Genomic DNA, 112,445 nt, shown 5'->3' with positions numbered 1-112,445 from the left:
ATTGCAGTAATCCAAGCGAGAGATAACTAGAGCATGCACCACTCTGGTGAGACAGTCTGCAGGCAGGGAGGGTCTCATCCTGTGTACCAGATGGAGCTGCCCTGGACACAGAATGGACCTGCGCCTCCATAGACAACTGTGAGTCCAAAATGACTCCCAGGCTGCGCACCTGGTCCTTCAGGGGCACACTTACCCCATTCAGGACCAGGGAGTCCCCCACACCTACCTGCCCCCTGTCCCCCCAAAACAGTACTTCTGTCTTGTCAGGATTCAACCTCAATCTGTTAGCCGCCATCCAACTGCCTCCAGACACTCGCACAGGACCTTCACCACCTTCACTGGTTCTGATTTAAAAGAGAGGTAGAGCTGGGTGTCATCTGCATACTGATGAACACCCAACCCAAACCCCCTGATGATCTCTCCCAGCGGCTTCATATAGATATTAAAAAACTTGGGGGAGAGGACGGAACCCTGAGGCACCCCACAAGTGAGAGCCCAGGGGTCTGAACACTCATCCTCCCCCCACTTTCTGAACACGGCCTAGGAGGAAGGAGCGGAACCACTGTATGACAGTGCCCCCAGCTCCCAGACCCTCTAGACGGTCCAGAAGGATGTTATGGTCGATGGTGTCAAAAGCCGCTGAGAGATCCAGCAGAACTAGGAAACAGCTCTCACCTTTGTCCCTAGCCCGCTGGAGATCATCAACCAGTGCGACCAAGGCAGTTTCAGTCCCATGGTGAGGCCTGGATCACAACTGGAAGGGATCCAAATTGTCCGCTTCTTCCAAGCTAAGATTTAATTTATATGTTTTTAACTACTGCTATATCCGTATTGTCCCTGTTAGACCCAATTGCCATTCAATGTATCCCTCTTGTGTTTTTATGATTTTCTTGAGATTGTAAGTGAGCCAGAACTGGTCTGTGACTGTAATAATAAATTCATTCACTGAAGGGCCAAGTTGGGCCATACCTGCAGAGGGTTTTGATTCTTGCTATGTTTTGAGCCACTTTGAGTACGTATTTTTCCGTGTATAAGACTAGGTTTCCCCCCTAAAAAATAATGTCCAAAATTGGAGGCGTCTTATACACGGGGGCCATCTCCCCCCATTTTCTTAAATCAGAGTCTCCCCAAATAAGGGGTGTCTTATACATGGGGGCGTCTTAGAAAAATGTGGTATATATATGTATGGGAAAGCAGATTGCAATGTGAATAAAAAAGTCATCCGCCTGTCTTGTAAGACGAAGGAAGAGTGCGCTGCCTTTGGGAGTAAAGTCAAACCCTTGCAGGCATGGCCCAACTTGGCCCTCCAACTATTTTTGGGACTACAACTCCCATCATCCCTAGCTCACAGGACCAGTGGTCAGGGATGATGGGAACTGTAGTCCACAAACCGCTGGAGGGCCAAGTTTGGCCACCACTGTCTAGATCAGGCATTGCCCAACTTGGCCCTCCAGCTCTTTTGGGACTACAACTTCCATCATCCCTAGCTCATGGGACCAGTGGTACAATAAACTACAATACAATAAAATGGCAGCAAATGTCAGTGTAACGCACAAGGCAACAACGAAGGAAGTGAGGGAAGGTATTGAGGACTGGCAATTTATTGCAGTTTATTCAGCTCATAGCAATCGCCCCCTCTTTGGGGTTTATTTTCTACTAACACTAGTAAATTAAGCACGAGAGCCCGTACAGCAGAGTTTGAGCAGAACGGCAAATATCAATCCTTTGGAAATGAACTTGGTCCCGTTATTTTAGGATAGGGACATCCAACTCCCAATAGACTGTGATCTACTCACTGTGTAAAAAACAGTTTTTTGGGGAAGCCAAGGTGGTTGAGCTTTTTTTTAGGGAGCAAATGAGTGAATGGAACTGAATATAAGAATGATTGGAACTGAATATATGAATGAATGAAACTGAATGAGCATTGCGATATACACAAAACACAATCAAAATTTGATTATATAAAACACAGTGGAGGGTCTTGAATCCCCAGTCCGATAGTGGAACTTAATCTGATGGCCCACTTTTTTGCTAGGAAGCCAAAGTTGCTGAGCTTTTTTAGGAAAGCCAAAGTTGCTGAGCTTTTCTTTGGAAAGCCAAAGTTATTGAGTTTTTTTTAGGGGGGGGGAGTAGATCACTGAAGGGTCAGAGATCTACCAGTAGATCATGATCTGCCTGTTGGACATGCCTGTTTTAGGAAATGTGGGGTGTGTGCTGCTCTTATCCTATGGCTTAGAAAGAACCCACAGCTCACACTAACAGAAGCCAAAGAGTCACGCAGTATAAAAAGCAGAATTTTTAATTCTGTGTCAAATATTTAGACAGAGGCCTTTGTAAATAGAATTACCCCCCCCCCCCATTTTGGTATTTCTGCCGAGGTTTCCCCCATAAATTCCAACCCAGTTTCTCCTTTCCCATCCTCGGTGGTGCCAAACCCTTTTGCAAAACAGGGAGCTGCCGCCGTCAGAAGCTGCCATATTTGGTTACAGTCTCCCAACTTGGTCTGGAGTGTGTGAGTTCCTTCACTTTGAAGGTGATGTGTGAAGGTTTTTGGACCTGCGAATGCAGAAAGCAAAAGATAGCAAACCTAAAAGTTCAAAACCTTCCAGCTTTGCTCGCCGTCTTGGCTTGTTCTCGCAGTCGCTGGGAGAGATCACCAGTGGGTTTGGGGTGGGCATTCATCAGTATGCGGATGGTACCCTCTTTTTTCAGATCGGAACCGGTAAAGGCAGTGAAGGTCCTGTGTCTAGAGGCAGTTGGAGGACGGGTGGCTGCTAACGGGTTGAGGTTGAATCCTGCAAGACAGAAGTCCTGTTGTGGGTGGGCAGGTGGGGAGCACTCCCTGGTCCTGAACGGGGCAACTGTGTCCCTGAAGGACCAGCTGTGCAGCCTGGGGGTCATTTTGGACCCATGGAGGTGCAGGTCCATTCTGTGTCCAGGGCAGCTCCTTGTGGGACGCAGGATGAGACCCTACCTGCCCAGAGTGGCACATGCTCTGGTTACCTCTCGCTTGGACTATTGCTATGCACTCTATGTGGGGCTGCCTTTGAAGGTGACTCGGAAACAACAACTAATCCAGAATGCGGCAGCCAGACTGGGGACTGGGACTGCAGAGACTACATAACCCCGGTCCTGAAAGACCTGCATAGACTCCCGGGACGTTTCCAGGCACAATTCAAAGAGTCAGTGCTTACCTTGAAAGCCCTCAATGGCCTCAGCCCAGTAGACCCGAAGGAGTGCCTCTACCCCGGACGCCAGGGTCCCTCTCCCCAGGGCCTTCTGGTTCCCTCCCTGCAAGAAGCGAAGTTACAGGGAAGCAGGCAGAGGGCCTTCTCGGTGGTGGCGCCCACCCTGTGGAACGCCCTCCCATCAGATCTCAAAGAAATAAGCAACTCTCTGGCCTTTAGAAGACATCTGAAGACAGCCCTGTTTTGGGAAGGTTTTAATATTTGATTAATTATTCGCAGGGGTGGCCAACTCCCAAGAGACTGCAATCTGCCTACAGAGTTAAAAACTGGCAGTCCTCCAACTGCCTCTAGACACAGGACCTTCTACTCACTTTGGGGGGGGGGTTCAGGTCAAAGTTGTTGAGCTTTTCTTAGGGAGGAGAAAAGTCCCGTTTTGGGGGAGTGCAGGGCAAAAATTTTGAGCTTTTTTTAGGCGAGTCAAAGGTGTTTAGATTCTTTGGGGGGAGCCAGTGACCTGCCAGTGACCCCATTGCTTCCCTCTCTGCAGAGGAACATGTGAGGTCAATTGGGTAGAGTCCAAATGGTTTCAGGATGGTCTTCTTGTGCTGTTTCAGACACGTGGTTTACATCTTTATGTACATGTTTGCCTTGTACATTATTGAACATTGAATTTATATCTTGGAGACCTTCAGTTCTTATAATACTCTGAAGGAAGTAGACGATTCCATGTCTGGTGTTGAGGAGGAGCCTCCTAAGCAAGCGTTTAGGGTGAAAGTTGTCGCCTTCTTCCAAACATGCTTAGCAGCGAAGCGGCCAAAACCCTCCCATTTTGTGTCCCTCCATTTCCAACATTTCCAAATAAAGCTCTTTCTCCCCGCGGCTTCTTCTGCAGTGACTAATACACTGGAAACCTCTTCCAAGGCACCGTGCTTATACTTCGTTCCTGTTTGGAAAAGCAAGCCAAGTCTCCATTTGTCTCCGTTTTATTACGTTTGCCAAGAATTGATATACAGTTGTACCTCAGGTTACAGACGCTTCAGGTTACAGACTCTGCTAACCCAGAAATAGTACCTTGGGTTAAGAACTTTGCTTCAGGATAAGAACAGAAATCGTGCTCTGGTGGTGCGGCAGCAGCAGGAGACCCCATTAATTAAAGTGGTGCTTCAGGTTAAGAACAGTTTCAGGTTAAGAACGGACCTCCAGAACGAATTAAGTACTTAACCAGAGGTACCACTGTATACCAAATGAAATTAGTTTTATTTCCCATTGGGCAGCGGCCGCAGACACATTGCAGGCTCAGGATTCTCTCCCAGGCGATGTGAAGCAATGTGGCCTTTTCTGAAAGTGAGCCTCCATGGTTTTACTAGCGCTCCTTGCCTCAATTTTCCTTGGTGCCTTGTCTCCTTGCCTTAGTCCCCCGTCTGGTTCCTGATACACTTTCCAACATAGCCCCAAAGCAGTTGCTTTTGCAATACCACCAACTGCCCTAAACAGATGGTCGTGATGAGTTAATCTCACACCTTTAAGCTTGAAAGGGGTGGTGGCCTGTTATGTATTGAGTTGAATAGGATCCAAACTGAAGCAGTCTGATTGGTCCTAGAACAATAGGATCCAAATTGCAGCAGTCTGATTGGTCCTAGAACAATAGGATTCAGCATGCAGCAGTCTGATTGGTCCTAGAACAATGCAGCAGTATGATTGGTTGGCAGGAACCACCCAATCATGCTCCAGATATAAGTGAATCCACAACCTGATTGGCTTACAGTAGAATTCCAGAATTAGCCAATCATGTGCAGCCCATTGTGTAAATAATGTATATAAAGCAGATACTTTGAGGGGACTTTCATTCATTCCTCCTCACCACTATGAGCTGAATAAAGAGCATGAAATCACTTTGCGACTCTGAGTATATTTCACTGGCGACGAAGGTGGGATCCCGCTGAGCTGACTGCCACACACAACACTGCAGCACCGCCACCTGCCGCACCGCTGCCTTGCACCGTGTATCCAGGCTTCAGCTCCGGGACACAAGGAACTCAGAATGGCAACCAACAGCAGCTTCTCGCCGTTCAACCCAGCATCTGGAGACTGGGAAGCGTACACCTCCCATTTCACCTTCCTCCTAGAAGCCAAAGGGTCACCGATGAAGAAGACGCCAAGAAGAGGGCGATATTCTTCAGCATCTGCGGAAAGGAGACGTTTGAAATCGCCCGGGCTCTCCTTGCACCTGAAGACGTCACTACTGTTCCATACAAAACAATAATGGAACAGCTGAAGGGGCACTTTTCGCCGCAGCCCTCGGTGGTGGCTCGTCGAAATGCCTTCTACGCAAAGCGGCAAGCCCCTGGGGAAACCATAACTGGGTTTGTGACCTCTCTCCGCCAAGCCGCCCGGTTCTGCAACTTCTCAGAGCTGGAGAACATGCTTCGTGACCGCCTCGTCGGTGGCCTGAAGAATGAAAAGCTGCAACGACGCCTCTACGCTAAGAAGGACCTAACGTTCCAGGTCGCTCTGGAGGAGGCCCTGGCACGGAAGCTGCCAAGAGGTCGACGCAAGAGACACGGCCGAGCCTGCCATCCCAACCGAGGGTGCACCACAAAGACCCCACCGATGACTCAGGATCTGACAGGGAGGAGGTGCACCGAGTACAGCAGCGCACTCAAGCAGCCCACATACCACAGCTGCCTCGATGAGAAGGAGGGAACTGCGCAAGCTGCGGGGAAAGTCACGAGAGGAGGACCTGCCGTTTCCGCAATGCAGAGTGCAGGCAGTGCAGAAAATCGGGACACATCGCCCGGGTGTGTCGAGCTCGGCCCACCCGACGCCAGGCATCAGATGACCAATCCAAGAGCCCCAGGTCCCGGGGCCCAACGCACCAAGGCAACTCGACAGAACTCACGGACTTCCAGGTATACCAGTTGCCTCACCCCAACGTAGAGAAAATTTATGTAGAGGTACAGATAGAGGGGGCCCCATGCTGCATGGACCTGGACACGGGTTCAACTCTATCCATAATCTCGGCAAGGACCTTAAGGAAACTGTGTCCTACTGGGGGTCCCAAACTCAGGCCAGCCCCATTCACCCTACGGGACTTCCAGAAACGTAAGGTCCCCACAAAGGGGGTGGGGACCTTCAGGGTGCAATACCGAGGGCGGACGCGGCAACTGGACTTGCTTGTGGTCAAGGGCCCCTACATTAGCTTACTGGGATTGGCATGGTTTGGACCACTGGGGCTAGCTGTCACCGGGGTGAACCACACTACCTTACAAGTGGACGTGGACACCATATGCAAGGAATTTTCAGGGGTTTTCGATGGGAAATTGGGACAGTATACGGGCCCCCCCATTGCTCTACAGCTTGACCCCGCAGTATGACCGGTCAGGCTCAAGGCCCGCCGGGTCCCGTTCGCCCTGAAACCCTGTATAGACGAGGAATTGGACCGGCTTGTGGAGCAAGGAGTGCTGGAGCCGGTGCCTAATGCCCCCTGGGAAACCCCAATCGTCACACCCGTCAAGCCTAATGATTCGGTCCGCATCTGCGCAGACTACAAATGTACCATAAACAAGGCCCTCACGGCCCACGCATACCCAGTGCCAGTGATCAGCTATGTCCTTGCCACCCTGGCTGGGTCGAAAATTTTTGGCAAGCTGGACTTGGCCCAAGCATATCAACAGCTGCCAGTAGATGAGGCCACAGCAGAGGAACAGACGATTGTGACGCACAGAGGAGTGTTCAGGGTAAAGCGGCTGCAATTCGGTGTCAGTGTGGCACCAGGCATATTCCAGAATCTAATGGACTCGCTCCTTAAAGGGATTCCTGGCGTCACCCCCTTCTTCGATGATGTGTTGATTGCCGGGCCCACACCAGAGGAGTTTGAGGACCGCCTCTGCACCGTTCTGCACCGTTTCCAGAAGGCAGGTCTCAAGGTGAAGCGGGAAAAATGTCTACTAGGAGTGCCTCAGGTGGACTTTCTGGGATTTATGGTGAACGCAGAAGGGGTCCACCCGACTGGGGACAAGGTACGGGCCATTTGTGATGCCCCAGCGCCCAAGAGCAAGACTGAACTTCAGGCCTTCTTGGGACTATTGAACTTTTACCATTCATTCCTTCCCCACAAGGCGGCAGTAGCGGAGCCCCTACACAGACTCCTGGACAAGCGGGCCCCTTGGGTGTGGGGCCAGCGCCAGGAGGCCGCATTCCAGGCAGTCAAGGACTTGCTCGTCTCAAACTCGGTCTTGGCACACTTCGACGAGAGGCTGCGGGTGGTGCTAGCATGCGGCGCCTCGCCCTATGGCATCAGTGCTGTCCTGGGACACCAACTCCCAGATGGAAGAGAGGTACCGGTAGCATACTTTCCCCAGACACTCAACGCAACCGAGCGGAACTACTCACAAATAGACAAGGAGGGGCTGGCAATCGTGAAGTGTGTAAAAAAATCCCATGATTTCTTGTACAGGCGGCCCTTCACCGTGGTGACTGACCACAAGCTGTTGCTTGGCTTGTTTGCCCCCGAAAAGCAGCCCCCCCCAAGTGCTGTCTCCTCGCGTCCTCAGGTGGTCAATTTTCCTTGCCAGCTACCAGTATGCACTGATTCACCGCCCAGGGAAGGCGATGGGCCATGCGGACGCCCTCAGCAGGCTACCACTACCGGAAACAGGCCCCAACCCAGCACCTGCACAAGAGGTTATGAGCCTGGAGCTGCTTCCCGACCGCCCCATTCAGGCACAAGAAGTTGCACACCATTCCAAGAAAGATAGGGTCATCTCCCGGGTCCTGGACTGGGTGTGGAGGGGATGGCCCAGCAGCCGCCCCGGGCCAGAATTCGCTGGCTACACAACCCGCAAACATGAACTGTCGGCCCACAAGGGGTGCCTGTTATGGGGAAGCAGAGTCGTTGTTCCCCAGCCCCTCCGCAAAAGGGTCCTCACAGCCCTACACGAGACACACCCAGGGGTAGTAAGAATGAAGGCCCTGGCCAGGAGTTATGTGTGGTGGCCGGGGATCGATGGAGAGATAGAGGCCTGGGTCAAACACTGCCAGGCCTGCCAAGAATCCCGCCCAGATCCCCCAAGGGCCCCAGTCCAGTCCTGGGAGTCCGCCCGAGCACCATGGTCACGCTTGCATGTGGACTTCGCTGGCCCCTTTCAGGGGAAAACATTCTTCATAGTGGTGGACTCCTACACCAAATGGCTGGAAGTCGCACTGGTACCGTCCACTTCTACATCCGCAGCCATCCGGGTACTACGCAGGCTGTTTGCAACCCACGGGCTCCCTGACACTCTCGTCTCAGACAACGGGACTGCATTTACGTCAGGAGAATTCCAAACCTTCACAGTGCAGAACGCCATCCGCCACATCCGTTCGGCGCCATTCCACCCTGCCACCAATGGCCAAGCAGAACGCATGGTGCGGACCACCAAGGACGCCCTTCGCCGCATGACGCAAGGGGATTGGGAGTACCGCCTTGCCACATTCCTCCTAGCACAGCACAGCACCCCCAGCTCAACGACTGGCCGGAGCCCCGCTGAACTACTAATGGGTCGGCGCCTTGCAATCAGATTGGACCGTCTTCACCCCGATAGAGCTCAGGATGAGGTAGTGGTGGGGGAAGGCAGGAACCACCGGGCCTTCAAGGCCCAGGACCCAGTGTACGCAAAGAATTTTGGGGCAGGCCCAGCATGGGTACCTGCCACAGTCACCAGGGTCACTGGCCCTGTGTCGTACAAGGTGCTAATGGATGGGGGGCAATGCTGGTGCCGCCACTGCGACCAGATACGGCGACAGTTCCCGGGAGAAAACCAGGAGGAGGACAGGTCAGAGGAGTCCCAAGGGAACAGAGGGGCAGTGAGGCCCATAGAGCAGGAGGGGCCAGCAGGAGAGGCAGAATCAGTAAATACAGAGAGGACCCGCGAGGCCGAAAGGACACCGGAACCAGAACCACGACTGAGCGAGCCGGTTGCGCCAGACCAAACAGGCCCATCACAGCCAGCATCCTTGGAACACGAGCCAGAACCTGAACCCCGGACCAGGGAACACCACAGGAATACAGTCGTACCTCTGCTTACTCTGGATACGTAATTTTTGGGATGCAAACGCAGCAAACCTGGAAGTATTTTTCTGGCTGTTGCTGTGCACACATGCGCAGAAGCTGTCCTCCAGGTGCAAATTCATCGGGATGCAGCCAGACCTCCAGAACAGATCCCGTTTGCAACCAGAGGTACCACTGTACAGCTAAGATACAGCTCAAAGCTAGAACCGCTACATGGTGCAAACGGCATGCACACTAACACAATGTAACACAGGCATCCCCAACCTTCGGCCCTCCAGATATTTTGGACCAATTCCCATAATCCCTGACCACTGGTCCTGTGAGTTAGGGATCATGGGAGTTGTAGGCCAAAACATCTGGACGGCTGCAAGTTGAAGATGCCTGATGTAACAGCACACGATGGGAATCCAAGCTTAGTTGACAGAAATGGGTGAGAATCAAACCTGAATCGGCATAAGTGGCCACTCCTTATTACACATGTGTATTAAACATAAAATGAGGTGATGGTGTGCACCAGGCATAGGCAAACTTGGCCCTCCAGCTGTTTTGGGACTACAACTCCCATCATCCCTAGCTAACAGGACCAATGGTCAGGGATGATGGGAACTGCAGTCTTAAAACATCTGGAGGGGGCCAAGTTTGGCCATGCCTGATCTAGGGCATAATGATATTTGTTTCTTATAACCTCCGAGAGAAACTTTGCCATGACCAGTGTAATATCATTTGACCTGTCTTCCGAAAGATATTTAATATGGGGGACTTTGGATTTTCCCGGCAAATTTGCCAGGAAGGGTTTGATCCCTTCCTCACATTGCCCACAATGCAGTAGGATATGCTTCATACAACCAGTGGAAACTGGAATCCTTTGTTTGAAACTTTATCAACACCACTACCAGAACCACTGGGCAGGGTTGCACTTTTGCAGAACAATCTGGCTGTAACCTATTGCTTTGCAATCAGCGTTGGACTTTTAACTCCTCAAGCTCCTGGGTTTTCATTGGCAGGAGATAAGCCACTTTAGGCTTACAACATAACAAAAGGGCATATTGCAGTCTAGAATTTACTTCACCATTTTGTTTTAAATCCTGCTTTGCACATTTGTAAGCAGGAAAATTGCCTTTTTTCCCCTTCCAGCAAACATGAAAAAGCCAGTTCTCTTTCTGGTAGCAAAGCTGTACTTTTCCAGAATAAAAAATCAGAGTCACTTTGCTTTCCTGCCTGCAATAGGACAAATTGTTGTTGTTGTTGTTGTCGTCGTCCTCCTCCTCCTCCTCCTTCTCCTCCTCCTCCTTCTCCGGCGATCCCTCGTAGCCGAGTAAGATTTTCTTCCATAAATATGGATTTTAACAGTGAGTCTGTAAGTGACTGTGGAGGCCAATTCTGGATTCACACATCCTTCCACAGTGGGGACATTGGTTTCTGGGCGGGAGTTGATCCCAGTGAGGCTTCCTTCCTCTTCGCCCGTTTCTCCCTTGCATCCCCAGTTTGAGTGTCTTCAAAGCCCACGACACCTTTGGTCAAGGCTGTTCTCCCATTGGATCGCTCGCAGGCCAGTGCTTCCCAGTTGCCGATGTTCGTACTACATTTTTTAAAGATTTGCTTTGAGATCTTTCAACCTCTTTTGGAGACCACAAAACAGACCTCAGCGTAACACTCAAAGCGGAAGTGTGGCACTCAAATCAGAAGCAGAACCAGGGCCGTCTTGAGCACGCCAGGCTCTCCTGTCTTCCACTGCCTCCCGCAGTTTGGTCAAACTCACGTTTGTAGCTTCGAGAACACTGTCATCCCCTTCTCCTTGCACCCTCCATTTTTCCCAACATCAGGGTCTTTTCCAGGGACCCTTCTCTTCTCATGAGGTGACCAAAGTATTGGAGCCTCAGCTTCAGGATCTGTCCTTCCAGTGAGCACTCAGGGCTGATTTCCTTCAGAACGGAGAGGTTTGATCTTCTTGCAGTCCATGGGACTCTCAAGAGTCTCCTCCAGCACCAGAATTCAAAAGCATCCATTCTTTGGCGATCAGTCTTCTTTATGGTCCAGCTCTCAGTTCCATACATCACTAATGGGAAAACCATAGCTTGAACTATAAGGACCTTTGTCAGCAAGGTGATGTCTCGGATTTTTAAAATGCTGCCTAAAAGGTAAAGATAAAGGTACCCCTGCCCGTACAGGCCAGTCGTGTCCGACTCTAGGGTTGTGCGCCCATCTCACTTAAGAGGCTGGGGGCCAGCGCTGTCCGGAGACACTTCCGGGTCACGTGGCCAGCGTGACGAAGCTGCTCTGGCGAGCCAGCACCAGCGCAGCACACGGAAACGCGGTTTACCTTCCTGCTAGAAAGCGGTACCTATTTATCTACTTGCACTTAAGGGTGCTTTCGAACTGCTAGGTGGGCAGGAGCTGGGACCGAAAGATGGGAGCTCAACCCGCCGCGGGTATTTGAACCGCCGACCATGCGATCGGCAAGCCCTAGGCACTGAGGTTTTACCCACAGCGCCACCCGCGTCCCCCCAAAATGCTGCCTAGTTTTGTCATTTAGTTTAGCCACCCCCATTTTTTTGGGGGGGGGCAAACTCAAAGCTTTTAGTTTCCTTACTCATCAGGAATATTTGCCGCCATGGAGTAACAGAGTGGCAGAGGGTGGGGGCAGGGACTTTCACTCCCGTGCTTTTCACTGCTGCCAATAGAGAGGGACTGGTACAGTTGCAGCCGGGATCCGTTCCGGAGATCTGGCTGGATCCCAAGGTTTCCGCAATTCTTCCAGGCTTGCCGCGCGCGTATCCCAAAGGATATGTGACAAGAGGGGCACGTAAGTAGAGGTACCACTATATACAATAGGTATACACTGGGCACCACCCAGAATCTGGTGCCTTGGTTCCCTACACCCCCTTGCACCCCCAGGTCGAGACAGGCCTGAGCGTGCTCAAAACGGAGAACGTTCGGATTTTGGGAAAAGTTACCAACCGGAACACTTCCTTCCGGGTTTGCAGCGTTTGAAAACCAACATTGCACCGTATAGTAGCATTGCTTTCCTTGCTCCTTGCCTTCTGAAGGAGCTTTTGTCTCTCTGCCCTTCCCCCACCCCACACTCAGTCTCCCTCTCGACACTAAAAATTCCTCAACGCTTCAGTCATTTCTCCTTTGTGCAGCTATCTAAACTGTGTACATACATGGCGGGGAGATAATTTAGAATTACAGCAATGGAAAAAAACTAGAAAGCCACCCAGGGCTGGAATTGTGAGCCGTATATGGGATCCAGATTAGTTTTCACGGGGTGTTGGCTGACTTTATATGAAGGGCCACCACACCTTCTTCTGCTGGATTTCACCAAACTTAATTCCAGAATCGTGACCTTTCCTTGTTTTTGCTTGCGTTGCTAGGCACCTGGAGCAGACCGTGCATTAACAGGACAGCTTTAGGGTGAAGAGTATTGTTTCTAGGACAGTTCCTGAGGAGGAACTCTCTGCTTTTTAAGATGCTGTCTAGCTTTGCCGTCGCTTTTCTCCCAAGAAGCAGGCGTCTTTTAATTTCATGTCTGCTGTCACCATCTGCAGTGATCATGGAGCCCAAGAAAGTTGTTTTTATTACTGTTGTTGTTGTTATTTTAATATTGCACACACACCCACCCACACACCCACACACCAAATATACCAGGCATGTCCAACAAGTAGATTGCGACCTACTGGCAGATGTTCATGGTGTGTTCCTGGTAGATCCTGATAGATTTCCGGCCCCTCAGTGATCCCCTCCCACCCCCAAAAAAGCTCAACAACTTTGCCTTCCCAAGAAAAGATCAACAACACTGGCTTCCCCCAAACAGCTGAACAACTCTAGATTCCTTTAAAAAAGCCTCACAACTTTGCTTTTCCGAAAAAAGATCAAACAACTCTGGCTTCCCAAGAAAAGATCAAACAACTCGGGCTTCCCAAAAACAGCTCAACAATTCTGTGTCCGTCTCCCCCCCCCCCCAGCTCAACTCAACAACTTTGGTCCGTCCAACGACAATGGGTAGATCACTGCTAGTTTTTTCCCCACACTGTGAGTAGATCGCAGTCTATTGGGAATTGGAATTATACCGTATTTACAGAATGTAAAGGAAGAAATGTTAGAAGATGTTCTCTTTTTAAAAAATGTAATACTGTAAGAAGAAATAAAAATAAATAAATAAAAAGTATGCGTCCCTCCCCTCCTCCTCGCCTTCCCACCCCATGTTCCTGTGGGAAAGTTGGTTTATGCTTCTTTTTATCAAAAACAAATTCCTAACAGAAGGTGGCAAAGAGAGGCAATGTTGTTGCCAGCAGGGTTCCTGTGCGTTGCGAATTAATGTGCCACTTTTCTTTTACCTTCTATGATCTTAAATGCTTGGCTCTTGCCCTTGAAGAAGAAGAAGAAGAAGAGGACAGGATCACACTTCAAAACGACCTTGACAGATTAGAGAACTGGGCCAAAACAAAGAAGATGAATTTTAACAGGGAGAAATGTAAAGTATTGCACTTGGGCAAAAAAAATGAGAGGCACAAATACAAGATGGGGGACACCTGGCTTGAGAGCAGTACATGTGAAAAGGATCTAGGAGTCTTGGTTGACCACAAACTTGACATGAGCCAACAGTGTGACGCGGCAGCTAAAAAAGCCAATGCAATTCTGGGCTGCATCAATAGGAGTATAGCATCTAGATCAAGGGAAGTAATCGTGCCACTGTATTCTGCTCTGGTCAGACCTCACCTGGAGTACTGTGTCCAGTTCTGGGCACCACAGTTCAAGAAGGACACTGACAAACTGGAACGTGTCCAGAGGAGGGCAACCAAAATGGTCAAAGGCCTGGAAACGATGCCTTATGAGGAACGGCTAAGGGAGCTGGGCATGTTTAGCCTGGAGAAGAGGAGGTTAAGGGGTGATATGATAGCCATGTTCAAATATATAAAAGGATGTCACATAGAGGAGGGAGAAAGGTTGTTTTCTGCTGCTCCAGACAAGCGTACACGGAGCAATGGATCCAAACTACAAGAAAGAAGATTCCACCTAAACATTAGGAAGAACTTCCTGACAGTAAGAGCTGTTCGACAGTGGAATTTGCTGCCAAGGAGTGTGGTGGAGTCTCCTTCTTTGGAGGTCTTTAAACAGAGGCTTGACAACCATATGTCAGGAGTGCTCTGATGGTGTTTCCTGCTTGGCAGGGGGTTGGACTCGATGGCCCTTGTGGTCTATTCCAACTCTATGATTCTTTGACTCTAAGAGTTTGGATTTGATATCCTACTTGATCACTACCCGAAGGAGTCTCCAAGCGGCTAACAATCTCCTTTCCCTTTGAGGTGAGTGAGGCTAAGAGACTTCAGAGAAGTGTGACTGGCCCAAGGTCACCCAGCAGCTGCATGTGGAGGAGCGGAGACGCAAACCTGGTTCACCACATTACGAGTCCACTGCTCTTAACCACTACACCACACTGGCTCTCAGTGTGCGATGTGTTCCTTGGCTCTGTGATGGAATTGGCCACCTCTCTTGGATCCTCAGAATAGCGTCGTTCTTTCTGTGCCCATTGGCAATCTCACAGAGAAGATCCCCCCTTGTGTCACAGCCAGCTGTATATCTTTTTATGTTAGGAAGGGTGGTTTAGAAAGGTTTTTTAAAAAAACAAACTAGCCATCGAAAAGAATTGCCAGCATTTTGAACTGGATATTGCAACTAGCCCAAAGGCAGCAAAGGCATTTCAATGAACGGAACAAGATATTGCGGGGGGTGGGGTGGCAGAAGGTTGCACTCTGCACATAATCAGAGGACACGTCAGCTACAACTGCGGTGAGGGTTTTATTCACCCAAAGATTGAAAAGTGATAAAAAACTGGTGGAATTTGCTGAAATGGCGAAATGAACTGAAAGACTTTGAGACAAGATTGGAAACCATTTATGTTGTATATACAGAATCAATGTAAAGAAATGGACTCGCTCACAGGGTTTGAGTAGACACTGACAATTAACAACAGAAACATTGAAATGATAGAATGTCGCCTCGCCGACGTGGGGATCCAGGGCACAGTCCTTCAATGGCTGCGCTCGTTTCTCTCTGGTCGGGGACAGAGGGTGGCGCTTGGGGGGGAACTGTCATCCCGCCACTCCTTGGTGTGTGGAGTGCCTCAGGGTGCGATTCTCTCCCCGATGCTTTTTAACATCTTTATGCGCCCCCTCGCCCAGCTTGTCCGGAGTTTTGGGCTGGGCTGCCATCAGTATGCTGATGACACCCAACTCTATCTGTTGATGGATGGCCATCCTGACTCGGCCCCAGACACACTGATCAGATGCTTGGAAGCTGTGGCTGGATGGTTACGTGGGAGCCGGTTGAAGTTAAATCCTTCGAAGACAGAGGTCCTCTGGCTGGGACGGGATGATATGGGATTGAGGGGGCAACTCCCATCTCTTGCGGGGGTGCAATTAGTGCCAGCACCGTCCGTTAAGAGTTTGGGTGTAATCTTCGATACCTCCCTCTCCATGGAGGCGCAGATTGCAGCTATAACAAAGGCGGCATTTTTTCATCTCCGCCAAGCTAAGCAGTTGGCTCCTTACCTCTCTCGCCCTGACCTAGCCACTGTGATCCACGCGACGGTCACCTCCAGACTGGATTATTGTAACTCGCTCTACGTGGGGCTGCCCTTGAGACTGACCCAGAAACTCCAGCGGGTGCAGAATGCCGCAGCGAGACTCCTTACGGGGTCTTCGCTGCGGGATCACATTCATCCGGTGCTATACCAGCTGCACTGGCTCCCGGTGGAGTACAGGATCAGGTTTAAGGTGCTGGTTTTAACCTTCAAAGCCCTACACGGCCTAGGACCCTCGTATCTACGGGACCGCCTCTCCTGGTATGCCCCACAGAGGAACTTACGGTCCTCAAATAAAAACATCTTGAAGGTCCCAGGCCACAGAGAGGTTAGGCTGGCCTCAACTAGAGCCAGGGCTTTTTCGGCTGCGGCTCCAACCTGGTGGAACGCTCTGTCACAAGAGACAAGGGCCCTGCAGGACTTGACATCTTTCCGCAGGGCCTGCAAGACAGAGCTGTTCCACCAGGCCTTTGGTTGGGGCACAGCCTGACTCCCTCCTTTGGCAATCTTTACAATACTTTAGTCTATGGTTGCCATCAATTTTGATTTTAATTAATTCTTATGATGTTTTATAATGGTGCACTATTTTAGTGTTGTTAGCCGCCCTGAGCCCGGCTTCGGCTGGGGAGGGCGGGATATAAATAAAATTTATTATTATTATTATTATTATTATTATTATTGTCAGGATAAAACAACATTTCATTTAAGAATATAGTACTGAAGTATAGTATTGTAAGCAGGGCCATTTTTTCATGTAAATTTTTTTTCATGTAATTAGTTCTGGAGGTCCACTCTTAACCTGAAACTGTTCTTAACCTGAAGCACTACTTTAGCTAATGGGGCCTCCCGCTGCCGCCACTGTGCGATTTCTGTTCTTATCCTGAAGCAAATTTCTTAACCGAGTTAAGTTCTTAACTATTTCTGGGTTAGCGGAGTCTGTAACCTGAAGCGTCTGTAACCCGAGGTACCACTGTAAATTAAAATCAAACACATGTTGGAGATGTAAGACAATGGAAGGAACAAGGTATTGTGTATGGGGGGATGTGATAAAATCCAAAAGTTCTAGAGTAATATCTATGAAGAACTAAAAAAGAGGTTCAAAATAACATTTGAGAAAAGTCCAGAAGCGTTCCTTTTGGGTATAGTGAAAAAAGAAATCCCCAACGATAAGAAAAGAAATATTCTGCCACTATGATTTTAGTGGCCAAAAACTGGAAGGGAGATATAGTCCCATCAGTAGCAGACTGGCAAGTAAAATTTTGTGAATTGATTGAATTGGCCCAAAAGACAGCAGCAATCGGATGACAACTGAATCAAAAACTCAGGAAATAATGGGAATGTGTAGAGGAGTCTATGGCAAAACATTGTTCCCAAAGAAACTGACTGATAGGCTGATTTTCGCAAAGTCAGGATAAAAGTTGGAGGAGATTTTATGGGTTTCTATGTTGGACAATAAACTACAGTTAGAACTGGATATGGAACAACTGATTGGTTCAAAATTGGGAAAGGAGTACGACAAGGCCTTCTTATATGCCTGATAGATCCTGCGAAAGGCTGAACTGGATGAATCCCAAACCAGAATTAAGATTGTTGGAAGAAATATCAACAACCTCCGATATGCAGATGACACAACTTTGATGGCAGAAAGTGAGAAGGAATAAAAGAACCTCTTAATGAGGGTGAAAGAGAGCGCAAAATATGGTCTGAAGCGCAACATCAAAAAAACTAAAATCATGGCCATTGGTTCCATCACCCCCCATCAAATAGAAGGGGAAGAAATGGAGGCAGTGAGAGATTTTACTTTCTTGGGCTCCATGATCACTGCAGATGGTGACAGCAGTCACAAAATCAAAATATGCCTGCTTCTATCAGGAAAAAAGTGATGATAAAACTAGGCAGCATCTCAAAAAGCAGAGACGTCACCTTGCTGACAAAGGTCCATATAGTTCAAGCTATGGTTTTCCCAGTAGTGATGTATGGAAGTGAGAGCTGGACCATAAAGAAGGCTGATCGCTGAAGAATTGATGCTTTTGAATTAGGGTGCTGGAGGAGACTCTGGAGAGTCCCGTGGACTGCAAGAAGATCAAACCTATCCATTCTGAAGGAAATTAGCCCTGAGTGCTCACTGGAAGGCGAGATCCTGAAGCTGAGGCTCCAAGACTTTGGCCACCTCATGAGAAGAGAAGATTTCCTGGAAAAGACCCTGATGTTGGGAAAGATGGAGGGCACAAGGAGAAGGGGACAACGGAGGACGAGATGGTGGGACAGTGTTCTCGAAGCTACGAACATGAGTCTAACCAAACTGCGGGAGGCAGTGGAGGCGGCCTGGCGTGCTCTGGTCCAGGGGGTCACAAAGAGGCGGACACGACTAAACGACTAAACAGCAACAACAAAAAGTAAAGTAGCCCCTTCATGGATCACTGCCTTGTGGCGAAGGGGCTTGAATAACCCCAAGAAGCTGTGAGCCATGCCGTCAGGGCCACCCAAGATGGACAGGTCATAGCCAAGAGTTTAGACTAAATGTGATCCACCTGGAGAAGGAATTGGCAAACCACTCCAGTATTTTGCCAAGAAAACTCAATGGACATAAAAAAGGAGAAGCTTTGAGAAGAAAGTGAGAGTTTCCAAGCCATGCTCTGGTTCATAGGGTCACTAAGGCGACTAAACAACAATGTAAAGTACCATATTTTTCCATTTAAAACACTAGGTTTTTTCCCCTAAAAAACAATTTCCGAAATTTGGAAGTGTCTTATACATGGATACATCTCTCCCCCCCCCCATTTTATTAAACCCAAGTCCCCCCGAATAGGGGGTGTCTTATACATGGGGCATCTTATAGACAGAAAAATACGGTATTTTGCTTTAACACAATATTAAAAGAATATTAAATTAACTAAATTATGCCGAGCACTATTTAGGGGGAGGGAAGTTACGGGGTGGGGAATGTACAATGATATATGGAGATATATTTACAGAATGTCAAGGAAGAAATGTTAGAAGATGTTCTCTTTTTTTGGAATGTAATACTGTAATATTATTAAGTGTGCACCCCCCCTCCTTGCCCTCCCACCCCCTGTGCCTGTGCTCCACCTAGCTCAGCTGTTTTTTATCTTCTATTTTGGAAATGTACATCCAGTTCCCGCCCCCTTTAGGTTTTTTGGGGGCCCACAAGAATCATAGAATCATAGAGTTGGAAGAGACCACAAGGGCCATCGAGTCCAACCCCCTGCCAAGCAGGAAACACCATCAGAGCACTCCTGACATATGGTTGTCAAGCCTCTGCTTAAAGACCTCCAAAGTAGGAGACTCCACCACACTCCTTGGCAGCAAATTCCACCGTCGAACAGCTCTTACTGTCAGGAAGTTCTTCCTAATGTTTAGGTGGAATCTTCTTTCTTGTAGTTTGGATCCATTGCTCTGTGTCCGCTTCTCTGGCACAGCAGAAAACAACCTTTCTGCCTCCTCTATGTGACATCCTTTTATATATTTGAACATGACTCTCATATCACCCCTTAACCTCCTCTTCTCCAGGCTAAACATGCCCAGCTCCCTTAGCCGTTCCTCATAAGGCAGCGTTTCCAGGCCTTTGACCATTTTGGTTGCCCTCCTCTGGACACATTCCAGTTTGTCAGTGTCCTTCTTGAACTGTGGTGCCCAGAACTGGACACAGTACTCCAGGTGAGGTCTGACCAGAGCAGAATACAGTGGCACAATTACTTCCCTTGATCTAGATGCTATACTCCTATTGATGCAGCCCAGAATTGCATTGGCTTTTTTAGCTGCCGCGTCACACTGTTGGCTCATGTCAAGTTTGTGGTCAACCAAGACTCCTAGATCCTTTTCACATGTACTGCTCTCAAGCCAGGTGTCCCCCATCTTGTATTTGTGCCTCTCATTTTTTTTGCCCAAGTGCAATACTTTACATTTCTCCCTGTTAAAGTTCATCTTGTTTGTTTTGGCCCAGTTCTCTAATCTGTCAAGGTCGTTTTGAAGTGTGATCCTGTCCTCTGGGGTGTTAGCCACCCCTCCCAGTTTGGTGTCATCTGCAAATTTGATCAGGATGCCCTTGAGTCCATCATCCAAGTCGTTGATAAAGATGTTGAATAAGACCGGGCCCAAGACAGAACCCTGTGGCACCCCACTAGTCACTCTTCTCCAGGATGAAGGGGAACAATTGATGAGCACCCTTTGGGTTCAGTCAGTCAGCCAGTTACAAATCCACCGAGTGGTAGCATAGTCAAGACCGCATTTTACCAGCTTCTTTACAAGAATATCATGGGGCACCTTGTCAAATGCCTTGCTGAAATCAAGGTAGGCTACATCCACTGCGTTCCCTTCATCTACCAGGCTTGTAATTCTGTCAAAAAACGAGATCAGGTTCGTCTGACATGACTTATTTTTCAGAAATCCATGCTGACTATTGGTGATCACAGCATTCCTTTCTAGGTGCTCACAGACTGTTTGCTTAATGATCTGCTCCAGAATCTTCCCTGGTATTGATGTCAGACTGACTGGGCGATAATTATTTGGGTCCTCTCTTTTCCCCTTTTTGAAAATAGGGACAACATTTGCCCTCCTCCATTCTGCCGGGACTTCGCCTGTTCTCCAGGAATTCTCAAAGATGACTGCCAGTGGTTCTGAGATCACATCTGCCAGTTCTTTTAATACTCTTGGATGCAGTTCATCTGGCCCTGGAGACTTGAATACATCTAAACTAGCCAAGTATTCTTGTACTATCTCCTTAGTTATTCTGGGCGTTACTCTGAGAGTTAGTGTGGCCCTAAGCTACAGCTTGTTCAGCTTATACATAAATCCAGCACTGGCATAGATAGATGGATAGAGAGAGAGAGAGAGAGAGAGGGAGAGAGAGAGGGAGAGAGAGATAGAGAGATAGATTATTAATAGATAGGTGATAGATAGAGGGCTGGATTTAGGGTTGATGAGGCCCTAAGTTACTGAAGTTAATGGGGCCCTTTATATGTCCAGCTGTCCTTTGTCCACAACAATTAATACGTATCTCAAGCCATTTGCACATGATGCCATACACCAATCCATGACTTACATCATAGGAGCCTACACAACACAAAACAATGTTGCTGTATGTCAGCTTTATTTTATTTGTTTTTTTATCTTCTCCTTTGGAAATGTACATTCAGGTTTTTTCCTGCTTTAAATTTTTTTTGGGCCCCCAAGAGAGTGGGGTCCTAAGATGTAGCTTGTTGAGCTTATACATAAATCTGGCACTGGCATAGATAGATAGATAGATGATAGATAGATAGATAGATAGATAGATAGATAGATAGATAGATAGATAGACAGATAGATAGACAGATGATTGATTGATTGATTGATGGCTGGATTTAGGTTTGGTGAGGTCCTAAGCTACCTGAAGGTAATTGGGCCCTTTATATGTCCAGCTGTCCTTTGTCCACAACAAATTGCCACCTTTTTTGTGTTGAATAAATCAGTGTTTCCCAACCTTTTTTGGGCAAAGGCACACTTGTTTCATGAAAAAAATCTCGAGGCACACCACCATTACAGCCCCGTGACGTCAGCGCGCAGCGTCACGCCGGGAGGGACATGAATTGCTAGCAAATTACATAATCACCTCCTTGAGGGCTGGCTCATCTTCTCCGAAGGCAGAACCCCATTAATTAACAGCACAGACTCACACCATAGCCAAGACGAGGGGGGAAAACCTCAGTCATGCACAGTCATGCACATGTGGGGGCTAAATGAGGACGAAGACCGGGCAGAGAGCAGGGTTCAAATCACCCCACCTGGCCAGGACAATCCCTGGGTGCTCCCTTGGGCCACTCGCCTGACCCACCTCGCAGGGCTGTTGTTGCGAGGATAACACGGGGAGAACCACGCGCGCCCCCGGGAGCTCCTTGGAGGAGAAAGCGGGCGATGAATGCAATGCACGAAATATATGAGAGGCGACCAGGTTTTGCAGGTGAGGGGCCCCCGCCAGCCTCTGCTTCCAACACCCGGCGCAACGATGCCGAAGTTTCCCCCCGGGCTCGGCTCGGGGAGCAGCGCTGCTCCCCCCCGGCTCCCCTTCGCCCTCCCGGCTCTCTCTGCCGCCCACTGGGGACCCCCCTCACCTGCCAAGTCCGGAGCGCCGGTGGAAGTTGCATGCATGCATGCAGGGCGCCGCGTTGCCATTGCATTGCACTGCACTCCATGCAACGCCTGCACGCATGCACTGCCTTGCACGCCCGCCAAGGGGTCTCCCCGTGGTCCGATGCGTCCCCTCCGGCGCGGATGCAGCATTGCAAAAATAAAAAACCCCCGACGCAGCCCTACCTGGGGGGCAGCCTCCGCTTCCGCTGCTCCGCCTCCACGGGGATCCCCGGGCTCCATCCTGCTGCCCGATCTCCGCAGGGGCGCAGGCAGGCTGCGTGGGGTCTGCGTGGAAGAGCCCCTGCCTGCCCGGCCCCTGCCGCTGCGCTCATTCCATGGCCGGGAGAAGAGCGCTTCAAACAAAACGCCCGGCCCGCCAGGCCACGCTGGGAAATGTAGTTTGCGCACCCCGCGCGGGCGCGGAGCCCAAGGGCGAGGGGACTATGGATCCCGGCAGCCCCCGCGCCGGGGACGGAGGGGGAGAGGCCGGGTGCAGGGATGGAGGGACGGGTGGGCAAGCGAGTGAGTGAGTGGCAGCCGCCAAGCCTTGGCCGAGAGCCAGGAAGGGCCTCCCTGGAGGAGGAGGAGGAGGAGGGAGGCGCAGAGCGGGAGGGAGGGAGGGAACCCCAGGGGTCATCTAGTGACGGCGCCCCAATCGAAAATTTGACTTTAAAAAAAAAAATCTTTCGAATTTTTTACTTTTTCCCGCGGCACACCAGGCAACAGTGGTTGGGAAACACTGGAATAAATGCTGTAAGGTAATTGATGGAACTCATAGGTATCTCAAGCCATTTGCACATGTTGCCAGACAACCAGTCCATACAGCAGTGTTTCCCAAACTTTTTTGGGCAACGGCACACCTGTTTACTGAAAAAAATCTCGCGGCACACCACCATTAAAGCCCCGCCCCGTGACGTCAGCGCGCAGCGTCACGCCGGGAGGGACGCACGAAAGTGAAAGTTTTTTCCCCTCCCCCTTGCCGGGGAACCTCCAAGCTTTGGGGGTGGGAGGAGGCAGCAGAGCGAGGGACTGAGGGACGGCGGCAACTGAGGCGGCGGCGGCTGTTGTGGTGGCGGCGATAGCGGGCGGAGGAGGGGGCGGCGGCGGGGCTTGAGGAGCCGTCGCCGGGAGTTGCTGCTGCTGTTGTTGCTGCTGCTGCCCGGACATGCCGGCCTCCTCCTCCTCCGCTGTCTCGCGCTCCTCCCTTTTGCACGCGCTGCCCCGCCGCTCGGCACCACCACCGCGGAGCCGCCCCCGGCTCGACGTGGATCCTCGCCGCCGCCGCCTCTCACCGCCCGACTCGCCCGCCTCCCTCCCACGGCACACCAGCCAATGTCTCACGGCACAGTAGTGTGCCGCGGAACACCGGTTGGGAAACACTGCCATACAGAATGTTGGCACCCTATATATATAAATGAGCAAAGCAGTGATAGTTTGAGGAGCAGGGGAGCAGGCGGGGCCTATGACTTACATCATAGGAGCCTACACAACACAAAAACACGGTTGCTGTATGTTGGTTTTATTTGTTTTTTATCTTCTCTTTTGGAAATGTACATCCAGGTTTTTTCATATTAATTTTTGGGGGGGGGCAAGAGAGGGGGCCCCCTAAACTAGAGCTTGTTGAGCTTATATGTAAAGCAGGCACTGGCTCCACCCAGCCAGCACCAACCCTCTGGCTCAGCTCCTTCCAGATCTTAGTTCCCCTTCCTTCCTCCTGAGCAAAGCAGCCGCTCCCCAGTCTCTCCTCCTGGGCATCATCCAGGCAGCCGGTCAGAGGATCCTTCAGTGTGAGTCTGTCTGTCTCTCTCCTCTAACACCTCTCCAAGGACGTCTTCCAGCCTGAGGGTTAGAAGACAGCTATCCAAGCCCCTGGCTGCTGCAGGTGACCGTCTCTGTTAGTAAGTTTCTTGTTAACTTGGGGAATCCCCCTTCCCCAACGTATTCCAAAGGGAAAGTTTATGCTTCTTTTTATCCAAAAAAATTCCTAGCAATACTAGAAGGTGGCAAAGAGGGCAGTGTTGTTTCTGGCAGGGTTCCTGTGGGTTGCAAATTAATGTGCCACTTTTATTTTGCTTTCTGTGATCTGAAATGCTTGGCTCTTTCCATTGGCTGTGCAATGGAAGCGGCTCCGTCTCTCAGATTCTCAAAATCACCCACTTCTTTCTGAGCCCGTTGTTGGCAGTCTCACCATTGGGCAGGGCACCCTGGCTCAGATTCAGAACCCTGGATACTCTTCCATTGCCTTCTTCAGATGAAACCTCCAAATGTTTTATATGCATGTCACTTCCCTTTGGCTCCATCCCATGGGACCACCTTTGGAGCAGCAGGATCCGGGTCTGCGCCTCAGGACCGTCCAGGCTCGCCTGCATCCCCCCTCCTCCTCCTCGCCCTCCCACCTCATGCTCCAATGCTCCACCCAGGCAGCACCAACCCTCTGGCTCAGCTGCTTCCAGATCTTAGTTCCCCTTCCTTCCTCCTGAGCAAGCAGCCGCTCCCCAGTCTCTCCTCCTGGGCATCATCCAGGCAGCAGGTCAGAGGTGAGTCTGTCTCAGTGTGTCTGTCTCTCTCCTCTAACACCTCTCCAAGGACATCTTCCAGCCTGAGGGTTAGAAGACAGCTGTCCAAGCCTCTGGCTGCTGCAGACGACTGTCTCTGTTAGTACGTTTCTTGCTAGCTTGGGTAATCCCCCTTCCCCAACTTATTCTGGAGGGAAAGTTTGTGCTTCTTTTTATCCAAAAAAATTCCTAACAGAACTAGAAGGTGGCAAAGGGTGCAATGTTGTTGCCGGCAGGGTTCCTGTGCATTGTCAGTTGCCAACAAATTAATGTCAACTTTTCTTTCGCTTTCTGTGATCTGAAATGCTTGGCTCTTTCCCTCAGCTGTGCAACGGAAGGGGCTGCCTCTCTCAGGCTCTCAGAATCGCCCCGTTTTCTCTGTACCCATTGGCAATCTCACAGTCAGGCAGAGCCAGGGGCGGATTTAGGTTTGATGAGGCCCTCAGCTACTGAAAGTCATGGGGCCCTTGATCTGTCCAGCTGTCATTTGTCAACAACATTTTGTCACTTTTTGTGTGTGTTGAATGTGTGCTATATGGCCACTGATGGACCTAATAGGTATCTAAAGCCATTTGCACATAACGAAATATAGGTAGGTAGCCTTGTTGGTCTGAGAGTCAAAATAAATTAAAAAATTAAAAAATTGACCAGTAGTACCTTAGAGACCAACTAAGTTTGTTCTTGGTATAAGCTTCCATGTGCATTCACAATTCTTCAGATACACAGAGACAGAAGTCCCCAGACCCTGATATATAGAGGGAGGGTGGGGCAGGGTTTTTCTCCGAAGGGTAGTAGAACTCAATGGGTATGGTCAACCTGTTGGCGACTGTGAATGACTGCAGGAAAAAGCAAGGGATGGTATGCAGATGACCCAAAATAGCTTTAGCATATGCAATGAGACAGGAATCCAATATCTCTATTCAGACCAGGTCTCTCCATAGTTTTCAGCTGAGTGATAAGTTACAATTCAGCCACTTCTCTCTCAAGTCTATTTCCGAAATTCTTTTGCAGTATGACAGCTGCTTGGAGATCCTGTGTTGAATGTCCCAGGAGATGGAAGTGTTCTCCTCCTGGCTTATCTGTCTGGTCTGAATAGAGATATTGGATTCTGGTCTCATTACACATGCTAAAGCTAATTTTGGTCATCTGCATACTTTCCCTTGCTTCTTCTTGTAGGACTAATTGCAGTCATTCATAGTCGTCCACAGGTTGACCATACCCACTGAGTCCTACTACCCTCATGAGAAGGGACGCGGGTGGCGCTGTGGTCTAAACCACTGAGTCTAGGACACAGCAGCCAGATGCTCAGCCAGATGTTGCAGGGCCTGTTTATTTCCCTTCCCACTTGGAGGGACGCAGTGGGGCATGGTGGTTTTGTAACATGGAGAGCACAGCGCAAAAACCAAATGTTTTCCCTGTAGAGAAGGAAGTGGTGGAGATCACAGAATTGCAGAGTTGGAAGGGAACCTTACAATGGCTTAGGCATGGCTTCCTTCTTTCTTTGGCGATCCCTTGTAGCCGAGTCAGATTGTTTTCAATTAACACGGTTTTAGCAATGAGTCCGTAAGTGACCGTGGAGGCCAATTCTGTATCCACACGTCCTTCCACAGTGGGGACATTGATTTCCGGGCGGGAGTTGATCCTGCAAGTGTGCCTTCCTCTTAGCGTGTTTGTCCCTTGCATCCAGAGTTTGAGTGTCTTCAAACCCCACTGCCACCTTTGGTCAAGGCTGTTCTCCCATTGGAGCGCTCGCAGGCCAGTGTTTCCCAGTTGTCAGTGTTTATACTACATTTTTAAAGATCTGCCTTGAGATCTTTCAACCTCTTTTGTGGACCACCAGTGTTATGTACTAAAGTTCTCACCCTGGGCCAGCAGGGGGATAGTGTAGATAGTTTTCACTCAGGTCCACGTCAGTTATTTTAGGCGGGAAACCCTGGGTTGTTGTTGCTACAATGTTGATAGCCGGCTGCCTATAAAAGCAGGCCGGCTGAGCTGTTTGCTGTTCAGTTCTGTCCAGCTTACAATAAAGAGCTCCTCTGGAGAAATCACTGTGTCATCTGCTATGTTTGCCCACAACATAACACTGGTGACGAGGATGGGCTCGATGGACATCAGAGCACAGCCAGATGCGGCCACCCTCTGAGCTGAGCTGAATCACTGAGCGAAATCACTGAACAGAACCAATTCAGAGCTGACTGTTCTGGCTAGAGCACAGTGTCCATCCATCGCCCTTCTCTCCCGCATCAGAACCATGACTTCACTCATGCCTCTACCGCCGGTTGCGCCAGCCTCTGAATCATGGGACTCCTACCTCACTCGGTTCGACTGCTACCTCCAAGCCAACGAGCTGACGGAAGTATCACAGGAGCGTAAGCGGGGCCTATTCCTCAGCCTCTGTGGGCCTGAGGTGTTTGAGACGGCCCGAGCATTGGTTGCGCCTGTAGCAGTCCAGGCAACACCGTGGGACACGATCCAAGAGAAGCTCCGCAACCACTACGCACCGAAGCCGTCCAAGATTGCTGCCCGCCATGTGTTCTACCACCGGAACCAGGCAGAAGGGGAGTCAATCAACAACTACATCACCGTCCTGCGACAGGCTGCAATGCACTGTGAGTTCCGAGACTTAGACGATGCCCTGATGGCATCATCTGCGGGGTCCGGGACATCCATCTGCAACGGCGTATCCTCGCCAAGCCAGACCTCACACTACAGAAAGCCATTGAGGAGGCTGTGGCCTCAGAAGCTGCTGAACGCTCCGCCCAGGAGATCCGCAAGTCCAGCAGCCCGCGTCTTGCTAGGAAGCCAGTTCCAGTGTATCATGAAGAGGCCAGCAGTGATGAGGCATCCTCCAGTGAAGAGGATGACGTGCACCAGACAAAGCGGGAGTGCAGGAAGTTCCAACCGAAGTCCAAGAGCCAACCAGAATGTGCCGGCTGCGGAGGCAACCATTCCCATGCCAAGTGTCGATTCAGAGATGCCACCTGTAGGAAGTATTCCAGAAGGGGCCACATCGCTAAGGTCTGCCGATCGGCTCCGTCTGACACCCCCCCTTCACCGACTCGCAAGTCCAAGCGTTCACTCCAGTCTGCCAAGGAAAGCTGTTTCGCTCTCACCAACTGCTGCTGCCCGTCTGGAACCACGATTGGCCAAATCGACTCGCCTACGCGACGCAAGCTGAACGTCACAGTGCTCATTGAAGGAGCTCCATGTGACATGGAGATCGACACCGGGTCTGCCCTGTCCATCGTGTCTTGGAGCACCATCAAAAGACTGGTACCCAGAGTGTCCAAAAGGCAACTCGACTCTCACCGCGTACACCTGAGAGACTACCAGGGAAACGACATTCCCGTGGTAGGCGTTGGCCGGTTCCGGATTGCCTTCAAGGATTTTTCAGGCCTGCTCCAACTGGTGGTGGTAGAAGGTCAGCGGCCAAGCCTCCTAGGGCTTAGACTGGTTTGATGCCCTCGGCCTGGAAGTCACCGGCATCAACTGCATCTCTAACGCAGAGACTGAGGGTCTGGTCAAAGACTTTGCCGAGGTTTTTGATGGCACTTTGGGGCAATATACAGGTACGCCCATCTCCTTTAGCCTTGATCCACAAGTCGCCCCCATCAAGCTAAAGCCACGCCGGGTTCCCTTTGCTTTCAAGGCTAAGGTGGATGAACAACTGGACAAGCTGATCACCCAAGGAGTTTTGGAGCCGGTTGACCATGCCAAGTGGGAAACCCCCATCGTCACGCCTGTCAAGCCAGACGGGTGGGTGAGAATCTGCGCTGACTACAAGTGCACGATCAACAAGGCACTTCAGCAGCACGCTTATCCGGTTCCTGCTGTCCAACCCCTGCTGCATTCCCTGGGTGAGGGTAAGGTCTTCGCTAAGCTGGACCTTGCCCAAGCCTATCAACAACTGCCCGTCGATGATGCCACTGCTGAAGCCCGGATGATCGTCACCCACCGAGGGGCATTCTGTTGCCACCGGTTGCAGTTTGGGGTGAATGTGGCTCCTGGCATCTTCCAAAGCCTATGGAGCGTCTCCTGCAAGGGCTTCCGGGCGTGGTACCATATTTTGATGACGTCTTGGTGTGTGCAGACTCACACCAGCAGCTGTTCGAGCGCCTCCGTGCCGTGCTGACCAGGTTCCAAGAGGCCGGGCTCAAGGTAAAGAGGGAGATTGCCGTTCCACAGGTAGAGTTCCTGGGCTATCTTATCGACGCCTCCGGCCTTCACCCGACCACATCCAAGATCCGTGCTATCCAGCAGGCCCCCATCCCAAAGAACAAGACGGAGTTGCAGGCGTTCCTGGGACTGCTGAACTTTTATAACATGTTCCTGCCCCACAAAGCCATGGCGGCTGAGCCTCTTCACCGACTCCTCAGCACGAAGACAACTTGGTCCTGGGGTCATCGGACAGTGTGCTGGTACAGTACAGTGAAGCCAGGCCGCTGGTCCTTGCCTGTGACGCCTCACCTTTTGGCATCGGCGCTGTCCTTAGTCACCGTTTTCCAGACGGAAGAGAAGCACAGCTTGCCTACTTTTCCAGGACGCTATCTCCGACTGAACGGAATTACAGCCAGCTCGACAAGGAGGCACTGGCACTTGTGGCTGGAGTGAAGAGGTTCCATTAATACCTCTATGGCAGGACCTTTGACCTCATCACTGACCACAAGCCGCTCCTGGGCCTCCTCGCCGGTGATCGTCCAACTCCACCAGTCCTCTCACCGCGCATGCTGCGATGGACTGTTTTCCTGGCTGCCTACCACTACCGGCTCGTCCATCGCCCGGGGAAATCGATGGGCCATGCCGACGCCCTCAGCCGTTGCCCTCTTCCAGCGTTTGTGGAAGACCCGGCTCCAGCTTCATCGCTCCTCCTGATTGAGGATCTTCCGGCAGCGCCTGTATCGGCTGCCACTGTGGCCTCCGCATCTGCCCAGGATCGCACCATCAGCCGTGTGCTCAACTGGGTGTGGAGGGGGTGGCCGCAAGGGCCTTTCGCATCAGAGTTCCAGCCCTTCGCAACCAGACAACAGGAACTCTCGGCTCATCGCGGCTGTCTGCTGTGGGGAGACTGCGTCGTGATTCCCCAAAGACCCCGTCAACGCGTCCTGGAGGCTCTGCACGTTGGCCACCCGGGAATTGTCAAAATGAAGGCGTTGGCTCGGTGTTACGTCTGGTGGCCTAACATGGACGATGCCATCACTGCCTGGGTGTCCGCCTGTTAAGCGTGCCAAGAATCGAGGCCTGCACCACCGGCAGCTAAAGGACACACCTGGGAGACGCCAAAGACACCCTGGTCGAGGGTGCACATCGATCTGGCTGGCCCCTTTCACAGCCAGATCTTTATGGTAGTGGTGGACGCCTATTCCAAATGGCTGGAGGTGGCCCTGATGCCCTCCACCCCTACCGAGGCCGTCATCCGGGTGCTGCGAGGCCTGTTTGAGACGCATGGGTGTCCTGATGTCCTTGTCTCTGACAACGGACCGCAGTTCACGTCAGGCACTTTTGAGCGGTATCTTTTGGGACTGGGCATCCGCCATGCCCTAATGGCACCCTTTCATCCATCCAGCAACGGGCAAGCAGAGAGAATGGTGCGCTCGGCAAAAGAGGCACTGGCACGCCTGGACCGGGGAGACTGGCACGAGCGGGTCGCTGAATACTTGTTCGTGCAACACATCACCCCTCATGCGGCCACAGGGCGGAGTCCTGCTGAACTGCTTATGGGCCGCCGCCTCAGGTCACTGCTCGACCGGCTGCACCCGGACTTTGCCATGGCCGAACCCCCAGGCTGTGCCAACGCGCCACAGTCATTTGTTCCAGGAAACCAGGTCTTTGCCCGGAACTATGTGGGGGACATTCCTTGGGTGCCAGCCACAGTAGTGGGAGTCACTGGACCTCGCTCGTACCAGGTGGCACTCGAAGACGGACGCTTGTGGCGCCGGCACATAGACCAGCTTAGGCGCAGGGTTGGGGACTTGGACACTATTGTGGTGCCCCCAACTGCGCTTGTGGCTCCAGAAGAGACACTTACTGATGGCGAGGCTCCACCTACACCTCCCTCGCAAACTGCCAGCGTGGAGCCAAACCAAGCCTCTTCAGAGGGTCTGCCAGACTTACCACAGACCAGTGGCGTAGCGTGGGGGGTGCCAGGGGTGCCAGCCGCACCGGGCGCAACTTCTGGGGGGGCGCGCTCGCTGCCTCCGGAGTCGCCGAAGAGCCTCGGGCGCAGGCTGTAGCTGGCAGCGGCTCTCAGCGCTCGCCGCGGTCCCCGCGCGTCAGGGCCATGGAGGGCGCGCCAGGCAGCCCCTCTTCACCGACGGGCAGCGTTCGGCTGGCCGCGTGGAGTCGCCGAGGAGCCGCCGCCGCCTGCCATGCCGCCCTGGCTGCTTCAACCGCGTCCGACAGCCGGCTCGAGGCTCCTTCCGGCCGGGTCTCCCGACGGGGCGCTGCGGGCAGAGGCTCCGGCACCAAGCGCCACGCCGCCCAGGCTCGGGTCGCTGTCTGGACGCGCGCAGCCCGCCAAACGCGCCATCTGCGGCGCTCTAGTGCCTGCGCGCCAAGACTGCCCACCCGTCCCGACGGGGCCCCCCCACCCGCGCCGGAGGCCTGCCGACGCACTGGCCCCAGAGCCGCCCCCTCCCCGCGCCAGAAAGAAGCCGCGTCGGGACTAGCCGGGCCGGGGAGGGAGACCGAGAAGGCTGCGCCGCGACGCCCAAAGACGCGCGTCTTGGCGTATTAATGACCATGGTTAGGTTAGGTGTTAGGGGGCGCAAATTACTTGCCTTGCCCCGGGTGCTGATAACCCACGCTATGCCGCTGCCACAGACTCAGACCACTCCACTTGTGGAGGCTCCACCCACAGCAGCGGATCCAGGGGATTTGGTTTCAACGCCACCTAGGGTTGCACCACAGCCTCAGCAAGAATTGTGTGCCCCCCCCCCCCCCGGACTTGGCTACCAGTCCCCGGAGGTCTGGCAGAGTTTCCAAGCGCCCAACCTATTTAAAGGACTATGTTGTCGGACATTTATCACTGTTGGTCTAAGTATGGGAAATGTAACCGATATGCTTTTGTGCCTAATTGAACCATTACGTGTAGTGCTGTATATAAGGAAACCATTACGATTGTAACTAACGCCTTATCTCGGTGGGGAGGGGTGTTATGTACTGAAGTTCTCACCCTGGGCCAGCAGGGGGATAGTGGAGATAGTTTTCACTCAGGTCCACGTCAGTTATTTTAGGCGGGAAACCCTGGGTTGTTGTTGCTACAATGTTGATAGCCGGCTGCCTATAAAAGCAGGCCGGCTGAGCTGTTTGCTGTTCAGTTCTGTCCAGCTTACAATAAAGAGCTCCTCTGGAGAAATCACTGTGTCATCTGCTATGTTCGCCCACAACATAACAACCAGCATTATGCTTTCCATTTTTAAGTTTGGAATAGAGTAGTTTCTTTGGAAGACGATCATCAGGCATCCCACACAACATGACCAGTCCAAAGTTGATGTTGAAGAATCATTGCTTCAACACTGGCGATCTTTGCTTCTTCCAGGACGCTGGCATTAGTTCTTCTGTGTCTTCCCAAACTTTTTGGAGGCCCCGTTGATGGAATCTTTCGAGGAGTTGGAGACGGCGTTGATAAGTGGTCCATGTTTCACAAGCAGACAGTCAGGTTGGTAGTACCATAGCAAATTTGGGTTTCCCTGCAAATGTCGCAGTCCTCAAATACTCTGCTCTTCATTCAGGAGAAAGCCGCACTCGCAGAGCTCAGGCAGTGCTGGATTTTGGCATCAATGTCGGCCCTTATGGAAAGAGAACTCCCTAGGTAGGAGAAGTGATCGACACTTTCCAACATTACACCATTGAGCTGGATTTGTGGCGCTGCAGAGGGGTTGTTTTGTGCTTGTTGGTGCAGCTGTTTGGTTTTTTGCATGTGAAGCGACAGGCCAAGCTTTTCGTAAGCTTCTGTGAAGATATTTAGGGTGGTTTGGAAAGCAAAGAGCCGAGTTCCAAATTTTGGAACCAAATATGGCTTGAATCATTTTAGGGTTGTGCCTGGAAGAGAAATACAGTCATACCTCGGGTTAAATACACTTCGAGTTGAGTGCGTTAGAGTTGTACTCCACGGCAACCCAGAAGTAACGGAGCGTGCTACTTCCGGGTTTTGCCGCATGCGCAGACGCTCAAAATGACATCACACGCATGCGTAGAAGCGGCGAAAAGTGACGCGCATGTGCGCAGACGTGCCATCACTAGATACGTTTACCTCTAGATGCGAATGGGGCTCCGGAACAGATCCCGTTCGTATCTAGAGGTACCACTGTAGATGTGTTTAGGGTTACAGTGGCGGCAGCAGTAACAAAGACGAACAGCTCCTTTCACATTCCTAAATGTGTCCAAGTTCCGATGTCAGCTTAAAGGCTTAGGCTGCAGTGAGTAAATATGGGATGATGGGATTCAGCTGCTAATTATGCCAGGATTATGCCACTCCCAATTTGTCCACTCCTGCTGGCCTTTGCAAAAACTTCGTAACCCAAATCTAGTGCTAGAGTTTGCTCTTTTCTTCCTCCCTCATCCTCCCTTTTCCTTTTGGGTCGTGTCTGTTAGAAGGAAACACAGGCGTTTGTAGGTTTTTTTGGAAGCTCTTATTTTTTTTTAGCCAAGTAAGATTGTCTTCCATAAATACGGTTTTAACCATGACTTTGGAGGCCAATTCTGGATCCCCACATCCTTCCACAGTGGGGACATAGGTTTCTGGGCAGGAACACACACACACCAGCCTGTGCCAAGGTGCCAGTCCAGATTGGGGGGCCCTGCTGTGGCAGTTTAGTTTGAAAACCCCATTGGCACAAATTGTGAATTGCACAAACAGTGCCACGTCGATGTAGGCCTTGACACAACCTTTTTTTAGTAAGGCATCAAGACTGCTCCACCCCAGGCAGGAAAAGGGACATATGGAAAGCAGCTATTTACAAGGGACCAGCAGTCAGAGTGTTTTAAGTCACCTGGGCAGTGCCTGTGTGTGCTCTAACTCTTGGGCAGCCTTTCCCAATTTGGTGCTATCTGAAATTTCATGCATATCAGTTAATATCTTGACCCTGCTCCGCTGAATTGACATTTCAGCCTTCACAACATCGGGAAATGGCCAAGTAAACAGCTATTTTCATGGAGGAGGGTCAAGATATTAACTGATATGCATGAAATTTCAGATATAGCTATATAATCCCTAGTGTACTAAGATAAGACCTTGGGAGCAGACATTTTTTTTAAAAAAATTATGAACCGCCATATATATATATATATATATATATATATTCATATTCATATTGCAAGTCTTTATTTCATTTGATTATTATAACATGGAATCTATGCTCTAAGATATACAGAATATACAATGTAAGATGTGATATTGATAAAGTTCCCGTTTTCCATTCTGTGTCTATCTTGTTCTGTTATCATGGCTTCCCTCCACCACAGCTAGACCTTTTTGGTATATTTTAAACTAGTCATTGTGTTTTTAATATATATAGTGGTTACTTGAACCCCCAGAATGATCTTACAGTCTTACAATAACTTCCCCAAACCTTTACAAACTCAGTCCATACATATCAAGAAACTGGAACAATGTTTTATCATATATTCTTCTAAGCCAGGGGTGGCCAACTCCCAAGAGACTGTGATCTTCTCACAGTGAAAAACTGGCAGGGATCTAGGTTAGAGTTACTGAGCTTTTTTTAGGAGGAAAAGCCCCATTTTTGGGGGGTTCAGGTCACGATCTGTCTGTTGGACATGCTTGTTCTAATCAGTTCCATATTGAGTTTTTGATTCGACTGAAGTCCAATGGCCGCTGTCATTTTATCCGGTTCTTTAAATTCACATACCGTATTTTTTGCTCTATAAGACTCACTTTTTCCCTCCTAAAAAGTAAGGGGAAATGTGTGTGCGTCTTATGGAGCGAATGCAGGCTGCGCAGCTATCCCAGAAGCCAGAACAGCAAGAGGGATTGCTGCTTTCGCTGCACAGCTATCCCTCTTGCTGTTCTGGATTCTGAGATTCAGAATATTTTTTTCCTTGTTTTCCTCCTCCAAAAACTAGGTGGGGTAATTTGTTTAACCAATCCTCTATTGAGGGGACAGTGTCCCCTTTCCAATTTTTAGCTATCAACAACCTGCCAGTGGCCGTGGCATTTAGAAACACTTTTCTTATCATTCAGGATGTCTTTTGTAACAATACCTGTTAGGAATGCTCCTGGCCTTTTCTCAAAGGATGTTTCAAACATCTTTTTTAGTTCTTCATAAATTGTATTCCAGACCGCCCGCCCCCATTTTTTCGCATCCCCACCATATGGGAAACATAGTTCCTTCTGCTCTGTTGAATCTCCAACTTCAGTTGGATTTTAATTTGTACGTTTTAGCAAGTCTGGTTGGGGTCATGTCCAACCTGTGCATCATTTTCATTCGGTTCTCCTTAATCGTGTAACAGGCAGTCAATCTAATATCTCGCCTCCATAGCTTTCCCCACTGCTCTGGGATATTCATGCATAGTGACTGCACATTCTCTCTCTCTCTCTCTCTCTCTCTCTCTCTCTCTCTCTTTCTCCTCTCGCCTCCATTGCTGCCAAAATATTTGGGTGGCTGCCCCCTCCCTCCCTCCCTCTCTGGTTTCTTCAGACCTCTCTGGCTTGTGGTGAAACGTTCCTCTCTGTATCTTCTCTTGACATCCGCGGTGTCAAGGAATGAATCCATTGTAAACGGATGAGTCACTTTAATCTCGATTTTATTTTGGGCAGCCGGGGCGACTGCCAATGGCCAATTTAAAGCGCCAACCCACCGCTTGTATGGTAGGGCGGTTCATAAAAACCTTTTTTTAAAAAATGGCTACTCCAAAGGCCTTATCTTACCACACTAGGGATTATATAGCTATATCTGAATTTTCATGCATATCAGTTAATATCTCGACCCTCCTCCACAAAAATAGCTGTTTACTTCACCTTGTGGAGGTCAGACTATATTTTAAGGGAGGGGGGAAATAAACGAATTCCTGTGCCCCACAAATAAGCCAGAGATGCATTTTAAATAAAAGGACACATTCTACTCATGTAAAAACACGCTGATTCCTGGACCGTCTGCGGGCCGGATTTAGAAGGTGATTGGGCCGGATCCGGCCCCCGGGCCTTAGGTTACCTACCCATGCTTTTAACTAACCAGAAAGGAAATCTGGAATCCTCAGGAAAATGGCAGGGCTACACTGCCTTGATGGCCAGGCTCTCTCAAGTGCAGTCCTATATTCTTGGCTTCCTAACTTCTGTACTGAAAAAATTGTCTAGTAGCACTTTAGAGACCAACTAAGTTTGTTCTGGGTCTAAGCTTTCATGTGCAAGCACACTTCTTCAGATACACTGAAACATGCACACAAAAGCTTATACCAAGAACAAACTTAGTTGGTCTCTAAGCTGCTACTGGACAATGTTTTTATTTTTTAATATATTTCGAATACGTCAGATCAACACAGCTATCTACTTGATTCTGTACTGAAAGTCCACCTCACCCTATGTCGGAATGGAAGGGGGGCATGTGCCTCCATTATTTCTTTTTGATATACCGTATTTTTTGCACCATAACACTCACTTTTTTCCTCCTAGAAAGTAAGGGGAAATGTCTGTGCGTGTTATGGAGCGAATGCCTGCGGGTGGGGGGGGGGATCTGCTGCAGTCATGAGCAGAGGATCCATGGTTCACCTTCCTTCCCTCCTCCGTGGTTACAAAGCATGGATCCACATGGATCCTCAGGATTTTTGCATTGGGCTACTCCAAACTCACTGTCAGATCACGTCTGTGGCCACAGCATGAACCACAAAAATCATATATCCACTATTTCGTTTAGAATATTTTTTTCTTGTTTTCCTCCTCTAAAAACTATGTGCGTGTTATGGTCTGGTGCGTGTTATAGAGCGAAAAATACGGTACTTCGTATTTGCTATCTTATTTGGCCAACCTCCCTGTAAGGACTGCGTGCCTGATTGTTTATGTGCGTAAGTGGGAGGGGAAAGAAAGAAAGAGTATTTCATCATTGTTATGATTATAGTCTAGCTATCAAATTACCTGCATGGAAATTATTTGTGATTTTTGCAATTACCTTCAACGGATTGACAAGAATAGATGATGGAAATGATGGTTTCTAGCCAAAGTGCAGGCTGATTTGTCATGGAAGGAGATAAAACAAAGAAGTTTGGACATATGCCTGGTACAAATGGCAGAAAGCCAGATTTCCTCCACCTTGGGACGCGTCGCAGTGGAAAATCACAGGCACAAGAAAGAGAAAGAGAAAGAGAAACGCCATGGACAGACTGCTGGACTACAAAGAATATAAAGAGAGAAATAAAGAAAATAAATATCCACACAGAAACATATGACCTTGGTCCAACCCACTTGCCGGACAAACTCAGAGTCTGTTAAAAATAAACGAAGGATCAAGATCGGAATGTTTTATTGGAATGACCTGGACTAATTAAGATAAGCCGCACAAATGTGAAATCACCATCACGCCCCCCCCCGAACCTCAGAGCATGGGAAGTCAACCAAAGATTTACTATTTGGCTTAATATTTGGATCATTTGGTGATTTTATCATTTGGAATGTTTTTAATGTGGTATTTATAGATTGTTAAAATGGAAATTTAATCAATATTACTATAAAAAGAGAAGGAAAGAAAGTCCACCTCACCCAAAATAGTGGGAGACCAGGGAATACCCATTTGCACCACCAGCCTCCTCTTGGAGGCCTTGGTGGCATCCTATAGGTGGTTGCTAAGCAACCACGGATGCCTCCCTGGTCCTCCATCTCCTGTTAACTGTGACATCTTCTCTCCTCACTGTCACTGAGAACACCCAAAGGAGAACGCAGAGCCCAGAGGCTTCACTGAGGTCACCCACATGTGCGAGAAAAATGATGGTGAAGGAAGCGGAAACGTGGAAACGGATGTCAACGACGAAGGCAATTTCTGGGGGATGCTATTAGTTTTGTGGCTTGGGAGGAAATGGGTGGAGGGTCTCAGCAAGTAGTACCTACCACCACCCCCCAAAAAACCCCCTCCATGGTTGTTAAGAGTCCTGCTGCAGACCGAAAATTCCCCACCCCAATGCGATTAAATCAAAAAGTTCTGGGGTAATATTTACGAAGAATTTTAATGGGTGTTCAAAATGACATTTGAAAAAAGACCAGAAGCCTTTCTTCTCTCCCCCCCCCCCCCGGGTAACACTTCTTTATTCATTTTATGTACAATCTTTACAACAAAAGACTTCACATCCAAGACAAAACAGTATATAACAAAACCTTGAGTCTCATATTTTCATTTGTACTGATTCTTCTCAGATTCCCTTATTTTACTATTCCTTAATTTCTGTCTCCTTTTGGTTCCTTATCCTTAATCCCATATATATCTTTAACAATTTTTCAATTAATGCCCTCACCTCTTTCCCCCTAAACTTGTTGCTTCCCTTCACCCATGTACGATCTTCTTTACATACTGTTGTTGCTGTTTTTGTTGTTGAGTTAACAGCTGTTTATATTTGTTGTTCCATATTAGTTTTAATATCATCCTATAACCTTGAGCCCTTTAAACTATCGCATATCAATTTTAGACTCCGAAGCCAACTCTTTTCATGTAATCCTTTACACATTCTCACTCTTTATAAAAAAAATTATTAGCACAGCCTCTAATTGAAGCTGTTAACTTTGCCATCTCTGCAAATTCACAAAGTTTAGCTTGCCATTCTAGTAATTCTGGAATTTTGTCTGTTTTCCATTTTTTTGCCACTAATATTCTGGCCGCTGCTGTTGCATAAAGGAATACATTCCTTTTATCCTTATTAAGCCCAGCAGAAAACATTCTGGCTTTTGAGAAACTGAACTCCTAAGTATCTTTTTGAGCTCTTCATGTATCACAATCCAAAACTGTTTAACCACCTTACACCACATGTGGCACAATGTCCCCACCTCCCTCCAGCAGAGATTTCAGTGCTTTTTGTACATCTTTGATAATTTTACTGGGGTGAGGTACCAACGATAGAACATCTTCATTATATTCTCTTTAATCAGATAGCAGGCTGTAACGTTTATATCGGTTTTCCATAACCTTTCCCATCTCTCTAAATGGATTGTCTGGCCCAGAAGCCTTTCTTCTAGGAATAGGGACATCCCCAACAACAAGAAAAAAAATTCTTATACGCCTCCAGGATTTTGGTGGCAAAAAACTGGAAGGGAGATAAAGTCCTTTCAGTGGCAGAAGGACAAATTGAATTTTGTGAATTCATTGAATTGGCCAAAATGATGACAGCAATCAGATTACATTCTAACCAAAACTTAAAGAAAGAGTGGGAATGTGTAGATGAATCTATGGGAAAACAGTGTTCTGAATGAAATTGATTTATATGTTTAGACTGAAATCCACCAAGTTACAATAGAAAGAGCTACAAGATTATATGGGCTAATATCTAAAGTACAAAATTTTTCTGTCTATAAGATGCCCCCATGTATAAGATGCCCCCTATTTTTGGGGACTCAGATTTAAGAAAATGGGGGGAGATATCCATGTACAAGACGTCCCCCTAATTTTTGACATTATTTTTTAGGGGGGAAACCTAGTCTAATAATAATAATGATGATGATGATGATGATGATGATTATTATTATTTGTACCCCACCCATCTGGCTGGGTTTCCCCAGCCACTCTGGGCGGCTTCCACAGAGACCAAAAATACACTAAGATGTCACACATTGAAAACTTCCCTGAACAGCCTTAAGATGTCTTCTGACTGTCAGGTAGGTGTTTATCGCTTTGACATCTGATGGGAGGGCATTCCACAGGGCGGGTGCCACTACCGAGAAGGCCCTCTGCCTGGTTCCCTGTAGCTTTGCTTCTCGCAATGAGGGAACCGCCAGAAGGCACAGAAAAATACAGTATACTGTTTGAACACAAATAAAGGATATACTGTAGAAATCAATCTAATGGGGCCAAGCATGGGTGGAGGGAAGGTCATAGGGACACTAAGGGTGAAATTGCAGAAGGATGTTTGGATACATATATATACAACGTACGGCAAAAAATGTTAAAAGGTGTTTTCTTTTGAATGGATCAAAGTCGTAATGTGAGAAGCAAATAAAAGTTAATTTTAAAAGAGGGAGAAAGGGAAATCCCCTGCAATAAAAGTATGTTTAGGGGTCCCAGATGAGACAACCAAGGTCCATAAAAGGGCAGGGCTGTGCCAGGGCCCCGGTTGGCACATGCAGAGCGAGGGCTGCATGTTCACTGCAATAATGGAGACCTTTTGGAAAACCTCTGCATAGCCTGTGTAGTAAGCCAGCCAGACGAGCTGCATAAAAATAAAATGGGATTTATTATCATCACAGAAGCTTAGGAAAGAGTACTATGGTCCCAGCCAAGCAGCCACGGTTCCAGATGTGCAGTTAAAATAACAACAAACATCAGATTCAGGTAGGTAGCCATGTTTGTCTGATGCAGTCGAGAGAGAGAGAATAAAATAATAATAATAATAATAATAATAATAATAATAATAATAATAATGATGATGATGATGTCCAGTTTTCCTCCATGAAAATAGCTGTTTACTTGGCCATTTTCCTATGTCGTGAAGGTTGAAATGTCAATTCAGTGGAGCAGGGTCAAGATATTAACTGATATGCATGAAATTTCAGATATAGCTATATAATCCCTAGTGTAGTAAGATAAAACCTTGGGAGCAGAAAACCTGCTGTGGACAGAAAACCCCTCGCCCTGAACGATGGAGAAATGCAATAAAAATACGTTTAGGGGTCCCAGACGAGGCAACCAAGGTCCATAAAAGGGCAGGGCTGTGCCAGGGCCCCCAGTTGGCACACGCAGAGTGAGGGCTGCATGTTCACTGCAATGCAATGGAGACCTTTTGGAAAACCTCTGCCCCTGGCGCCCTGCCCAGCCTTTGACCTGCCTGCGTAGCAAGCCGGCCAGACAAGCTGCATAAAAATAAAATGTGATTTATATCACAGAAGCTTATGTCGGGGTCCCAGCCAAGCAGACACAGTTCCTGGCGTGCAGTTAAAATAACTGCAAAGAGGATGACAGGGAGAAGAATCCACACTTTTGTTGTTGATCAATTTCCAGATTGAAAATGATGCAGTTTGGTCTGCAGCCCCAGAAATGTGGGGGTCAGAACATGGCCTCCCTAGCTCAGTCTAATAATAATAATAGTAGTACAGTGGTGCCCCGCAAGACGAATGCCTCGCAAGACGGAAAACTCGCTAGACGAAAGAGTTTTCCGTTTTGGAGGTGCTTCGCAAAACGAATCTCCTACGGGCTTGCTTCGCAAGATGTAAATGTATTGCGAGTTCCTGCGGGTTCCCCCCCCCCTTTTCTAAACTGCTAAGCCGCTTATCAGCTGATCCGATAAGCCACTAATAGCGCTAATAGCGTTAATCCGCTAATCCGTCAATGGGCTTGCTTCGCAAGACGAAAAAAACCGCTAGACGAAGAGAATCACAGAACGGATTCTTTTCGTCTTGCGAGGCACCACTGTAATAGTAATAATAGTAGTAATAACAATTTATTATTTCTACCCCGCCCATCTGGCTGGGTTTTCCCAGCCACTCTGGGCAGCTTCCAACAGAAGGTTAAAAATACACTGAAACACCAGTCATTAAAAACTTCTCAAAACAGGGCTGCCTTCAGATGTCCTTTAAAAGTGAGATAGTTATTTCCTTGACATCTGATGGGAGGGCATTCCACAGGGCGGGTGCCACTACCAAGAAGGCCCTCTGCCTGGATCCCTGTAACCTCGCTTCTCACAGGGAGGGAACCGCCAGAAGGCCCTCAGAAAAGGGACCCCGGTGTCCGGGGTGGAGATGCTCCTTCAGGTCTATTGGGCTGAGGCCGTTAAAGGCTTTCAAGGTAAGCACTGAGACTTTGAATTGTGCCCAGAAAAGTCCCGGGAGCCGATGCAGGTCTTTTAGGACTGGTGTTATATGGCCTTGGTGAGACTTGATTTAAAACTTTAATTTTACAGAAAGGTTCAACCTTGCTGGCATCCTCTTAATAGTGACAGCCAGAGGAAATTTTCCTCTACCAGGCCATTTAGAGCTTTCAAGGTCAGCACCAACACTTTGAATTGTGCTTGGAAACGTACTGGGAGCCAATGCAGGTCTCTCAGGACTGGTGTTATGTGGTCTCACGGGCCGCTCCCAGTCCCCAGTCTGGCTGCCGCATTCTGGATTAGTTGTAGTTTCTGGGTCACCTTCAAAGGTAGCCCCACGTAGAGTGCATTACAGTAGTCCAAGCGGGAGATAACCAGAGCATGCGCCACTCTGGGCAGGTAGGGTCTCATCCTGTGTCCCAAATGGAGCTGCCCTGGACACAGAATGGACCTGCGCCTTCATGAACACCTCTGAGTCCAAAATGGTGTCCAGGCTGCACACCTGGTCCTTCATGCTCTATTTTGAGTAGCAGCAACTATGGGAGGCCAAACATTTCATCTTGCTGCCTCCTTCTGTGTGTGCCAAGTTGTCCTCCAAACACCATGGAAACTAAGCTCTAAGGTTGGCTGCGTGACAAAGGGATTAACGCGATTATTCAAGTTGGAACAAAATATTTGCATGTTCTTGTGGGGCTGTTTAGTGGCTTGCAGCCCGGCAGCTCATTTTAGAACACCATTTGGCTCACTTCGGCTGCCATGCCAACTATTTGCAGGGTAACCTTTCCGCTTAATCCTTCCCATAGGATCTTGTCGTTTAGGGCTCTCAAAAAGCTTTGTCTGCCTTTGTAACGAACGACAGACACGATGTGACCATTTCCATCCCAGTTGCCCCCAAAATATTCCTGCTGGTTTATCCCTTTGGGGTACCAGTGAAAATGATGTATTGGACAGAGATGGAGCTGCTGCAGCAGACAGACATTGTTCCAAACTTCTGCTTTGATACCTGCGTGGAGGGTGGGAATCCCCCCCCCCCAAGAGCTGTTTGTACCCACTTTCCTTCCTTATATGATAGAGCAGATTGAGGTTAAATCCTGACAAGACAGAAGTACTCTTTTTGGGGGGGCAGGGGGCTGCTGGGTGTGGGGGACTCCTTGGTCCTGAATGGGGCAACTGTCTCCCTGAAGGACCGGGTGTGCAGCCTGGGGGTCATTTTGGATCCATGGAGGTACAGGTCCATTCTGTGTCCAGGGCCATCTGGGATGCAGGATGAGACCCTCCTTGCCCACTGACTGTCTTGCCAGAGTGGCGCATGCTCTGGCTATCTCCCACTTTGACCACTGCAATGTGCTCTATGTGGGGCTGCCTTGGAAGGTGACCCAGAAACTACAACTAATTCAGAATGCGGCAGCCAGACTGGGGTCTGGGAGCGGCCACAGAGACCATATAACACCAGTCCTGAGAGAGAGTGGGGCCCTAAGCTACAGCTTGTTGAGCTCATACCTAAATCCTGCACTGGCATAGATAGATGGATGGATAGATAGATAGATGATTGATTGATTGATTGATCGATAGATTAGATAGATGATAGATAGATAGATAGATAGATAGATAGATAGATAGATAGAGTGGTACCTCGGGTTACATATGCTTCAGGTTACAGACGCTTCAGGTTACAGACTCCGCTAACCCAGAAATAGTACCTCGGGTTAAGAACTTTGCTTCAGGATGGGAACAGAAATTGCGCGGTGCTAGCGGGAGGCCCCATTAGCTAAAGTGGTTTTTCAGGTTAAGAACAGTTTCAGGTACCACTGTAGATAGAAAATATAAGATGATAGATTAGATGATAGATAGATATAAGATAGATAGATGATCAATAGATAGGTGATAGATAGATGATAGGTAGGTTAGGTCGAGGAGTCATGAGCAACTCATTCAATGCGATTCTGCTCTCTTCAAAGCTGAGCTGTGGTGGATCAGGAGAGAAAGCTGCATAGTTTCCCCCCCAGTGCCCCTTCTGTACCTCTGAAGGTTTGATAACCAGGGGCTCTTCCCATCACAGAAGAGGGAGAGGGAGGGAGGGAGGGAGAGAGGGGGGGGAAGGAAGGAAGGAAAGAAGGAAGGAGAGAGGGAGAGATTTTCCAGTTCTTTTTAGATGTTTGCCATCTGCTTCTCCTCTCTGTGAACCTTCGGGTCTGAAATTCTCTTTAGCTTTGGCCAATCCCACCTGTTGCTGAGACGGAACATCCCTGACCATTCGCTGAGAGGTGTTTGCCAAAGAGAGTTTGGATGGGGGCATAATTCAGCAGCAGCTTTGACTCCTCCTCCAAGCCTTGTGCTTTCCCTCTTCCCTCTTCACTCCCTTCTATTATGCCATGGATAGGCAGACTAAGACCCGGGGACCAGATCCGGCCCAATCGGCTTCTCAATCCGGCCAGCGGACGGTCCAGGAATGGGCATGTTTTGACATAAGTTTAATGTGTCCTTTAATTTAAAATGCATCTCTGGGTGATTTGTGGGTCATAGGAATTCATTCATATCCCCCCCCCCCCAAAAATCTAGTCTGGCCCCCCACAAGGTCTGAGGGACCAGACCCTGCCGAAAAAGCTTGCTCACCCCTGTATTACGGTCTCCGCCAGTGCCAGATTTATGTCTAGGGGGCTAAGTCGGCTGAAGCTTAGGGCCTTAGATGCACTTTCTTCAAGAGATAAGTTTAGGATCAAATCATTTCTTCCTATATTACAGGCACGCCCAATAGGCAGATCGTGATCTACCGGTAGATCACTGGACGTCTGTCATAGATCACAAGCTCGCCCCAAAGAAGCTCAACAGCTTTGACCTGAACCCCCCAAAGGGGGGTAGATCACTGCCAGTTTTTAACTCTGTGATTTTTTAACCCTGTAATATACCCTCTATACAACATTTTCATATAATTATCTTTTAGCAGCGTACAATAGGGCGGTTCATGAAAAACCTTTTTTTGAAAATCCCTTCTCCAAAGGTACTACACTAGGGACCCTCCTTCATAGCCGTTTCCCTATATCGTGAAGGCTGAAATGTCAATTCAGTGGAGCAGGGTCAAGGTATTAACTGAGATGCATGAAATTTCAGATATAGCTATATAATCCCTAGTGTAGAAAGAGAAGACCATTGGAGCAGGCATTTAATAAATAAATAAATAAATTATGAACCACCCTAGTATGCAATCAGTGAATTTTAAATTCATTCTCCGTAACTTTTCCCAACCCTCCATTTGTACATGATGTCCTATATCTTGTGCCCATTTCATCGTTACCAATTTAACCCCCTCACTCCCACCTTTCAGGTTTAAAGGTGGGAGATTCCTTGCACCCTTCAGCTTGACCCTCATCACGACCCTCTGTTTGGGGCAGTTGGTGGTATTGCAAAAGCAACTGCTTTGGGGCTATGTTGGAAAGTGTATCAGGAACCAGACGGGGAACTAAGGCAAGGAGACAAGGCACCAAGGAAAATTGAGGCAAGGAGCGCTAGTAAAACCATGGAGGCTCACTTTCAGAAAAGGCCACATTGCGTCACATCGCCTGGGAGAGAATCCTGAGCCTGCAATGTGTCTGCGGCCGCTGCCCAATGGGAAATAAAACTAATTTTGATGGGTGTGTATCAGTTCCTGACTGTGTTTAACTATATGAATTCTTTATACATCATATAAACATACCTCTATTCACATCATCAAATTAAGTAGAAGCAATTAAAGACCACCATTCTAAACAGGAAATACAAATAGATCCTTTCTTACATACGTAATGTCCAAATATAAGCTTTTTTTGTGTTCCACATACAGTACGTCTTTACGAATACAAGTGTCAGATGTGACAACTTTAAGAAGCGGTACTCGCAGAAAATGAACTTTTTATTTGTAAGGTTCCACGTACACCTTTGCAAAGTATAGTTATTGTATGCAGGTATAAGACAAAAGATACCAAAGATCTTAACATATGCCTTTGCAAAATATAGTTGCTGTATGCAGGTATCACACAAAAGAACTTAAGACAAGGATTCCCGGAATAACACCTTGTTTCGCCTTGTCAGGCTTTGTCAGCCATGCATACTTTAAATAATAATAATTAATGATAATAATAATAATAATAATAATAATAATAATAATAATAATAATAAAATATTATTTCTACCCACCACTCTGGGCGGCTTCCAACTAAATATTAAAATACAATAGTGCACCAGACATTAAAAGCTTCCCTAAACAGGGCTGCCTATAGTTTTTTTTAAACAAATTAAGAAATAAAACATAACACGCATGGATCTACATACCATATTTTGTGTATCAGAGACGTGGGACAAGTGACATGGCGGATCCCACAGTAAACAAACAGTAATCCTATGTTTACTTTTCTAGAGAGACACAGTGTTAATTCTTGTTACAGATAGGTAGCCGTGTTGGTCTGCCATAGTCAAAATAAAAAAATTCCTTCCAGTAGCACCTTAAAGACCAACTAAGTTAGTTCTTGGTATGAGCTTTCGTGTGCATGCACACTTCTTCAGATACACATCTGTGTATCTGAAGAAGTGTGCATGCACACGAAAGCTCATACCAAGAACTAACTTAGTTGGTCTTTAAGGTGCTACTGGAAGGAATTTTTTTATTTTGAGTGTTAATTCTTGTTACAGGTGGCAGCAATCTACAGCAAAGTTTTTTAATCTCTTAAAACAGGCATCCCCAACCTGCGGCCCTCCAGATGTTTTGGCCTACAACTCCCATGATCCCTAGCTAACAGGACCAGTGGTCAGGGATGATGGGAATTGTAGTCCAAAACATCAAGAGGGCCAAAGGTTGGGGGTGCCTGTCTTAAAGTGACCCCTTTGAAACCACCAGATTCAACATAGATTTTTAAGGTTATCCATTGTATGTCAAGATATTAATGATGACTCATTAAAAACTATAATCTATTTCTGTATTTAAACCTGAGGGATGCAAAGAATCAAGCAGGAAAATCAATCTAGTTTCCTTCTGCAGAAGAATCTTTTGGGCATGCTAGTTGGATTTACATAACTATAGGTTTGATAATGTTGTGCAGGCTTCCTCAACCTTGGGCCTCCAGATGTTTTTGGGCTGCAACTCCCATCATTCCTAGTTAGCAGGACCAGTGGTCAGGGATGCTGGGAATTATAGTTTCAAAACAGCAGGAGGGCTGAAGTTGAGGAAGCCTGGTGTTGTATATCAGTTCCTGGCAAGTGTAATAAAACGGAGACAAATGGAGACTTGGCTCGCTTTTCCAAACAAGAATGAAGTATAAGAATGGGGCCTTGGAAGAGGTTTCCAGTGTATTAGTCATTAGAGAAGAAGCCACAGGGAGAAAGCTTTATTTGGAAATGTTGGAGATGTAGGGACACAAAATGGGAAGGTTTTGGCCGCTTCGCAGCAAAGCATGTTTGGAAAAAGGCGACAACTTTCACCCTAGACCAGGCATAGGCAACCTTCAGCCCTCCAGATGTTTTGGATGTTCCCATCACCCCTGACCACTGGTCCTTCTAGATAGGGATCATGGGAGTTGTAGGCCAAAACATCTGGAAGGCCGAAGGTGGCCTATGCATGCCTAGACCAGTGGTGGCAAATCTTTTCGAGACCGAGTGCCCAAACCACAGCCCCAAACCCCTTTATTTATCGCAAAGTGTTAACACAAAGTGCCCAGAGTTGTTGAGCTTTTTTGGGGTGGGTGGGTAGTGGGGTTCCCCAGAGTTGTTGTTTTGGGGAGGGGTTTTGGGGGGGAGACCTCTGACTCTCATTCAAATCGGAACCAGGGTAGGCGGTGAAGGTCGAGTGCAAGTATCTGGATGTGGTTGGAGGACGGGTCATGACTATCAGGTTGAGGTTGGATCCGGACAAGACAGAAGTCCTGTTGTAGGTGGGGGTGTGTGACTCCCTGGTCCTGAATGGGGCAACTGTGCCCTTGAAGGACCAGGTGTGCAGCCTGGGGGTCATTTTGGACCTAAGGAGGCGCAGGTCCATTCTGTGTCCAGGGCGGCTCCATCTGGGATGCAGGATGAGACCCTTCCTGCCCGCTGACTGTCTCGCCATAGTAGTGAATGCTCTAGTTTCTATCTCCCAATTGGACTACTGCAATGCGCTCTATGTGGGGCTGCCTTGGAAGGTGGCCGGAAACTACAACTAATCCAGAATGCGGCAGCCAGACTGGGGACTGGGACCACTGAGACGACATAACACCCATCTTGAAAGACCTGCGTTGGCTCCCAGGAAGTTTCTGAGCCCAATTCAAAGTGTGTTAAGAGGATGCCAGTGAGGCTGAACCTTTCTGTAAAAAGGATTCAATGCTTCCCAAAAGGAAACCTTCCTCTGTGTGTCAATACAAATAAGATGCCAACAAGGTTGAACCTTTCTGTAAAATAAAGTCTGACCAAAACCATATAACACCGGTCCTGAAAGACCTACGTTGGCTCTCAGAACGTTTCTGGTCCCAATTCAAAGTGTCGGTGTTGACCTTGAAAGCCCTAAATGGCCTCGGCCCAGTAGGCCTGAAGGAGCGTCTCCACCCTGGTCCCTCTCCCTTCTGGCGGTTTCCTCCCTGCTAGAAGCCAAGTTACAGGGAACCAGGCAGAGGGCCTTCTCAGTAGCGGTGCCTGCCCTGTGGAACACCCTTCTGTCAGATGTCAAAGGAATAAAGAACGATTAGAAGACATCTGAAGGCAGCCCTGTTTAGGGTGAATGACAGATGTTTTCATGTATTTCTAACCTTCCATTGGAAGCCGCCCAGAGTGGCTGGGGAAACCCAGCCAGATGGTTGGGATAGAAACCATAAATCATCATCATCATCAACAACAACAACAACTAGTTCAGAACAAGAATCCTGTCCCCTCCTGCAATTTCTAGCGTCTGGTGCTCAGAAACTTTACTGCCTCCAGCCCTGCGTTTTATTATTTCTGCATCCTCTTGGCCCTTTCGTTGGGCTGCCTCCCCATTAAGGAATTTATATGGCAATTTCATATGAAACATTACCCCGAAGTGAGGTTCTGATGCCATTCTTTGCTTGCTGTTGATTGCCACTGAAATTATCTGTTTGGTGATCGTGACTAATAGTTCATCCATGCGGGGGCCCTTTTAAGCAGCGTTGAGTGACAGGAGGAAACATGAGAATGCCACCATTCATCCGTTCTCCCACCCCCTTCCCATTTATGGCAGGAGCGTTAAGGCTAAGGAAAAGCTTTGGAAAACACAACACATACTCACTGTGCAAAGCCATGGATTGGGAAAATAGAGCTTCAACCTTGATGGAGAGCAACTTGTGCGAGTTCAGTGAAGCACTCTGAAGGAAACGTTCCAAGGCCGAAGCCCAGAATTGGTTTAGGCTGTAGGTCAGGCATTCCCAACCTCTGGCCCTCCAGATGTTTTGGACTACAGTTCCCATCATTCCTGACAACTGGTCCTGTTAGCTAAGGATCATGGGTGTTGTAGGCCAAGTTGTAGGGCTGCAGGTTGGGGATGCCAGCTGTAGGTGAACACAGCCTTCTGTTTAACAGTTTCAATACAGGATCTCCAAGCAGCTGTCTTCTGAAAAAATAATTTTGGAAATAGACTTGAAAGAGAAGTGGCTGAATTGCAACTTATCACTCAGCTGAAAACTATGGAGAGACCTGGTCTGAATGGAGATATTGAATTCCTGTCTCTTTACACATGCTAAAGCTATTTTGGGTCATCTGCATACCATCCCTTGCTTTTTCAGTCATTCATAGTCGCTAGCAGGCTGACCATACCCACTGAGTCCTACGACCCTTTGGAGAAAACCCCCGCCCCACCCTCCCACTATATATCAGGGTCCGGGGACTCCCCTCCCTCTATATATCAGGGTCTGGGGACTCCCCTCCCTCTATATATCAGGGTCTGGGCACTCCCCTCCCTCTATATATCAGGGTCTGGGGACTCCCCTCCCTCTATAAATCAGGGTCTGGGGACTCCCCTCCCTCTATATATCAGGGTCCGGGGACTCCCCTCCCCCTATATATCAGGGTCCGGGGACTCCCCTCCCTCTATATATCAGGGTCTGGGGACTCCCCTCCCTCTATATATCAGGGTCTGGGGACTCCCCTCCCCCTATATATCAGGGTCTGGGGACTCCCCTCCCTCTATATATCAGGGTCTGGGGACTCCCCTCCCTCTATATATCAGGGTCTGGGGACTCCCCTCCCTCTATATATCAGGGTCTGGGGACTTCCCTCCCTCTATATATCAGGGTCTGGGCACTCCACTCCCTCTATATATCAGGGTCCGGGGACTCCCCTCCCTCTATATATCAGGGTCCGGGGACTCCCCTCCCTCTATATATCAGGGTCCGGGGACTCCCCTCCCTCTATATATCAGGGTCCGGGGACTCCCCTCCCTCTATATATCAGGGTCTGGGGACTCCCCTCCCTCTATATATCAGGGTCCGGGGACTTCTGTTTCCCTGTATCTAAAGAAGGGCGCCTGCACATGAAAGCTTCAACCAAGAACAGACTGAGTTGGTCTATTAAGGTGCTGCTGAACCATTTTTAACTTTTTTCCTGTTTAACAATTCACTTGAAAGACAAAGGCGGCGAAATAATTTGACGCAGGCCAGAAAGAGAGTGAGCGGCCTCCCCACCGCTTCTTGGCCACGGTGGGAGAGAACTCTGCCCCTTCCACTCCATTCCTCTCCTGCCAACCTTCTTGGTGGAAGGTGATTTTTATTTTTTCCTGCAGAGCCGTGGAGCTTGGCCACAGTTACTCACCATGCATTGGGAACCTCAAAGCTGGATTACGGCAGTGCGCTCCTTGAGGTGGGCTTGGAGGCTGCAGCTGGAGCAGAACTGCGTGCCTAGGTTGTTTTAGGGGCAAACGATCACCAGCAGATGATCTAAATACTATTATGTATATAGTACATTAACTGTTTTACCCCATTAAATATTATACATACATTATCCAATGTATAAGACATAATACATATATAGAATCATAGAATCATAGAGTTGCAATAGACCACAAGGGCCATCGAGTCCAACCCCCTGCCAAGCAGGAAACACCATCAGAGCACTCCTGACATATGGTTGTCAAGCCTCTGCTTAAAGACCTCCAAAGTAGGAGACTCCACCACACTCCTTGGCAGCAAATTCCACTGTCAAACAGCTCTTACTGTCAGGAAGTTCTTCCTAATGTTTAGGTGGAATCTTCTTTCTTGTAGTTTGGATCCATTGCTCCATGTCCGCTTCTCTGGAGCAGCAGAAAACAACCTTTCTCCCTCCTCTATGTGACATCCTTTTATATATTTGAACATGGCTATCATATCACCCCTTAGCCTCCTCTTCTCCAGGCTAAACATGCCCAGCTCCCTTAGCCGTTCCTCATAAGGCATTGTTTCCAGGCCTTTGACCATTTTGGTTGCCCTCCTCTGGACACGTTCCAGTTTGTCAGTGTCCTTCTTGAATTGTGGTGCCCAGAACTGGACACAGTACTCCAGGTGAGGTCTGACCAGAGCAGAATACAGTGGCACTATTACTTTTTTATGAACACTATTACTGTTTTATGAAGTCGGCTTTCTTAAAGTCAAGAAATTGAGTCCTAGTATGCTTGGCTGCTCCTTTCCGCTGTATAGTAAACTTCAGAAGAGCATGATCACTCGCGCCTAATGATCCTTCCACTTCTACCCCACTAACCAGGTCATCAACATTGGTTAGGACCAGATCTAAAATGGCTGTTCCTCTTGTTGCTTCTCCCACTTTCTGGACAATGAAGTTGTCTGCAAGGCCAGTGAGGAATCTGTTTGACCTTATGCTCTTGGCTGAGTTTGACATCCAACAAATATCCGGGTAATTGAAGTCCCCCATTACTACTATCTCCCTTCCTTTTGCATGCTTGGCCATCTGTTCCAGGAAGGCATCATCTATGTCCTCCGTTTGGCTTGAGGATCTATAGTAAACTCCCACAATGAGGTCACTGTTATTCTTCTCTCCCTTAATTTTGACCCAAATGCTCTCACTTTGGCTTTGAGGTTCTAAATCTTGGATCTCTTCACAGGTATACACATCCCCTGACATATAACGCCACTCCTCCTCCTTTCTTGTCTGGTCTGTTTCTCTGAAATAGATTGTATCCCCCCATTATTACATTCCAATCGTGGGACTTATCCCACCAGGTTTCAGTGATGCCTATTATGTCATATTTAGTTTGCTGTACCAAGAGCTCAAGCTCGTCTGGTTTATTTCCCATGCTTTGCGCATTAGTGTACAGACATTGAAGTCCATTAATCATTCCCCCGTGTCTCTTATTTAAGGATTTTTCCCTCCCACCACTAGGTCTGTGTGCTGTTTGCTCCATTTGGTCTATGACATTTGGATGATCATCTTCATCAATTGATAGACTCCTACCTTCAGGAGCACTGTCTCCCTCCCCCACATTAGTCAGTTTAAAGCCCTCCTGAAGAAGACCCTTGAGGTGGGCTTGGAGGCTGCAGCTGGTGCAGAACTCGTGACTAGGTTGTTTTAGGGTCCAAGTGCCACCAGGATCCAACCCTTTGTCCTCAGGGTTTGCACAGGCTGCCAATCTGCTTCCCGGCCAAATTCAAGGTGTTGGTACTAACCTAAAGAGCCCTGTATAGCTGTTTGAGCTGCTATCTAGTATATCTCCTTAAGACAGGCATGGCCAAACTTGGCCCTCCAGCTGTTTTGGGACTACAACTCCCATCATCCCTGACCACTGGTCCTGTGATGAGAGTTGTAGTCCCCAAACAGCTGGAGTTTGCCTATGCCTGACATAGGCGCTGGAGGTGATGAATCAGTAAGTAATAAGAATAAGAAGCAGCTATGAATGGAAGGCGATTAATCCGGGGGCCCTGTTCTGCAGTGGTTCCACTCCTTCCTCCTTATAGCACTTTTTTACAACAGTGAAATAGAAGAGGGAAATTTGCTCAGAAATCTTTACTCATCAAAATTGTAAGGATCAACAGAGCTTAGAAAATTACTGTATATTTCAACAGCCTTAAGAACTACTTAGCAAGGGAAATCATACCTAAACTGGGAGCTGGGGGCCCTGTAATACAGTGGTTCGGCTGCTTCCTCCTGGGCCGTGTCCAGAAAGTGGGGGGGGGAACCCCTGGGCTCCCACTTGTGGGGTGCCTCTTCCCCCATTCTTTTAAACATCTATATGAAGCTTCTGGGAGAGATCATCAGGGGCTGGGCTGGGGGTTCATCAGTATGCGGATGATACCCAGCTGTACCTCTCTTTTAAATCAGAACCAGTGAAGGCGGTGAGGGGGACAGGGGAGAGGCTGGTGTGGAGGACTCCCTGGTCCTAACAGGGTAACTGTCCCTGAAGGACCAGCTGCGCAGCCTGGGGGTGATCTTGGACCCAAGGAGGCACAGGTCCATTCTGTGTCCAGCGCAGCTCCATCTGGGACGCAGGATGAGACCCTACCTGCCCAGAGTGGCACATGCTCTGGTTATCTCCCGCTTGGACTACTACCATGCACTCTACATGGGTCTGCCTTGGAAGGTGACCCAAAAACTGCAACTAATTCAGAATGCGGCAGCCAGACTGGGGACTGGGACCGCAGAGACCATATAACACCAGTCTTGAAAGACCTGCACTGGCTCCCCGTACGTTTCCGAGCCCAATTCAAAGTGTATTAAGAGGATCCTGGCGAGGCAGGCTGAACCTTTCTGTAAACAAGGATTTCATTCTTCCCAAAAGGAAACCTTCCTCTGCGGGTCAATTTGAAGAGGATGCCAGTGAGGTTGAACCTTTCTGTAAAATAAAGTCTTACTGAGACCATAAAACACCAGTCCTGAGAGACCTGCATAGGCTCCCAGTACATTTCCAAGCACAATTCAAAGTGTTGGTGCTGACCTTGAAAGCCATCAATGGGCTCGGCCCAGTAGACCTGAAGGAGCGGCTAACAGATTGAGGTTGAATACTGGCAAGACAGAAGTACTGTTTTGGGGGGGACAGGGGGCGGGTTGGTTTGGGCGACTCCCTAGTCCTGGATGGGACAACTCTGCCCCTGAAGGGCCAGCTGCGCAGGTCCATTCTGTGTCTAGGGCAGCTCCATCTGGGATGCAGGCGGAGACCGCCCTCCTGCCCGCCGCCTGCCTGGCCAGAATGGTCAGGATCCAACCTCAACCTGTTAGCCACCATCCATCCTCCAACTGTCACAAATGATCCTTTCCATAGAGGCCATAATACGTGGTCCTTAGTCCTCAATCTCATATACATAACTTCAGATCCTATGGGTAACATCATATTATCCTTTTTTCCTTCTACTTTATCAGCAATTTCCCATCTTTGCCTAATCTCTTGTCTTCTCTTCTCTCCTTTTTGGCTTTGTGCCTTCATTTATCCCTGATTTTGCTGCTGTGCCTGGGCCTGTGTATAAGCTACCTCAAAAGGGAGCAGGGCGCATTTAGTTTTGTTTTTTTAATAAAATTTTTAATAAGTTTTAACAATGCACAATATAAAAGGAAAAATACAAAGACAAAGACAAGAAAAATATAAAAACACAACATACATACTACAAAATACAACACTACAAACATTAAACACAAAAAATACAAAAATGCATACATTAAAAAACTAATAGTAAAAGAGAAAAAGCACATATAAGAAAAACACAAAAATCCCCTCTTTCTTGATTTTATATCTTAAATTCACATATTTTCCTGACTTCCTCACATCCCCCGTTCTTGTATCCCTTTTAAAAGTTAGTTCAGCAAATTCATAGCCCTTAGTTTGTCTATTTGTTAGTTTAATCTTAAATTTTATCTTATTGCTAGAACCCCCACTGTTCATTTCAATGTCATCAACATTCACAAATTTTACAATGTTTCTGTAAATAGATTTTAAATTTCCCCCAATCTTCTTCCACTTGCTCTTCTCCCTGGTCACGAATTCTGCCAGTCATCTCCGCCATCTTCATGTAGTCAATTAGTTGCATCTGCCAGTCTTCCACGGTGGGTAGATCTTCTGTCTTCCAATGTTTTGCTATAAGAATTCTTGCTGAAGTTCTATCCTTCTTTAACACCGATTGTTCAACTATGCCCAGGAGAAAAGCCTCTGGTTTCTTCAGGAAGGTATATTTAAATACCCTTTTACTCTCTAGAAAATCTTTATACCTTATCTAGAAATTCAACAGTGATTTCCTGACAATATGGTTTCTAAATGCCTTATGTGCTTTAACCTTCCCATACCAAAGATATGCATGCCACCCAAATACATTATCAAACCCTTCAAGGTCCAACACATCTGTGTTCTCAAGAAGCAGCCATTCCTTCAGCCAGCAAAAAGCTGCTGACTCATAATAAAGTTTTAAGGTCTGGCAGGGCAAACCCCCCTCTGTCTTTAACATCTGTTAGAATTTTAAATTTTATTCTGGGCTTTTTGCCCTGCCAGACAAATCTGGATATGTCTCTTTGCCACTTCTTGAAACAATCCATCTTATCAATGATTTGCAGTGATTGGAATAAAAATAACATCCTCGGCAATACATTCATCTTGATGACAGCAATTCGACCCAGCAAGGAAAGCTTCAAATTTGTCCAAATTTCTAAATCCTTTTTCACCTCTGACCAACATTTCTCATAGTTGTCTTTAAATAAATTCACGTTCTTAGATCTCATATTCACCCCCAAATATTTAACCTTCTTTACTAGTGTTAATTCTGTCTCCTTCTGAAACCTCTCTCTCTCTATCGGTGTCAAATTTTTCTCCAAAACCTTAGTTTTCATTTTGTTCAACTTAAAACCTGCCACTTGACCAAAATCCTGGATTACTTCTAAAGCCCTCTTCTAAAGCCCCTTGGAGCAGGGCGCATTTAGGATACCAGCTGTAATGATAATTTGCAGCACCTAAAATTTGCAGACGCCTCTGATATTGAGAAGCAATAGTTAGTTTATATAGTTTATACTGTTAGCCCATGGGTAGGTAGCCTAAGGCCTGGGGGCCGGATGCAGCCCCATCGCCTTCTCAATTCAGCCTGCGGATGGTCCGGGAATCAGTGTGTTTTTACTTGAGTAGAATGTGTGCTTTGATTTAAAATGCATCTCTGGGTTATTTGTGGGACATAGAAATGCGTTCATTCCCCCCCCCCCCAAATCTAGTTCGCCCCCCCACAAGGTCTGAGGAACAGGGGCCTGCTCATGGCTGAAAAAGTTTGCTGACCCCTGAGTTAGTTTATACAGTTAGTTTATACAGGTTACATTTGTTGGAAGCAGGACTCTCAGAAAGAGTCCCATCCTGTGAATAAAACAGTATTTAAACAGCATTCAACATGCTTCACATCAGGCTTCCTCAGCCTCAGCCCTCCAGATTTTTATGGCCTACAACTCCCAAGATCCCACTAGCAGGACCAGTGGTCAGGGATGATGGGAATTGTAGTCTCAAAACATCTGGAGGGCTGAGGTTGAGGAAGTCTGCTCTACATAAGAAATCAAACAACAAACGTTTAATTTCACAATATAACACAACCACTTCCAGATACTCACAGAGGACTCACAGAAGCTCAGAAGTGAAGTTGCCTGATGATGCTCAGCCTGAACCATAATAATAATAATAATAATAATAATAATAATAATAATAATAATAATTTATCATTTCTGCCCCGCCCATCTGGCTGGCTCTCCCCAGCCGCTCTGAGCTGCTTCCAACAAAAGATTAAAAAGACAGCCGTTTAAAATTTCCTGAAATTATGCACACCCCCCCCCCCGAGAGGGCTCAGATTCCTACAGGGGCTACTCAGCATTTTGGACGTTTTCAGAGACTGAAGTAGCTGGGCAGGTATTTATATCCTGTTGACGGTGCCCTATTCTTCTCCCCTGAGATCACCTAAAATGGTAAATGTTTTCCATGGGATGAGGGCCACCAGTCCTGGGCAAAGGGGTGTGGACATCTCTTGGTGCCCCCCCCCCCCATATTAATAGCCTCCCTGAACTCTCAAACTGGGAGAGCTCTTACCAGCCGAGCTCCTAAAGTAGGGCTAGTTGGGAATTGGTCTTCACTGAAGGATGGCTTATCACAGGCACGCAGGTAACCCTCCTCTGCGCCCTAAATATATATATGGCATTTCATTGTCTTTTGTGCTTCAGGCAAGAGATCTGGCTGGCTGGCTGGCTTGCTCTTTCAACAGGATTTCGCTGTGCTGGAAATTCTTCCTTTGAGCCTCACGATGGGGTGTGTGTGTGCTTTCTAACAAATAAGGAGACCCTCTGTGCGATGATATTCCTTCCAGGGTGGGCAGTAGGGTGGTTCATAAATTATTATTTTTTGAAAATGCCTTCTCCAAAGGTATTATCTTAACCACTAGGGATCTCTGAAATTTCGTGCATATCAGTTAATATCTTGACCCTCCTCCATGAAAATAGCTGTTTACTTGCCCATTTTCCTATATTGTGAAGGCTGAAATGTCAATTCAGTGGAGCAGGGTCAAGATATTAACTGATATGCTTGAAATTTCAGAAATAGCTATATAATCCCTAGTGTAGTAAGATAAAACCTTTGGAGAAGGCATTTTTTTAAAAAAAAGTTTTTATGAACCGCCCTGGTGGTTAGAGGTTCTGCTAACTGCTGCAAGAAGGATCCTTGTACAAATATTTCCTTTGCTTTACTTTCATGCTGTGGGTGTCTGTTAGTGTTTCTGTCCTGTTTTTCCCTGAAACTTTCCAAACCCTTCAGTACTGCAAGAGCCTGGTAGAGATGCTCGTGGGGAGGGGTCTTCTTCTCCTTCATCTTTGGCGATCCCTCGTAGCTGAGTCAGATCTTCCATAAGCAAGGTTTTAACAATGAGTCCATAAGTGACTGTGGAGGTCAATTCTGGATCCACAGTGGGGACATTGGTTTCTGAGTGGGAGTTGATCACAAGCGTTTCTTCCTCTTCACACGTTTCTCCCTTGCATCCTGAGTTTGAGTGTCTTCCAAGCCCAGGACACCTTTGGTCAAGGCTGTTCTCCAACTGGAGCGCTCGCAGCCCAGTGCTTCCCAGTTGTCAGTGTTTATACTACATTTTTAAAAAATTGCCTTGAGATCTTTCAACCTCTTTTGTGGACCACTGGCGTTACGCTTTCCATTTTTAAGTTCGGAAGAGAGTCATTGCTTTGGAAGGAGATACACAACATGACTGGTCCAAAGTTGATGTTGAAGGATCATTGCTTCAACACTGGTGATCTTTACTTCTTCCAGTACGCTGGCATTAGTTCGCCTGTCTTCCCAAGTGATATGTAAAAATTTCTGGAGACCCTGTTGACGGAATCTTTTGAGAAGCTGGAGATGGTGTGGATAAGCAAGTCTAAGAGCTGGTAAAGGGCAATTAAGCAGAATATCACTAACTTCATTTTAATATTCTGTTGGAAGCCGCCCAGAGTGGCTGGGGAAACCCAGCCAGATGGGTGGGGTATAAATAATAAATTTTTATTTTTATTTTTATTTTTATAATATAGCTCATGGATTGGACCCTAAACAACTGCCAGATCCTTTTAGCAGGAGACAGGACACAGATAAGCTTCAGGGACAGCATTGTCCCTGCTTAGACTCTCCATTAAACTCCTTGGCTGCCATTCTTTTAAATTTTGTTGTTGTTTAGTCGTGTCCGCCTCTTCGTGACCCCACAGACCAGAGTATGCCTCCCGCAGTTTGGTCAAACTCATGCTGGTAGCTTCGAGAACACTGTCCAACCATCTCGTCCTCTGTCGTCCCCTTCTCCTTGTGCCCTCCATCTTTCCCAACATCAGGGGCTTTCCAGGGAGTCTTCTATTCTCATGAGGTGGTCAAAGTCTTGGAGCCTCAGCTTCAGGATCTGTCCTTCCAGTGAGCACTCAGGGCTGATTTCCTTCAGAATGGATAGGCTTGATCTTCTTGCAGTCCATGGGACTTTCAAGAGTCTCCTCCAGCACCAGAATTCAAAGGCATCAATTCTTCGGCGATCAGCCTTCTTTATGGTCCAGCTCTCACTTCCATACATCAGTACTGGGAAAACCAGAGCTTTAACTATATGGACCTTTGTCGGCAAGGTGATGTCTCTGCTTTTTAAGATGCTGTCTAGGTTTGTCATCACTTTTCTCCCAAGAAGCAGGCGTGTTTTAATTTCGTGGCTGCTGTCACCATCTGCAGTGATCATTTATAACATTTAGGTGTAGACAAATTAGACTATTTGCTTTACTAAAACCTGAAGAGTGAAGTTTTGGATAGACCATTTGAGTCCAGGCGCTCTTGGGACAATCTTGCAGCACTAGGGATGTTAGACTGGGGGGATTTGAGTATAGGTGAAGCCAGAAGTTAAATGTCCTGTGCCAGATTCGTAATTCTACTGAAGGGAGATTGGCCTCTAGGCGCAATGATGCCTTTGGGACACAAGGTGGTACAGAAAAAAGTTGCCCTAGAAACTTTGCATGCAGGAAAGCTCTAAGCTAGACCCCTGGGACCACCACTTTAAAACACCTGAGGCCGCAGGTGAATCGAAACCCCCCAAGACCTGCTGCCTTTCTGAGTATGGCGCTTGGTGGACAAATATCCTGACCTGGAACCAAGCGGCTTCCTAGGGTGATGTTATTGGGTCCATATTACAGATCAGGTAGATTGAGGCAGAGGGTGAGAGAAAGGGTGTTAACTTCTCTTACGGAAATGACAGGTGCCCCCCACATCTTTAAAGTTGTTAAATGTTACAAATTTTATGCCTGAATGTATCATTTTGACTTGACAGCTCAGGGAAGATGCCCAGCTTTAAAAAATCATGTAACATCAACCCCTTTGCCAGTTTCCTCCATTTCAACGCTATTTTGCCCTTGGAAAAAGGACTCTTTTCCCTGCCACCTCCCCTACCCCAGGAGGTTCCTAGAGGTGACAATTGCTGAGCTGATTGTTGGCCAAGGGAAGCCAAATCTCATCACCAAACTTGTCTCAGGCTGCAGACATGCAAAGGAAGTTTTATTGTACTTTTGGGTGGTGGGACTTCAGAGGTGTTTGCCTGTGCTAATCTTATACTTGGGTGTTGCCTTGACATATCTGTCTATGCTAATCTTGTGTAATCTTGACGGTTTTAATGGTGTAGCAATGAAGTATCGATGATGCTGTGTGAACTGTTTAAAAAGTCAATGTTGCCCCAATGCTCAGGGTTCTTACTGCCATTTGAACCTGTTGCACAACAATAAGGGATCAAAGTCTACTGACTGCTGTTTTGCTCCAAATTACTTGCCTGGAATTTCCTTCTTTTACTGACCGCGTGGACCCTCAGGGGACTTGCTCCCCAACAAGCTGGGCTGTTGAGTAGAGTCTCATCCCAGAATTTTCTTTAACACTTGCTTGGCAGAGCTTGCAGCTTAGCCCCTTGTCTCTGTCTTCCATAAGCACTTTGGTGCTCATTCGCCCTAGCTGTGCTCCTGCACTGTAGGACTGGCATTTGCTGTTCATGCTTCAATCCCACTTTGCCTGCTGACGGACAGATGGAGGCTGCAGAAATTGTTTCGCGTCTATCCAGAGACATTAGCGAATCCCCCCAAAAAAGCTCTTTGCTTATCAGTTTCCACTCCCTCCTGTTTGTTGAATGTGCTCCACAAACTGTTGCCACGACACAAAATACTTGGTATAGAGCTGGACCAAATCCAGGTAATTGAGTGAAAGGGCAAGCGATTCATGAAACAATGGGGTCATGGGCCTATATTTAGACTGGAGGGCGGGCGGGTGGGGTATGTGCCAGAGACAACATTGCAGAAACAAGTTAGCCATGAACACATTGGTTTTCCTTGGCTGCCCTTAGGAGGAGGTGCTCTGTGCGGCCCCACTGCTTCCTTACTGCTCTTGTTCTGAGCTTGTGCACCTGAACCTGTAGCTGAGAGCTTCAGACAAGAATGCATCAGATCTGGGTCTCTGTCCCAGATCTAACGCTGTTTGAAATAAATAAATAAAAATAAAAAATTGCCCAGTAGCACCTTAGAGACCAACTCAGTTTGTTCTTGGTCGAAGCTTTTGTGTGCAGGCGCCCTTCTTTAGATACAGTCCCCAGACCTGATATATTGTGGGAAGGTGGGGTGGGGTATTTCTCAGAACGGTAGTAGGAGATGGGTGATTTTATGGTTCCCAAAAGGAAGCCTTCCTCTGCTTGTCCATATTGAGAGGATGCCAGCAAAGCTGAACCTTTTCCTAAAAAAGGATTACAGACCTGTGCCTCCATGATTGACATCTTCTTAATACTTGTAGTCAATAATAATAACAAAACTTGGCTGTTGTGTGCAGGCAGACTTCTTCAGATACACTGAAGCGGAAGTCATGATTGACATCTTCTTAATACTTCTTAATACTTAATACTTCTTAATACTCCATGATTGACATCTTCTTAATACTTGTAGTCAATAATAATAACAACACTTGGCTGTTGTGTGCAGGCAGACTTCTTCAGATACACTGAAGCGGAAGTCCCCAGACCCTGATATATAGAGGGAGGGGAGTGCCCAGACCCTGATATATAGAGGGAGGGGAGTCCACAGACCCTGATATATAGAGGGAGGGGAGTCCCCAGACCCTGATATATAGAAGGAGGGGAGTCCCCAGACCCTGATATATAGAGGGAGGGGAGTCCCCAGACCCTGATATATAGAGGGAGGGGAGTGCCCAGACCCTGATATATAGAGGGAGGGGAGTCCCCAGCCCCTGATATATAGAGGGAGGGGAGTGCCCAGATCCTGATATATAGAAGGAGGGGGGTGCCCAGACCCTGATATATAGAGGGAGGGGAGTCCCCAGACCCTGATATATACAGGGAGGGGAGTCCCTAGACCCTGATATATAGAGGGAGGGGAGTCCCCAGACCCTGATATATAGAGGGAGGGGAGTCCCCAGACCCTGATATATAGAGGGAGGGGAGTCCCCAGACCCTGATATATAGAGGGAGAGGAGTCCCCAGCCCCTGATATATAGAGGGAGGGGAGTGCCCAGACCCTGATATATAGAGGGAGGGGAGTCCCCAGACCCTGATATATAGAGGGAGGGGAGTCCCCAGACCCTGATATATAGAGGGAGGGGAGTCCCCGGACCCTGATATATAGAGGGAGGGGAGTGCCCAGACCCTGATATATAGAGGGAGGGGAGTCCCCAGACCCTGATATATAGAGCGAGGGGAGTCCCTAGACCCTGATATATAGAGGGAGGGGAGTCCCCAGACCCTGATATATAGAGGGAGGGGAGTCCCCAGACCCTGATATATAGAGGGAGGCGAGTCCCCAGACCCTGATATATAGAGGGAGGGGAGTCCCCAGACCCTGATATATAGAGGGAGGGGAGTCCCCAGACCCTGATATATAGAGGGAGGGGAGTCCCCACACCCTGATATATAGAGGGAGGGGAGTCCCCAGACCAGGGACGGGGACTTACAAAAAATATTGGGGGGGGGGCGGGAAAGCTCATGAATAATAAATAAGCTCATGAATATGCAAATAAAGTGGCGCCGCCTCCTCGTGAGCGAATAGGGGAGAGCATGCTGCTCCTATTAATCAGCTCCGAAGGTGGAGCTTTTGCTCGGGAGAGAGGGCAGGAGGCATGCAGCCCGACCCTGTGAATTTTGGGCTGGCGGAGGGCGGCGGTGGCGCTCTGCTGGAGGGGCGCCGGAGATTATTGGGGGGGCGGAGCCCCCCCAAACGAATTTTTGAGGGGGCTCGGGCCCCCTCAAGCCCCATGGAGTCGGCGCCTATGCCCCAGACCCTGATATATACAGGGAGGGGAGTCCCTAGACCCTGATATATAGAGGGAGGGGAGTCCCCAGACCCTGATATATAGAGGGAGGGGAGTCCCCGGACCCTGATATATAGAGGGAGGGGAGTGCCCAGACCCTGATATATAGAGGGAGGGGAGTCCCCAGACCCTGATATATACAGGGAGGGGAGTCCCTAGACCATGATATATAGAGGGAGGGGAGTCCCCAGACCCTGATATATAGAGGGAGGGGAGTCCCCAGACCCTGATATATAGAGGGAGGCGAGTCCCCAGACCCTGATATATACAGGGAGGGTAGTCCCCAGACCCTGATATATAGAGGGAGGGGAGTCCCCAGACCCTGATATATAGAGGGAGAGGAGTCCCCAGACCCTGATATATTGAGGGAGGGGAGTGCCCAGACCCTGATAAACAGAGGGAGGGGAGTGCCCAGACCCTGATATATAGAGGGAAGGGAGTCCCCAGACCCTGATATATAGAGGGAGGGGAGTCCCCAGACCCTGATATATAGAGGGAGGGGAGTCCCCAGACCCTGATATATAGAGGGAGGGGAGTCCCCAGACCCTGATATATACAGGGAGGGGAGTCCCTAGACCCTGATATATAGAGGGAGGGGAGTCCCCAGACCCTGAAATATAGAGGGAGGGGAGTCCCCAGACCCTGATATATAGAGGGAGGGGAGTCCCCAGACCCTGATATATAGAGGGAGTGCCCAGATCCTGATATATAGAGGGAGGGGAGTCCCCAGACCCTGATATATATAGAGTGAGGGGAGTCCCCAGACCCTGCTATATAGAGGGAGGGGAGTCCCCAGACCCTGATAAATAGAGGGAGGGGAGTGCCCAGACCCTGATATATAGAGGGAGGGGAGTGCCCAGACCCTGATATATAGAATCATAGAATCATAGAATCATAGAATCATAGAATCATAGAATCATAGAGTTGGAAAAGACCACAAGGGCCATCGAGTCCAACCCCCTGCCAAGCAGGAAACACCATCAGAGCACTCCTGACATATGGTTGTCAAGCCTCTGCTTAAAGACCTCCAAAGTAGGAGACTCCACCACACTCCTTGGCAGCAAATTCCACTGTCGAACAGCTCTTACTGTCAGGAAGTTCTTCCTAATGTTTAGGTGGAATCTTCTTTCTTGTAGTTTGGCTCCATTGCTCCGTGTCCGCTTCTCTGGAGCAGCAGAAAACAACCTTTCTCCCTCCTCTATGTGACATCCTTTTATATATTTGAACATGGCTATCATATCACCCCTTAACCTCCTCTTCTCCAGGCTAAACATGCCCAGCTCCCTTAGCCGTTCCTCATAAGGCAGCGTTTCCAGGCCTTTGAGCATTTTGGTTGCCCTCCTCTGGACACATTCCAGTTTGTCAGTGTCCTTCTTGAACTGTGGTGCCCAGAACTGGACACAGTACTCCAGGTGAGGTCTGACCAGAGCAGAATACAGTGGCACTATTACTTCCCTTGATCTAGATGCTATACTCCTATTGATGCGGCCCATAATTGCATTGGCCTTTTTAGCTGCCGCATCACACTGTTGGCTCATGTCAAGTTTGTGGTCAACCAAGACTCCTAGATCCTTTTCACATGTACTGCTCTCAAGCCAGGTGTCCCCCATCTTGTATTTGTGCCTCTCATTTTTTTTGCCCAAGTGCAATACTTTACATTTCTCCCTGTTAAAATTCATCTTGTTTGTTTTTGCCCAGTTCTCTAATCTGTCAAGGTCGTTTTGAAGTGTGATCCTGTCCTCTGGATCCTGTCCTAGAGGGAGGCGAGTGCCCAGACCCTGATATACAGAGGGAGGGGAGTGCCCAGACCCTGATATACAGAGGGAGGGGAGTGCCCAGACCCTGATATATAGAGGGAGGGGAGACCCCAGACCCTGATATATAGAGGGAGGGGAGTGCTCAGACCCTGATATATAGAGGGAGGGGAGTCCCCAGACCCTGATATATAGAGGGAGGGTGGGGCGGGGGTTTTCTCTGAAGAGTAGTAGGACTCAATGGGTATGGTTAACCTGTTGGCGACTGTGAACAACTGCAATTAGTCCTGCAGAAAAAATCAGGGGTGCCAAAAATAGCCAGGTCTCTCCATAGTTTTCAGCTGGGCGATAAGTTGCAATTCAGCCACTTCTCTTACAAGTCTCTTTCTGAAATTCTTTTGTAATAATACAGCTGCTTGGAGATCCTGTATTGAACGTCCCAGAAAATGGAAGCGTTCTCCTCTTGGCTTCTCTGCCTTGCAATTCCCGATGTCGGAGTGATGCCCATTTATCCTCTGGCATAGGGTTTGGCCTGTTGGTCCAATAGAGAGCACTGCTGGCATTTGATGGCATTTGATGGCATACACAATGTCCAAAATGAGCCATTCAATAGGCCTGAGATGGGATGTTTGGCATTGTTGGGTCCAGCGAAGGTGTCGTCTGGGTGTGAGTGGCAGCAAAGTTGGCACCTGGGTTTATTGCAGGCTCTGGTACCTGTGTCCCTGTTAAGGTATGATTGTGGGTGAGGAGTTTTTGTCGCCGTCTAGAAAGGTTGCAAATCTCTGATGAGGCGTTGAACTGTTTTAACTTGGGAGCTGTATGTGATCACTAGTGGCATTCTGTTATTTTCTCTTTGGGGTCTGTCTCTCAGCAAGCGCTCTCTGGCAATCTGTCTCACTTTGTCGATCTGTTGTTGAACTTTGAATTCCAAAACACCTGAATCTAGGATCTAAGGCTGTTTGAAAGAAGACCAACATCCAAAGCAATTTTGGCCAAGAATGTGAACTGCTGGGGAAACCCTGGGAGTTTGTCTGTCTCTTGATGGATGAGGTGGCAGCTGGCCGGATGAATGGGAGGCATAGCTGGAAGTTTTGGCAAGTCGGAGGGGAGACAGCGTCCCAGCCATTGAAGCAATGTGTTCCTTTGTGGATTAGGAGCAGCTGGGTCACGTCATGTTATTTAAAAAATGCCATTGCTCCTTTTCCCCTTATGGGGTACCCAAAAGCCCGTCTAGAGTCCTTAAGTGGGTTCCCTATCAGTAGGAGAAAAATTGTTGTTGTTGAGTCGTTTAGTCATGTCCGCCTCTTCGTGACCCCACAGACCAGAGCATGCCAGGAACTCCTGTCTTCTACTGCCTCCTGCAGTTTGGTCAAACTCATGTTGGTAGCTTCGAGAACACTATTTTTTAAAAATAAATATATTTATTAACTTTTCAAAGATTATACAAAAAAGACAAAAAACAAAAATACAAAAATTAACAACACGTATAATTTCATTCACTTATTTTCTTTTAACTTATTTCTCGGACCTCCTCATACCTCCCCTTTTTGTATTCCAATTCAAATTATTCATTCAGCAAATCCTCACCCTTAATTTTCACTTAATTTTACACCTTTCTTTCTCCCCCCCCCCAATTATCTTAATCATTACAGCTGATAACCACTTAGATTCTATCCAACATCAATCTAACATTCACTAATTTTGTAATACTTCCCGAGATAGTCCTTAAATTTCTTCCAATCTTCTTCCGCCATCTCTCTTCCCTGGTCTCGGATTCTGCCGATCATTTCTGCCAGTCCCATGTAGTCTATCACCTTCATCTGCCATTCTTCCAAGGTGGGTAGATCTTGTGTCTTCCAATACTTTGCAATAAGTATTCTTGCTGCCGTTGTTGCATACATAAAAAATGTTCTGTCTTTCTTTGGCACCAATTGGCCGACCATGCCCAAGAGAAAGGCCTCTGGTTTCTTCAGGAAGGTATATTTAAATACCTTTTTCAGTTCATTATATATCATTTCCCAGAAAGCCTTAATCTTTGGGCACGTCCACCAAAGTTGAAAGAATGTACCTTCAGTTTCTTTACATTTCCAACATTTATTATCGGGCAAATGATAAATTTTTGCAAGCTTGACTGGGGTCATGTACCACCTATAAATCATTTTCATAATATTCTCCCTTAAGGCATTACATGCCGTAAATTTCAAACCGGTGGTCCACAACTGTTTCCAGTCAGCGAACATAATATTATGTCCAACATCTTGTGCCCATTTAAGCACAGCAGATTTTACCATTTCATCCTGAGTATTCCATTTCAACAGCAAGTTATACATTCTTGACAAATTCTTAGTTTTGAGTTCTAACAGTTCTGTTTCTAATTTTGACTTTTCCACCTGGAAGCCAATTTTCCTATCCAAATTATATGTCTCCATTATCTGATAATAATGGAGCCGATTTCTCAATTGATTTTTTAGTTTTTCAAAACTCTGCAATTTCAGTCTATCTCCTTCTTGTTCCTAAATTTCCCAATATTTCGGCCATTTGGCCTCCATATTGAGCCTTTTCAGAGCTTTCGCTTCCATCGGTGACAACCACCTTGGGGTTTTATTTTCCAATAAATCCTTATATCTTATCCAGACATTAAACAGTGCTTTCCTAACAATATTATTTTTAAATGCTTTATGTGCTGCTTCGAGAACACTATCCAACCATCTCGTCCTCTGTCGTCCCCTTCTCCTTGTGCCCTCCATCTTTCCCAACATCAGGATCTTTTCCAGGGAGTCTTCTCTTCTCATGAGGTGGTCAAAGTCTTGGAGCCTCAGCTTCAAGATCTGTCCTTCCAGTGAGCACTCAGGGCTGATTTCCTTCAGAATGGATCGGTTTGATCTTCTTGTAGTCCAAGAGTCTCCTCCAGCACCAGAATTCAAAAGCATCAATTCTTTGGCAATCAGCCTTCTTTATGGTCCAGCTCTCACTTCCATACATCACTACTGGGAAAACCATAGCTTGAACTATATGGATCTTTGTCGGTAAGGTGATCCTTGCTTTCTGAGATGCTGCCTAGTTTTGTCATCACTTTTCTCCTGAGAAGCAGGCGTATTTTGATTTTGTGACTGCTGTCACCATCTGTCATATTTTGGGGGACTCAAATGGGGGCCCCTTTTTAAACATTTTTAAAAGTAAAAAAAACCTAGTATTATACACAGAAAAGTATGGTACCTTGGCAATGGATTATTTGGATCCTGAACAACCAGGAGTTCTTAGCAAGAGATGGAAAAGTCCACGGACAAACAAAACTGTTTGCTTTATGCGGCTGCACAGAGCTGGCCAAGGAGCATCATAGTTTGGATTTTTCAAGCCTTTCCCCATGTTTTGGAGGAGAGAAGGCTTGACTTGATTCCAGGCAGCCTCCCAGGCCCCACGCTGGATCTCAAATGCCATCTTTCAGAATGTGGGGTTTCAAAGATCTTTTCCCGTGTCTGAGAGGTCCTCCTGGCTGGTTTTTTTAAACTTTGGTTTCCTGGTCTCTGTTGTGATGGTCTCCTTGTCGAGATCAATCAATCAGAACTTTATTAGCAAAGCCAACAGGCCACAGCTATACAAGAATTAAAAATAAAATAAAATAAACATAAAGAGGGGATAAAAACATACAAAAGGAGGTCCGTCAGATGAACACGTCTGTCACTCAGATGGTGGCCCTCAATTTCACAGCTCTCTCGATGTACCTTGCGACCTTCTCTGTAGTCTGACTGTCCGTATCAGATAAGAGAAAGAACAGTATAATGTCTTGTGGACGGCCGGGGTTGGGGAGAAAGAGTGGAGTAATAATCTCATTCCTTAGGTCTTTATAAAGGGGGCAGGATAGGAGGACGTGGGACACTGTTTCCGTGTTACCATCTCTACATGGGCAAAGTCGTTTTTCAAATGGAGTCTTTTGGTAACGACCTTCGAGTACGGCAGAGGGAAGAACATCCCATCTAGCCAATGTAAAGGCGCGTCTGTATTTTGGGATGGTTAATTTAGACAAATATGAAGCTGGGAAGTCAAAGTGGGCAGGGGGAAAGTAGGTATACCATGGACACATTTTCTTTAAAATAGTCAGGTTGTTTTGCCGTTCAATGTCTTTCAGGCGCTGGCCTATTAGGCTCTTTGCTTTAATAAGGCCCATTGATAGTAGGGATTGCGAATGCAGGCCGCATGTAAGGAGTTTTTGATGCACAGTTTTGAACCACATGCTTTTATGAGGGTCTTGCATTACTAGAGGCAGTAGACCAGGTGGATTTAGATTAAGGCGAAGCCAATAGTTGAGTGTTCTTTGCCAGGTCTGAGTTTCTACAGATGGGAGGCAGGCCTCGAGTCGTAAAGCTGCGTTTGGGACACAGGAGGGGACACCAAATATCTGCCTTAGGAATTTAGACTGAACAGTTTCAAGACTTGAGCAGTGGTTCCCCGTCCATATTTGTGCCCCGTACAGTAACTGCGCCAGAGGTTTTGCCTGAAAGACTTCAAAGGCTGCTGGGATATATCTGCCCCCCTTCGTGTAAAAGAAGCGCGACAGCATCTTAATACTTTGAGCTGCTTTTTCTTTGGCATATTTTTGATGGACATCCCAGGACCCGGTCGACTGGAAGACGATACCCAGATATTTAAAGGCTTTAACCTGTTCGATTGTCTGGTTATCCATCCTCCAGCTATACTGTCTGCATTTCCTTCCAAAAACCATGATTTTGGTTTTCTGATAGTTTATTACCAGTTGCTCTCTCCTACAGTATGCTGAAAATTCACCTATGAGCCTGTTTAAGCCTATTCTTGTTCGAGATAGGAGTATCGCATCATCAGCATACAAAAGCACGGATATTGATTTGTCAGCCAGTTTGGGGGCATGGAAGTCCGGAGATGACAAGCAGTTAACCATATCATTGATGTAAAAGTTGAATAGAACTGGGGCCAGGATGCAACCTTGCTTGACCCCCTTGCTGACAGGAACTGGTCCTATAAGATGGCCATTTAACGAAGTTCTTACATACAACACCGTGTCTTTATATAAACAGCTGATCAAAAATAATAGTCTTTTGTCTATACTTGATGCGCTCAATTTGTCCCAGAGTCTTGCACGTGGAATTGAATCGAAGGCAGCCTTTAGATCGATAAAGGCTGCGTATAGCACCCCACGGGATTTTTTGGCATATTTGTCAATTAGGTAGGCTAGGGTGAAGCAATGGTCTATGGTGGATCTGCCTTGCCTGAAACCCGCCTGCTCTTCCGCTAAAATAGCTTCAGTTTCCAGCCAGCTGGTTAGCTTAATATAAAGATGTTTGGCATATAGCCCCTGTCTTCTTATCTCCTTGTCGAGAATCACCCAGTTAGGCGTTTATTGATCTGTGTAACTTTGGAAAATGTCAATCTCATCTCCTACCTGAGCAGTTCTCTTTCCACAAGGGCCAACATTGATGTTGAAATTGAGCATTGCCTGAGCTCTGCGAGTGCAGCTTTCTCCCAATTGAAGGGCAGAGTGTTTGAGGACCAGGACATTCGCAGGGAAACCCAAATTTGCTGTGGTACTACCAACCTGACTGTCTGCTTGTGAAACACGGACCACTTATCAACACCGTCTCCAACTCCTCGAAAGATTCCATCTTGAAAAAGTTTGGGAAGACACAGGAGAACTAATGCCAGAGTACTGGAAGAAGCAAAGATTGCCAGTGGAAGAAGTGGAAGAAGCAAAGATTGCCAGTGTCGAAGTGAAAATTCTTCAACATCAACATCAACTTCTTGAATCCTCATAAGACAAAAGTATTATTTTGGGGGGACAGGGGGTGGGTGGGTGTGAGTGAGGGACTCCCTGGTCCTGAATGGGGCAACTGTGCCCCTAAAGGACGAGGTGTGCAACCTAGGGGTGATCTTGGACCCAAGGAGGCGCAGGTCCATTCTGTGTCCAGGGCAGCTCCATCTGGGACGCAGGATGAGACCCTCCCTGCCCATGCTCTCGTTATCTCCCGCTTGGACTGCTGCCACACGCTCTACGTGGGGCTACCTTTGAAGGTGACCCGGAAACTGCAACTAATCCAGAATGCGGCAACTGGGAGCAGCCACCAAGACCACATAACACCAGTCTTGAAAGACTTAGGGATGTTTCCAGGCCCAATTCAAAGCTTATTAAGAGGATTCCAGCAAGGCTGAAACTTACTGTTTTAAGGGAAAGGGACGGTATCCGCAATATACAAAATACTACTCCAAAATCCCACAAACAACCATAGGCGCCGACTCCATGGGGCCTGAGGGGGCCCGAGCCCCCTCAATAATTCGTTTGGGGGGGCTCCCCCCCCAATAATTTAAGAAAATTGTTAAGACTCTCCTCCCTGGAAGAGAGGGGAGTGGTTGTGGGCGGGAGCCCGAGCTCCGGCTCCTGGCCGGGGTCCTTAGCCCCCGCCCCTCCTCACCTGGGCTGGCACCCACGCCCACCGGAGGCAGCCAACCAGGTGTCTCCGGTGGGCGTGTTTAGCAGCTTAATGCTGCGGGGGGGGGGGGCAGCTCCGCCTCCTCCTCAGTCGTCGTCGTCCCGCAGCCAGTCAGGGGCAGCGACGACCACGTGGATCTGACTAAGAAGAGAAGCTTTAACAGAGAAGTTTTGCCTTACCTTTTCTCTAGGATAGTTGATTTGGGAGGGTTGAGTGCCTGTGTGTGTGCAAGTGGAGTGTGTGTGTGTTGATTTGCTCTATCTGGGGAGTCTCTTTGTACATCCCATCTAGCCTCCTTGTTTAGCTAATTTGGAGTGTGTGTGTGTCTTTAACGTTGCTGCGCTGTTTGGGGAAAAAAGCTACGTTTTTGTGGGTGCTGCTAATTCTACTCTGCTAATATTACCCCTCTTACTGCTAAAGGCTTTCCTTAATTGGAGAGTCTGTGGGTTTGCAGAAGCGATTGTTTAAATCTGTGGGGTGTGTCCTGAGACTGTGTGTGGATATATTGAGTGTTTGTGCGATTGCAGAAACGCTTTACTTTGAATCTGCTGGTGTGTGTCAGAGTTTGTGGGGGGGTATATTTGCCCACCGGGTCTGTGTGTACCTCCGGAAGTTTTTCCCTTCCCGGAAGCAATGCTTGTCTCTTTAAACTGCTCCTCAAGCTGCTGATTTTGAGCGGTCTTAGCATTGGTTGGGGGTGCAGGCATTGAAATTGTGCTTAAAATGGCTGAAGGTGGGCATCTCTTTGCAGACATTACATTGAGGCTGCTTACCTTACACGGACCCAAGCCTCCATTGTCCTTCAAACCCCTTGTGTCTCTCTCCGTGCTTTGTTTACCCCCACAGGCACCCTCCGCCCCCATTGTGGCTCCCTCCTGACTCTGATTTCCCTTACCAACCCTCTGCTCCGTATTGTTGCTGGTTGTGCCTTTACTTTACAGCTATTATCTCTGCTTTCCTCTGCCAACCCCCTCTTCCCTAGGGTGGCTGTTTGTCCTCTTATTTATGTGCCTTTATTTTATAGTATTTATCCTTCCCTGTGCTTCGGCTCCCTCCTGGCTCATATTGACCTTCCGTCCTATTGTTGTCGGTTGTGCCTTTATTTTATAGTTTTATTTGCCTTGCATTTATCGTTATATTAGCTTTTTTCAGCATTTGTCTTACTTGGGAGACTAAGTCACCCCCCCATTATCCTTCGCCCTCCACTCCCCCCCAATAATTTAAGAAAATTATTAGTTATATTATGCTTTGTAAAATCACAAAATTATGTTGGTATTTTTTATTTTCCTTGTTTGACGATAGTTACCTTTTAAAATACATTCAGTAATGAGTTAAAACAAATAATTATTACGGTAGTAAGCAGGTTAACTGAAAAGAGTGGTGTGAATCATGATAGTGTTTTTTTTTTAAAATAATTTTTTATTGGTTTTCCAAACACAAAATAAAAACAAACAATGCACAATACACAGACATACAAACATATAAACATGTATAATTTCATACACTTGTTTTCATACACCTTACTTCCCGGACTTCCCCATACCTCCCTTTTTCTGCTTCCTTGTTTTACATTTCTTCAGCAACTCCTCCAATTAACTAATTATTCAATTCAATTTCTTTTAAGTTCTTCTTTAACTTATTGATTACAGCTGCAATTCTCTATTTCCCTATTCCTTGACATCTTATCACTCCTCAATTTTACAACAGTTTTTAAGATATATTTTAAATTTCTTCCAGTCTTCTTCCACTGTCTCTTTCCCCTGGTCACGGATTCTGCCAGTCATCTCCGCCAGTCCCATATAGTCAATCACCTTCGTCTGCCATTCTTCCAGCGTGGGTAGTTCTTGCGTCTTCCAATACTTTGCTAAAAGTATCCTTGCTGCCGTGGTAGCATACATAAAAAACATCCTATCCTTCCTTAACACCAATTGGCCCACCATGCCCAAGAGAAAAGCCTCAGGTTTCTTAGGAAAAGTCCTTTTAAGGACTTTCTTAATTTCATTATAGATCATTTCCCAAAAGGCTTTAATCTTCGGACAGGTCCACCAAAGGTGGTAGAAAGTACCTTCAGCCTCATTACATTTCCAACATTTGTTATTGGGCAAATGATAAATTTTTGCAAGCTTAACTGGGGTCATGTACCACCTGTAAATCATTTTCATGATATTTTCTCTTAAGGCATTACATGCCGTGACCTTAACACCGGTGGTCCATAACTGTTCCCAGTCAGCAAACATAATGTCATAGTGAATCATGATAGTGTTACGGTGCTGCGGGCACACTTAGAATTTGTCCCGGTGCGCGAACCTTCGTGTTGTTACGGAAAAATCTGGGTGCGGGGTTACTCTGCCACCCAGCTCATCGGACTAAGTCCGTGGGTCCCTGCGGAAGAAAAATGAGCTCAGCCGGACGCAGGAGCAAACTGCAGAAGATCCAAGTTTATTGCGCAACAGGTTCAAGGCGAGATTGAACCGTGAGAAAGGGGTGACATGAACTTTTGAAATTTCCCTCCATATCCCAGAATACAGTGCAAAATACATCCCAGTTACATCATGAATACATTAAGAGGTTGGGTTACACAGATTAACATATGGAGGAAAGAAGGGGGAATATGCAGAGAGCTGGATGGAGGAGGGAGGGGGGAATATGCAGAGAGCTGGAGATATGCGCAGATAAGCACATCCTGAGAAGACAATGGTCCATGTTTGCATAGTCTGTCACCTGGCATCGCCCGGAGGAAGGGCTTGGCAGATGGAAATAAATGGATATATTGTAGTGAAGAAGACATGCCCCCCCCCCATTCCGTATCAGTCCCCCATTCGGAGATAGATTTGCATTAAAGTTCTGTAAGAACTTGCAAATCTTTTCTCCGCACCCTAAATCTTGGTGAATGGGATGTGTGGCTTTATGCAAACCTGAAAGGGACTTGCAAGCCATGCCTCTTACGGTCATTTGCAAGTATAGCAGTGTAGGTAGCTGCATATAGGGTATTATATAAAAGAACACCTCTTGTATTTTGTTGCTAAATTACTCGTGGCATCCTAGTTCCTGGGAGAAACATTTTCAATAGTGGTGTATGCTTTACATTTAGCAGGAAGGTCCACTACTGACTGAAAAAAAATGCAGTTTGCTTTTTAGCCCCACCGTTTTGTGTTTTCAGGTGCCAAGCTAGCTCTTCTGTGGTCTCACACCGGCATAGTGGTACAGTAACACATCCTGTTGAATCCCCTCAGGGCTTTCATTTAACCATGTCGCCTGGCACTCACCATAGCTGGCACAGGCTTGGACACATCATGAGAGATATGTCTTCGCCTTGGTCTTTCTATGGGGTTTTTCATTATTGCAGGCTCTGGTCTTGCACTCATGGAAAGTTGTCCACTTGCTCTTAAAGGACCAAAAGCTAGTTGCAGCCTGGATACACGTGCCCAATTCCAGTAGAGTCCAATTTGAATTTATCTTGCCCCGTGGTTCTCAACTTTTCAAAACCAATATGTTAAAACCAAAGCCATTCTTTAAGGGGCATTTGTCCAAATGAGTCAATTTAACTCTATAAGGGACCATTCTTGCTACATCAAGGCATATACACGTTTCTTGTTATCAATAATAATATAACATATGGTAGTCGTGTCCTCAAATAAATAAATAAAATTTGGGACATGATCTACACCCAATTTCATCTGGCATCCTAATCAAAACATCTCAAATAATAATGAGTGTTGCTTCAAATCTACCTGATAAAATATGGTTCCAATAATAATACTTGGTTGTGGTTCGATTAATTTCACAGCTATACGGGAAAACCAAGATTAATAAGTAAATAAATACAGAACAATTGCTACTTGAAGACAGTACTGAATCTGCAAGAGATGCAGAGAAGTCATAGAAAAGATTTGAGATAGTTTTCTGGAACAGAAAGAAAGAAATAGTAAAAATCTGGGCACTTCATGTATAGAAAAACATTAAATACATAAATAGGTAGGGAAGGTTGGCACTCTGCAGAGTGCCAGGTGGGACAAGGAAATATGATCATCAGTTGACTTAATCTAAATATAGTCTGCTCTATTGGAAAGCATTGTAATATATGGGAATCCTCCATGGAAAACTTGGGGTGTAAGCCGTTATGTATGTTACATTATACAGAATTTTTCCTTTTGTGGAGATAACACATTATCAGACACACTTCAGCATTCCTACATAATAACACATAATACACAAAACGTACAAATTATTTTTTTTTCTTTTCTTTTTTTTTATAAAATTTTTATTAGTTTTACAAAAAATTTTTTTTCTTTTTTTTTTTTCAAAACGTACAAATTATTAATTCTACACTATATCTTGAGGCAATAATGTGATCTTGAGGCAATTCTTGCTGCTTTTACATGTATTTCCAAACTTGGCACAAGGGCATTTCCTTCAAAATCCAATTAGTTAGTTTCTCAAGTCTTTTATGGGAAGAAATTCTTGTGGCCACTGTGATGCATTGGCAGGTTGCTTAGCTGGTGAGGAGATGGTCTTAGTATTTTGGTCTCCCGCAAAGCATCCTTTGGAAATAGGCCTGTAGGATCTGAAGACATAATTAGTTGTTGTTTTTTCCTTCTTTTCTTTTTAAGGAGGAAGATAATAGTCAAGAAAGGGGAGAATATTCTAAAAAAAAATTCTTGGGAGGCTGTAAATACAAACTCATAGTTAAGCATTTTATCCATTTGAATATTATAATCATTTACATTTAATTTCCTTCACTTAGTTTGGCTGTGGAAGAAACGAAGGGACAAAACCTTTGTTAATTTGAACACAATTGGCAAATTGTTAAACATTTTGCTCATGTGGGTCTGAATTCTCTTCACTATCCTGTTTGAAAGGGAAATTTTTATTTCCTGTGAAAATCTGTCAGGAATGCTGTTCCTATAATGCATAGGTATATAGTACTCACAAAACCAAATGAGATAAAAGACAAGCTCAGTGGGAAAACTGCGAAAAGAATTTTGCATGTTAGATTGGGGAACTGCTCAAGAGAGGAACTCACAGTGGGAGTGCTTTGATATTTACCTGTGGAAAGAATTTGGCATGTTAAGATTTGAAACTTGGCAACCTCTTGACTTTTGATGGTTCAGTACCTACTCTTTTGTCTTACCTAGCTCCGGGAGGGTGATTTCCCTCAATGGTTCTAAGTTTTTTACATAAGGAAATTTGGATAGGTTTTTTTCTTGCAGTACTCGCTCTCCAAACCTCCTCTCCCCCCCTTCTTTCCCTCCTCCTCTCTCTCTCTCTCTCTCTCTCTCTCTCTCTTTCAAACTGATCTAGCCTCTGTGCATGTGCAGAGTTCATGTCTCAGCAAACCTTTTATACTATTGAAAATGTTGCATCCTTTGGCTAAATTACCATTTGAATAAGGGAAGGGAAGGGTATGGAGTAGATTTTAAAAATAGGGTTAGATTTTAAAACAAAAAAGAGAAACTCAGTGATTCAAGTATTCACCAAAGCTAGCAATTGCAGCCCAAGCAAAAAGGGACTGCTTCCTTTATGTACAGGAAAGGGCTAATATCCCTCTGGCCATTCGCGGAACAATGCCACGCCCTTATATATGGGGAAAAAATTGGCCAGAGAGTCTGAATTCATAGGATTTTTAACATTCTCAAGTCATTTCAGCCTTACCATTTGCAGACAATTTTTTCCTGCCTTTTATTTACTGGATTGGTCAAGGCTAATTCTACTTGATTATTCATTTGTATGGTCTTAAACTTTGAGTGGACTTTTTTTTTTTATATATGCTTTTATTAAATCCAACTCATTATACATTAACCATTTTACAACAAATCATATGCATTTTCGACTTCCTTCAACGTCGCTGACATTCTTTCATAGCTATTATTTTAGTACACATTCCATTCTTCCATATTGCCATTTACACCTCCTTTCCTCCTATATTTCTATTAAACAATATTCATTAGTTCTTTACAAAGCCTCTTTAAACCCCACCAGCGTTGTATTTACACCATAATTATTTTCCAGATAACACACAAATTTCTCCCAGTCTTTTATAAATTTTTGATCTTTTGTATATCTGATCTTCCCTGTTAATTTGTCCAATTCTGCATATTCTATTAACTTTGCTCTCCATTCTTCTACCCTTGGAATATCCTCCTGCTTCCACCTCTGAGCCAGTACTATTCTGGCAGCTGTTACGGCATACTGGAAAAATTTACGGTCTTCCCTTCTGATGCCCTTTCTTATAATACCTAATAAAAAAGCCTCTGGCCTTTTCACAAAAGTATACCTCAATATCTTTTTCATCTCGTTATAAATCTCTTCCCAGAAGCTTTTAACTTTCTTACACTCCCACCACTGGTGGAAGAATGTACCTTCTTTGAGTTTACATTTCCAGCATTTGTTATCTATTTTGTACATCTTTGCCAGTCTCACAGGTGACAGGTACCATCTGTAAAACATTTTCATCATGTTTTCCTTCAATGTCATACAAGCTGTAAATTTTATATTCTCTTTCCACAACCTTTCCCAATCCTCCAATTGAATATTGTATCCCAAATCCTTTGCCCATTGCACCATCACTGACTTCACCTCCTCATCCTTCGTATACCACTCTAACATTATTTTATACATTTTTGATAGGTTTTTAGATTCACTATTTATTATCTCTTTCTGAAAAATTGATTCCTTTTCTACATATCCCCTTTCCTTCAACTCTTTTTTAAACATTTCGTTTACTTGGAAGTAGTGTAACCAGTCATATGTTAATGCTTTAACTTGGTCATATGATTTCATTTTCCACTTCCCTCCTTCGTTGGTGACCATTTCTCCATATGTTCCCCACTTTCCTCTCATATTAATTTTCTTAACAGACATTATTTCTAACGGCGATATCCAATGTGGGACTTTGGGTTCTAATATGTTCTTGTATCTGTCCCAAACCTCTATTAATGCTCCCTTAAAAATATGATTTCCAAATCCCTTGTGTAACCTCTTTTTATCACACCATAAGTATGCGTGCCACCCAAATTTATTATTAAACCCTTCCAAATCCAATAGTTCTTTGTCTTCCAATTTCACCCAGTCTTTCACCCAACACAGGCACGCTGCCTCATAGTACAATCTCATGTCTGGGAGGCCGAAGCCTCCTCTCTCCTTTGCTTCTGTCAATAACTTGAATCTAATTCTGGGTTTCTTTCCTTCCCAGACATATCTTGATATTATCTTTTGCCATTCCCCAAAGATTTTTGTGCCTTTTAGTATGGGTAAAGCTTGGAATAAAAATAACAACTTAGGGAGCACCATCATTTTTACCATTGATATTCTTCCCCATAGTGATAGTTTCAGTCTATTCCAGACCTCCAAATCCTTCTTTATATCTTTCCACGTAGGGATGTAATTGTATTGGTATAAATCTATATTCTTATCCGAAAGCCAAATTCCCAAGTATTTGATCTTCTTGACTACCTCGATTTCCGTTTGTTGTTTTAAAACTTCAATTTTGTCTTGGTCCAAATTTTTCACTATCATTTTAGTCTTCCTCTTATTCAATCTAAATCCTGATAGTTTCCCAAATTGTTCCATCTCTTCCAATATTTCTTTTGTACTTTCTATCGGTTCTTCCACAGTTACAACCACATCATCCGCAAAGGCCTTTACCTTATATTCATTAACACCTAATGTCACCCCTTTAATTTGCTTATTTTGTCTTATTGCATTTAATAGAACTTCCAAGACCACTATGAATAGTAATGGCGAAAGCGGGCACCCCTGCCTTGTTCCTTTAGATATTTTTATATCTTCCGTGATGATGTTATTTATAATCAACCTTGCCTTCTGTTCCGTATATATTGCCTCAATGCCATTATAAAATTCTTGACCCACCTCCATAGCCTCCAAATTTCTCAACATAAATTCCCAGATCACATTATCGAAGGCTTTCTCCGCATCAACGAATATTAAACTTGCTGGTTTGTCACACCTATCGGACAGGTATTCTATAACATTAACTATATTTCTTATATTATTCCTTAGTTGCCTGCCCGGTAGGAAACCTTCTTGATCTCTATGTATGATTTTTACTAATATTTTTTTTAATCTCTTTGCTAGAATTCCTGTGAAGATTTTGTAGTCTGTGTTTAATAGCGATATGGGTCTATAGTTCTTAATTTGGGTCAAGTCCGAATCCTGTTTTGGTATTATTGTAATAAATGCCTCTTTCCATGTTCCTGGGATGTCCTTTTCTTTTAAGATGTTGTTCATTACTTTGATCAGCGGGGCCATCAACGTGTCTCTCAGTTCTTTGTAATAACTTGAGGTAAACCCATCCGGGCCCGGTGCTTTCCCTCTTTTTAGTTCTTTTATGACTTCTTCTACTTCTTCTTTGCAAATTGGTGTGTTCAACTGTTCTTTTTGGTCTAATGGGATCTTCCTCACCATCTTCTCTTTCAAATATCTTTCTATTTTCTTCTTATTATTCCTTTCTTTATTCCTATATAATTGTTTATAGAAATCGACAAATCCCTTCCTAATTTCTTTCGGATCTGTTATTTCTTCTCCATTCACTTCAATTTTATTAATTGTATTTTGTTCTTTTCTCCTCTTAACTTGCCAAGCAAGCCATTTTCCAGATTTATTTGCAAACTCAAAAATTTTTTGCCTTAACCTTTTAATATTCCACTCAACCTCTTTATTTATTAGCATCGCAAACTGAGTTTGAAGAATCTTTATTTCCTGTATTATCTTCTCGTTATTAGGTTTTTTAATCAATTTTTGTTCCCTACACATAATCTGTTCTAAGATCTCCTTTGTCTTTTTTTCCTTATTGTTTCTTTTCCATGCATTCTGCTGAATACAGAGGCCCCTCATCACCGCCTTACTCGCATCCCACACCACACTCATTTTTGTCCCTTTGTCCATATTGTCTCTGAAGTAATTTGATAGATTTTTTGTGCTTTTTCTACGAATTTTTGATCATCCCATATATTATCATTCAACCTCCACCTGAACGTTCGCTCTTCAAAGCCTTTTAACTCCAATTCTATTGGGTTGTGGTCTGAAATCACCTTAGCCTGTATTTCTATTTTTTGAATTCTCGGAGTTAACTCATTTGATACCCAGATTTGGTCTATTCTTGACATTGTTTGATTTGATTCTGAGTGGTATGTGAATTGCTTCTCCAGGGGATGTCTGAGCCTCCAAATATCTACTAAATTACAATTCTTCGTCATTGCAAAGAACGTTTTAGGTAGTTTTCCTTCCTTGTTTTCCGTTTTTCTCAGTCTGTCCATTTCTAATGAAACCACCCCGTTCATATCTCCCATTATTATAATTTTTTGGTCCATGTACTCAAGTAATTTCTCCTCCAGTAATCTAAAGAACTCCTTCTTACTCCCATTTGGTGAGTAGATCCCAACAATTATCAGCTTTTCACCTTGCCACTTAATTTGAACCATTATAATTCTGCCTTCTTCATCCTTAAATAATTGATGAGATTCAATTTTGTTTTTAATGTATAATACAACACCTCTTTTTTTCTCTTTATCCGAGGATACAAATTCATTTCCCAACCTTTTGTTTATTAGAATCTTCCTGTGTTTTTTATTCACGTGAGTTTCTTGTAAGCATATGATATCTAAATTTTTCTTTTTTAGCATATGTTCAATCCTATTCCGTTTTCTCTTATCATTCATTCCATTCACATTCCAGTTCCATAGTTTTAACGCCATTCTTCTTATACCTGCTTAAATTTAAGTTTACCTTATAGTCTTTCTACCTCCTCTCCTACCTCGTCCTCTTCCTCTTCTTCTGATTCCCTCTCAACCTGTTCTTCTTCTTCTCTTGATTCGAATTCCTCCCTTAAGTTTAATCCTCCTTCTGCCCCTTTGACCTCTTCCTCTTCTACTTGAAGCTCTTTATATCTCCTTGTAAATTTCCCTATTTCCTCCGGGCTAATCAGTCTTCTTTTTACCCCTTTGTAGAAAAACGAAACCCCTTCCGGAAATTCCCATCTAAAGTCGATCTTATTTTTCTTGAGCAGTTGCACCAATGGTTTATAAGATTCTCTTCGTTTCAACAGTCTTATTGGGATATCTTTGAATATGATTATATAATTCCCATCAATATAAAGTCTTTTCTCTCTATTTCTTTGTAAAATCTGATTTCTCATCTCTCTATCTTTAAATGTTATTAGACAGTCACCTGGGAATTTTTTTGCTTTACTTGATCTTATTTTCATTCTAAAAGCATTTTGTATTGTTCTCCCAACTTCTTCCTCCGATAACCCCATCCACTGCGCAATCTCTCTTATCAATCTTTCTTTTATGTTTTCATTTTGCACTTCGGGTATTTGCCTCAATCTCAGATTCACTTCTCTCTGTTTTAATTCATTCATTGCGATAGAATCTTTTATTTCTTCCTGTATTCTGTTTAGATCTGCAATCTCATTTTTTATCTTCTCTTCCTCCTGTTTCATCTCTTTCATTTCTTGTTTTGTTTTTTTGAGACCCTCATCCACTCTCTTTGAGACCTCTTTAATTTGTCCCTTTAGTTCACTAACTGTCTCCTCAATCTTTTTGTCCATTTTCCCAATTTTGTTATCAACCTGTTCTAATTTTATCTCCAAGTTCTTTTCACTCTGTTTGATTTCAGCAAACATCCTCAATATTTCTGTTTTAAACTCTGCTTCCTGTTTTGAAGCTCTTCTATCTGTTGGGGTCCCCCCCTCCACCCCCTTTTTTTGTGTATGCGACATTCCCCCAACTATCAGATATCAATTATCAAATACTAAATTAGGTTATACAATCTCTAAACAGTTCCTAAATAATTGCAATTACAATTGGTGTTATCCTTAAATGCTATTTGGAATGTCTGTTGCAGATTAGCAATACCAAACAGAGTATTGAATTATGGTTTACAAATAACTTAAACAGTTCCTCCTCAAAGTCTTATGTAAAATATTGTCCCGTCTTCCACTTGAATTTTGAAAGCTTTAGTTGTTTCTTCGTGTTCTTCTTGCCCCCATTTGGGCTAATCCAATCAGAGATTTATGTTTTGAGGGTCCAAAAACGCTCCAAAGAAGAAACTAACAGTTTCCCTTCAGTTTGGTAGTCCGGAGATATTCCAGAAGGCAAAAATAATGGGGGCAAAATCCAAATTTCAAGGAACAAAGATAGTAGATAGTAGATATAACGTCTGACTGTACTTTCAAATAAGTTTAAATTTCAAAATATGTTCTAGTATATTCCAATTTCAAATTCAAGTTCAAATTTCACGACCCAATTTCAGAGTATCTTTTATTTGTCCCTTAGAAATAAATTTACCCCTTGGAAATAGGTTCCTATAGTATATAATCCCAGGAGGTTTTTCCATTAGGTGTTAAAGAAACTTTAAAGATAAGCCTCTTCTATTTCGCAGTCTTAGGTTGCTTCCACACAGGTTTTCTACTTTCAATAGTAATACTTGGTTCAGACCCCTAGAGGGAGTCTGACTCTACCTAGACTCTACCTAGTCTTGAAGAAAGTTCTGGAGAGAGGAAAATCCTAAAATGGTTCCTTTGCTCCGGCAATTTTTTTTTTAAAGTCCAATTTTCACCAATTTAATGTCCCAAACAAAGAAAGTAGATAAATGCAAAGAAAATTTTTTTGGCTAATTCCCAAAGCCCAGCCTTCTTTATCAAAACCAAAAAAAAAAAAGCCAAGCAAATGTCTTAGGAAGTTTGAGTGGACTTTTAAGTCTGATTTTTGTAAATAATAGACAAAACGATAAACACTGTAATCACTTAAATGCCTGATATCACCAGTTCTGCTTCAAACATCATGGCTTCACCTCACACCTTTTAAAAACAGAGAGTAAATCTGGGCTGAATTTCAACTCATCAGCCACAAATTGGGAAAGTTGAAAGGGACCTGGGGTCATCTAGTCCAACCCTAAAATACAGGGTTCATAGCAAGATTTGTACTACCAGAAACACACACATACTTATGTACACAGACACAACTGGAGAAGAGATCACAAGCCATGTGCCTATCATGTACTAAGGAAGAGGAAAATAAAAGTACCCAATTCTATACAGAACCCTTTTAGCAGATCTTGAGATAGAGAAATGATCTTTAAAGGAAGATTGAATTGAACAGTTTTTCCTAAGAGAGGGAGAGGATCTTTTATAAAGGAAAGTTAATTCAATTGATATAACCACTCACAAATAATTAAAACAGCCATAGATTTGATTTAAAAGGAATACAAAAGTAACAATTTTTCCTGAACTTGCAGAGGAATAGTAAGCCTAATCTATGCCCCCCCCTTTGCAGTTTCCTTTAAAGGAAGCTTACTCGGGAGTAAATTTACCTGGCACAGAATAAGAAGGAGAAGGGGGAAAAAACCCTGAAAGAGACAGAATGAAACAGGGGGGGGGCATTTTCTAAGAAAAGAGGTCAGGACGTCTTATAGAGACTGATATCAGGAGCCTTACAATAACTCTCACAATAACCAAATCAAAGTTAAAACTGGACTCACATAATTTTCTTAGAAGGAACACCATACTTTCATAGGCATATGCTTAATGAAATGCTTAATGAAATACATACACTGCATTTTAGCTTGAGAGCAGTTGGCTCAACTAGGCTTTTGCAGCAGAAACATTAGGTTAACTTCACATTCCAAGATAGACTGGAACACAGGTGTACTCACAAACTCAAAAGTTACAACACAACATCATTTACCATTAGACTTAAAATAACCCTCCTCTCTTAAACTAGAGGAAGGAGGTGGGGTAATCCTCCTTTCAGAACACAAGTAGCACGTATACAGGATTTTACCACTTGGGAGGAAAACTCTCTTTTGGAGCCCCTCTCAAATAACAAACATTTGCACACTTCATTCTCAATTTTTGTCTTATTTAGGACTGCTAAGGTCCAGCATGGTTTCCTTAGATTTAAAATTTTGAAGCAAGCTTGCAGTTTAAACTATGCACACTTAAGAAAGGCAGTCTGCCAGAGACAGAAGGAACAGACAACACACATAACAGACAACATGTAAACATACATATTCTCATATATGTATTAACAGACAACACACATAACAGACAACATGTAAACATATATATTCTCATCCTTTAGTTGGTTATTGCAAGGAGTTGGGCCACTACCTTTGGCTTCATTAAGTGAAATTAGTAGGAAGGTCCCACATGGTTTTATGAGCCTCCTTGCCTCTTCAAACACACCACCAGTTAATCAAACTGGCAGGGCTCACAATGCTTGGTTGACTGGGTACCCCCTTATGATTCACGCGTGTCTAGACAGAAAAGGGGGAAAGAAAGGGGTCTGTAAGGATTGGTATGTCTAGGGGTTTGGTATGCTTAGTACAGGGACGTATAGTAAAGAAGAGAAAGGGCTTCTAGTTGCCTGGCAACTTCCTTAGTGGGTTTTAGAGAGCTCTAGCTATCCGGTTCCTTGCGTTCCCTTTCCTATTTCCTTATTTCCTATTTCCTTATTTCCTTATTTCCTATAACCTGGGGTCTCTTTCCACTCTGCCGGTCCTGCCCAATTCCTCATGGGCTATCCCTCCTGGCAACCTCCTACCTATCGTCACATCTCAGGAAAAGGGGCCCTACTGGACGCCCGCGCCATGCGGTGCCAGATCGGGTGATCCCTGGATAGAATTTTGAATCGAAAATCCCCCTTGCTTTCGGAAGCGGGCTTACGATACACGTGGTACGTAGCTCCGACCGGTGCAGCTGGGATTGATACAGAAAGCAAGACCACTTCCTGCCCCCTAGCAAGGACGCTCGGGAAGTTCGGAAAGAGAGCTCCAACCCCTTGCTTTCAACTGGGATGCCCGTTGCGGAGAGTCGGCTATCTTTCAAGTCGGGTCTCTCCGTCTTACTTTCGGGCTCCCAATTGGTGCGGCTGGCTGGAGATTTTAAGGAAAAGAGATAGAGCTCAGAACCCCCCCTTTTGGGTTGAGCAGCGGTCCACGGTCTCTCTCAATAACCGGACCAAGAGAAAGGCAAGAAGGAGCGATAGAGAGGAGGGCAGAGAATTCAGTTGCCAGGAGATTCCACCCCCTTCCCACCAGTGCACTGGATTTTCCTTTTTCCTTATACTCACGCGTCTTCTATGATGATCCCGGGATCGATGAATAAGCCGGCTGGATCCCTCTTTTGCTCCCCGGCTGAACTCCTAGGGGTTTCGATTACCGCCCAGAAGATGGCTGGGGGTCCAAAAGGATCTTCCCAGGCAAAATGGCCCGGAGCCGGCTGAAGATTTCGGGGCCCCCAGTCAGCAGCTCGGGAGAACCGCAAGCCCCACGTTGGGGTGCCAACTGTTACGGAAAAATCTGGGTGCGGGGTTACTCTGCCACCCAGCTCATCGGACTAAGTCCGTGGGTCCCTGCGGAAGAAAAATGAGCTCAGCCGGATGCAGGAGCAAACTGCAGAAGATCCAAGTTTATTGCGCAACAGGTTCAAGGCGAGATTGAACCGCGAGAAAGGGGTGACATGAACTTTTGAAATTTCCCTCCATATCCCAGAATACAGTGCAAAATACATCCCAGTTACATCATGAATACATTAAGAGGTTGGGTTACACAGATTAACATATGGAGGAAAGAAGGGGGAATATGCAGAGAGCTGGATGGAGGAGGGAGGGGGGAATATGCAGAGAGCTGGAGATATGCGCAGATAAGCACATCCTGAGAAGACAATGGTCCATGTTTGCATAGTCTGTCACCTGGCATCGCCCGGAGGAAGGGCTTGGCAGATGGAAATAAATGGATATATTGTAGTGAAGAAGACATGCCCCCCCCCCTTCCGTATCAGTGTAAAGTCTGGCGGGCCAGCGCTGCGGCCGCGGCGACATCAAAAGGACTGGAGCAGAAGCGCCTGGAATCCTCCACCTCGCGTCGCCGTGACGCTTCGAGACATTACGACGCCGCGGCTATATAAAGCCCACCCTGCTGTCATTCAGTGTGGATAGTTTCGTTCAGTGCATGCTGCAGACGTGTTTAGCGTTCCGACTTTAGTGATTACTTTTAAAAAACTTTAAAACTCACTAATTTTCATCTAAAATTTAGAAAACTTCCCGGGGCAGGACCCCGGTATGGGCCCCCCCAATATTTTTTATAAGTCGGCACCCCTGCAAACAACCAAGACGCAATCAAAAAACAATGGGAGAATGACATAGGCTATGAGATTAACCGCACTCAATGGACCAGAATGTGGTCTAAACCCCCCTTTAAATCCATATCAACGAAAAGAAAAGAACTCACTCTGAAACTCACCTACAGGTGGTACCTAACACCAAGGAAACTAGTGCTAATACATCCAGGAACCTCATCAAAATGCTGGAGAGGGTGCACCTCCACAGGCACATACCTCCACATGTGGTGGGAGTGTCCCAAAATCCAACTATTCTGGACAACAGCCACATGAGAAATATGTAAAATAACTAAGCAAGTAATAGACATCACCCCAGAATTGGCCCTACTAAACATCTTCCAAGACAACAATGCCCATTTACACCACAAAGAACTCGTAACCCACCTGCTCTCAGCAGCCAGAAACACCATAACCAGACACTGGAGAGACCTGTCAGGAGTAAGCATGGACCAATGGTACCAAATAGTATGGGAAACAGCCCTACTAGAAAAATTAACTAATAAACTGAAACTGACACAGGGACAAACAGAAGAAGACACCTTCACCCCGGTATGGCTCCCCTTTATCACATACATAGCCCAACAAGACAATGACAATAACCCACCAACAGCATACAAATCAATATGGCTAACCTGATCCAAAACACCCACCCACCCCACGCACACATGAAAACAAAGACCACCACAGCCAACCCCAAATGAACAACCACATCCTAGGCCAACCCCAACCTCTCTCACCACCAAAGGAACACAAGTGAACAGCAGAGAACCGGCACGAGTAACGCTGACACGAAACCCATTAAGCAAAATAGAAACATCGCCACCCCCCCCACCCCCACCCATCTTCCCCCCTCCACCCCTTCCCCCCCCCCCACTAATGTCTCAACAAATGAAACTGATTTGTAAAAATGTTACATGGAAAAAATACGAGAGACATTACACATACTTCTGTAAAACAAGAATCTTTAATAATAATAATAAATAAACTTACTGTTTTTTAAAAAGGGATTTCATTCTTCCCAAAAGGAAACCTTCCTCTGCGGGTCAATGTGAAGTGGATGCCAGTGAGGTTGAACCTTTCTGTAAAATAGAGTCCTACCGAGACCATAAAGCACAAGTCCTGAGAGACCTGCATTGGATCCCAGGACGTTTCCAAGCACAATTCAAAGTGTTGGTGCTGACCTTTAAATCCCTCAACGGCCTTGGCCCAATAGACCTGAAGAAGTGCCTCCACCCTGGACGCCAGGATCCCTCTCCGGCAAGAAGCGAAGTTACAGGGAACTAGGCAGGGGGCCTTCTTGGTAGTGGCACCCTCCCTGTGGAGCGCCATCCTGACAGATGTTAAAGGAATAAACAACTGTATGACATTTAGAAGACATCTGAAGGCAGCCCTGCTTAGGGAAGCGGAATGACTTGTTTTAATGTATTTTTAATCTATGTCGGAAGCCCCCCAGAGTGGGGATGCCTGTCCAATACCATGTTCTGAGCTGCAGATGCTTTTCCCATTTGCCATGCACCAACCATGTGCTTCGCTGTCTCCTTCCCCGCCACCTTTGCCCTAAATATATTATTATTATTATTATTATTATTATTATTATTATTACAGGGCCTACCAGCTACACGGTGGGCACCATGTCGGAGCGCTTTGACTGCCACTATTGCCGGGACAACTTGCACGGGAAGAAGTATGTGCAGAAGGAAGGCCGCCACTGCTGCATCAAGTGCTTCGAGAAGTTCTGCGCAAACACCTGTGCTGAGTGCAAGAAGCCCATCGGGGCCGATTCCAAGGTGGTTATTTTAACAGTTTGCTTGTTTACTGAATGGATATTTCCATCCCACGCTCCCTGCCCCAAGAAATGTTCAGGGAGGCAGGAGAGGACCCATTTTTTAATAGAGGCATAGGCAAACTTGGCCCTCCAGCTGTTTTGGGACTACAACTCCCATGATCCTTAGCTAGGACTCCCCGTTGTGAGTGCCTGAGGGCCCCACTCCTGCCACTCACCACCTGGCCCAGGGCAGGGCCTGACAGGCCTCATAAGAACAGTTGCTGCTGCTGCTGCTGGCCAGGAAGACTCGGAGCGGTGCACTGTTCTTTTAAAAATGTTTAAAAATTCTATTATTTCCCTTTTGATTTTTGGGGGGTGGGTGGGGGTGGGATGGATGTTTGGTTGGGTTTGGGAATTTGTTTTGATGTGTTTGTAATTTTTACAGTTTTTTGTTTGTATTGTTTTATTGTGTTTTGTTTTAAAGGTTTTATTTTGTACTTAAGGGCTGCCGGGGAGTGGGTCCCAGTCAACAGACTGGGTGGGGCAGGTTCCGCAGGGCGGGTATGCACTGGGACAACCGATCTCGGTGATCACGGGTAGGAGGAGGAGTTATGCTAAGACCAGACCATGTCATTACTGAGGAGGCAGGTTTAGTCGTTGTTTGAGGACTATCCCTGCCTCCAGGTCTGGTCTTGTCCGGACAGATACTGGAATCAGCAAGGGATACCCACACGACCTGAAGGTGCTGCTGTGCAATGCCAGGTCAATGATCCATAAGACCACTGTCATCCATGACTTGATCGTGGATGGAGGATTTGACCTGGCATGTGTGACAGAGACTTGTTTGGATGAAGCAGATGGGCCTGTCCTTGCCGCTGCTTGTCCACCAGGTTTCTCTTACATGCAGGAACCCAGGCGTAGTGGGCGGGGGGGGGGGTTGCAGTGATTTTAAGAAAGTCATTAGTCTGCACCAGGCATCCTATTGGGAAGACCCAGTTTTCTGAGTCATGTTCTGGAAGTTGGGCTATAGGGGGAGTACAGGATTCCTATTGGTGTACCGACCTCCCCACTGCACCAAGGATTCCCTGCCCGAGCTGCTTCAGGTCGTGGCAGATGTTCTCCTGGAGACACCTAGTTTGGTTGTCCTAGGGGATTTTAACATCCATGCCAACAGGACCTTACAAGGGTCACTTGGGACTTCATGGAAAGCATGGCCTCCATGGGGCTGTCCCTGAATAAGTCTGGCCCAACCCATAGCCGCGGACATGCCTTGGTGTTCACCTCTATGGATGTTGGTGATCTGACACTAAGTAAAAATGAAACGAAAGAAGTGCCATGGTCAGATCACTTCCTGGTGCAACTGGACTTCTCCGTGACCCTTCCCCTCTGCAGGGAGGTGGAACCGATTCGGATGGTCCGCCCCCGCCACTTAATGGATCCAAATGGTTTCCAAAGAGTGGTAGGGGATGTTTTATCCCATGTTGATGGCCTTTCAGCTGATTCCCTGGTGGCCCGCTGGAATGTGGAGTTAACCAGGGCTATTGACTGTTTGGCTCCGAAGTGCCCTTTCTGATTGCATGGAGCCCAGACAGCCCCGTGGTTTTCCACGGACCTGAGGGCAATGAAACAATCACTGAGACGGCTAGAGCGCCGCCGGCAGATAACTCATTCTGAATCTGACTGGACATGGGTTAGAGCTCATTGTTGAGCCTACCAAGCAGCGATAGCGACGGCAAAGAGGACTTTCTTCACCGCCTCTATTGCATCTGCAGAAAACAGCAGCAGGAGACTTTTTCAGGTGGTTCACAATTTAGTGGAGCCACCTGCTACATCGGGGCCCAGTATGGGCCACATGATCTCTTGCAATGATTTTGCAAAGTTTTTTTGCAGATAAAGTAGCTCAGATTCGGGAGGAGGTAGGCTCCACTGTGGGAGCAGGGCCGGGGTGGGAGAGTGCTAGAGTCTTGTCTAGTCAAATTGCGTGGGATCAATTCCAATCTGTTACCTCCAAGGATGTGGACAGGCTGCTTGGATGAGTGAAACCAACCACCTGTCTCCTTGATCCTTCCCCATCCTGGCTTATAAAAGCTAGCCAGGAAGGGCTGGGCGATGGGCTTTGCAAGGTGGTGAATACTTCTGTGAAGGAGCCTTCCCAGACCCACTGAAAGAGGCGGTTATCAAACTGCTTCTTAAAAAAACCTCTTTAGATGCGGCCAATATGGCCAACTATCACCCAGTTTCAAATCTTCCATTCTTGGGCAAGGTGATTGAGCTGAACAACTCCAGGCACGCCTGGAAGAAGCGGACCATTTGGATCCCTTCCAGTCGGGATTCAGACCTCATCATGGGACTGAAACTGCCTTGGTCGCACTGGTTGATGATCTCCGGCGGGCTAGGAACAAAGGTGAGAGCTGTTTCCTAGTTCTGCTGGATCTCACAGCGGCTTTTGATACCATTGACCATAACATCCTTCTGGACCGTCTTGAGGGGCTGGGAGCTGGGGGCACTGTTATACAGTGGCTACGCTCCTTTCTCCTGGACCGTGTCCAGAAAGTGGTGGGGGGGGGAATGAGTGTTCAGACCCCTGGGCTCTCACTTGTGGGATGCGTCAGGGTTCTGTCCTCTCCCCCATGCTTTTCAATATCTACATGCAGCCGCTGGGAGAGATCATCAGGGGGTTTGGGCTGGGTGTTAATCAGTATGCGGATGATACCCAACTCTACCTCTCTTTCAAATCGGAACCAGTGAAGGCGGTGAAGGTCCTGTGTGAGTGTCTGGAGGCGGTTGGAAGATGGATGGTGGCTAACAGATTGAGGTTGAATCCTGACAAGACAGAAGTACTGTTTGGGGGGGACAGGGGGCGGGTGTGGAGGACTACCTGGTTCTGAATGGGGTAACTGTCCAGAGTGGTGCATGCTCTGGTTATCTCTCGCTTGGACTACTGCAATGCGTTCTATGTGGGGCTACCTTTGAAGGTGACCCGGAAACTGCAACTAATCCAGAATGCGGCAGCTAGACTGGGGATTGGGAGCGGCCGCCGAGACCATATAAAACTGGTCTTGAAAGACTTACACTGGCTCCCAGTATGTTTCCAAGCACAATTCAAAGTGTTGGTGCTGACATTTAAAGCCCTAAACGGCCTCAGTCCAGTATACCTGAAGGAGTGTCTCCACCTCCATTGTTCTCCCTGGACACTGAGATCCAGCGCCGAGGGCCTTCTGGCAGTTCCCTCCCTGTGAGAAGTGAGGTTACAGGGAACCAGACAGAGGGCCTTCTCGGTAGTGGCACCTGCCCTGTGGAACGCCCTCCCATCTGATGTCAAGGAAATAACTATCTCACTTTTAAAGGACATCTGAAGGCAGCCCTGTTTAGGGAAGCTGTTAATGTTTAATAGGTTATTGTATTTTAGTGTTTTGTTGGAAGCCTCCCAGAGTGGCTGGGGAAGCCCAGCCAGATGGCCGGGGTATAAATAATATATTATTATTATTATTATTATTATTATTATTATTATTATTATTACTACTACTACTACTACTACTACTACTACTACTAGCTCGAGCAGTGGTCAGGGATGATGGGAATTGTAGTCCCAAAACAGCACACATGAAAAACTTTAAACAAATCCTTATTTCCTGATGAATAGCCTTTGGATTCTGGACACATGGTCAGCAGACCCTGGGCACCTTCCACTGGACATTCAATGGAATGGCTTTCGCCCCACCATCAAGCTAACAAGGAACCAATCTATGCAATAAATGCATTGTCTGGACACTACTATAAAAAGACAGGATGGGCGCATAGACACCACCTGAGGCCGGAAGCCAAACAACTGGCAAACATATCTACATGCTTCTGGCCACCACCCCAAACATACCAAACAATCCATTGTGTATAGCCAGGCTCTGTTCCAACTCTACAGACAGGGATGCTCCCCTAAGAGATCTGCAGCAAACCTTTTTGGAACTAAAATATCCGCCTGATGGAAAAAATAAAAAATAAAAAAGGTATCTGAAGAAGTGTGCCTGCACACGAAAGCTTCGACCCAGGACAAACTGAGGTGGCCTCTAAGGTACTAATTTTCTAATTTATTTCGACTATGCCATAAATAAATATATATTTTTACATATTTATTTTTTCATTATGAATTATGATTATGATTATCTTTTATATGTTTCTTCCTAACTTGAGCTAGCAAGTCCCTTTTGAACACATAGTGGTTGGCTCAAGACTATCTTCTCACTTGCCATCTACCGGTAGATCCCCGGCCGATCCTGGTAGATCGCCGGATTCTTATCGTGTACAAAAAGTTACGGGGGGGGGGGAGCTTAAAAAAACTCTGTGCAATCCCCCCTTCAGAAAAGCTCAACAACTTCGTGCAATATACCCACCCCACGCACGCCCCCCTCCCTCCAATGACAACGGGTAGATCACTGCCAGTTTTTTTATACTGGGAGTAGATCACAGTCTCTTGGGAGTTAGGACATGCCTGAATATGACACGGCCTCCTCGTGACTGTTATCCCACCTCCCCACCCCCATAAAGAGAGATGGAGAAAATTGGACCGGGAACTGCCGGATAAGAACCAATAGATGGCAGCATTGGAGAGCCTTGCTAAAAAACAAAACAAAACATGAACATGCAAAACTTACCTGGCCGGTTTCTCTAGTTACACGCTCTTGCCTTTAAAAGGGAAACAGTGAAACTCATCGAGTAGAGGAGGGGAAACGTGCAGAGAAATTGGAACAGAAGCTCAATAAGCTAAGGCTGTCAGACAGATAGATAGATGATAGATAGATTGATCAGGACCAGGGAGTCCCCCCACCTGCCCCCCCCCAACAGGACTTCTGTGTTGTCAGGATTCAACCTCAATTCTGCTGCCTTCCCCCCTCTCCCCTCCCTCCAGGAGCTGCATTTCAAGAACCGCTACTGGCACGAGAACTGCTTCCGCTGCTTCAAGTGCTCCACGTCTCTGGTCAACGAGCCCTTCATGCTGAAGGAGCACAACAAAGTGTGGTGCAACAAGTGCACCATGGATCAGGCCCCCCACTGCAAGGGCTGCCAGAAGCCCATCGTGGCAGGTAGGACTCCCCTCAGCTGCCTTGCACCCCTTTGCTTCTTGCCCCACTCGACTATGGAGCCTTGTCATGGGGCGGCCAGCAGGCTTATGGAACATTTCATTTACCAAAATACTTACGTAACACAAATTCATTTTTAATGTTGCGCACAAAACCAGAGCTGTCTTGCGCATACACGTTGCCAGGGTGCAAAGACCCGTCCAGCGCCATAATAATAATAATAATTAATAATAATAATAATATTTTATTATTTATACCCCACCCATCTGGCTGAGTTTCCCCAGCCACTCCGGGCGGCTCCCAATTGAGTGTTAAAAACAATACAGCATTAAATATTAAAAACTTCCCTAAACAGGGCTGCCTTCAGGTGTCTTCTAAAAGTCAGATAGCTGCTTATTGCCTTGACATCAGCTGGGAGGGTGTTCCACAGGGCGGGCACCACCACCAAGGCAGCCCTCTGCCTGGATCCTTGTAACCTTGCTTCTTGCAGGGAGAGAACCGCCAAAAGGATCTTGGGAGAGGGACCCCAGTGTCCGGGGTGGAGGTGCTCCTTCAGGGATACGGGGCTGAGGCCGTTTAGGGCTTTCAAGGTCAGCATCTACCCTTTGAATTGTGCCTGGAAATGTCCCAGGAGGAATGTAGGTCTTTCAGGACCAGAGTTATGTGGTCTTGGCAGCCGCTCCCAGTCCCCAGTCTGGCTGCCGCATTCTGGATTAGTTGTAGTCACCTTCAAAGGTAGCCCCATGTAGAGCGCATTGCAGTAGTCCAAGCGGGAGATAACTAGAGCATGCACCACTCTTGCAAGACGGTCTGTGGGCAGGGAGGGTCTCAGCTTGTGTACCAGATGGAGCTGATAAACAGCTGCCCTGGACACAGAATTGACCTGCACCTCCTTGGACATCTGCGAGTCCAAAATGACTCCCAGGCTGCGCACCTGGTTCTTCAGGGGCACAGTTACCCCATTCAGGACCAGGGAGCCCTCCACACCAGCCCGCCCCCTGTCCCCCCAAAACAGTACTTCTGTCTTGTCAGGACTCAACCTCAATCTGTTAGCCGCCATCCATCCTCCAACCTCCTCCAGACACTCACACAGGACCTTCACTGCCTTAACTGGTTCATATTAGAGAGGTTGTATCTCTGCATACTGATGGACACCCAGCCCAAACCTCCTGATGATCTCTCCCAGCGGCTGCATGTAGATATTGAAAAGCATGGGGGAGAGGACAGAACCCTGAGGCATCCCACAAGTGAGAGCCCAGGGGTCTGAACACTCATCCACCACCACGTTCTGGACAAAATATACTTTAGCCCTTCACATATGCGCCGCCCGGGTGCAAAGACCAGCCCAGTGCCCCCCAAATTTAGTTAATTTTGCACGCATGGCGCCACGGAGAATGACAAGTGCTGCTGTTGAGTTGGACAGGCGCCAATATTGTGAATGAGAAGCGCCGCTGCGGGCGCACCACATCTTTGGTAAATGAGCGCACAAAATTGAAAGTCCTCGAGTGAAACAGTGGGTCTACATTTTGGGAATACCTAGGTATAGATGTCTATTTTTTCCTAGCTCTGGCATAGGCAAACTCGGCCCACCAGATGTTTGGGGAGTACAACTCCCATCCTCCCTGACTACTGGTCCTGTTAGCTAGGGATGATGGGAGTTGTAGTCCCAAAACATCTGGAGGGCTGAGTTTACCAATGCCTGTTCTAGCTTGATCAAAATTACCACATTTCCCCGTGTATAAGACTAGGTCCCCCCCCCCAAAAAAAATAATGTCAAAAATGAGATGGCGTCTTATTCTAGGATCCATCTACCCCACCCCACCCCGTTTTATTCAATCTGAGTCCCCCCCAAATAGGGGACATCTTATGCATGGGGCCATCTTATAGATGGGGAAATATGGTATTTATTCTTTCATAACAGGTAGAGGCAGCTCTTAACAAATCCAAACTGCAAGAACCATATAAATAATCAAAACCAGAAATCAGGTAGCTATTGTGGAAATAGGTATTCTTCATTGTCTGTTGGAATAGAGGAGTTTTCAGCCAGTATTTAAAAGTGGAAACAGAGGGTTCCCACCGAATCTCTGGTAGCAGAATATTCTGCAATAACGGTTCGGTTTCCTTTTCATTGTCAAACAAACATTCAGGCATCATTGCTTGTTGAAAGTGGAGTTGCAAACTGTTTCCCGGCTTTCTGGTTGACATGGGATTTTTGACCTGGAAGAGCACGCATGCTTTTTGCCAGCCCCACCCCACTATAATCCATGTACTATAGTCCAAGAGATTCATTATTCTTATTTTTTATTTTCATCTTTATTTCATTTCATTGTATTGTAGAATCTAGTGTCAATTATGACATTGATAAAAATCCCCGTTTCCTCTCTCATTCTGTTTCTGTGACTTCCCTCTGCCACATGGCAACCTTTCATACATTTTGAACTTGTCATTGTGTGTGTGTGTGTGTGTGTGTGTGTGTGTGTGATAATAAATAACAAGATGAAAAAATCTTTAATAATTCCAGTGGCACCTTAAAGATCAACTAAATATAAGCTTTCAAGGTATGAGGTTTTGTGTGTAATACACACTCCATCTGATACTCTGACAACACGACATCCTTTAATACATTTTGAACTTGTCATTGTGTGTGTATCTGAAGAAGTGTGCATACATGCAAAAGCTTATACCTAAAACCACTCAGTTGGTCTCTAAGGTGCTGCTTTTTATTCTTTTGGAAGAATTCTTTGAAAGACTTTCTTAGATCATATCACTTTTTGGAAGACTTGATTCTTTTAAGGAAGTTTTTAGATTTTTAAGAAAAGTCTTTTGAACTATCTTTTTAAAGAATTATTTTGGTATATTTTGACGATGGCAGACCAACATGCCTACCTACTTGAATCTGTTAGAAATATGGGCAGTTCATAAAAAAACCTTTTTCTTAAAATGCCTGTTCCAAAGGTCTTATCTTACTACACTAGGGGTTATATAGTTATCTCTGAAATTTCATGCATATCAGTTAATATCTTGACCCTGCTCCGCTGAATTGACATTTCAGCCTTCACAACATAGGAAAATGGCCAAGTAAACAGCTATTTTCATGGAGGAGGGTCAAGATATTAACTGATATGCATGAAATTTCAGCTATAGCTATATAATCCCTAGTGTACTAAGATAAGAACTTGGGAGCAGGCATTTTCAAAATAGAGGTTTTTTTATAAACCGTCCTACTGAACACCCAATGCTTTTCAGTGGAGCAGGGTCAAGATATTAACTGATATGCATAAAATTTCAGATATATCTATATAATTCCTAGTGTAGTAAGACCAGACTTTTTTTATGAATCACCCTAATATATATTAGTTACTTTGGCCCCCAGGGCAATCTGACAATAATTTTCCCACTCCTTTACGAAGTTAGCCCACGCATATCAATCCATTTGTTTTGGATCAATGTTTGGTCATTCTTCCAAACTAGTTCCGTTCCTTCTGAAGTTTCGGTTCCAATGGAAATCTCATGGTTGCGGTCATTTTAGCCAACTCTCTATGAATTCACATAATTTGTTTAGCCAACTTGATGAGTTCACACAATTTGTTTAACCAATCTTCTACTGAGGGGATGTTGTCCCCTTTCCAGTTTTAGAGTCCAAGAGATTTAGACCACTGTGTTTCATCACTGCGAGAGGTGAGGTTACAGGGAACCAGGCAGAGAGCCTTCTTGGTGGTGGCTCCCAGCCTTCAGATGTCAAGGAAATAATCAACTATCTTACTTTTAAAAAGAAGTGTGCATGCACACGAAAGCTCATACCAAGAACTAACTTAGTTGGTCTTTAAGGTGCTACTGGAAGGAATTTTTTTATTTTGACTATGGCAGACCAACACGGCTACCTATCCGTTACTTTTAAAAGACATCTGAAGGCAGCCCTGTTGAGGGAAAAATTTTAATGTTTGGTGCTGTATTGCAGGGACGTCCAACTCTCAAGAGATTGCGATCCACTCCCAGTATAAAAAAACTGGCAGTGATCTACCCCCCTTTTTGGGGGGGTATTTCAGTTCAAAGTTGTTCCTATCCCTAACCCCTATCCCTAACTCCTATTTCTAGCCCCTATCCTTAACCCCTATTCCTATCCCTAACCCCTATCCCTAATCTTGCATTTTTAATAATTGATTGGGAGCCACCCAGAGTGGCTGGGGAAACCCATCCGGATGGGTGGGCTGTAAGTAATAAATTATTATTTATTATTATTATTATTATTATTATTATTATTATTATTATTATTATTATAGCTTTCAGCTTGCCATTCGTGAATCACAATTTTCTCAGTGCCACAAATTGCATCAATCTGGCAGTGAGCGCCATCTCTTTCCCTCCCTCTTTGCAGGCGACCAGAATGTGGAATACAAGAAGACTGTCTGGCACAAGGAGTGCTTCACCTGCAGCCACTGCAAGCAGGTGATTGGCACCGCCAGCTTCTTCCCCAAGGATGATGAGATTTACTGCACCTCCTGCCATGAGCAGAAATTTGCCAAGACCTGTGTGAAGTGCAAGCAGGTAAGTTGTGCCGACCCATCCTCCCCCAGCTTACCTGGATCCCATTTGGATCCCGGCTTTTCCCCAAAGGTCTCGGAGCTGTGCTCATTATCACAGTTTCCTCTGCCAGTTCGGAAGGTGCGCCAAAAGGCACTTATGCCAACCAATGCACCCACTCTTCTTTCACCACGGCCTCTCTTGGTGCAGTTCTTAACGGAGGACATATGGTGGAGATAAGGTCAGGGTCAAGGGACTCCTGGAAGGTTCAGTCCAGTCCAAGGCGGCGATGGGGTTGCAGCACTCATAGGGGTTAAAGATAGGGATAGGGATAGCAGGCATGTCCAACAGGTAAATCATGATCTACCAGTAGATCACTGGACATCTGTGGTAGATCACTGGCTCTCCCTAAAGAAGCTCAACAAGGTCAACATCTTTGCCCTGCACCCCCAAAAAGGGGTAGATCACTGCCAGTTTTTAACTGTGAGTGGGTCGCAGTCTCTTGGGAGTTGGCCACCCTAGGTATAGGGGTTAGGGATGTCCAAAGTCCGTTTTGGGGGCCTAATCTGGCCCACCAGTGGATTTAATCTGGCCCCCGTGGCAGTATAGGTCCTGGGGTAAAATCCTAAAAAAAGCTCAGCAACTTCAATCCTAAAAAAAAGCTTAACAACTCTGGTTGGCCCTCTGGCCCTTTTGATTTAAATCACTCATCATTAAGGCTTGATTAAAAACCTTTTTTTCAGAAAGGTTCAACCTTGCTGGCATCCTCCTAATATTGACAACCAGAGGAAAGTTTCATTTTTGGAATCATAAATTAGAGGAGTTTTTACAGTTAAATAAAATATGACTGATTTGGTTCTACTATGAGAAATACATTGACAGATAATGATGAAATTATAGTGAGGTTTCATAAGTTAACTTTCTATTTGGACAACTTTTCTGCTGTATTTGATTGGAAGGAGAAAAACCATTTCCTTCATAACAATTTAAACCATTTATTTCACTAAAACAGTAACGTGATAGCATATGGATCCACGTTTGTTAACAGACTGAGTTCATGGAATCATAGAGTTGGAATAGACCACAAGGGCCATCGAGTCCAACCCCCTGCCAAGCGGTTTTAGCACTTAAAAACAAATCCTTATTTCTTGACGAATAGCCTTTGGACTAGAATGTAATTTCAATAGAAAACCTTTAGAAAGATTTTTCTTCCCAAAGCATTTCATTTTTAAAATCCTGATTTGAATAATAATAAAAATCCCATTTAAATCAAAATAAAGAGGTTGTGGGTTTTTTAAAGTCATAATTGAAAAAAATCAGAATAATAATTCATAAATAAAACAGCATGTACAGGATAAAGGAAGTCTTTTATTCTGACGTTTTATGTTATGTTTATTTTATGTTATGTTCATGTCTAATGGTGGTGGATTTGTTGATTTGAGTTGTGGTGGATTTATGCTGTACAATGTACAGTGGTACCTTGGTTTACAACCATAATCCGTTCCAGAGGTCCGTCTGTAAACCAAAACAGGCTGGAACTTGAGGCACGCTTTTGCCAATGGTGCCTCCCCCCCAAATTGTTCGTTATCCCCCCCCCAAAAAAAGGGGGGAAGGCTGTAATCCAAAAACAGGTTACATTCCAGGATAAGCACTTCCGGGTTTGATATGTTTGTAATCCAGAACGTCTGCAAACCAAGGTACCACCGTAAATAAAATTTAAATTAAATGAAAAATTTTAATACAAATGGTCGTCAAATTAATTCAAAAAAAATCATTTAAAAAATCATTGTCCACCCTGCTTTAAACAGAAGAGAGAACAGAAGAGAGAAAGCTTCCACAGGTGACACAGGGTTTGGGGCGGCTTGGACGAATGGTTCCCCAGGAGTCCAAGCAGTGCTTGACCTCTGACTTCCTTCCCCACGCCAGGCCATCACCTGCGGAGGGGTCGCCTACCAGGAGCAACCGTACCACTCCGAGTGCTTTGTGTGTGCCACCTGCTCCAAGAAACTGGGAGGGCAGCGCTTCACAGCTGTGGAGGATCAATTCTACTGCGTCGATTGCTACAAGTCCTTTGTGGCCAAGAAATGCAGCGGTTGCAAGAACCCCATCACAGGTGGGTCAGTGATGGGTCCGGGACAGGTGCCTGGAGGTGGTTGGAGGATGGTTGGCGCCTAACAGGTTGAGGTTGGATCCTGGCAAGGCAGAAGTCCTGTTGTGGGTGGGCGGGTGTGGGGGACTCCCTGGTCCTGAATGGGGCAAGGACCAGCTGCACAGCCTGGGGGGTGATCTTGGACCCAAGGAGGCACAGGTCCATTCTGTGTCCAGGGCAGCTCCATCTCTCTGCCCAGAGCGCTGCATGCTCTGCTTATCTCCCGCCTGGACTACTGCAGTGGCAGCCCAACTCGGCCCTCCAGCTGTTTGGGGACTATAACGCCCATTGTCCCTGACTGCTGGTCCTGTGAGCTAGGGACAATGGGAGTTGTAGCCCCCAAACAGCTGGAGGGCCAAGTTCAGCTATCACTGGGATACAGGATATATCAGATTCTTCTGCTATAGGATACACAGAATATATATTCCGTTCCGTTCATTCATATATTCAGTTCCATTCGTTCATTTGCTTCCCAAAAGAAGCTCGACAACTTTGATATGTCCAACGTCAATGGGTATATCACTGCCAGTTTTTTTATACTGGGAGTAGATCGCAGTCTCTTGAAAGTTGGACATCCCTGGCCTAGCTCATAAGCAATTAAGTCAAGCATCCCCAAACTCGGCCCTCCAGCTCTTTTGGGACTACAGAGCCCATCGTCTCTGACCACTGGTCCTGGGAGCTAGGTATGATGGGGGTTGTAGTCCGAAAACAGTTGGAAAGCCAAGTTGGGCCATGCCTGATCTAGACTAGTGGCGGCCAAACTTGGCCCTCCAGCTATTTGAGGACTAAAACGCCCATCATCCCTGATGGCTGGTCCTGCTAGGTAGAGTTGTAGGCCAGGTTTGAGGAAGCCCACAAGTCTTGGGAGACCTGGGGGCGGGACTCATTGGAGGGAAGGCCACCTACCCGTCCCCGAACCCCCCCACTCCTTCTTCCAGGCATAGGCAAACTCAGCCCTCCAGCTGTGTTGGGGTTATAATTCCCATCATCCCTGACCACTGGTCCTGTGAGCTAGGGACGATGGGAGTTGTAGTCCCAAGACAGCTGGAGGGCCAAGTTTGCCTATGCCTGAATAAGTGACCTGTGTGCTTCCTTCTCCTTCCTTTCTAACCCTTCCCTCCCTGCTCCTCCTCTGAACCGGCAGGTTTCGGGAAAGGCACCAACGTGGTCAGCCATGAAGGCCACTCCTGGCACGACTACTGCTTCAACTGCAAGAAGTGCTCCATCCCGCTGGCCAACAAGCCCTTTGTCTTCCACAGCGAGCAAGTCTACTGCCCCACCTGCGCCAAGAAGCTGTAAGGGGCGGAGCCAGGGGCAAAGGGGGGGCGCGGCCTCGCCTCTTCCCTGGAGGGGCTTGATCCGTGTGCTTGGAGAAAACCTGCCCACTGTCCTGCCCACATTTTAGGCTTCCCCATCCCCATCCTTAAGAGGTGCCCAGCATCTCCCCCCTCCCCATCTGACAGGTGGCATTCAATAAAAGCTCTGCCTTAGCATCCTACCTGCTGCTAACCTTGCTTAAACCCCCCCCCCTTTTTAAAAGGAAAGATCTTATTTTCTTGCCATGCTTCGCAGGTGCCGGCCAAAGTTTAGGCTCAAGCTTTGCACATCCAAATGTACTTACTGATAACCAAGGTGGATTTGATTTAAATCATTTATTCAGTAAGACTGGATTTCAATCACTAGTCAGGAAGACTTGATTTAAATCATTTTTTAAAAAACAGAAAGGTTCAACCTCGCTGGGATCCTCTTGCCTTCTTGCCATGCTTCGTGGGTGCCGGCCGATGTTTCGGCTCAAGCTTTACACAACCAAATATACCGCACTTTCCCATCTAGAAGACTCCCCCTTCTATAAGATGCCCCCTATTTTGAGGGACTAAAACTTTCCAAAATTGGGGGGGGGGATTGTTGAGCTTTTTTTAGGGGGCGTTGCCACAAATTGCCTACCCACTGTGGTCACCGAGGGGTCTTTGCAGCCTGCGCTTTGAGTCTTTTATAGGTCTTATATAGAACCTCGTCTTCTACACTGAAAAGTATGGTACTTGCTAATAATTGAGCACATACAGCTAATTAGTCTTTTTCTGTGTATAACATGCCCCCATGTACAGGTTGAAGTAGCTTCAGGTTAAACATTTTCGGGTTGTGCTCTGTGGCGACCCGGAAGTAACGGAGTGCGTTACTTCTGGGTTTCGCCGCTTCCGCATGTGCAGACGCTCAAAATGACGTCATGCGCACGTAGCTAATTGCGACCCACGCACACGCAGACGCATGTTGCGTTTGCTTCAGTATGCGAACGGGGCTCCGGAACGGATCCCGTTCGCATCCAGAGGTACCACTGGTAAGATGAGGGCTGAAATCACATGGCTGCTTTTGAAACGGAATTTTTTTGCTTTTCCTTCCTGGGGAGCAAAAGATCGGGAGAGAGTTTGGGGCCGTTTTAAAGGGTCACTCACTGACCAGGAACACCTGTATTTAAAAGTCTAAACAGGGCTGCCTTCAGACGTCTTGCTGATTTCCTTGAGATCTGATGGGAGAGGGTGCCACCACCAAGAAGGCCCTCTGCCTGTATTAAACTGAATCCTGGGGTGGGGTGGGAGGCAAAATGCTTGTGTGCTCTTCCATATCAACAATCCCATGAAAGCCAGGAAATGGCCGGCCTGAGCCCTTCGCAATGTCAGTTTCCACAAGCAATGATGCCTTCATATTTGTTTGACAATGAAAAGCAGGGGTCAGCAACCTTTTTAAGCAGGGCCCACTGTGCCTCGGATCTTGTGGGGGCTGGACTATATTTTTTGGGGGGGAAATGAACGAATTCCTATGCCCCACAATTAACCCAGAGATGCATTTTAAATAAAAGGACACATTCTACTCATGTCAAAACATGCTGATTCCCAGACCATCCGCCAGCCGGATTGAGAAGGCGCTTGGGCCGGATCCGGCTCCCAGGCCTTAGTTTCTCTAGAAATGCCCTAGGTCAGGCACGTCCAACAGGTAGATCACTTTGGCTTCTCCCAAAAAGCTCAGCCACTTTTGTTTCCTAGCCAAAAAGTGGGCCATCAGATTAAGTTCCACTATATAGGACTGGGGATTCAGGACCCTTAACTGTGTTTTATATAATCAACTTTTGATTATGTTCTGTGTATCTTACAATGTTCATTCAGTTCCATTAATTTATATATTCATTTGCTCCCTAAAAAAAAAGCTCAACCACCTTTGCTTCCCCAAAAAAGCTCCACAACTTTGATCCATCCAACAACGGGTGGATCACTGCCAGTTTTTTTTACACTGTGAGCAGATCACAGTCTCTTGGGAGCTGGACATCCCTGCCCTAGATGATAGTATGTCAATATGCAGATCTGATCAGCAACACATGGTCCAGCCCAGAAACATCTCCGGAAAACCTGGCCTTCGCAGATTAACACAATGAAACCCTTGATGCGCACGAAGGAATAAAACGCAAACGTTTGCAACACACAATTTCCTCCACCCATTCTTAGCTGATACTTGTATCTGTTATCACACCCAAGATTGCGTCCAATGAAGTGTCTCATGGGGAATTAAGGGGAGGGGGGGATTATGGAAATCTACGTGTGCTTGGTTCAAAACTGTATAAGAAGTAAGAAACGTCTCCCGTTTGGAGTTTTATCCTTTCCTTCTTGGCGAGACTGCTTTTGACCCTGCTGCCGCAAAAATCTCAAATAAAGGTCCAGCATCTTCGCTGCTTTGCTTCAACTTGCCTGGGTTTGTATTCCATTTTTGCATGCCGGCCGCAGGAACCTTCACAGGTCCCATATGACAGGAGTCCCTTATTTTTTACCATTCCTGGAAGCCTCGTGTGGGAACATCAAACCATAGATGGACACCAGAGATAAAGTATGACAAACTAGTAACAAGAAAAAACTCAGAATAGATGAAAATGAGATCATAAGTATGGATATATGGTAAACAGGGCAATTCAGAAATGCTCAGATAAAAGTGATTACATCTGGAAGTCAGGGAGGGGGACAGGAGGAAGTCAAAGCTCAATTTGAGCAAAGATCTATGTGATGAAGAAATGTTATTTGGTTGTTATAAAGCAGGCATGTCCAACAGGTAGATTATGACTGGATGTCTGTAGAGAAGCTCAACAACTTTGGCTCCCTAAAAAAGCTCAACATTTAAAATGGTGCCTTCCTCCTCCCTAAAAAAGGTCAAGAACTTTGACCTGAACCTCCCTAAAAAAAGGTCACCCACTTAGACCTGAATCCCTTTTTTTAAAAAAGGGCTATCCTTCCTAAAAAAAGCTCACCCACTTTGATCTGAATCCCAGAAAAGGGGGCAGATCACTGCCAGTTTAGATCGCAGTCTCTTGGAAGTTGGCCACCCCTGTTATAAAGGGAAAAAGAAAAAGAAAAAGAAAATGAGATCATTATCCATAAGATAACCCCAACCAGGCGACAGGAGAAAAGAGAGAAATCTAAACCTCTAGTAGAAGCCCTAAAAGGAAACCCGATAGTACACAGGTGGGAATTCCCAGAGGGCACCTCGTTCTTCTTTGAGGGGGAAAGGCGGATGTTCACAACGCTGAAAGACACTGAGAAATTTGGGACAAAAGCCACTTCTTTTCAGAGAAAGGCCCAATTGATTTTGTGCCTATTTCCAAACATTCCTGTTCCGCAGATGAGGCTGTACCATGTCTATGGAACAGTCATGTAGAACAGGCATGTCTAACAGGTAGATCACAATCTACTGGTAGATCATGGGGCTTTCCTGGTCTATCTCTGGCCCCTCAGGGATCTCCTTCCCCCCAGAATAAAAAAGAACAAAAGGAAGCTCAACAACTACTGCTTCCTGTTATGTTCTGTGTACTGTATTTTTCGCCCTAAAGGGCACACCGGCCCATAGGACGCACCTCGTTTTTTTGGGGAGGAAATGAATAAAAAAAAATTATTCCCCCCCCCCCAGCCGCGGGGCTGGGGCGGGGGAAGCCCGAGCCTCCCCCAACCCCAGCCCCCAGAACAGGCTGCTACCCGCAAGCCTTGCGAGCCCGGCGGCAACTCACGCTCACAAGGCTTCATTCATTCATTCATATTTCCCATTCCATTCATTCATATCTTCCGTTTCTTTCCTTCATTTGCTTCCTTAGAAGAAGCTTGTCAATGTTGGCTTCTGGAAAAAAGCCGAACAGCTTTGCCTTTCCAAAAAAAACGCGGCAACTTTAGCTTCATTCATTTCATATCTTCAGTTTCATTTATTCATTGATTCCTAAAAAAAAAAAAGCTCAACCACTCTGGCTTCCTAAGAAAAAAAGCCCGACGACTTTGGTTTTCTAAGAAAAGCTCCACAATTTGCCTTTCAAAAAAAAGCTCAGCAACTTTTGCTTCCGAGCAAAAAATGTGGACCATCAGATTAAGGTCCACCATTTGACTGTGGATTCAGGACCCTCAACTGTGTTTTATATAATCGACTTTAAATTAGGTTTTGTTTATCTCGCAATGCTCACAGTTCCATTCATTCATAAATTCAGTTCCACTCACTCAAAAAATTAAGCTCAACAACTTCGATCTGTCTAACGACAATGGGTAGATCACAACCAGTTTTTTTTATACTGAGAGTAGATCACAATCTATTGGGAGTTGGAGACGTCCCTGATGTAGAACAATGACTGCTCCCTAAAGAGAGTATCTCTACTATTCAGCTTTTAGAGTTGGATCGTTGTACATCTGCCACCCATTTCAAGAGGCTTCTGTCTCAAATTCATGCTTGTTGAGAACCAGGGTGGATTTGACTTAAATCAAATCAATTTTAATCAGGACATAAATCGCTATTTACCGTATTTTTTGCTCTATAGGACGCACTTTTTCCCCCTCCAAAAATTGAGGGGAAATGTGTGTGTGTCCTATGGAGCGAATGCAGGCTCCTTGGCTTCAGCGATAGCAACGCGAAGCCTCCGAAGCGCAGAGGGAGCGCTCCCTCCGCGCTCCGGAGGCTTCGCGTTGCTTTCGCTGAAGCCTGGAGAGCGAGAGGCGTCGGTGTGCACTGAGTCTTGGTTGACCACAAACTTGACATGAGCCAACAGTGTGACACGGCAGCTAAAAAAGCCAATGCAATTCTGGGCTGCATCAATAGGATTATAGCATCTAGATCAAGGGAAGTAATAGTGCCACTGTATTCTGCTCTGGTCAGACCTCACCTGGAGTACTGTGTCCAGTTCTGGGCACCACAATTCAAGAAGGACACTGACAAACTGGAACGTGTCCAGAGGAGGGCAACCAAAATGGTCAAAGGCCTGGAAACGATGCCTTATGAGGAACGGCTAAAGGAGCTGGGCATGTTTAGCTTGGAGAAGAGGAGGTTAAGGGGTGATATGATAGCCATGTTCAAATATATAAAAGGATGTCACATAGAGGAGGGAGAAAGGTTGTTTTCTCCTGCTCCCGAGAAGCGGACACGGAGCAATGGACCCAAACTACAAGAAAGAAGATTCCACCTAAACATTAGGAAGAACTTCCTGACAGTAAGAGCTGTTTGACAGTGGAATTTGCTGCCAAGGAGTGTGGTGGAGTCTCCTACTTTGGAGGTCTTTAAGCAGAGGCTTGACAACCATATGTCAGGAGTGCTCTGATGGTGTTTCCTGCTTGGCAGGGGGTTGGACTCGATGGCCCTTGTGGTCTCTTCCAACTCTATGATTCTATGACCCCTCTCGCTCTCCAGGCTTCAGGGATAGCCGCCTGAAGGCCTTTGGAGCGCAGCGCAAGTTCCCGCTGCATTCTGGAGGCTTCAGGTTCCTTTCAGCAAAAGGAACACGAAGCCTGAGGAGCGCAGCGGGAACTTGCGCTGCGCTCAGAAGGCTTCAGGAATAGCCGTGCACAGCCCCTCCGACAGGGAGAGGCTGCACGTGGCTGTGGCTTCTTTAGCCCCGTGCAGCCTTTCCCTGGCATGGGCTATTCGCGCGGCTATGGCACAAGCGAAGACAGCGAGTGGGATGGATCCTGCTCGCTGTCTTGGCTTGTGCCATAGCTGCGCGGCTAAAGAGGAAGCCAAAGCAGCGAGCAGGATCCATCCCGCTCACTGTCTTGGCTTGTGCCATAGCCGCGCGCAACACCTCCGGCAGGGAGAGGTCGCGCCCAGCCTGTATGCTGCTCTTTGGGTCTGGGGAGGGGGGTATTTTTTTTCTTGATTTCCCCCTCTAAAAACTAGTTGCGCCCTATGGAGCGAAAAATACGGTAAATCACCAGTCAGCAAGACTTGATTTAATTTAAAAAAAATTTTTTACAGAAAGGTTCAACCTTGCTGGTATCCTCTTCATATTGTCAACTAGGAGGAAGGTTTCCTTTTTGGACTAATACATTTTCAGAGTCGTTTTTTACAGTTATATTAGAAATACATAGCAAAGTAATTATGAAGAAAACCCCCGCTCCACCCTCCCTTTATATATAAGGGTCTGGTGACTTCTGTTTCAGTGTATCTGAAGAATTGTGAATGCACATGGAAGCTTATACCAAGAACAAACTTAGTTGGTCTCTAAGGTGTGACAATTTTTATTTTTTTTATTTTGACTGTGTCAGACCAATACGGCTACCTACCTGAATCTATTCTGATTTATTATTATTATTATTATTATTATTATTATTATTATTATTATTAAACCAACGATAGGTCAATACAAAGTCAGTTTCAGAAGCTCTGCATTTCTCCGTGCCAACAGCAACCATTTTGGATCATCTGTTAATAACCAACTGCAGGCTGCTTTCAATGGGAAAATTTATTTAACAGTGAATACGCGTTTACATACAGCATTCAACAGGCATCAGTTTGCACAGGGGAAAATACTGGAGTTATCATGCTTGTCCAAATGATTGTCTCTGCCAGAATGAAAAGAGTGATCATACAAAAATACATTTTGTTTCAACCTAAGGCACCACTCTAAAATATTTGGGAATGGCAAAAAGGTTTGGGAGAGGGCAGAGGATGAGATGGAAAGGGGGCTGGATCTCTAGTTCCCAACTGCAATCCCAAGAAATGGGGCATCGTGCCAGTATGAACATCTGCCCTGAAAGCCGAGGGGTCACTGATCTGGGAAGCCGCTCTTTATAGAATAAATTATTATTATTAATCTTTTGACAAGGGACACCTAGCGATTCAGGACTGGAGGACAAGGACACAGCTGCCGTTCTTTCTTAGCCACAGACTTCATCCCTTTATGCCAGTGGTGGCATAAAGGCCCAGATTGGCCATCACTGCTTTACGCAGAACACTGTCTAAGAGCTGGAGGCTAAATAGGTTGCTTTATGCCAGTCATGGCCAAACTTGGTCCTCCAGCTGTTTTGGGACTACAACTCCCATCATCCCTAGCTAACAGGACCAGTGGTCAGGGATGGTGGGAATTGTAGCCCCCAAGCAGCTGGAGGGCCAAGTTTGGCCACCACTGCTTGACACAAACAGCAGAGGCAAGCAGCGAGGTCAAACGAAGAGAAGGACAGAATAAGTAATGAAGACAAAAACAAACAAACAAACAAAACCACAACACATACACACACACAACCTCAGGGGTTCGATACTGCTTTTATGTACACCAATATGCACAAAACTGATGTGTGAATATCAACTTAAATCAGGCACCCCCAGACTCGGCCCTCTGGATGTTTGGGGACTACAACTCCCATCATCCCTAGCTCACACGACCAGTGGTCAGGGATGATGGGAATTGTAGTCCCAAAACAGCTGGAGGACCGAGTTTCAGAATGCCTGACTTAAATACATGTTGCTGTTGTTTTTAAACCTGTTCAAAGCACAAGCAATGGCAAGCACGCAATGGGGAGCATAGGACAGGGGTGGCATTGCTGTGGGGCTGGCGCTCACTTCAATGGGGCTTGGCCCCAAATCTGCGCAAGCCCGAAAAAACAAAATGCGCAGTGACCCAGCTTGACGGATTGGGCATGTTGCTGACACCACGCCTCTCGCTTTCTCGACAAGCTCAGATGCGTGCTGGCTTCACAACAGTAAAGAGGCTTCCCCTGTGGAAATGTATTCTGGGTGGTGCATGACTTTAAGATGGCTTTCAATGTAAATAAAGTAAATAAAGATGGGTTTAAAGCAGGCATAAGCAAACTCCGGCCTTCCAGATGTTTGGGACTACAATTCCCTAGCTAACAGGACCAGTGGTCAGGGAGGATGGGAATTGTAGTCCCAAAATTTGGAGGGCCGGAGTTTGCCTATGCCTGCTTTAAAGGTAAATCAGGGAAGACGCTCCATGCAGTGGGCTTCCTGAGCCCCTTCCAAACATTTGGGGTTGGGGTGGGGCTCCTGGCAGGTTATTTGGGCATTGGTCTCGGCCATTCTGGCCCCCCTTCCGCGCACTTTACGGGTCCTTGCCGAGTGTCTCATGGCGAGTTGTCGCCTTCAACAAGTGGGGGCTGACAGCAATTTGCAGGCCCCATAGAGCACTGCACACCACGTTGCCATAATGACACTCGACCGTTGTCGGTGGGGATCCAGTTGCGGGGGAAGCCGCTGGGGCACCCAGGGCGGCAAACATGACACGTACCCGGAGGCGCACTGATCCTCCCGAGAGTGCCGCCACCTGCACATATACGCCCAGCATGTGGTGCCGCCTGCTGGGGATGGGAGTGCCTGGCGTATTTGCGCGATCAGCGGGCGGATTTCCGCAGCAGCAATTGTGCCTGTCACGGAAATTCACCCGCCACAATGCCAATCAGCCCGGGGGGATTTTGTCAACCTCCCACCCCAGGCATGGGCCACCTCCATCCACCAGTGGCTAACAGAGGTTTGCAGCCCCGACAGCGCTACATTACAATGACGGCACTCGATCATTGTTGGCGAGCTCACCAAAATACCGTATTTTCCCCTGTGTAAGACTAGGTCCCCCCCCCCCAAATATAATGTCGAAAAGAAGGGGGCGTCTTATACACGGATACATCTCCCCCCATTTTCTTAAATCTAAGTCCCCCAAAATAGGGGGCGTCTTATACATGGGGGCCTCTTATAGACGGAAAAATATGTAACTTGCCACTTGCCATGAGCAAGACATTTGTTGCCAAGCGCCGGACGAGATCTTAGCCCTAAGCTAGATTTTTTTATGGCAGAAACAGTCCAACCTGTCGCCAAGGAAGACGGATCGCTTTTAACGATTGAAACGAAGCTCTCCTTCAATAATGGAGCGTGCATGTGAAGCCAGTTAAGACAAGGACAAGGTGGTTTAATAAAGGTTAGGTTTCATTTTATTAGGCTGGCTGTGCTCTGTGCATCAATATTTGGTAAATCTCCAATACAAGCTACTAACAGAATAATGAACAATTCACGGAAGGGAAAACGTTTCCTTCCCATCCCTTCGAGAAACCTGCGTTCAAACAGTCCCTCTAATGAAAACTCATTAAAGCAACAGTCTACCTGAAAGGTTTCCAAGGTGCAAAGTTAGGCGGGGTAGACTTTACTTCTTTTCCGGCGCCAAACTCGGGGGGGTTCAACAAGCAGCTTTTCCAAAAACAAGGCCTTCATATCACTTGGGGGGAACCCCAAATTCCTGAAGCGGAGAGTCTGGAGTCTTTCCAGGGTCCTAGTGTTCACAGTTCTGTTCAAAAGTGAGAGAGAAAGAAAGAACTAATAAGAAACGGAAGACAGGTGGAGTTTTAATTGCAATTAGTTACCACATTTTTTCCGTGTATAAGACTAGGTTTCCCCCCTAAAGAATAATGTCCAAAATTTGGGGGCATCTTATACACGGGGGCCACCTTCCCCATTTTCTTAAATCGCAGTCCCTCAAAATAGGGGGCATCTTATAGATGCAAAAATACAGTATTTGGCTGCACAATAGAGATATTGGATTCTTGTCTCGTTATACGTATGAAAGCTATTTTGGGTCACTGCATACTATCCCTTGCTTTTTCCTGTAGGACAGGGATGTCCAACTCTCAGAATAGACTGTGATCTACTCCCAGTACAAAAAAACTGGCAGTGATCTACCTGTTGTCATTGGACGGATCAAAGTTGTGGAGCTTCTCTTGGGAAGCAAATGAATGATTGGAACTGAAGATAAGAATGAGTGAAAGGTAATATATGAATGAATGGAACGGAATATATGAATGAATGGAACTGCAGGAGTGATCAACTCTCAAGAGACTGCATTCAGAATTAAAAACTGGCTGTGATCTACCCCTGTTTTCTGGGGGGGGGGGGGTTTCAGCTCAAAGTTGTCAAGCTATTTTTAGGGAGGGGCTTTTGGGGGGGAGAGTTCTGTTTTCGGGGGGGGGGGTAAAGGCAACGGACAAAGGGGTAAAGTCACTCAAGAAAAAAATCAATATGCATAAAAACAGCCGCACAGAGAGTGTTCCGTCTTCCCTTCCAGAGATCATACAACAATGGAGGGCTGGGCGAGAGAGCCAGAGATCAACTACGATCTACCAAAACCTCGTGGGGATCTATCAGTAGATCGCAACTGACCTGTTAGACATCCCTGGAATAGATGAATGAATGGAACTGAGCATTGCGATACACACAGAACATAATCAAAAGTCGAATATGTTTAATACACAGTTGAGGGTCTTGAACCCCCAGTCCAATAGTGGACCTTAATTTGATGGTCCACTTTTTGGCTAGGAGCCAAAAGTTGCTGAGCTTTTTTTGGAAAGGCAAAGTTGTCTGGCTTTTTCCCAGAAGCTAACATTGACGAGCTTTTTCTAAGGAAGCAAATGAAGGAAAGAAATGGAAGATATGAATGAATGAAACCAAATGAGCCTTGCGATATACACAGAACATAACTGGAAGCAGTAGTTGTTGAGCTTTTTTTATTCCTTTTGTTCTTTTTTATTCTGGGGGGGAAGGAGATCCCTGAGGCGCCAGAGATCGACCAGGAACACCCCGTGATCTACCAGTAGATTGCAATCTACCTGTTGGACATGCCTACTGGCGGACTAATTGCAGTCGTTCACAGTTGCCAACAGATTGACGATACCCATTGAGTCCCACGATCCCTAGCTAACAGGATCAGTGGTCAGAGATTATGGGAATTGTAGTCCAAAACATCTGGAGGGCCGAAGGTTGGGGTTGCCTGAGTTAGAAACTGGACCCAGCAACATTCAACATCCCATCTCAGGCCTATTTCATTGCTCATCTTCTAACACTGTGTATGCCATCAAATGCCAGCAGTGCCCTTCGGCTTCCTATATTGGGCAAACAGGCCAGACTCTATGCAAAAGGATATATGGGCATCAATCTGAAATCAGGAATCACACGGCAGAGAAGCCAGTTGGCCTTCCAGCTGTTTGGGGACTACAACACCCATCCTCCCTGACCGCCAGTCCTGTGAGTTAGTTATGATGGGAGTTGTAGTGCCCAAACAGCTGGAGGGCCAAGTTGGGCCATGCCTGATCTAGAGCAGTGGTGGCCCAACTTGCCCCTCCAGCTGTTTGGGGACCATAATTCCCATTATCCCTGACCCCTGGTCCTGTGAGCTAGGGATGATGGGAATTGTAGTCCCAACACAGCTGGGGGGCCGAGTGTGCCCAATCACTGCAGTAGGAGAACACTTCCATATCCTGGGAGATTAAATACAGGATCTCCAAGCAGCTGTCTTATTGCAAAACAATTTCAGAAATAGGCTTGAAAGAGAAGTTGGGTGAATTGCAACTTATCACTTAGCTGAAAACTATGGGGTCTGAATAGAGATATTGAATTCCTGTCTCTTTACACATGCTAAAGCTATTTTGGGTTATCTGCATACCATCCCTTGCTTTTTCACTCATTCATAGTCACTAGCAGGTTGACCATACCCACTGAGTCCTACAACCCTTTGGAGAAAACCCCACCCACCCACCCCCACTATATATCAGGGTCTGGGGTCTCCCCTCCCTCTATATATCAGGGTCTGGGGACTCCCCTCCCTCTATATATCAGGGTCTGGGGTCTCCCCTCCCTCTATATATCAGGGTCTGGGGACTCCCCTCCCTCTATATATCAGGGTCTGGGGTCTCCCCTCCCTCTGTATATCAGGATATGGGGACTCCCCTCCCTCTATATATCAGGGTCTGGGGTCTCCCCTCCCTCTGTATATCAGGGTCTGGGGTCTCCCCTCCCTCTATATATCAGGGTATGGAGACTCCCCTCCCTCTATATATCAGGGTCTGGGGACTCCCCTCCCTCTATATATCAGGGTCTGAGGACTCCCCTCCCTCCATATATCAGGGTCTGGGGTTTCCCCTCCCACTGTATATCAGGGTCTGGGGACTCCCCTCCCTCTATATATCATCGTGTGGGGACTTCCGCTTCAGTGTATTTGAAGAAGTCTGCCTGCACACAAAAGCTTTTACCCGGAAGAAACATTGCTGGTCTCTATGTTGCTACTGGACCATTTTTTCATTTTTTAAGATTTATTTTAACTGCGTCAGACCAACGCGGCTCCCTCCCTGAATCTAGTATAGGGAGCTGG

At 46.6% G+C, this 112,445-nt stretch overlaps 2 protein-coding genes and 1 long non-coding RNA gene across 6 annotated transcripts in view; 1 reads left to right on the top strand and 2 right to left on the bottom strand.

The window, feature by feature from the left end:
• Positions 1–2,277: 2,277 nt before the first annotated feature.
• LOC310698914 lies at positions 2,278–45,165 on the bottom strand. Its single transcript, XR_014521815.1, has 3 exons — positions 43,673–45,165; positions 43,081–43,256; positions 2,278–2,795 (listed from the first exon to the last, which is right to left on the bottom strand). It is a non-coding gene; the product is annotated as an uncharacterized lncRNA (long non-coding RNA).
• On the top strand, positions 24,410–102,754 carry FHL1 (four and a half LIM domains 1). Of its 4 annotated transcripts, none has more exons than XM_083486541.1 (6): positions 24,410–24,483; positions 87,121–87,302; positions 92,184–92,358; positions 96,731–96,900; positions 98,803–98,989; positions 100,170–102,754. In XM_083486541.1, exons 2-6 carry the CDS (start codon positions 87,147–87,149, stop codon positions 100,322–100,324), a joined length of 843 nt encoding a protein of 280 aa, XP_083342667.1. In that variant the 5' UTR covers positions 24,410–24,483; positions 87,121–87,146; the 3' UTR covers positions 100,325–102,754. The 4 variants fall into 4 exon arrangements, with proteins under 4 accessions (XP_083342667.1, XP_083342669.1, XP_083342670.1 ...); XM_083486543.1 differs by lacking the exon at positions 24,410–24,483 and adding an exon at positions 24,542–24,604; XM_083486544.1 differs by lacking the exon at positions 24,410–24,483 and adding an exon at positions 37,344–37,477.
• Positions 102,755–109,219: 6,465 nt separating this feature from the next.
• The window catches only part of LOC310698873 (uncharacterized protein), a 91,855-nt gene continuing 88,629 nt past the window's right edge, over positions 109,220–112,445 (bottom strand). Inside the window, exon 20 of the mRNA XM_083486662.1 lies at positions 109,220–109,592. Within this exon, the coding sequence (XP_083342788.1) occupies positions 109,585–109,592 (8 nt within the window). The 3' untranslated portion in view covers positions 109,220–109,584. The remainder of the gene's footprint in view (positions 109,593–112,445) is intronic.

Source organism: Podarcis liolepis (genome assembly GCF_965112155.1).
Source record: "Podarcis liolepis genome assembly, chromosome: Z".
NCBI lineage: Eukaryota > Metazoa > Chordata > Lepidosauria > Squamata > Lacertidae > Podarcis > Podarcis liolepis.
Note: the sequence above shows the minus strand (reverse complement) of the source record. Positions and strands in the feature narration are given on the sequence as shown.

What these genes read in the sequence shown, in the direction of transcription:
- FHL1 (XM_083486544.1), top strand. Translation starts at nt 37,417, where the DNA reads ATGTGCGAGAAAAATGATGGTGAAGGAAGCGGAAACGTGGAAACGGAT. An exon ending in AACGGATGTCAACGACGAAG is followed by an intron (nt 37,478 to 87,120) that starts GCAATTTCTGGG and finishes TTATTATTACAG; the next exon opens with GGCCTACCAGCTACACGGTG. An exon ending in CCAGAAGCCCATCGTGGCAG is followed by an intron (nt 92,359 to 96,730) that starts GTAGGACTCCCC and finishes CCCTCTTTGCAG; the next exon opens with GCGACCAGAATGTGGAATAC.